Here is a 144,179-nt window from a genome sequence, read left to right on the forward strand (position 1 = left end):
ATCCCCTGTTTGGGTATCAGCCAGCACGCCAACAACTTAAATCTAGAAATAGTTTTCTAAGATCTACAGAGACTGTCAGGCCATCAAATGCTAATCAAGGTGGCCAGTTGAAACATTCACACCTAGCTCCAACAGACAAGAGTTCTTTCTCCCACCCTGGACCTTCCCTGGAAACTAGGAAAATGCAATTTTCCTAGTTTCCAACAAACCTCACAACCTCTGAGGATGCTTGCCACAGATGCAGGCGAAACATCAGGAGAGAATACTTCTAGAACATGACCATACAGCCCGAAAAATCTACAACAACCCAATAAATAAATAATTTTGCAAGGGAATCCTGTTGAGGCATTAGGCCTTTAAAATATTAACTGGACCCACAGCCATACAACCAGGGTAGCAACAGGTTCAAATTACAAGAAAGGAGACTCCACCTGAACATTAGGAAGAACTTCCTGACCGTAAGAGCTTTTCAGCAGTGGAATTCTCTACCTTAGAGCAGGGGTCCCCAAACTACGGCCCGCGGGCCACTTCCAGCCCGCCAAGGGCACTTATCCAGCCCGTGGAGGAGGAGCGCCCCCCCACACACACAGTGCCCCTCCCTTGGCAGGCTCACGCTATCCTTCAGGCCCGATGGGCAGCGTGAGCCAGCCAAGGGCAGCTGCTCTGCGTGGCCTACTCGCGCGTAAAGCACCTCGCGAGGTGCTTTACGAGCGAGTAGGCCGCACAGAGCTGCTCCTCCCTTGGCAGGCTCACGCTGCCCATTGGGCCTGATGGTCAGCGTGAGCCAGCCAAGGGAGGCTGCCCCGGCGCTCCATGCAGTCATGCCGGCCACATGACCTTGGAGGTGTCTACGGACAATGCCGGCTCTTTGACTTAGAAATGCAGATGAGCACCACCCCCCAGAGTTAGACACAACTGGACTTCATGTCAGAGGAAAACCTTTAACTAGGAAAATTGTGGAAGATCCAGGGTGGGAGAAAGAACTCTTGTCTGTTGGAGGTAGATATGAATGTTTCAATTGGCCACCTTGATTACCATTTCATAGCCTGACAGTTTTTAGGGAGAATCCTTTGTTGAGAGGTGATTAGCTGACCCTGATTGTTTCTTGTCTGGAGTTCCCCTGTGTTTGAGTGTTGTTCTTTATTTACAGTTATAATTTTAGAGTTTTTTTTAATACTGGTAGCCAGATTTTGTTCAGACTAGAAATAGGAAGATTTCCCATTCTCTACTCCTGGAATTACTGCCTAAAGAGGGCTAGAAAGAACCCCCTCTAAGGGCCCTTCCACACAGCAAAGTAAGATATGTGCAATGTGCATAGGAATTTTTGTATTGATTTAAAAAAAAAAAACCAAACTATAGTCCGGCTCTCCAGCGGTGTGAGGGACAGTGAACTGGCCCCTGGTTTAAAAGGTTTGAGGACCCCTGCCTTAGAGTGTGGTGGAAGCTCCTTCCTTGGAGGCTTTTAAACAGAAGCTGGATGGTCATCTGCCGGGGGGGGGGGGGGTGCTTTGATTGTGATTTCCTGCATGGCAGAATGGGGTTGAACTGGATGGCCCTTGTGGTCTCTTCCAATTCTCTATTCTATGATTTTATTATTTGCTTTTCCAAAGCAGACTTTGTCGCTTGGAGGTCTTGGGGAGAAAACAAAATTAGCCTAATGCACATTAAAAAAAAAAAAAGAACGGGAGAGAAGCAAAATATGCACAAGCGAGACTCTGATTATAGGCCTGTCATATTCCTGGTTTTATGCGGCGGCGGCTGGCTGTACCTGGAGCATTAGGGGACAAGTTTTAAGAGGGCTCCCCTGCTGCTTGCGAGGAAATGGCTTCTATATTTGGAGAGAGAGAGGCAATCTCAAGGCATTTGGAACACCTCTGTAAGGCAGGAGGGCTAGCACTTGCCACTTACCTCTCCAAATTCCTGTCTAAAGTCTGCTGTAAAGGTTTTGCAAAACAAATCTCTTCCAAGCCTCGCGGAATATTTCACATCCATGGTTTAGAGCAGGGGTCCTCAAACTAAGGCCCGGGGGCCGGATACAGCCCTCCAAGGGCATTTACCCAGCCCTCGCTCAGGTCAACCTATGTGTGAAATGGCTTGAAGGCTCACAACAACAACAACAACAACAACAACAACAATCCTATCTCATCAGCCAAAAGCAGGCCCACATTTCCCATTGAAATACTAGTAAGTTTATATTTATTAAAATTGTTCTTTATTTTATTTATTATTTAAAGTGATTTTTTGCATATATATATATATATATATATATATATATATATAAATGCTCATGTCATAATGAGTGGCTTAAAAACAAAAGAACCAATGAACGAAATCACACCAAATTTGGCAACAAAACATCTCACTACACAAGGAGTGACCATCACTCAAAAAATTATGATTTTGTCATTTGGGAGTTATAGTTGCTGGGATTTATAGTTCACCTATAATCAAAGAGCATTCTGAACTCCACCAACGATGGAATTGAACCAGACTTGACACACAGGACTCCCATGACCAACAGAAAATACTAGCAGTGTTTGGTGGGCATTGACCTTGAGTTTGAGAGTTATTTATTTATCGTGTCATCAGCAACCATACCATTGTATTACAGTTCTAACAGAGCAAAACAGAGTTTTGAGAATTGTAGTTCACCTACATCCAGAGAGCACTGTGGACTCAAACAATGATGGATCTGGACCAAACTTGGCATGAATATTCCGTATGACCAAATATGAACACAGATAGAATTTGGGGGAAATAGACTTTGGCATTTGGGAGTTGTAGTTACTGGGATTTATAGTTCACCTACAATCAAAGACTATTCTTAATGAACCCCACAAATGACAGAATTGGGGCAAGCTTCCCACACAGAACCCCCATGACCAACAGAAAATACTTAAGGCCATCCAATCCAACTCCCTTCACCAGGGCAAGAAAACGTAATCAAAACCCTCCTGACAGAGAGCCATCCAGCCATAGATATAGATATATATGATTCACACACAGAGAGATAAAGTATTATAGATTTGAAAGGGACTCCTAAAGATGGACAATTATATATTGCATGTTCCAGAGTAGGCAAATGAGACAATCTCTACGTCAACACTGTCAAAGAAACATCAAGAAATACTGTTTACCCACAAATATAAAGACATTACAGCACTTTCTAATTACTTTATTTTCCATATCACCAGACTGGACCACAGCAATGCATGGCAGGGGACCACTAGTTACAAATAAGATATGTGCACTGTGCATAGGGATTCATTCGTGTGTTTTTTTTCCAAATTATAATCTGGCCCTCCAACAGTTTGGGGGAGTGTGACCTGGCCCTCTGTTTACAAAGTTTGTGGACCCCTGGATTAGAGAGTCCCCAGTGGTGCAGTGGGTCAAACCGCCCAGCTGCTGAACTTGTTTACCAAAAGGTCACAGGTTTGAATTTGGGGAGCGGGGTGAGCTTCCACTGTTAGTCCCAACTTCTGCCAACATAGCAGATCAAAAATGTGTAAATGTGAGTAGATCAATAGATATCGCTCTGGTGGGAAGGTAACAGTGCTCCATGCAGTCATGCTGGCCACATGACCTTGGAGGTGTCTACAGACAACACTGGCTCTTTGGCTTAGAAATGGAGATAGGCACCAACTCCCAGAGTCGGACACAACTAGACTTAATGTCAGGGGAAAACCTTTAATTTTACCTTACTATCGTCCTATGCCATTGTATTCAATGAGATTTTATAAACCATAGATTTGGGGCAAAAAGTCTTGTATTTAAGGCGGAAGAAAACATCTCAGCCGGGAACAAGCCTTCTGGGTTTTGACATTAAGATCCAATCATTTGGCCTCAGGAGAGAAGGAATTATGGTCACAATGGGAGACGTTGAGGAGAGAGAGAGAGAAATCAGCCAGGACTGGGTTCTTTTCAAGGGCTGTAAAATTGCCATTGACAGCCAGCCTATTGTACGATTTTGCACGCTGGTTAATGCTTATAATTTTAGCAAAGCCTTTCTACGGCGCTACATGATTAGGGAAATGATGTGCGATCTGGGCTTGCATATATAATGCACAAGGGAAAGTGGGGGGAAGGAGCGGTGGAGCCGGCATCTTTCTTTTCCTGCATGTTTCGTTCCTTGCTAGAAGTAGCCAAAGACATTCTGATCATATAATTGCAACCCATTATTATTATAATTGCAACCCATATAAGGCTTAATTGAGACTTCGGTTGGATCTACATTGCCCTATATCCCAGCATGTGATTCCAGATTATCTGATTGGATTATATGAGTCTACTCTGCCATATAATGCAGTTCAAAGCAGATAATCTGGATTTTATATGGCAATGTGGAATGGGCCTTACTTGCTTTCATTAGGGTTAGGGATCAATCCAAAGGTCTTTATTTTCTCCAGGGCTGTCAATACGAATTGACTTTCTCAACCGACCCATGAGCTAAAGCATGTTATCAGGCCCAGCCTGTCAGGCCCAGTTTGCCTCACTTTTCTGCAGATCCAAATGGAAACGCAGTCTGGAAGCATGTCAACAACATGTTCACTGAAGCTATTAAAGTGTTCACTGTTAATTCACAGCAATAGCCAAGATCCTGTTGATATCCTGCATATGTGCCAGTTCTGCCGTTGGACATTTCGCCTGATGCATATTTGTGGCACTTTGCTATCAAGTCAGCTTTATAGCGGGTCCATGAATAGGAAACTGCAAGGTTGGATCTACACTGCCATATCATCCCTATAAGTTACTATAGTAACTTATAGTTACTTATAGTAACTTATAGTTTTGCTAAGGACAAGGACACCAGACTGTATAATAAGGGTTAAGCCTTGGTCAATTTGCCAAGACACTAACAACAACAAGGACCCTTCCCATGTTAGATAGTGTATACATTTAATCAAGGTTTTATGCCCTAGGTTTCATATATAGCAGAAGGTAGCACATTTATTACTAAGAAACCACCTCCCTTTACACTTATATGCTCTCTTGAACTTCTATGGGACTCTGGTGGGAGGGGTAAGTGGGTATGATTTCTATAACATTATTTCTATATTTCTCCCTGTGTATCTGACCTTTTTCTGACCTTTTTTTGCTCCATTCCCCTTTTGGAAAAAAATGTATAAAAATATAAGGAAGTCGCCTGACCCTGGAAAGGGAGAAATTAGCTGTTGAAAGAACCCTTATCAAAAGACGCTCCTTGCATGGACTATAACAAAGGATCGTGCCCCCTGGCCTCGGAGGTTTTGACCACCAAGGGAAACGGCCGCTTGGCAAACCTTGATTATATTTCAATAGGATAGGAGGGAGACTTCGGAAAGCTTCCCCTCTCCTGACCTGTCACCCATTCAATCTCTCTCACTAAGACATCCACCTAAGTTTTCCCCATTGTTCCTCTGTCTTGTCGTGAAAGGAAAACCCAGATTATGGTGGTATCACCAACATCAATGTTTATTGTAATCACTAAAAGGACAATAGTAAGGCTAAGCTTGTGGGCCTTTTAGGACTTGCCAAGCCCCTTGGACATTTCCTGAGTTTCCATAATCTACTCAAGAATGCATTGTATTCCTTTGTCCTGCCTCCCTCTCTCCTGATTCGCTGGAGCGCTGAGGCAGCAGAAGCTCTCTGATTGGTCCAGGTGCACCGCAGAAGCCCTGTGATTGGCCCAGGCACCCGAGAGGTGGCCAAGCCTCCTCCCAAGCTGTTGAAGCGCCAGCCAATCCACCTTCAAGCCGGGAGGAGGGCAGGGAGAAGGAGATTCAAACTGAACAACTCTGTTTTTCTATAAAAATGGCCCTTATTTGTACTCATGCATGCTTAGATTGGCGAAATATTGCTGCTCTGCATCCTTTTCAGCTGAATCACAATAAAATCATCTCGGTGGCACTTCAACTTTGGTGAGATTTCTTTTGGGAACTTAGGCGAAAGAGACTTCACGTTCTTCTCCAGAAGACATAGAACATGGTCGAGAATTGACATGCTTTGGACCACACACTCATTGGTTTCAAAAATCAACTCAATCAGGATCCTACCAAGGGTAGACTCGGACCACTGCCCAATGGAAACAATCTTCTCACAGAGGAAACCTTCAAGAAACTGGAGACTAGACAATAACTTATTGAAGGATGATGGCTTAGTAGAAAAAAAAACAGAACTTTTAAAAGAATTCTTCCACTTTAATGAGCAAGAAGATTCGTCGATACAAATAGTATGGGATACATGCAAAGCCGTGATGAGAGGGTACTTTCTGCAACAGAGTGCCATAAGAAGCAAAAACAGAAAAGCGAAGATGATGAAGATAATGGACGACATACATAAACTCGAAGAGAAACTTAAAAAGAATCCTTAAGATAAGAAGCTCACACTAGATCTAGAATTTTTGCATAAACGAAGGATAGCTTTGGAAACAGAACAACTCTCCAAAAGGCTAATGTATGCTAAACAAAATTATTTCCAGAACGCAAACAAGATTGAGAGATGGTTGGCTAGAAGGATAAGGATTAAGAAACAAAGGCAATATATCACTAAAATTCGGGCTGACGGCAAAGAGCTAACCAAAGAAAAAGACATCATCGATCAATTTAATACGTTTTACAGAAATCTTTATGCCAAACATCAAATCTGAAAAGAAGAAATAACACAATATATTGGAGAGCAGAAGCTAAACAAAATTACGGATAATTACAGAGAAATCCTAAACAAAGAAGTTTCAGAACAAGAAGTACACAGGGCAATAAAAAATTGGATCCATCAAAAGCGCGGGGGCCAGATGGCTTCATGGCTTTATTCTACAAGATCTACAAACCAGAATTAACACCAAGACTAAAGAGAATCATAAATGAGGCAATGGAAACTCAAATAATTTCTGATTCGTGAAACCAGCCTGCATAACATTGATACATAAAGAAAATACCAATGAATCAGATGTAAAGAATTATTGTCCAATTTCATTTCTTAATTTGGATTATAAAATATATGCCAACATCCTAGCAGAAAGACTTAAAACCTTCCTAAAAGAATGGATAAGAGAAGAGCAGTCTGGCTTCCTACCACAAAGGCATATGAAAGACAATATTAGAACCGTCATAAACATAATAGAATACTATGAGAAGAACTACGAGAAAGAATGTGCCTTACTCGCCATCAACGCGGAAAAGGCCTTCGATAATATAAATTGAGACTTCCTGATTATACTTATACACGAATTGGATATGGGACATCGTTTCACCAATGCAATAAAATCCATTATAATAAACAAGAAGCTAAAATCATTGTGAACGGCTAATAAACAACTAAAAATATCCAAATACAAAGAGGAACAAGACAAGGATGTCCCCTTTCGCCCTTGCTATTCTTCATGTCACTAGAAATCTTACTGAACAATATAAGAAATTTGTGCTGTCGCACGCTGGGCCTGTGCATAAGACTGTAGACAGGACATAAATTCTGTGTGCCCAACGGGATGCCGGGGCTGCCTCAGATTAAAGGCCCTTGGACCTCCCCAAAACAATGTTCTGTAGAGGCTTAAAGTAAGTCCAACCAAGTTCTTTATTGATGAAAACAAACAGGTACTTTAAAGCTTTCTTAACAGTCTATTGGCTCTTGCAATCTTGTTCACTGGGAACAGGCACTATCTTCATAACTGTATACTAACTAATAGGGAAATCCTTAACTTCTAATCTGGGCAGTCTGTCTTTGCCTCTGTTGGCGTGGAGCCCCTGCACCCGGTACCAACTGCGTCTGGCTTCCGCGAGCGACCCTTACCAAGCAGAGCTTTGTAGACTTCCAGGGGAAAAGAAGGAGTTCAGGTTTAGGTGATGGCTGGCTGAAGTCCCTCATCAAAGGAGCTGTAACGCTGTATGATCCTCGGCCAAGCTGAGGGCTGTATAACCCTGGCCAAGCTGTAGAGCCTTTTCTCCCCGGCCAAGCTGTAGGGCTGTGTAACCCCGGCCAAGCTGTAGAAGACGAAGCTTTCTACAGGAGCTCTTCATTTTATGTCCTGTGTGAAAGGCTTCTCTGTGAGAACTGACCCAAAAAGGCTCCTATTCCCTCCAAAAACCCAAAAGGGGGTGGGACCAGGGAACCTAACTATAATTGACAGGTGGCTTGCCCTATGATTGCAGCCAAAAGAAGCCACCTATCTGCAGAGTCCCTGAAACTTAGGACTGCAACAAACATTAAATGCAAAGCAAACAAAATTGGAGCTCCTGGTACAGTTGTACCAGCACAAAATTATAAGAATCTAATCGGTGCATGAATAGGAAAACAGTCATATAAACTCCAGGCTTCTGCACACAACATGATATGTTTTATAGGAGACTCCCTTGACAACATAAATGAATGGTTAAAGAAGATAGAAGAATTCGGGACTGTAGCAGGCTTCAGATTGAACAAGAATAAGACAAAGATCCTGACCAAAAACATTACAAAAGCAAAACAAAATATATTAGAAGATTCCACAGGAATAAAAGTGGTCACCAAATTAAAATACTTGGGCATATTATTATTATTATTATTATTATTATTATTATTACACATAACTGCAAAAAAAAACTCTACTCCTTAAAAACAATTATGAACAAAAATGGCTAGAAATAAAGAAGGAACTAGAAAGATGGCAACACCTGAATCTCTCACTTTTAGGTAGACTCTCTACAATAAAAATGAATGTCTTACCAAAACTAATATTTATATTCCAGGCCATCTCAATTGTCAGAAACATTCAAATCTTTAAAAATTGGATAAAGATATAATAAACTTCATTTGGGCGGGCAAAAAGCCAAGAATAAAATTAATAAATATGATGGATGACAGAAGAAGGGGAGGTTTGGGACTCCCAGACCTAAGATTATATCATGAAGCATGTGGTCTTCAATGGATAAGAGACTGGAGTAATCTCAATAAAGTAAAAGATCTGACACTAGAAGGCCACGACCTACGTATATGGTATGGGAAAACAGCAATAGAGAAAAATTTTGGCAACCACTTCATACGAGCGTCCCTGATAAAAATTTGGGAAAGACACAAGTCAATTTTACCAAAAAAAATGTTATGGGTATCCCCATTAGAAGCAGTACAAAGAAGGGAATTAGGATGGAGAACTTGGCCGAGATATAAGGAGATCCTAAAGATGCAAAACATTTAATAGAATTTATTTATTGTGTCAAGAGCAAACCAGACAGTTGTATTGCATTTTTAACAAACAAAACACAAAGTTTGCAAGCTTGGTAGTTAATTAAATGTCCTTTGACCAGTATCTGGCCACTTGGAGTGCCTCTGGTGTTGCTATAAGAAGGTCTTCCCTTGTGCATGTGGCAGGGCTCAGGGTGCATTGCAGCAGGTGGTCTGTAGTTTGCTCTTCTCCACACTCGCACGTCGTGGATTCCACTTTGTAGTCCCATTTCTTAAAGTTGGCTCTGCATCTTGTGGTGCCCGAGGGCAGTCTGATCACCACCTTCCAAGTCGCCCAGTTTTTTGTGTGCCCAGGAGGGAGTCTCTCATTTGGTATCAGCCATTGATTGAGGTTCTGGGTTTTAGCCTGCCAATTTTGGACTTTCACTTGCTGAGGTGTTCCAGTGGATGTCTCTATAGATCTTAGAAAAATATTTCTTGATTTAAATCGTTGACGTGCTGGCTGATACCCAAACAGGGGGTGGGCTGGAGATGTCACTGCCCCTGAAGACCCATGGAACTACTTCACTGGGGGCTGCGCATCAGGCACTCTCTTGGGAACCAGAGTTTGCAGCTTTGCTCGTTGGAACCTCCTCCTGCCTCAGCCTGGGCACGCTGGCGGCCTTTGTCAAAACTGGCAAGAAGGAAGGTTTGCGGCTGGTAGGATCCCCCATCTACTGAACCTCCTGTTTGATGTAAGAGATTCGTTGAGGGTGAGAGGAGCACGCCAACAACACGCATCTCTTATGTTATGGTACGGCTGTACCAGGAGCTCCAGCTTCTTTTTCTTTCTTTGAGTGTTTGCATGTATTCCAAAGTTCCATGCATTTTGCAATAAGGTGGCTTCCCTTGGTTTGCAATTATAGGGCCAATGACCCATCAATCATCATTAGGTTCTTTAGTTCCGCCTCTTTTTCTGGGTTTAGGAGGGAAAAAGGGGACCTCTAGTTCAGTTCTCACAGAGAAGCCTTTTGTACAGGGCGTGAGTCAGTTCCACCTGTAGAAAGCTTCGTCTTTCATAGCTTTTGCTGGGGGAATTCAGTCCCACAGTTCTACAGAGAAGCATAACTTTTGCTGGGGGGAATCCAGACCCACAGCTTTACAGCCAGCCTTCGCTGGGAATTGAAGACCTTCTTTCCTCTTGGAAATCTACAGAGGGACTCTGGTAAGGACCACTTGCGGCAGCCATAACGCAATTTGGACTGGGTGTAGTGGCCCACACTAGCAGAGGCTAAGACAGATTGAACAGATAGAGGTCAAGGTTTTCCCTGATAGAGAAGAAACAGTTCATGAAGATAGTTGCCTGTCCCTTGTGGACAAGATTAAGAAAGCTGGATTGTGGTTTAAACGATGAGACGACGTGGAATGGTTTTTTATATTGTTGATATTGTTGATGTTTTTGATGATGATGTTTTTGGTTAATGCTAGATTGATATTTTAGATTGTGTCTTGAATTTTGAGCCTTGTTCTTTCTGTGTTGTACACCGCTGTGAGTCGCCCCCGGGCTGAGAACAGCGGTATATAAGCAAAGTAAATAAATAAATAAAGCGCAGTTGATTCAAAGCCTTGAAGTATTTGTTTGATTTATTGAAGACCTAAGCACTAATAAAGAACTTTGTTAAACTTTCCAAGTTTCTAAAGACTTTGTTTAGGCAAATCTATACGGCTTCTAATCCGAGGCATCCCCGGCGTCCCGTTGGGCATACAGAGTACGTCCTATCTACAGACCTTTTCACAGGCCCAGTGCGTGACAGCACACTTACAAACAATGAATGTGCACATAAATAAACTATATTGTGGTCCTTCAAAAAAAAAAAAAGAGCCACATCTACTGTTTTAGCGTGGTGAGATGTGTTCCACACTGGGCATGCATACTCAGCAGCAGAGTAGCATAGCACAAGGGTAGATGTCTTCACTGTGTCTGGTTGTGATCCACAGGTTGTGCCAGTCAGCCTTCATATGATATTGTTTCTAGCGCCCACTTTTTGCTTGATATTCAGGCAGTGTTTCTTGTAGGTCAGAGCACGGTCCAGAGTGACTCCCAGGTATTTAGGTGCGCTGCAATGCTCCAGTGGGATTTAATAAAATGCCAAGTTTTTAAAATACATTACAACTGTACCCTTGGTTTGCTCCTGATATGAGAGATATTGACAAGCTGGAATGTGTCCAGAGGAGAGCGACTAAAATGATAAAAGGTCTGGAGAACAAGCCCTATGAGGAGCGGCTTAAGGAGCTGGGCATGTCTAGCCTGAAGAAGAGAAGGCTGAGAGGGGATATGATAGCCATGTATAAATATGTGAGAGGAAGCCACAGGGAGGAGGGAGCAAGTTTGTTTTCTGCTTCCTTGGAGACTAGGATGCGGAACAATGGCTTCAAACTACAAGAGAGGAGATTCCATCTGAACATGAGGAAGAACTTCCTGACTGTGAGAGCCGTTCAGCAGTGGAACTCTCTGCCCCGGAGTGTGGTGGAGGCTCCTTCTTTGGAAGCTTTTAAACAGAGGCTGGATGGCCATCTGTCAGGGGTGATTTGAATGCAATATTCCTGCTTCTTGGCAGGGGGTTGGATTGGATGGCCCATGAGGTCTCTTCCAACTCTTTGATTCTATGATTCTATGATAAAAAAAACCTGCTGTAGTCTCATTAAACTACTAATCCCAGGATTCCACTGAATGGAATCATGCCAGTTCAAGAGGAATAATCACACTATAATTGCATAGTGTCGATGTGCCCCAGGTTGGTGTGTGATAGCCTGCCTTTTTCCTAGCTAACCTCAAAGAACTGTTTTCAGATTAAATGGCTGCCTTTTCATTTTCGATCCCGCAGCAGGGAGAGCTAGAAAGTGGCACCTGATCCTTTAATGCTTTCCCTATAAACACATTTCTAGCTTTTCTAGACGCTAAAAGGCAAGAGGAGAAACAAGTGGAGGGCTTATTATTGGCACAATCAGTGGGACTTTAATAAAGGCTGATGTCGGGAAGCGGAGGAAAATATGCCTTAAATTGCACAAGTTTAAAGACCATTTTCCCTCTTTCGCAAAGCAGACTAATGGTGGCATTTCTCAGTTTGCTATGCAACCCTCTGTTTCCTTCTCTCCCTTAACATACACCATTTGTGGATAAGCCCAAAGCTTTTGTTCATTCAGCGTTATGGCAAAAAGAAAAGGGGGAAAAAAGAAACTGGAAATCTTGACCTCAATAAGAAAGCCCAAAGGAATGGAGTCAGCTGACGGTTGGCTGCTCATTAAATCTCTATCAAGTTCCACCTCCTGGAAAAAATATCTCCCATTTCTCCATGCATTTTGCAATTTTAAGGATGGTTTTGCAGGAGCAATGATGAGAAAAAGGATGTAATTAGGGTTAAGTCATAAGGATCTCTCGTTTCCAGATCTCTGTCTCACAAGCCTTTGATGAATCCCCTTAAGGATCAGGCTTACACAAAGGAGCCCTGCGTATTCTTGTAATTTTATGACATTTTATATTATCTCCCTTCTGGGAAGATCTTACCTTTTAATCTTTCTGAATCAAAACACCTTCCTTCCTGCAAACCAAGCAAGCATCGTAATACCATCAGCCCTCCACATTCAATCGGGTCAGGGACACAAGAGCCCCCATCAAAGAGAAAAAAATGCTATATTTTTTCCTAGATTTCAAATATTGCTATATTTTTACCTTGTTAGGAAATTCTAGGTCCTCTAGTCAACTTTGAATATGTTTTAATGGTTTTTAACTGTGAGTTTTAAAAATACTGTTTATGCCGTCGCGCCTGGGGGCCTTAACTCTTAGTGAAAGAGACATAGACGTGACATCTTTCCCCCAGGGGATTGCATAGAATCATAGAATCATAGAATCAAAGAGTTGGAAGAGACCTCATGGGCCATCCAGTCCAACCCCCTGCCAAGAAGCAGGAATATTGCATTCAAATCACCCCTGACAAATGGCCATCCAGCCTCTGCTTAAAAGCTTCCAAAGAAGGAGCCTCCACCACACTCCGGGGCAGAGAGTTCCACTGCTGAACGGCATCTTGCCTTCCTTTAGAGAACTGGAACTCCCAAGGACCAAAACACTGTAGATAACTCAAAATAGGTTTTATTGTTCGCAAAGAGTTATCCCTTTAAGGCAATAAGCTGGAAGTTTCAAAGGGGGTAAAGGAAATATACATTACAGTCTCTGGTTGTCTTGGGTCCAAGGAGATTTCGCAGCTGAGAAGCTTTTCCTGTTCCCGCTTTTCTCAATGGCTGTGAAGGTCGGAAAAAACACAACCCCCAGTCCAATGGCCTATGTTGAAGGCACAGAGTCTTCCTTTTGATGTCAAAGGACCAGTTTGAAGGCGCTTGGGTCTCCTCAACGTTGTCCAGGGCGATCTTGACATGAATATGAGTCCCAAGGGTAAAAACCTTAGAACTGGTGATGAGAGGTAACTTAATTAAGGGCTTTAGAGCTAAGTCTCTTTCTCACGTCTATCTGATAGAAAGTTTGATGGTAGAATGGAAAAGGAAAAGCTCTGCCCTCCTCCAGGAAGAGGTGGAGCCAAGCAATTAGGCTGAGGAAGCAATATAACTGGTGCAAACAACACTGATTGACAGCTATAAATAACCAATCAATCCAACTATACATTTACAAAGTAAGCAAGTATGGGCATGTTTTACAGTTTAAATATTTGTATATTTTAAATTGTATGCTAATGCTTTTGTGTTAAGCCACTTTGAGTCTCCTTCGGAAGACATCAAGTGGGGTAAAGGTAAAGGTTTCCCCTTGACATTTAGTCTAGTTGTGTCCAACTCTGGGGGGTGGTGCTCATCTCCATTTCTACGTCAAAGAGCCAGTGTTGTCCGTAGACACCTCCAGGGTCATGTGGCCAACATGACTGCATGGAGCACCATTACCTTCCTGCTGAAGCGGTACCTATTGATCTACTCGCATTTGTATGTTTTTGAACTGCTAAGTTGGCAGAAGCTGGGGCTAACACAGGAGCTCCCCCTGTCCTGCAGATTCGAACCATCAACCTTCCGGACAGCATGTTCTGCAGCTTAGCAGCTTAATCCGCTGTGCCACCTCAGCGAGGTATAAATATAAGAACAACAACAACTTCTGCTCGGAGTGGCCATAGAAGTGCACTGGGGGACTGAATGAATCCTAGAGAGAAATACGCAAATCTACAAATCTGGAAGGTTGGTTGTAACTATGGCCCTGTGTAGTTTGAAATGGCATTAAATGGTCAGTGTAGACTCGTATAATCAGTTAAATGTAGTTAAATTGCATTAATTGGCAATGTAGATGGGACTTGCCTTACATCTATAGTGCTAGAGTGCATAGGTGTGCTTTCAAGTAAACTGTCAATTTATGGACACATGAGGTTGTTGTTGTTGTTGTTGTTGTATTAGGCCAGGAAGACACAGAAGTCATTTTGTCAGTGTGATTATTTTTCATGTGTACACTTGTCTATTATTGTTGTTGTTGTTGTTGTTGTTGTTGTTGTTGTTGTTGTTGTTATTATTACACTTTTTCACTTTTAAAAGAGATTCATTAAGGGTGCATCTACACTGTAGGATGAATACCGTTTGAACGCACATTAACTGCCAGGGCTCGATACTTTGGAATCCTGGAAGTTGTAGCTTTCCAAAGTTCTTAGCCTTCTCTTTCCAAGAGTGCTGGAGCCTTACCAAACTACATCTCCTATGATACCGTAGCATTGGGCCATGGATGGTAAAAGTGTTGCCAAACTGCATTCATTCTACTGTGTAAATGCATCCTATGCTGCTGTAAACTTGAGTAAGCCCAACACCCTCTTAGCAAACTGCCGTGTCCTTGAAATGAATCTTGGTTTAGACCAAGAAAGACGCTTGTTCCCCTCTTCTCTACAAGCGGCCTGTTCTTTTTTATACCTTTGCAACCCAAAATTAAACATTCCAATGCTCTCTTTCTTTCAGGAATAAAAGATAATTAGCAACAAGGTAGGAACGTGCAATTAGAGCCCAACGGGTTATAATTTACGTCTTATCCTCCATTGGGAAACAGTTAGTATAGAATTAAGACGGCTCCCGCAATCATGGCTCCAAGGGCAGAATTAACTCCCTCCATTTGATTCCACTTGAATCCTGGGAGCTGTAGTTTTCCAAGATCTATGGAGTCCTGCAAGTTGTAGTTTCCCAAGGTCTGTGGCATCCTAGGAGTTGTGTTTTTTTAAGGTCTATAGAATGATGGAAGTTGTGGTTTTCCAAGGTTAATAGAATCCTGGAAGTTGTAGTTTTCCAAGATCAATAGAATCCTGGGAGTTTTCCAAGGTCTATAGAATTCTGTGAGTTGTAGTTTTCCAAGGTCTATAGAATGCTGGGAGTTGTAATTTTTCAAGGTCTATGGAATCCTGCAAGTTGTAGTTTCCCAAGGTCTATGGCACCTTGGGTGTTGTGGTTTTTCAAGCTCTACAGAATGCTGGTAGCTGTGGTTTTCCAACTCCCCTCCTCCCAAGGGTTAATAGAATCCCGGGAGTTGTGGTTTTCCAAGGTCTATGGAATCTTGGGAGTTGTGGTTCTCCAAGGTCTATAGAATCCTGGGAGTTGTGGTTTTCCAAGGTCTATGGAATCCTGGGAGTTGTAGTTTTTCAAGGTTTATAGAATCCTGGGAGTTGTAGTTTTCCATAGTCTGTAGCTCTTGGGAGTTGTGGTTCTCCAGGGTCTATAGAATCCTGGGAGTTGTGGTTTTCCAACTCTCCTCCCCCCAAGGGTTAAGGTCTATAGAATGATAGTTTTTTTAAGGTCTATAGAATGCTGGGAGTTGTGATTTTCCAACTCTCCTCCACCCAAGGGTTAATAGAATCCTGGGAGTTGTGGTTTTCCACAGTCTATAGCTCTTGGAAGTTGTGGTTCTCCAAGGTCTATAGAATCCTGGGAGTTGTGGTTTTCCAAGGGCCTGCATCTTTGTCCAAGAGTATTGGTGTCTCATGAAACTAAAACTCCCAGTCTTCCACACCATTGAGCCATGGCAGTGAAAAGTGGAATCAAACTGCAGTCATTGTCAACAAACACAAGGAGATGAAGATGTAATTCTTCTTCATTTAGCCATTTTCTTCCTGCTGCAAGAAAATCTGATTTCTTAGTCCCTTTATCAGGTAGTCCAAACTGAAAAGCGCAAGCACATCAAAGCTGAAAAATCAAACTTTTTGGGTAATGCAATGCAAACAGATGAATGAACTCCAAAATAGATGTCAAATTAGGCATTGGAATTAATTGGAAATGAGCTAAAAAGGAATTAGAATCAGCTAAAAAGAGCAAAGTGACACGTGAGCTTCCCAATGAAAGAGATTAATTATAACACTAAAAAAGCCATTTGAAATTTGGGAAGACAAATGCCTGGTGCCAGAAACCTATGTCTGGATGACAGCTTTACAGGCTCAAGGACAACGCTGTCAACCTTTTCACGTTTTCCTGGTGGTCAGCCATCAAATCTCAACCAGTTGGGGATGCATCTACATTGTAGAAATAATGCTGTTTGACACCACTTTAACTGTGAAGCCTCAAGGCTATAGAATCATGGGAGTTATAGTTTGGGTTAAAGACCTTGCAAAACTACATCTCCAAGGATTCAAATGCATTTGGCCATGGAGGTTAGAGTGGTATCAAACTGTATTATTATTGCAGTGTAGATGCACCCTTAGGGGGAAAGTATGAAAGACAAAACTATGGCTATTATCTTCTTACTTCTCATTCCTATTAAATAACTTTGGGTCTCTTTAAGAGAGAGATAATGGATAATAATAATAATAATAATAATAATAGTAATAATAATATGTTTGCTGTTGTATCCACCCTTAACGTGGCTCGGAATGAGAGCTGATCAAAACCTGTGGCTGTTAAAGAACAAAAGCCAAGCATTGGTGTTTGTTCTTCGAAATATTGGGCATCTATGACATAAACAAGCATGTTTTCAGTTGATTTCCCTTTGAGTCCTAAGTGGAAAGGGCCTCTGTGATTTATCCTTGTGTCAGAGGAAGCAAGCCTTGTTCGCTCGGCATTGAAGCTCCATTGCGGGGACGGAAGCAATACATTCATTTCTCCTTTGCAGAAAATCAATTCAAGGTTTGAAGGCTCCAGACTTTGATTTATGGGCATTTGTTCTATAAGAAACATACATACCCATCTGTTCTGTCAATGTATCCCTTTGGTAATAATGGGCCAAATAATATAATGGCATACTGTTCTGGAAAGAAATGTTTCCCTATTCTTTGGTAGCTCACTGCTGCCCTCTGCTGTTGGAAGGCACTGGATGCATATAAAGGCAAAAGTTAAGGTTTCCCCTGACATTAAGTCAAGTCGTGTCCAACTCTGGAGGTTGGTGCTCATCTCCATTTCTAAGCCGAAGAGCCGGCGTTGTTCGTAGACACCTCCAAGGTCCCATGGCTGGCATGACTGCATGAAGTGCCATTACCTTCTCACAGAAGCAGTACCTATTGATCTACTCACATGTCAGGTGGAGTTGTCCTTTGTCAGAGAAGGCAAACTACAGCTCTCATGATTTCATAGCATTGAGCCATGCCAGCCAAAGTATTGCACCACCTGACATCCACCGGGAAGTAGTGAAAGAACCAAGGCAGAGACATCTCCAGCTCATCCCGTTTGGGTATCAGCCAGCACGTCAATGACTTAAATCAAGAAATAGTTTTCTAAGATCTACAGAGACACTTGCTGGAACACCCCAGCAAGCGAGAGTCCAAAAGTGGCAGGCTCAAACCCAGAACCTCAATCAATGGCTGACACCAAATGAGAGAGTCCCCCCTGGGCACACAGAAAACTGGGCGACTTGGAAGGTGCTGAACAGACTGCGCTCTGGCACCACGGATGCAGAGCTAACCTTAAGAAATGGGGCCACAAAGTGGAATCCATGACATACGAGTGTGGAGAAGAGCAAACTACAGACCACCTGCTGCAATGCAGCCTGAGCCTTGCTACATGCACAATGGAGGACCTCCTTGCGGCAACACCAGAGGCACTCCAAGTGGCCAGCTACTGGTCAAAGGACATTTAAGCAACTACCAAGCTTGCAAATTCTGTGTTTTGTTTGTTTTGGTTTGTTTTTTTTGTTAAAAATGTAATACAAATGTCTGGTTGCTGATGACACAATAAATAAATACTCACATTTGCATTTTTTCGAACTGCTAGGTTGGCAGAAGCTAGGGCTAACAGCGGGAGCTCACTCCACTCCCCGGATTCAAACCACCAACCTTTTGGTCAGCTCATCAGTTTAATCCAATGCACCACCAGGGAATCCAGGGTGCATACACACAAAGGAATTAATCCTGTTTGACCCTACTTTGGCTGTCATGGCTCAATGCTATGGAATCATGAGAGCTATAGTTTGCCTTCTCTGACAAAGGACAACTCCCAGGATCCCAATTAAAGGGGAATTAACCTGCATTAATTCCATGGTTAGCTGCACCAAATTACATTCCAGGTTTATTTATTTATTTGTCGTGTCAGGGCAACCAGTCAATTATATTACATTTCTAACAGAACAAAACAAACAAACAGACAGACAAAATACAAAATTTGTGAGTTTGGTAGTTGATTAAATGTCCTTTGACCAGTATCTGGCCACTTGGAGTGCTTCTGGTGTTGCTGCAAGAAGGTCCTCCATTGAGCATGTGGCAGGGCTCAGGTTGCATTGCAGCAGGTGGTCAGTGGTTTGCTCCTCTCCACATTTGCATGTCGAGGATTCAACTTTGTAGCTCCATTTCTTGAGGTTGGCTCTACATCTCGTGGTGCCAGAGCGCAGTCTGTTCAGTGCCTTCCAAGTTGCCTAGTTTTCTGTGTGCCCAGGGGGGAGTTTCTCATTTGATATCAGCCATGGATTGAGGTTCTGGGTTTGAGCCTGCCACTTTTGGACTCTCACTTGCTGAGGTGTTCCAGTGAGTGTCTCTGTAGATCTTAGGAAACTATTTCTAGATTTAAGTCGTTGGCATGTTAGCCGATACCCAAACGGGATGAGTTGGAGATGTCACTGCCTTGGTCCTTTCACTATTGGCTGCTACTTCCTGGCGGATGTCAGGTGGTGCAATACCGGCAAAGCAGTGTAATTTCTCCAGTGGTGTAGGGCGCAGACACCCCGTGATAATGCGGCATGTCTCATTAAGAGCCACATCCACTGTTTTAGCCTGGTGAGATGTCTTCCACACTGGGTATGCATACTCAGCAGCAGAGTAGCACAGCGCATAGGCAGATGTCTTCACTGTGTCTGGCTGTGATCCCCAGGTTGTGCCAGTCAGCTTTCATATGATATTGTTTCTAGAACGCACTTTTTGCTTGATGTTCAGGCAGTGCTTCTTGTCGGTCAGAGCATGGTCCAGAGTATTTGGGTGTGCTGCAATGCTCCCGTGGGATTCCTTCCCAGGTCATCCTCAGAGCTCAGGATGCTTGTCTATTCTTAAGGTGAAAGGCACATGTCTGTGTTTTAGATGGGTTGGGGATCAGCTGGTTTCCCCTGTAATAGGCAGTAAGAGCACCTAGAGCTTTGGAAAGCTTCTGTTCAACCATCTCAAAGCTCCCTGCTTGAGCGAGGGACATGAGAGAAGCCTCCTCGCAGGATTGCAAGACATCCGGGCGTCCCCTGGGCAACGTCTTCATAGACAGCTGATTCTCTCGCCACAGAAGCGACCAGCATGCAAGCAAGCAAGCAAAACATTCCAGGTTGTAGCACTACGATTCCATTTTAACTACCATGACAAAAGCCTATGTACACCTAGGATGCATAGTTTAGCCAAGGGCATTCAGAAAGCTCTAGTCCAGTGTTTCTCAACCTGGGGGTCGAGACCTCTGGGGAGGTCACAAGAGGATGTCAGAGGGGTTGCCAAAGACCATTGGAAAACACAGTATTTTATGTTGGTCATGGGGGCTCTGTGTGGGAAGTTTGGCCCAATTCTCTTGCTGGTGGGTTCAGAATGCTATAGGTGAACTATAAATCCTAGCCACTATAACTCCCAAATGTCAAGGTCTATTTTTCCCAAACTCCACCAGAGTACCCATTGACCTGTAAAGCCCAGTTGAGGTGGTTCAGTTCATCTTGGAGAAGGTGGGGTTCGCAGATTCTTTTTGCACGGTCTGCCAAGGCTTTAATGGTGCTTCTTTTTTGACTTGGGTGATGGTTGGAGTTTTTATGTCGATATCTATCTGTGTGTGTGGGTTTTCTGTAGACAGTGTGACCCAATTGTTGATCTGGTTTACGGATGACTAGGACATCTAGAAAAGGCAGTCTTCCTTCATCGTGAAAGAATCTGCGAACCCCACCTCCTCCAAGATGAATGGAACCACCTAAACTGGGCTCTCCAGGCCAATGGAGACTCCACCTCAGACATCAGAAGAGCTGCAAGACCAAGAACAAGCCACAAGAGTCAAGATGAAGATCCACCCAGAGGAAAAGTGACACAGCATATTATTGAAGAACACAGAAATGCTGGACCACTCTCACAACCACCATGTCAGACTACACAGAGAAGTCACTGAAATCCACAAGCATGTGGACAATTTCAGCAGAAAGGAGGAGACCATGAAAATGAACAAAATCTGGCTACCAGTATTAAAAAACTCTAAAATTACAACAGCAAAACAGCAGAGAGGAAACAACCAGGCACATCTTAACACCTCTCAACAAAAGATTCCCCCAGCCTCAGTCAGGCCTTTCAATGCTAATGAAGGTGGTCAGTTGAAACATTCACACCTAGCTCCAGCAGAGAAGAGCTCTTTGCCCCACCCCAGCCATTCCACAGATATATAAACCCATTTTCCTAATTCCAACAGACCTCACTACCTCTGAGGATGCTTGCCATAGATGCAGGCGAAACGTCAGGAGAAAATGCCTCTAGAACATAGCCATATAGCCCGAAAAAAACCCACAAGAACCTAGTAATTCCAGCCACGAAAGCCTTCGACAATACATTCATGCTTTTCTCAAATTATAATACAGCCCTCCAACAGTTTGAGGGACTGTAACCTGGTCCTCTGTTTGAAAAGTTTGAGGATCCCTGGTATATAGTATCCTATGATCAGGCAATAAAAGATGCTGCTTGAATATTTTACATTTCTTCTTTGGCCTCTTCCACACAGATGCCTAAAATCCACACCGAACTGGATTATATGGCAGTGTGGACTCGGATAATCCATTTCAAAGCAGATATTGTGGATTATTTGCCTTGATATTCTGGGTTATATGGCTGTGTGGAAGGGTCCTTCTTCTCTTTTTATGCTACAGTTCTCTATAGTCCTATGGGCAAAGGACCAGAGCTCCAAACATGTGCCTGCTTCCAACTGATTACATCAATGCTTCTTCCCTCCACTTCCGCGTCTCAGTGCCATCAATTGGTGCAACGCATCCAATCAAGAGCACGGTTTCGCCTTCTTTTCCCCGCCCCTTGCAGTGATTGGCTGATCTTCCTAGTCGTCTAGTAGCGGTATACCCAAATTTATATCCTAATGATTGGTTGGCTCCTCCAGATTGGAGAGTAGTGATTGGCTATATCTCATCTCGACTCAATTGGCTGTTCCCTCGTCAGGTTTATACTGATTGGCTGCGTCTCCGAACGGCTTGTAGCGATTGGCTACTGTTTCTCCCTCCCGCCCAATAGGTGAGAGGGCTTCTATCCTTGCCGGCCACCGTAGGGGGAGGTTTGGAATCCAAGATGGCGGCAGGACGTTGCATAGGTATTCACATTGACTTGAGGGGATGGGCTTGCATGGGGTGCAGAGAGAGATTCATCTTATTCTGGAACGAGGAGAGGGGAAGTGGGTCTTAAAGTCACCCAGGTCCTCCTAGGGTTGGACAACAGCTCCCATCATCCCTGTCTCAGCCCTGCATTGGTGAATAGTTGAAGGAGACCCCAAGAGCCATGCAACCCCCTTCTACCAGGTTAGAAAAGCACAATCAAAGCCCTCCTGATAGATGGCCATCCAGCCTGTGTTTGAAAGCCTCCAGACAAGGCAACTCCATTGTGCTCTGAGGCAGTGTATTCATAGAATCGTAGAGTTGGAAGAGATCGCATGGGCCATCCAGTCCAACCCCATTCAGCCAAGAAGCAGGAAAATTGCATTCAAAGAACCCCCGACAGATGGCCATCCAGCCTCAGTTTAAAAGCCTCCAAAGAAGGAGCCTCCACCACAATCTGGGGCAGAGAGTTCCACTGCTGAACAGCTCCTAATGTTCCGAACATTATTCCTAATGTTCAGACGGTATTTCTTTTCTTGTAGTTTCTTGTAGCCCTGAACGGTTTGGGACCATCCTATCTGCATGACCGCATCTCCGTCTACAAACCCACGCGTTCACTTCCGTCATCTGGAGAGGCCCTGCTCGTGATCCCGCCTGCGTCGCAAGCGCGTTTGGTGGGGACACGAGACAGGGCCTTTTCTGTGGTGGCCCCCCGACTCTGGAACACCCTCCCCAAAGATCTTAGACAGTCCCCTACATTGGCAGTCTTTAGAAAGAACTTGAAGACCTGGCTGTTCCGATGTGCCTTCCCAGAATAGGAAATCTCCATTACCAAGTCCCATAAGCACTTTATTAGAACTAAGATTGCTGCACATCGCACACTGCAGTTGCCCTATAATCCTTATAAGCCTTATATACCACCTGTCACATCAGCACTTTTAATCCTGTACCCATTACTCTGGCTCGGCCCAGTTTTATTGAGTCTTAGTGTATTGTTTATTGCTTGTTGTTTATATTGCTTTAATTGTTTTTAATTTGTCTTAGGTTTTGTATTGCTATATTGTGTGTTGAGGCCTTGGCCTTTGTAAGCCACATCGAGTCCTTCGGGAGATGCTAGAGGGGTACAAATAAAGTTTAATAATAATAATAATAATAATAATAATAATAATAATTGTAGTTTGAAGCCATTGTTCTGCATCCTAGTCTCCAGGGAAGCAGAAAACAAGTTTGCTCCCTCCTCCCTGTGACTTCCTCTCACATATTTATACATGGCTATCATGTCTCCTCTCAGCCTTCTCTTCTTCAGGCTGAACATGCCCAGCTCTTTAAACCGCTCCTCGTAGGGCTTGTTTTCCAGACCCTTGATCATTTTAGTCGCCCTTCTCTGGACACATTCCAGCTTGTCAATATCTCTCTTCAATTGTGGTGCCCAGAATTGGACACAATGTATAGATATAGGTCTAACCAAGGCAGAATAGAGGGGTAGTGTGAATTCCCAGGATCTAGACCAGGGATCCTCAAACTAAGGCCCAAGGGCCAGATACGGCCTACCAAGGTAATTTACCCAGCTCTCTCTCAGGGTCAACCTAAGTCTGAAACGACTTGAAAGCACACAACAACAAGAAAAACAATCCTATCTCATCATCCAAAAGCAGCCCCACAGTTCCCATTGAAATACTAATAAGTTTATCTTTGTTAAAATTGTTCTTTATTTTAATTATTGTATTGTTTTTAACTGGGTTTTTTTTTGTGTACTACAAATAAGATATGTGCAGTGTGCATAGGAATTAATTCATTTTTTCCCAAGTTATAATCTGGCCCCCCAACAGTTTGAGGGACTGTGACCTGGCCCTCCGTTTAAAAAGTTTGAGGACCCCTGATCTAGACACTATACTCCTGTTGATGCAGACGAAAATCTCATTGGCTTTTTTAGCTGCAGCATCACGTTGTTGGCTCATTTTTAATTTGTTGTCCATGAGGACTCTCAAGATCTTTTCCATATGTACTGCTCTTGAGCCACGCGTCTCCCATTGTGTATCTTTGAATTTCATTTTTTCTGCCTAAGTGTAGTATCTTGCATTTGTCACTGTTGAACTTTATTGTGTTCATTTTGGCCCATCTCTCTAATTCCATTGCCAAACAGCTCTTACGTGTGTATGTACATGGGCACACATGCTATATGTATATTAAATGTTAAGTTATAAACATATATAATGCTGTGTAATTTATATAATGTATTACCTGTTGCTAAACATTCCTCTTTGAGATCAGGGTGGTTTGCTTGTTGAAGTAAATATGCTAGCAGGGCCTGTTGTCAGGAGGGTACATATGAGGTTTGTGCATCTGAGAGGTGAAATATATACTTTCTGTATATATTTCAGAATCGGTAATAATGTCAAAAAAACATAGTATGATTTTACATAGATTTGTCCTACATTAGAACAGTAAAGACAAATATCACTTAAGTAAAATAAACATTACATATTAAATAACCAGAAAAATAAAATAAGGTGTAAACACTAAACTAATCTGAGAATCTGCTATTGGACTAAGTACGTTCCAGTCTTTAGTCTGTTGCTGATAGGCTCAGTTTCAGGGCTCTTCCACAAAGCCATATAACCCAGAATATCAAGGCAGAAAATTCCACAATACCTTCTTTGAACTGGGTTATCTGAATCCACACTGCCATATATTCCAATTCAAAGCAGATACTGTGGGATTTTATTCAGCTGTGTGGAAGAGGCCTCCGTAGGAGAAAGAAGATGATGTGTTGTGTGGGGGTGTTGTGTGTGTAAGTATATTTCTTGGATGTGAATCCTTAAACCAGGGTAAAGTGGCCTTAGGACTCTGGAGTTTAGGTGTAACAGCTTGTGAATTTTTGAAATATTGACATTTTAATTTGATAATGAGAAAAGTAAGAATTATGAGCAGATTCATTTCTTTTTGGAAGCCTTTTGCTGATGGTTATATTTTCTCCTCAGACCGGTGACCCTGGCAGGGAGCCTCCAGTTCTGCCATGGCCAACAGTTCCCCTCAGGCGCCTTCAGGGCAAAGGCAGAGGGTGGCCAAGTCCCAGCGCAAGCGGCCACAGAACGTGGTTGCCTGGCAGAGCAAGGCCGAATGGGACCAAGTGATGGTGGGGCTTTACTGCGGAGACTGCCAGATGCAGCAAGCAGCGCTGGACCGAGTGTCTGTTTGGAAAAGCAGGTCAGTGGGGAAAGAGACAGAGTACATCCGAAAAGAGAGACTACTTGAGAACAAGGGATCGAGAGACAGTCCTGCAAGTCCTAATAGTATATTTGCTGGCTTATCATAGACATATCATGCCTACCTTAACCTCTAATGGTGCATCCATTCTCTGTTCTCAATTCCAAACTCTTGATTGTAGTCATGGATGTAACCCAGGCATGGGCAAACTTCAACCCTCCAGGTGTTTGGACTTGATCTCCCAGTAGCCTGTTAGGAATTGTGGGAGCTGAAGTCCAAAATACCTGGAGGGCCAAAGTTTGCCCACACCTGATGTAACAACTGTTTATTTGACCGCATTTTTTTTCTTTTGGCAATGTGAAGTTTTCCTGTAAGAATGAGAAGCTAGAGATGCTTGCATATGATGTGTGGTATGGCATGACCTAGATGCCATTCGTCCATAATACTTTAGATCAGGGGTCTTCAAACTAAGGCCCGGGGGCCAGATACGGCCCTCCAAGGTCATTTACCCAGCCCTTACTCAGGATCAACCTAAGTCTGAAACACCTTGAAAGCACACAACAACAAAAACAATTCTATCTCATCAGCCAAAAGCAGGCCCACACTTTCCACTGAAATACTAATAAGTTTATATTTGTTAAAATGGTTCTTCATTTTAATTACTGTATTGTTTTCAAGTGTTTTTTGCATTACAAATGAGATATGTGCAGTGTACATAGGAATTCATTCATGTTTCTTTCAAATTATAATCCGGGCCTCCAACAGTTTGAAGGACTGTGACCTGGCCCTCTGTTTAAAAAGTTTGAGGACCCCTACTTCAGATAGACAGTACTTCCAAATTTAACTAAACTGACTTGAGAACATTCCCTGTGCTGTTCCAGTTAGTTCATTTCTCAACATCTCATCTGTTTCCTGTCTAATGTGACATCTATCTGAAGTTTTTGTAATTTAGAGGGCTTTTCCAGCATGGTTGACCTCTTGAGTTTCAGCATTATCCTCTATTGAATAATGCATATCCATTTTGTTTGCTGAGGAACCTCCATATCTGCAAGGAACAATTGAGAATTGCAGAAGTTGGGGGAATGTCCTTGGAATCAGTACACAGTAGTTTTCTGGTTGAACTCAGCAATCCCATGGAGTTGTGTCGATGTGCTATAGAACAGTGTTCACTTAGAGTGACGGTCCATAGACTGTTGTCTGACTGCCAGACTTTGGGGATTTCCCAGAAAGAAAGAAACAGTTGGGCCCATTCAGCACAAATATGGTACCAGTCCTTGGCCCATTGAGGGTTGAGAGAAATTGTCAATGTGAATGGTATATGACAGGGGTCAGGAACCTTCGGCCCTCCAGGTGTGGTGGACTTTGGGGCAAATGCCGAGCCTCAAGGAATTGTGGGAGTTGAAGTCCACCACACCTGGAGGGCCGAAGGTTCCCCATGCCTGGTATATGATAATCTGTTTCCCCCTTGTGTGGAGCTACTCTTGACCTCACTGTGTCTTACTCTTTGGAGCTAGATATGGGCACAGGATGCCATTGGCTGTGGAATCCACTGCTGATCTGGTTCGGTGTAAACTTCTAGATGCCTCTGGCAATTTGAAGTCCCATGAACTTGTCCTCACATATGGCCTTGCTCTTGTCAGGTAAGGACTGTGGCAGGGAGAGGGAGGAAGGGGATGAGATTGGGAACAGTACTTTATTATTTTACCCTATTTGTTGTTGTTGTTGTTGTTGTTATGGAGGCCTCGGTGGTGCAGTGGGTTAAACCCTTGTGCCATCGGAACTGCTGACCGACAGATCAGCGGTTTGAAACCAGGGAGAGCGGATTGAGCTCCCTCTGTCAGCTCCACCTCCCCATGCGGGGACATGAGAGAAGCCTCCCACAAGGTTTTATTTTATTATTTCAAGCATTTTTACCCCATCCTTCTCAACTCCCGGAGCGGGACTCAGAGTGGCTAAAACATCAAACATCCGGGTGTCCCTTGGGCAACGTCCTTGCAGACAGCCAATTCTATCATACCAGAAGTGACTTGCAGTCTCTCAAGTTGCTCCTGACACAAAAAAGTATTACATTTATTATTTACTCTATTATTATTACATTTATTATTTTACTTCATTATTGTTGTTATTACATTTACATTATTTACTCTATTGTTATTATTGCATTGATTATTTTACTTTATCATTAGTATTATTATTGCATTGATTATTTTACTCTCTTTATTATTATTGGAAGGATACTTAAGCACGTTTACATTGAAGAAGGTTAGAATAATAGTTTCATCAGAATTGGATAGTCTTATCTTAAGTTGCAGTTTTATGTAAATATTCAAAGATATTTAACGTACTGATGCCTCAATTAATATAATTTTATTGGTATCTATTTTTATTTTGAAATTTACCAGTAGCTGCTACATTTCCCACCCTCGGCTTATATTTTCCCAGTTTTCTGTGGTAAAGTTAGGTGCCTTGGCTTATATTCAGGTCGGCTTATATTCTAGTATGTACTGTACATTATAAGATAAACATAAACCCAGTTGCTTTCTTGTTTGTAATCACACCGCCTAGAAGGTGCTAAAAGACATTATGATACATTCTGAAGTTCCCTGGCTTCTCTGTCAGGGAAAAATTGCGGTTGGGGGGCATTTGCAGTTTGTTTTTTTAAATGCAGTTTGTACTGGTCTGTGTCTATGGTCTTACAACAAGATAGGAAATCAGTAAGATAGTCTTGGGCTTAATCAAAAGAGGTACAGATCTGCTGGCAATCAATAAAACCGTGAAATGGACAAGAGTCAAAAAGAGGGGAGGGATGCACCTGGAAGTGATCAGACATTCCTTTTCCATTCCTTATCTACAAAGAACTATTTGAAATTGCTGTGACGGCCCTGAATTCCCAAGACACTTCTCTGTAGGATCTTTTTTTCCTTTTTATTTTAATAGGTTTCTGAATCTCATCACTGAGCGAAAGCAGAAAAAATTCACCACATCCTTAAGATGGCTGGCAAAAGAGGTAAGGAAAACTCCCAGAATCTAAACCACTTGCAAGGTTCTAACATGGTCCCCATAAGAGGAAGCATGGCCCAGAAAAAAATACAGGAAGGATTTTGAATTAATTCCAATATCTGCGGATAGAGCCTATGTTTTCTGGATTACAGAGACCAGCATCTTCCAACAGGTCCATTCATTCTGGAAATTGTAATTCCAAAACTTTGCATTTCAAATCTCTGCTCTTGGTGATGTTAATTAGTAATTATTTTTTGCTCAAAGCTGGACATCCCAGTCTGGATTGTGGACCTTCGTCACGAACTGACCCACGGCAAGCTTCCCCCTCTGGTTACTTGTCAAAAAGGTGAGTATATTCATTAATGTTTTGATGGCAGTGCTTGGTTGGTGTTTTATAGCAGCACTTTGCATGTGATAGTTCACCAAGTCTCCACCTGTTTGTAAAAGTAACGTAAAGAATTCAAGAAGGAGAGAAATAAGACAGGGAAGAATGTGGGATCATATTTATTATGCATATTTAATTATAGAAATTTATGGAAAGTCAGGGACTGTGTTAGAAACCACAGTTGGCTCTCCACATTTGTAAGGTTTAATTTCTACAGATTTGATTAATATTTATTTACTTTATTTTTAGCCAGTCCTCCTCTTGATATAGTGACTCAAGGCAGCTTTAGGAATCTTTCTGTGTGTGCTGTGCAGAAATCTCTGTGGCCAACTTATGGCAGAATATGAGCATAGAGCCACATCGGAGGACATTTTGTGCCCAGGACCTAGAGATTCTTATACAAGCATTTCCTCAGGTGGAAAAATAAAATAAAATTGCAATTTAATTGCCATTTGTTTTTAATATGCAACCTTAGTTGAGAGAGGTAAAACTCCTGTTTACGAGAGCTTCCCTGAACTACAGTTCTTTAGTAGAGAACTTCCATCTCACCACATCGCAGTGGTGTCATATAATCTAAAGCAGGGGTTCTCAACCTTCCTCATGCTGCGACCCCTTAATACAATTCCTCATGTTGTGGTGACCCCCAACCATAAAATTATTTCCCTTCCTACTTCATAACTGTCATTTTGCTACTGTTATCAATCGTAATGTAAATATATGATATGCAGGATGTATTTTCATTCACTGAACCAAATTTGGCACAAATACCTGATATGCCCAAATTTGAATACTGGTGGGGGTGGGGGGTTGATTTTGTCATTTGGGGGTTGTTGTTGCTGGAATTTATAGTTAACCTACAATCAAAGAGCATTCTGAACTCCTCTAACAATGGATTGAACCAAACTTGGCACACAGAACTCCCATGACCAACAGAAAATACTGGAAGGGTTTGGTGGGCATTGACCTTGAGTCTTGGAGTTGTAGTTCGCCTACATCCAGAGAGCACTGTGGACTCAAACAATGATGGATCTGGGCCAAACTTGGCATGAATACTCAATATGCCCAAATGTGAACACTGATGGAGTTTGGGGAAAATAGTCCTTGACATTTTGGGAGTTGTAGTTGCTGGGATTTGTAGTTCACCTACAATCAAAGAGCAGTCTGAACCCCAGCAACCACAGAATTGGGCCAAACTTCCCACATAGAACCCCCATGACTCACAGAAAATACTGCGTTTTCTGGTGGTCTTTAGTTACCCCTCTGACACTCCCTTGTGACCCCTTCAGGGGTCCCGACCCCAGGTTGAGAACCACTGATCTAAAGAGAAGTCACACTGTTACAGTGTGATTACTCTGAGTATTACTTTAACTAGTTGCATTGTTTTGAGATTCCCACAAGGTGGCATTAGGGTTTGAAGAATACTTTCTGAAGCTGAACAAGAATATGGCTCTTGATCTCTCCAAGTTCTGCTCTGAATCTCAAATTGCTACACCAGGTTAGCTCTTCCCCTGCCTTTTGTTTGTGATAAGTATTAGACTAGAGCTGCCTACTTTCTTAGTCTCTGCCTCAGTTGTAGTTGTCGAAGACTTTCATGGCCGAAATCACTGGGTTGCTGTGAGTTTTCTGAGCTGTATGGCCATGTTCCAGAAGCATTCTTCCCTGACGTTTTGCCCACATCTATAGCAGTCATTCTCAGAGGTTGTGAGGTCTGTTGGAAACTAGGCAAGTGAGGTTTATAGATCTGTGGAATGTCCAGGTTGGGAGAAAGTACTCTCATCTGTTTGAGGCAAGTGTGAATGTTGCAGTTGGCCACCTTGATTAGCATTTAATGGCCTTGCAGCTTCAAAGCCTGGCTGCTTCCTGCCTGGAGGATCCTTTGTTGAAAGGTGTTAGCTGGCCCTGATTGATTCTGGTTTGGAATTTCCCTGTTTTTTTAATGTTGCTCTTTATTTACTATCCTGATTTTAGAGTTTTTTTAAATACTGGTTTCCAGATTTTGATCATTTTCATGGTTTCTTCCTTTTTGTAGACATTGTCCACATGCTTGTGGATTTCAGTGGCTTCTCTGTGTAGTCTGACATGGTGGTTGTTAGAATGATCCAGCACTTTTGTGTTCTCAAATAATATGCTGCGCCTAGGCTGGTTCATCCAGTGCTCTGTTATGGCTGACTTCTCTGGCTGAATTAGTTTGCAGTGCCTTTCATGTTCAATGATTCATGTCTGGGCAAAGCTGCTGCATTTGATGGTCTCTATGTAGACTTGTCCACAGTTGCATGGCAAACGGAAGACTCCTGCAGAGGTGAGAGTTTCCCTCTTGTCCTTTGCCGAACATAGCATTTGTTGCATTTTCTTAGTGCTTATGTGAGTCTATGTGGTCAGTGGTTCCCTTGATGTATGGCAAGAACACTTTTCCTCTGGGTGGATCTTTGTCTTGACTCTCGTGGCTTGTTCTCGGTCTTGCAGTTTTTCTGATGTCTGAGGTGGAGTATCCATTGGCCTGTAGAGCCCAGTTTAGGTGGTTCAGTTCACCTTGGTGGAGGTGGGGTTTGTGGATTCAGTTTGTACGGTCTGCCAGGGCTTTTGTTGTTCTTCTTTTTTTACTTGGGTGATGGATGGAGTTTTTCTGTAGGTATGTATCTGTGTGTGTAGGTTTTCTCAATTGTTGATTGGGTTTGTGGATGACGAGAACATCTAGAAATTGTGGTTTTCCTTCACTTTCTTTTTCCATGGTGAATTGGATGTTTGGGTGGATGCTCTTGAGGTGGTTCAGGAATTTGTTGAGTTCTTCTTCTCCATGGCTCCAAATGGTGAAGGTGTCATCCATATATCTGAATCATATAGTGGGCTTTTTTGTTGCTGTTTCCAGGGCTTGTTTTTCAAAGCCATGAGAGTAAAGGCAGAGATCTACCCAGAGGAGAAGTGTTATTGCTTTACATTAAGGGAGCTTTACCTCAGTCAGATTGGAAGAGATCTCTGTGTCAGAATCTGATCTAGTGTTCACTGATCCAGGCTGCGATGTCGTCCTGGAGTGGCTCCGACGGACCTACTGGAGCCGACAGCTGGGCAACAACATGGCTGGTGGATGCGAGGAGGAAGAGGAGGGCGAAGAAGAGTCGTCAGCAACAGAGAGCGGGACAGACAGCAGCCGAGAGGAACCTGAGAAATCCCAGTCGCCAGGTTTATGGAAAAACCAAGAGCTCCATGGTGTGTAGTTGTTCCTAAGGGGAAATCGGTGCTAAAATCTTGGCCTTCTTCAAAGGAGGCAAAAAGAAATTAACAACTAGTTAAATTTAGACCTTGGAAGGGGAATTTCCAAGGGAGCGAGAAATGGACCGAGGGATAATCATCTGGTTCCTTAGTAGCTCTTGAAAAACACAGATCCTATAAATCTGACAAATCTAGATTAGAAGCTGTTTTATAAAGAGTCAGTAGACTTCAGGAACCAAACACTTCAATAATAAATAAGTACAATTCTTACTAGAGTTGTATCCTACCTTTTTACCAGATAGTGAGAGAGGGCCTTCTCAGTGGCGGCCTCTGCAATACCCTCCCCAGGGAAATTAGACAGGCCCTATCCCTCCCCTCCTTTCGTAAGAGCTTGAAAACCTGGTGGTTTCAACAAGAAATTGAGAATGACTATTCATTTATTTATTGACAGTATTTCTATACCGCTTATCTCACCCTGAGGGGGACTCAAAGCGGTTTACACATAAGTAATGGCAAAATTCAATGCCAGTACAAACAATTACAATTATACACTACAATTAGGCATAAATCAAGTTAAAAACAGTGCATCCACAAGCAATAAAACAATAATTAAAACAATAAAACAGTCTCGTCCGTCGAATCGCCGTTCCAGTCATTGTCTTTCTGAAATGCTGCATACATTTACTTCTATTGCCCGAAGGCCTGGTCCCAAAACCATGATTTTAATTTTTTTCTAAAAGCCAGGAGGGAGGGAGCGGATCTTACCTCATTTGGGAGTGTGTTCCATAGGCGGGGGGCCACAGCTGAGAAAGCCCTGTCTCTCATCCCCACCAGACACATCTGTGCTGTTGATGGGAGCGAGAGTAGGGCCTCCCCGGATGATCTTAGATTTCGAGGTGGGACGTAGGGGTAGATGTGTTTGGACAAGTAAGTAAGCTGGGCCAGAACCTTAGTTCTAGCTCAGCCCTAGACATAGGAGCCCCCGGTGGTGCAGTGGGTTAAACCCCTGTGCCGGCAGGACTGAAGATCGACAGGTCGCAGGTTCGAATCCGGGGAGAGGCGGATGAGCTCCCTCTATCAGCTCCAGCTCCTTATGCGGGGACATGAGAGAAGCCTCCCACAAGGATGATAAAAACATCAATTCATCCGGGCATCCCATAGGCAACGTCCTTGCAGATGGCCAATTCTCTCACACCAGAAGCGACTTGCAGTTTCTCAAGTCACTCCTGACACGACAAAAAAAAAAAAAAAGCCCTAGACATTGTTGAATATGGCCTTATTCTTCCTACCAATTACCCAGGTCACTTCCTCTAATAGGCCCTAGAAATGAACAGCCATAGACCCATACCTATTATTGTTGTTGCCTGCTATAGCACTGTACTTAATTCCTGGGGCCCCTAAAATTTTTGAGCTTGCACTAATCTTGCCCCGGCCTTTTGAATTGCCTTGAACAGGCAGTATTACTTATAATATATATGTTATGGCAAGAATTTTTATGTTTATATTGTTTTGTTAATGTTATGGTTATGTTGTTTACTCTGTATGTATTGATGACGTTACTTGGAAACCGCTCTGAGTCATCCCGGGGAGATAGAGCGGTATATAAATAAAGTTTTATTATATATTATTATACAGTGCAAAGGACAGCCATGTTGCTTCCACAAACTGCTTTTTATCATTTCAAAACATTTGCCTTTATCTCTTCCCCCAGAGAAAGTCGTAGATGTTTTGATGTCTTACAAGAACCAGCAATATAAGGTATGTCTCTGCTTTCTAACATGACAAGAGATGCCTTTTTCACATTTAAGCTAGTAAAAATGCAAGATACTTCAGGGTTTTGTGTGGTTTCTGGGCTGTATGCCCATGTTCTAGCAGCATGTTCTCCTGACATTTTCCCTGCATCTGGTTGGCATCTTCAGAGGACACTTTCATTATAACCCTTCGAGTGCATCACTGTAAAATAAACTCCTTCCTCTAGATTAGTGTTTATCAACCTTCGTATTGCCACAATCTCTTAATACAGTTCCTCATGTTGTGGTGACCACCAACCATAAATTGTTTTCGTTTACTACTTCATAACTGTAATTTTGCTACTGTTGTAAATTAAAATGTAAATATCTGATATGAAGGATGTATTTTCATTCACTGAACCAAATTTGGCACAAATACTCGATATGACCAAATTTGAATACTGGTGGGGTTGGGGGGGTTGATTTTGTCATTTGGGAGTTGTAGTTGCTGGGATTTATAGTTCACTTACAATCAAAGAGCATTTTGAACTCCACCAATGATGGAATTGAACCAAACTTGGCACACAGAACTCCCCTGACCAATAAAAAATACTGGAAGGGTTTGGTGGCGAACTACAACTCCAAAGCTTGAGTTTTGGAGTTGTAGTTCACCTATATCCAGAGAGCACTGTAGATTCAAGCAATGATGGATCGGGATTAAACTTGGCATGGATATTCAATATGCCCAAATGTGAACACTGATGGAGTATGGGGGAAACAGGCTTTGCCATTTGGGAGTTGTAGTTGCTGGGATTTATAGTTCACCTACAATCAAAGAGCATTCTGAACACCACCATTGATAGAATTGGGCCAAATTTCCCACACAGAACCCCCATGCCTTGAAGGGACTCACTGGCACGAGCCTCCCTCTAGCCTCACATGCTCTCCCTTGTATGCACACACATGTGTACCATGCGCCGAGCACGCGTGCTGTTCCCTCCTGCTTGGAGTCTCAGAAACAGCCCTCCGCTTGGTTGGGATGCTGGCCAATCACAGTGAAGGAGAGCTTTTGGTGGGAGGATTTGCTGCCTGTTTCCAAAAAGGAGAAGAAGAACAGGCAGAGGGATCCTCAGCCTTCTCTGCCAAAGGGGTTCCTAAGATCATCAGAAATATGTTTTCTGATGGTCTTTGGCGACCCCTCTGAAACCTCCTCGTGACCCCCAGGTTGAGAAATGCTGCCTAGATAAAGGTTTTTATTTCAGTACTAGCCGTCACCTGCCACGTGTTGCTGTGGCCCTCATGCGGGTTCTGTGTGGGAGGTTTGGCCCAATTCTATTGTTGGTGGCATTCAGAATGCTCTTTGATTGTAGATGAACTATAAATCCCAGCAACTACAACTCCCAAATGTCAAGGCCTATTTTCCCCAAACTCCACCAGTGTTCACATTTGGTCATATTGAGTATTCGTTTGGTCCAGATCCATCATTGGATCTCTGGATGTAGGTGAACTACAACTCCAAAACCAAAGGACACTGCTCACCAAACCCTTTCAGTATTTTCTGTTGGTCATGGGAGAAATGTGTGCCAAGATTAGTTCAATTCCATCGTTGGTGGGGTTCAGAATGCTCTTTGATTGTAAGTGAACTATAAATCCCAGCAACTACAACTCCCAAATGACAAAATCAATTTTTTTCAGTGAAGGACATACATTGGGTTGTTAGTTGTCTTGTGTCCAAATTTGGTGTCAATTCATCCAGTGGTTTTTGAGTTCTGTTAATCCCACAAATGAACATTACATTTTTATTTCTATAGAAGAGAGATCTTTTCTCAAGACACCCATGGCCTAATGGGGCACTGATTTCATGTTGTCATGGGAGTACATCTTAACCTGGTTTTGTGAACACACTGATTGGTTATATAAAGAGCCTCTGCTCTTGTCAGTATTATTGGTAGTTTTGGTGGTGTATGTCAAATTGTGTTGGCAAATATTCAGCGCCTCATTGCTGTCCCACATGAAACCTTCAATCAGTCAGCAAGATTCTTCCCATATTTTGTTAGATCCTACATGAGTTGGAGACCATTGAAGAGGCCTGTGAAGTGTGGTGTAGCTCCTCCTCAGAGGTGGAGTGGGTTGTAGCCCAAATGAACGACTTCCTGCAAGAGAATAGGTAAGGCACATGTGTCAAATTCAGGGCCTGTGAGCCTATGTTGGCTCTCCATGTCAATTTACGTAGCCCTTCAGATGCTGGACTACCATTCCTGTGTTCCTCATCACTAGACACTATGACTAAAGGTTTTGGGAGTCATGATTCAGGAACACCTGAAAGACTACCGTTTGTTCTGTTTAGTCAAGAGTGGGTTTGTATTTTAAGCAAGGCTTGTAAGTTTGTTCTGTTTAGTCAATAGTGGGTTTGTATTTAAAGCAAGGCTTGTGGGTGCAATGTCATTTAACCTTTCCCCAACCACACAGCCACAGGGGCTGTTGGGTTGCAATTCCCATTATCCCCAGTCTGCATGGCAGATCATCAAAAGTGAAGTGAGTTTTCGTTCAATGGGAACCTAAGTAGAGTAAAAGCTAAAGAGCACCGACCACAATGTAAAAGAATGATAGTTGGCCCTCTGTATCCAGGGATTCTCTGTCTATTGATTCAATGACTCTTTGAAAGCAATCAGTGGAAAATACCAGAGATGACAAATGGAATTGAAAGGAGATTCCATCTGAACATGAGGAAGAACTTCCTGACTGTGAGAGCCGTTCAGCAGTGGAACTCTCTGCCCTGGAGTGTAGTGGGCTCCTTCTTTGGAAGCTTTTAAACAGAGGGTGGATGGCCATCTGTTGGGGGTGCTTTGAATGCAATATTCCTGCTTCTTGGCAGGAGGTTGGACTGGATGGCCCATGAGGTCTTTTCCAACTCTTTGATTCTATTATTCTGTTTGAGGGAGGTGAAAGGATGATAATAGCAAAGAACCAAAATACAGCAAAGTTCCACAACTTCATACCAGAAATTAGTAATATACTGATTAGTTTGATTTCTGTCAACTGGATAACAAAACCAGAAGTCCTCAGAAGTCAAGAGGAGTAAATCCTAGGCTATGATGATGATGATAACAACAACAACAACAATAATAGAATTCAAAAGTCGACAACAGATCCCAAGTGTAAACTCTGCGAGGAAGCAGATAAAACAATCGATCACATCCTCAGCTGCTGCAAGAAGATCGCACAGACAGACTACAAGCAGAGGCACAACACCGTTGCTCAGATGATTCATTGGAACTTGTGCCATAAATACTATCTGCCTGCAACAAAGAACTGGTGGGATCACAAGCAGGAAAAAGGTTACAGAAAATGAACACGTCAAACTCCTCTGGGACTTCTGAATTCAGACAAACAGAGTTTTGGAGCATAATACTCCTGACCTCACAATCGTGTTAAAAACAGTATGGATAGTTGATGTTGCAATCCCAGGTGACAGCAGGATTGAAGAGAAACAACTGAAAAAGCTGACACAATATGAGGATATAAAGATCGAACAGCAAAGACTCTGGCACAAACCAGTAAAGGTGTTCCCAGTTGTGATCGGCACACTGGACGTAGTGCCTAAAGATCTTGGCCTGCACTTAAACTCAATCGGTGCTGACAAAATTACCATCTGCCAGCTGTAGAAGGCCACTTTACTGGGATCTGCACACATTATTCGACGATACATCACAGTCCTAGACACTTGGGAAATGTGTGATGTGTGATCCAATACAACAGCCAGCAGAGTGATCTTGTTTGCTGTGGACTCATCTTGTTGTGTTTCAAATAAAAATAATCTACTGGAGAGGCCCTGCTCTCAGTCCCACCAGCTTCGCAAATGCATCTGGTGGGGACGAGGGACAGGGCCTTCTCAATGGTGGCCCCCGCTTGTGGAATTCACTCCCCAGCAAGATCAGATCGGCGGCCTCCCTCCTTTCTTTTAGGAAAAAACTAAAATCATGGTTTTGGAGCCAGGCTTTTGGCTAGGGGGTACAGCAGCACTTTAGACACTGAACCTGGACCACAGAACTGTTATGACAATGGGAAACAGCTATGTGACTTTGTGATTATGTGATTTGTAACTATGTGATTATGTGATTTGAATAATGTTACTGTTTTAATTTGCTATGTATTATGATTTTATATTGTGTTACTGATATTGTGGCATCGAATTGCTGCCTGTGTTAGCCGCCCTGAGCTCGGGGGTGAGAAGGGCGGAGTAGAAATGGTGTCAATAATAAATAAATAAATATAATAATAATAATAATAACAACAACAACAACTTCTTTTTAATATTGCTTTATCTCCCCAAAGGGACTCGGAGATTTTAGTAACTGGGGGTCAACCTCTGCTCTTTTTAGTGAATTCCAGAATTAAAATATATCTCCAGTTCTGCTCGTAAGGAGTCACTGTAAGTGTCCCTTTGGGTGAGTCATTTTTTTAAAGAGCGCCAGATGTTTACGCAAGTGAGAGTGATAGGTTTGGTTCTTGTTTCCCCTTCTTCCCCTTTTTGTTTATTATGTGGGGAGGAATCTGGCACATGATTTGGGTGTCAGTTACTATATAATTTTGGCAATCTTCCAGAGCCCTGCGCCTGGGGAACATTTTTGGGGAAGTGAAAATATCTTGCCTCCACATTCAGAGCATCTCTTGGCTCTCGATAAGACATGGCTGGATTGTGACTCTTTCTCAGTGTAGAAAATCTCACCTGAGGCTTATCTTTCCCTGCTTTTCACACTCAGCTTTTGTTTAATCCCTTCTCATACATTGATTTAGGTCAGTGGTTCTTAACCTGTGGGTCCCCAGATGTTTTTGGCCTTCAACTCCCAGAAATTCTAACAGCTGGTTAACTGGCTGGGATTTTTGAGGGTTTGCGACCCACAGTTTGAGAGCCAATGATCTAAATGTATTTGGGTTTCTGCCTGAAACCCTCAGTTTCGTACTCGCTCCCACATACATCCTCTTTTAATGTTTCAGGTGTGCTTCGTCACATTTCTGTTTTCATAGAAACAGAGCTGGTGGCAATATCAACAAAACAACAACAGTAGCAACACTTCCATTAAGGTTAAAGTCAGAGAAGGGGGTTTCTAAGCATGTGGCCCAAACTGACGTAGTTTCAGGTGGGACCTTGTGGCCAACTGCATGCCATTTTGAGTTTCATGTCCCTTTTCCCTGGACAGGATTTTCTTACTCAAAGTTTCCTGTAGCAGCAGCTGTGGTTTGAATGGGGGAAGGTATCCAATAAGCTTAAATACTCCTGTTTTATTTAATTGCATTGTCATTCACTTGAAAAATGCCAGTTATAGATATTTATATAAATAAAATGTAATGTTCGTTTGTGGAATTAACATAACTCAAAAACCACTGGACAAATTGACACCAGATTTGGACAGCATACACCTAACAACCCAATGTATGTCCTTCAGTCAAAAATGGAAAAATAAAATATTATATCTTTATATATATAAGCTATAATTAACGATATTTTATATATTACTGTTATATAGATTACTATATAATATGTTATTATTATATATTACTATACAACACAAATTAAATACTCTTAGAATAGTGTTGGAAGGGACAGTCGAGAAGTAACGAGAGAAGGAGGGAAAGGGGGAGGGAAGGAAGGAGGGAAGGAGAAGGAAAGAAAAAAAAGAAAGGTAGAGAAGGAAGGAAGGAGACAAGGAAATAAAAAGGTTAAAGGAAAGAGAGAGGGAAGGAAGGAGAGAAGGAACAAAAGACAGAAAGAGGGAGAGAGGGAAGGAAAGAGAGAAGGAAGGATGTAACCAAAGAGCAAAGAAAGGGAGGAAAGAAACAGGTAGAGATGGAAGAAAGAAGAAGAGTAATAAGAAGGGCAAGAAAAAGAGGGAAGGAAGAAAGGAGAGAAAGAGGGAGGGAAGGTTGGCCACAGCAATGCATGGCAGGTACAGCTAGTACTGTGATATAAATACATAGTAATAGCAATGTTACATTGGTGCATTGTTGTGGCCTCTACAATTATTTCAGAAATTTCTGGTTCAGGAAATCTGGACATTTCAAAGTAGGTAAACAATAATTGCCTGAAGATTTATGCCATTCATTATGTGGTCCCTTTTCGTATAGAGCAGGGTCGGTCTTGGTTAATGTTTGGGAGGTAGACTTCCAAGTAATATCAAGTGTAAAAGGTTATATTCAAAGGAAAGCAATACCAAAGCACCTTTGTCTAAGAAACCTCTATGAAATCTATAATTCGATAACAGAAGGTGTACACATCAGAGTGAATCTGCCATTCTGTCTCTAAGCCAGGCATGGGCAAACTTTCTAATTTGGGGGCCACATGGTGGACCAGAGCAGGGTGGGCGGGCCGAGAGGAAGGGGTTCTCCCCAAGCCCCCTCCTCCCCCTTTCCTCCATGTCGTCTTCTCTTTTGAAGAAAGAAAGAGAAGGAAAGATGGGAAACGTTTGGATCCCAAAGGAGTTGGTCTTGGTCAGGATGAGATGGTGGATGGGAGAGAAAAAGTGTATCCATGAGATCCCGTATTGCCTACTCCTGATACAGAATCCTAGAGCTGGAAAAGACCCCCAAGGGCCATCCAGTCCAATCCCCTGCCATACAAGAAGGCACAGTCAAAGCACTCCTGATAGACAACCTCTGCAGAAAAGCCTCCAGAGAAGGAGACTCCACCACACTCCCAGGGAGCCTGTGTCACTCTCCAACAGCTCTTACTCTCAGGAAGTTCTTCCTAATATTTTATTTAATTATTTACGACATTTATATGGCACCCTTCTCACCCCGAAGGAGACTCAGAGCGGTTTATGAGATATATAAATATATATACATACAATATATTATATTATTAGCATAGCACAATATCAGTATTATATATTACTATATCATACTATACCATTATATTGTATATATAATTATAATATTTAAGTCGTTGACATGCTGGCTGATACCCAAACAAGGGATGACTGGAAATGTCTCTGCCTTGGTCCTTTCACTATTGGCTGTTACTTCCCGGCGGATGTCAGGTGGTGCAATACCGGCTAAACAGTGTAATTTCTCCAGTTGTGTAGGGTGCAGACACCCCGTGATAATGCGGCATGTCTCATTAAGAGCCACATCCACTTAAATCAAGAAATAGTTTTCTAAGATCTACAGGGACACTCGCTGGAACACCTCAGCAAGTGAGAGTCCAAAAGTGGCAGGCTCAAACCCAGAACCTCAATCAATGGCTGATACCAAATGAGAGACCTCCCCTCCCCCCGGGCACACAGAAAACTGGGCAACTTGGAAGGCACTGAACAGACTGCGCTCTAGCACCACGAGATGCAGAGCCAACCTTAAGAAATGGAGCTACACAGTAGAATCCACGACATACGAGTGCGGAGAGGAGCAAACTACAGACCACCTGCTGCAATGCAACCTGAGCCCTGCCACATGCACAATGGAGGACCTTCTTGCAGCAACACCAGAGGCACTCCACGTGGCCAGATACTGGTCAAAGGACATTTAATCAACTACCAAGCTTGCAAACTCTGTTTTGTCTGTTTGTTAAAAATTTAAAATGTAATACAATTGTCTGGTTGCTACTGACACGATAAATAAATAATATTGAAATATTGTATTATTATTAGTAGTATTGTATTGTGTTACATTATAATATAACAAATATTATATGTATATACAATATATTATATTATTAGTATAGCACAGGAGACAAGGTGGAACTGCGTTCCTGTCCCCCTCTCTCTTCACTCTGACCCAGAGCAGCAGTTAGTGCTGGGAGGAGGCTCTCCCAGCTTTTCAGTCAAATCTCTTTCCCTGTCATTTGAACCCATTGCTTCCTTTGTGTCCTCATCTCTGGGGTAGCAGAAAGTCAGTTTCCCCCCTTCCTCCCCCTCCTCCTCAATGGGACACCCTTTTAAATCCTGAAACAGGGTTCTCATGATCCTGCTTCAATAATAATAATAATAGTGGTAGTAATAATAATAATAATAATAATAATAATAATAATAATAATAATAATAATGGTTTATTTATAACACACCCTATCTCCTCGAGGGGACTCATGGCTACCTTTCTCTTCTCCCAGGTAAACATCCCCCAGGAGGAAAGGAGGGAGGAAAAAGAGAAGGAAAGAAGGAAGAAAGGGAGGAAGAGACTGATTGAAGGAAGGAAGGGTGGAAGGGAAGGAAGGAGAGGGAGGAAAGACAAAAGGGAAGGAAGGAAAGAAGGAAGGAAGGAGAAAAGAAAGGAAGGAAGAACAAAAGGGTAGAAGGGAAGAAAGGAGGGAGGGAGGATAGAAAGAAGGAAGGAAAAGTAGGATGGTGAGGAGGGTCCGAGAAAAGAGTCCAGGGGCCACATCTGGATCTGGGTTTGCCTATACCTGTTCTAATCAGAGTGTGATCAATACTTATATAAAATAGTGGGGCCTGTGAAGGGCTGGTTGTAGATTGGTGCATCATCTCTAATTGCAAATTAACCCCAATATTTACAGAGAGGTTGTGGCTGGAGCTTTGCTGGACGACGGCTTCCTCATCCCAACCTTAGAAGACCTGCAGATCTTGGATATCAGCTCTCAAGGTGGGTCTCTCAGATCTGCTTACTTGGGCAAATGGCTGAATGTCCTTTCTTCTGTTGGCCATTTCAAATACATAAAAAGAACTATGTGCTAAATCCCAGCAAATGTTGGATTGTGGAATCAGCTGACATAAATCTTTTATTTGTCCTTCCCTTCACGAAAGACTGTTGTGTCCCTAAGGTCCCTTTTCATACAGTCCTTTTGCCCATCTCTGCTTGGTCCCTCCTACCTCCAAAATAATACAAAGCTACATTTGAATCTTGAGTCATATTGAGATGGTTTTCAACATATTTTCTGTTCACATTTTTTTAATGCCCTCTTCTTCCTCCTCTTCCCCATCCGTCCTTCTGTTGTGGTGATGAAGCAACCAAAGAGTGGGATTTCAAAATCCCTTGGCGGTTTTTCTCCTTCTGGCTTCTCCTGCTGAAGGGCCTGCATTGCAAGGACTTCACGCAGACGCTGCTGGAAAAGATGTTTGCAGAGCTGAAGAGGCACGGACGGGACCCGGACCTTCGCTCGCGATACCTCACCCGCTGGATCTCCAAAATCCTGAAAACCAACATGCAGGCCAGTGAGTCTTAGCTTCAGTCGCTACGCCTGGTTCTCCAGGAACTATATTGGTTCCTGGGGAGTCTCAGTATGGGGTGAATAGAAATAGGGTTCATACGGGGAAATGCAAGTGGGATTTTCACTCTTAAGATGCAGCTATCCACTCCCCCTCCTTCCTCCCCAGTCTTGGCATGAGATGAGTCAGTTTTGAGAGTCTAGAGCAGGTATGGGCACACCCAAGCCCTGGGGCTGGATGTGCCCCTTGGGCTCTTTTCTCAGGCCTTCCTCTCTCACACCATCCTATCCTTCTTTCCTTCTCTCTTTCCTTCCTCCTTCCCTTCCTCTTTCTCATTTCCTTCAACTCTTTCATCCTTCCTTCCTCTCTTTCCTTCCTCCTTTCTTCCCTCCCTCTTTCTCAATCCCCCCTTCCATCCCTTCCATGCTTTCATCCTTCTTTCCTTCCCTTTCTCCCTCTTTCTCCTTCCTTCCCTTTTCTTTCCTTCCTTCTCTCTTTCCTCCCTCCCTTCCTTCCCTCCATTCCCTTCCACCCTTTCCTCCTTCCTTCCTTCTTTTTTCCTTCCTCCTTCCCTTTCACCCTTTTGTCCTTCCATCCTTCTCTCCGATTTGTCTTTCCTTCCTTCTCTCTTTCCTGCCTCCCTTCCCTCCCTCTTTCTCCTGCCATCCTTCCCTTCCACCCTTTTGTCCTTCCGTCTCTCTCTCCCTTTCTCTTTTCTTCCTTCCATTTCCTTCCTTCTCTCTTTATTTTTCCCTTTCATCCTTCTCTTCCTCCCTTCCTTCTCTTTTTCCTTCCTCCTCCTCTTCCTTCCTTTCATCCTTCCTTTCCATCTGTTCATTCTTCCCTTTTGTCTTTCTTTCCTTCCTCCTTCCCTTCCTTCCTTCCTTCCTTCCTTCCTTCCTTCCTTCCTTCCCTTTTGTCTTTCCTTCTTTCCCACTTTCCTTCTTTCCTTCCTCTTTACCTCTCTCCCTCTTTCTCCTTCCATTCTTCCCTTCCTCCCTTTTGTCCTTCCTTCCTTCTCTCTTTCCTTCCTCCTTCCTTCTCTACCTTCCTTCCATCACTGGGCAGCCAGTCCTCCTAGCAAGGAGTGCTAGCATGCCACCCCCAAGTTAGAAAATTTGCCCATGCCTAGTCTAGAGCCTGTTTTCAGAGTCTAGAACCTGGTTTCAGGATCTTCCTAATGGGTACACCATCCCCTACAAACAAAACTACTTAAGGTTTGAAAAAAAACCCAATCAAACTCTTTAAAAAAAACCATATGCGTGTCCAGCAAAGTCCCTTTTTGATGTTAGAGTGAAATTGTACCTTTTGAATATACAATTCTCCCTTTAAAAACTTGTGTGTGACAGTTTTTACGGCTCAAAGGCCCCCATGGTTACTACTTTCAGTTTAGAATTAAGCATTTGTTTTCCATCCTGCCTTGCTGCCGAATGGAAATAACAGACGCCTGAGCTTTTCTTCTTTTTTTGTCTTCCATGTTCTTGTGCTAAAGAGAAGAAACGGAACAAGCACTCTTTTGCGCTCTTTCGCCGGCCTGTTCCGTTGCAATGGCTGAAACTCCTGGAAAGCTGCCTTGAGGCGCCCTGCTGGGCCAGCCCCCACCTCCTCCACCTGTAAGTATGAAGGCCAGAATGGGTGAAGAGCTGGGATGCATTCATCTCTTAGTAGATAACCCTAGGCTTGTAATGTTCCTCTTCTGTTGTATTTGATTGTTGTGCATGTGCTTCCTCTGGCAGAGAAATCAAGAGGGCTGTTGGAGAAATGGAGGAAGAGTGTATCTTTCCTCTGACATTCCTCCTCAGTTTCCTTCATTTGCCATACATTCTATATAGATTTTCTTGGTAACTGAGGCTTGAGTGATCTGTGTCAGGGAAAAACTACCCTAAAAGGAGGATCCAAAAATAAACAGGATACAAAAGTTGAGCATCATTATAAGGATATTCCGGAACGATCAAGTAGTAGAGAGAACATTTTAAGTAACTTGAATTTATCAAACAGGGCAAGATATAGAAATAATTGCCCCTCACTGTTTTACCAAATATAAGCAGCCTGGGGAAAACTATGCTAGCCTTTTGTCGTTAATTATAAGGAACTTAGCAGGGAAAGGAACAGGGGTTTTTAAAATAGTGAATCCCACAAGCTGCCAACCAAGTTATATATAGATGCAGGGGAATTTTTAAAACAGGAAAGAGGCAACTGGGAGATCTTGAAACTCTTTCTTCAATGGTTTTCGCTGCCACCTTTTTGTTTGGTATTAAGGCTAAGTTGTATGTGAAGAATATACTTAGTAACACCCCTTTTGTGTTACAATAGTGTTTGTTTTATTTAGACGGTTTAAATCACAATGATGTTCACACTGAGGCTGTTATAGGGTGTTAACAATAAATAAAATGTTTATTTAACAGGCTTAAACTTCTTCTTCTACAAATGCGTAGTGGTTTCAGTCAGTTACTGGTACATAAGCTTCTGGTTACATTTGATGTACAATTCTTAGATTGGTTCTGGGTTCAAATCTTGATGTTAACAAAATGGGAGATTATCTCAGGAAATTAATCGCTGATAATAATTCCAAACAAAATTCCCTCTTTCTGGAACCTAGCCAATAGCCTTTGGCCTAGCCTTCCTCAGGGACAAAGAACAGACCACAAGCAAGGTCCTGTTCCACTATCTGTATTCCTAGCTAATTTCTCTAACTCTTGAATACCACAAAAGAATAACTCAGCTCTCCTATCTAACACCAACCAACTGTTATCACCAACTGACAAAACTCCCCAACAGACAAATTCCAACTGCCAAATCCAGCCTCGGTTCAAAAGGTACATTTTTTTCTTTTTGAACACTAGGCTCCGGCCCCTATTTTCTAACCAATCCTGGCCGTCTAATCTCTGCTTCTGGAATTAGGACATGCCCCCTCTAGAAAACCCTTAACTAAGATGACGTCTCCTTGTTTCCTTATCCTAAGATGGCCACCAGGGCTTTGCCAGGCCCACATTCTAGCTACTTAAACAACCAATCTGAATGAGAGCAGAAACAGAGAGGAGAGGAGAAATGAGATACATTCCAACTGTCATACAGGAGACATGGGAGAAGGGAGTTCCCTCATCCTATACTAAACTAAATATCTGTTCCTCATTGAGGACTTCTGACTGGGGCAGTGTGGAGTTGAATTCCAACAATTTGTTGGGACTCTTCCTGCAACCCTTTCAATCTGAAAGCTGCCATCTTGCTTTTGCTTCTTCCTCTCTTTTTCATTTGTCACTAGCCATCTCCTGCCACGTGTTGCTGTGGCCCAGTCTGGTGATCTGGAAAACTGATTGATTGATTGATTTATATACTGTATTTGTATACCGCTTTTCTCTGTCCTCTGGCGACTCAGGGCGATTTACAGTGGCAACGATTCGATGCCCACAAAGATCATAATGAGAAAATAATGAGAAGGTGTTGATTTCTAATATATGTAATGTCTTTATGCTTGGGGGTAAACAGTATTTCTTGCTGTCTCTTTGTCAGTGTTGACGTGGAGATTGTCTGGTTTGCCTACTCTAGAACATGCAATTGTCCTTCTCTAGGGGTCCCTTTCAAATCTATAATACTATATCTGTGTGTGTATGTGAATCATATCAATCTATTTATATCTATGGCTGGATGGCTCTTTGTCAGGAGGGCTTTGATTATGTTTTCCAGCCCTGGTGAAGGGAGTTGGACTGGATGGCCTTAAGTATTTTCTGTTGGTCATTGGGGGGGGGGGGGGGGGTCTGTGTGGGAAGTTTGCCCCAATTCTGTCGTTGGTGGGGTTCAGGATGCTCTTGGATTTTAGGTGAACTATAAATGCAAGCAACTACAATTCCCAAATGTCAAGGTCTGTTTCTCCCAAACTCCATCTCTGTTCATATATGGGTATATGGAATATTCGTGCCAAGTTTGGTCCAGATCCATCACTGTTTGAGTCCACAGTGCTCCTTGGATGTCGGTGAATTACAACTCAAAAACTCAAGGTCAATGCCCACCAAACCCTTCCAGTATTTTCTGTTGGTCATGGGAGTTCTGTGTGCCACATTTGGTTCAATTCCATCATTGGCGGAGTTCAGAATGCTCTTCGATTGTAGGTGAACTATAAATCCCAGCAACTACAACTCCCAAATGACAAAATCAATTTTTTTAGTGATGGTCGCTCCTTGAGTTAGTAGATGTTTTGTGGCCAAATTTGGTGTCAATGGTTTTTGAGTTATGCTAATCCCACAAACGAACATTACGTTTTTATTTATATAGATTTCTTCCCTTTTTGTGGCCAGGATCCTGTCCAGCATGGAGCCCCCTTTGCCTCCAGACTCCCAGGAGAAGCTCCTCTACCTGACTTCCATCTACACCCAAGAAGAGGCCGCTCGGCCCAGCCCCGGCTCCGCTGTGGACCTTCAGAAGCAGCCTATTTACACAATGGAGAGTTTGCAGTTCAAGCTGAAGCATGCTGGAAATGGCAGAAGGGCCGGGAGGCAAGTGATGGGCCTGCAGAGTGTTGAAGAAGAAGAAGGGATGGAGGAGGAGGAGGAAGCGGAGGAAGAAGGCGGGGAAAATGAGGAGGAGGAGATGGACGCCCAGGTAGCACCTCCGCAAGAGCCTTACTTCACGGAGAATGCAGCAACTTTAGCTGAGAAAAGGATGGCCTTACAGGGATCGGCCTGGCAGCTTAACACAGGTAGAAAGTGTTGGGAGAGTGGGCTTATTAACAAAAGACCCTCTTAAATGTACAACAGAGTAACTTATTAGCAGCAGCGTGACCCAGCAGTAGTAGCCAAAAGTGATAAAAAGAACAAAAACACACAGACCAATGCTGTATCTTCCATAGAAGACTTTTCTTTATAGCAAAATAATATAGTTGCATTGTTTACAAGGTTTCCATAACATGAACAAAATCTATATAAATAAAACTGTAATGTTCGTTTGTGGGATTAACAGAACTCAAAAACCACTGGACGAATTGACACCAAATTTGGACACAAGACACCTAATAACCCAATGTATGTCCTTCACTCAAAAAAATTGATTTTGTCATTTGGGAGTTGTAGTTGCTGGGATTTATAGTTCATCTAAAATCAAAGAGCATTCTGAACTCCCACCAACGATGAAATTGAACCAGACTTTGCACACAGTTCTCCCATGACCAACAGAAAATACTGGAAGGGTTTTGTGAGCAGTGTCCTTTGGTTTTGGAGTTGTAGTTCACCTACATCCAGGGACTCAAAAAATGATGGATCTGGACGAAACTCTACACGAATACTCAATATGCCCAAATGTGAACACTGGTGGAGTTTGGGGGAAATAGAATCTTGACATTTGGGAGTTGTAGTTGCTGGGATTTATAGTTCACCTACAATCAAAGAGTATTCTGAACCTCACCAATGATAGAATTGGGCCAAACTTCCCACACAGAACCCCCATGTGGGCCACAGCAACGCATGGCAGGGGACAGCTAGTTCTTTATACTTCCTTCTTTGCTTCCATTCTGGGCTTCTTTGTCATGCAGATAAACAGCCTCGCTCTCACAGAGTCTCTTCTCACACCAAAGCTTCACCAGTAGCATTTTGCACACAGCACCCTTCGCACAGGAGCTTCACAGACGAGGTCTTCAATCTGGGGCTGCTCTCACTGAAACTTCTCACACACCAGAACTACTAACACTGAGGCCTTCCTCACACTGAGGCCCTCCTTCCACGGAAACCTTTCACAGATTGAGACTACTAAGCTACATGCACACCTGCTTATATAGAAGTACAGCTATCCATTTAAACCTTTCAGTGCTTGATTTGCATTTTTGTAATTAAAAATACCGCCCCAAAAGATGGTGGGGGGAAGGAGGGAGGAATTATTGCCCTAATTTTTCTCTGGGTGTCTACCGAGACAGTGGTTGGGACTTGGAGACTGTGGATCTGGGGGCGGAGGGAGGGAAGAAACTAGAGTGGTCTCAAGATGGACACGTTCCAGCTAGGAAATGCTGAATCAATCTATCTTGAAATAGATGGGGTGAAGTGGAGGAACTTCCCTCTGGGCCGGCTGCCTGGCCAAAGTGATGACCCCGACACCCTCTTGGTGGAGAACTACACCTTGATCACAGGACCGGACCAGCTGGTGAAACAGGACAAGAACAGCTCTTCTGGCGTGACGTAAGTGGGGTGCTTTGAGGTGGGTGGCCTTATAACAGCCAAATGCAGAAAACAGTTAAGATCACATGACAGACAAAGTTAGGGGTGACCAACTTCCCAGTGTTGGTGGGCCATGTTCCTCACCCGTTTAGGTGCCACCCATTTGCTGATTCCCGTGCTGGAAGTTGGCTGACCATGATAGAGTGATGAACAATTGTAGGTGCTGTCTTTTGGCATATACCGTATATACTCAAGTATCAGCCGATCCGAATATAAGCCAAGGGACCTAATTTTACCACAGAAAACTGGGAAAACATATTAACTCAAGTATAAGCCAAGGGTGGGAAAAGCAGCAGCCACTGGTAAATTTCAAAATAAAAATAGATACCATTAAAATTACATCAGTTGAGGCATCAGCAGATTAAATGTTTTTAAATCTATATAAATAAAAATGTAATGTTCGTTTGTGGGATTAACATAACGCAAAAACCACTGGACGAATTGACACCAAATTTGGACACAACACACATCTCAGGCCAATGAGTGACAATCACTCATAAAAACACTGAAAGACACAGCTGAAGAGACTTCAAAAAACTAAAAATACAACGCATGTGCAAAACCACATATATATACGCAAACACACATATAAAAAATATATACACACACAAAGCACATATACACAGACTGGGCCACAGCAACGCGTGGCAGGAGACGGCTAGTATTTATATAAAACTGTAATTTAAGGTAAGATTGCAATTAAACCATTATTCTAAACTTCAATGTAAACGTGCTTATGTAGCCTTCCAATAATAATAAAGATAGCAAAATAAATAATAATAATAATAATAATAGAGTAAAATAATGGAAATGTAATAATAGCAATAATAATAGAGTAAAATAATAAATGTAATAATAATATACAATTAGAAATGTAATAATAATAGAGTAAAATAATGGAAATGTAATAATAGAAATAATAATAGAGTAAAATAATAAATGTAATAATAATAGTACAATTAGAAATTAATAATAATAATAATAATAATAAATAGAGTAAAGTTAGAAATGTAATAATAGGATAAAGTAATGTAAATATAATATTAATAAATAGAGTAAAATAATTATTGTAATAATAATAGAATTAAATAATGAAATGTAATAAAAGCAATATTTATTTATTTATTTGCACCATTTATATGCTGCCCTTCTCACCCCGAAGGGGACTCAGAGCGGCTTACAAGATATATATACATACAATATATTATATTATTATCATAGTACAATATCAGTATTAATAATAATAATAACAGAGTAAAATAATAAATAACTGACTCGTGTATAAGCCAAGGGGGATTTTTTTTTGCCTAAATAAGGGCTGAAAAACTCTGCTTATACTCAAGTATATACGGTATATCAGTTGCTTATATTCTTAAGTAGTATTTACATTTGATGTATGGTTTGATGCCTCAAAAATTGTGCGCTCCATATTTTTTTTAGGTATTTTGTTTCAGTTTATATTGTGAGTTGTTTTAAAGTCCCATTAGGGAAAAGAACAATATATTTAAGTTCCATTTGAGAGAAGGACCGTAAGAACCATATCCAGTAAATCTTTGGATGCCTCAAAACATATGAGGCTCTGTTTGGTTTTTTTTGTCATGTCAGGAGTGACTTGAGAAACTGTAAGTCACTTCTGGTGTGAGAGAATTGGTCGTCTGCAAGGGTGTTGCCCAGGGGACACCCAGATGATTTTGATGTTTTCATCATCCTTGTGGGAGGCTTCTCTCATGTCCCTGCATGAGGAGCTGGAGCTGATACAGGGAGCTCATCCGCCTCTCCCCGGATTTGAACCTGCGACCTGTCGGTCTTCAGTCCTGCCGGCACAGGGGTTTAACCGACTGTGCCACCGGGGGCTCCTGTTTGGTTGAAGGGTGAGGAATAATACTCTCAATAAACGAACACAGTCCCATCAAACAGATATAGTATCAAAAATTGGGGTCATGTGAATATATCAGGCATGTTCTGTCCCATTTTTCCACATGCTGCCTCCCTACCATCAGCCAGAGAATTCAGAGAAACAGCCATCATTGCAGGAACATCCAATGAATTGGCACCGCTGAGCAAGTGGGACCAGAGTGGCTGTAATTCCCATAATTGACCCAGCCGCAGTGGCAACGGGAATCTCTTCTTAATGGCAACATGATGCGAGTCCATGACACCAACTCAGGCAGATAATTAGCACCCGCTCTCCTGAAAGCATCTGGCCTGCTGGAAACATACTCCTGGCAAACCAAGGGCTTAAAATAGATACTGGTAAATATAAACTAAGAATGGATGCAAGAGGCATCAGACCTCTGGGATGGGTATTGTCACCTTCGTCATCTTGCCAGCTGAAGTCCGAGGCCCTTGAGCGAGAAACATGGAACAAAACAGCGTGCAACAGATAAGGTGTGAAAGGAAAGTGACAATTGCCTCATTGCAGATTCCACCGCTTGAGGAATTTGATCTGTTCACTCTTTAAAGAGGTGTTGTTTGGAGAGGAATAAAAGCCAGGAGGGCATCCACACAACAGAAGCAAGTGCAAATGCTAGTTGCGCTGACCCCTCATCTGGAGAAAAGTACTATGTTTTCAAAATAGCATTGAGGAACAGTCAACATTCAGGATATAGGGTTGACTTTGAGGCCTTGTTGTTTGGGTTTTTTTCCCCCCGGCAACCCCAGGAATAAAATACCGTATATACCCAAGTATAAATTGACCCAAATATAAGCCAAGGCACCTAATTTTACCACCAAAAAACTGGGAAAAGGCATTGACTCGAATTTGAGCTGAGAATTTGAGCTGTATAGGAGGTTTGGCCCAATTCTATGGTTGATGGAGTTCAGAGTGTTCTGGGATTGCAGATGAACTATAAATCCCAGCAACTACAACTCCCAAATGTCAAGGTCTATTTTCCCCAAACTCCACCAGTGTCCACATTTGGGCATATTGAATATTCGTGTAGAGTTTGGTCCAGATCCATCATTGTTTTGAGTCCACAGTGCTCTCTGGATGTAGGTGAACTACAATTCCAAAACCAAAGGACACTGCCCACCAAACCCTTCCAGTATTTTCTGTTGGTCATGGGAGAACTGTGTGCCAAGTTTGGTTCAATTCCATCGTTGGTGGGGTTCAGAATGCTCTTTGATTGTAAGTGAACTATAAATCCCAGCAACTACAACTCCCAAATGACAAAATCATTTTTTTTTTGAGTGAAGGACATACATTGGGTTGTTTGGTGTCTTGTGTCCAAATTTGGTGTCAATTCCCCCAGTGGTTTTTGAGTTCTATTAATCCCACAAGCGAAAATCACATTTTTATTTATATAGATTGGGCATGTCATGGTGATTGGGGTCTATTTTGGAAGGGAAGTGGTTCTTCTGGCTGCGAGATGGCGGCAGGCCAACCAGGTGCCCTGGTATCAGCTGTGTTTTCTTATGCCGACACTGTAGTCTTGATAGAGCAGAATGGGGCTAACCCTCGGCCTTCTCCATCTCCTTTTAGTAAGCGAAAGAGGAAGAAGCAGAGTGACGTATGGGATGCAGCTGGTGCCTGAAAGAAATCACCACTCAATACTCTGTTTTCTAACACAAAGGAGGAGCAAAGGGTTGGTTCCCTTGAGCCCTTCCTTATCTGTGCAGTGCAGTTTGTAGGAACCTGTGCCATAGAAGCAGTAGATTTCTTCAGTACCTCTCTTCTACTCCAGAACTGGTGTAGTTCCACATAAATACCCCAAAAATACAGTGGGTCCTTTGTTCTGGAATTCCACTTTCTGTTTCGAAGGAAGCTCAAGTCTCATTATATACAGCAGCACAGTCAAATGATCAGAGGAAAGAAGAACCAGGAAAATAAGATTCTGACTATAAATAGAAGGTCAGCTGCTGTCCTCACCTTTTTGCCTTGTTTTTTACTCGTGTTCTATTTTGAAATGGTCATATGACTGATCAAATAAATAATAATAATAATAATAATAATAATAATTATTATTATTATTAGTAATGCTATTATTATTATTATTATTATTATTATTATTATTATTATTTGGGGTGCTTCTACCCCGCCCTTCTCAACCCCCTAGGGGAGATTCGGGGCGGCTTATAAATGGCACAATTCGATGCCCAACAATTCACAAAATACAATACACAGATTTGCTACCCCTCTATTCCGCCTTGGTTAGACCACACCTGGAATATTGTGTCCAATTCTGGGCACCACAATTGAAGAGAGATATTGACAAGCTGGAATGTGTCCAGTAGAGGGTGACTAAAATGATCAAGCGTCCGGAGAATAAGCCCTATGAGGAGCGGCTTAAAGAGCTGGGCATGTTTAGCCTGAAGAAGAGAAGGCTGAGAGGAGACATGATGTATAAATATGTGAGATGAAGTCACAGGGAGGAGGGAGCAAGCTTGTTTTCTGCTGCCCTGGAGACTAGGACACGGAACAATGGCTTCAAAGTACCAGAAAAGAGATTCCTTCTGAACATTAGGAAGGACTTCCTAACTGTGAGAGCTGTTTAGCAGTGGAACTCTCTGCCCTGGAGTGTGGTAGAGGCTCCTTCTTTGGAAGCTTTTAAACAGAGGCTGGATGGCCATCTGTCAGGAGTGCTTAGAATGCCATTTTCCTGCTTCTTGGCAGGGGTTGGACTGGATGGCCCATGAGGTCTCTTCCAAATCTGTGATTCTATGTGAATTTCTGCATATGCTTTAAAGGGGTGAAGGAAAGGTGACCATTTATTTGGGATTTCTAGAGAAGGTCCTCATATTCTGTGGTTTTGCACAGAATTGGGGTCAAAATCAAGGCAAGTTCCATCAAACTGGAACCTCTCCAAGAACTGACAAAACTTGGCAATGGTTTCAGTCTATTTGACTTTGCTTTTTTACATGGAAATCCTGCACACCCTCCAGGAAGTTGGTTTGTTTGCAATGATGCAAGAACTTGAGCCGGCCTTGGCTCTTTGCTCAGGCTTTTAGGGAAATTCTTATCTCTTTTTAGCTTTGGGGAAATTCTGAGATGTGTTTCAACCTTTTCCTCTTCCTGCTTGCCGAAACATACTCATAATAACACGTGTTATTACGTGTGACCCGATTGGAAAGGTGAAACTGATGCAGATGTGAGACAGGCTCATTGAGGCTGAATTTCTGAACCCAATGGACAGGTCCAAACGTATCTGGGCCTCGAATATTTAAAGCAGCATTTCTCAGCCTTGGAGTCGGGACCCCTAGGGGGGTCATGAGAGGGTGTCAGAGGGGTTACCAAAATTATCAGGAAACAGTATTTGGTCATGAGGGTTCTGTGTGGGAAGTTTGGCCCAGTTTTGTCGTCGGTGTGGTTCAGAATGTTGTTTGATTGTTGGAGAACAATAATCTCTGCAACGACAACTCCCAAATGTCAAGGTCTGTTTTCCCCAAATTCCACCAGTGTTGACATTTGGGCATATTGAGTATTCATGCCAAGTTTGGTCCAGATCCATCATGGTTTCAGTCCACAGTGCTCTCTGGAAGTAAGTGAACTACAACTCCCAAACTCAAATCAATGCCCACCAAACCTTTCTAGTATTTTCTGTTGGTCAGAGGGAGGCTCTTCTTTCACCCCTACCATTATTTCAGGCCCACCTTGCGGGAACAAGGGAGAGAGCCTTTTCCTCAGTGGCTCCCCCATTATGGAATACATTGCCCAGTGAGATTAGGCGAGCCCTTACTCTAGAAAGTTTTAAGAAGAACCTCAAAACCTGGCTCTTCTGCAGCGCTTTTGGAAATTAATCATATTATCCCATATGACGGTTATTCCTAAAAATCTGTCTTTAGTGCATATCCCTTCCTCTTCTGTACGAAGGGGTTTTTTTTTTCGACTCCACTTCGGAAAGTTTCTCCCCCACCAAAAAAAAAAATTGCTCCATTGTTGTCTCACCCCGTGTTTTTAGCCTTGTTTTTATGCTTAGTATGTTAGCCTATACTGTTCTATTTTATGTTATGAATAATTTTATTGTAATTTTATTTTTGTTTACTGTGTTCCTACATCTTATGTTCTATGTAATTTATCATGTTGTTGTTTGTGTTTTGATTTTATCTATTGTATTGCCTTGTTGGGCTTGGCCTTATGTAAGTCGCCCCAAGTCCCCATTGCGGAGATGGTGGCGGGGTACAAATGAAGATTATTATTATTATTAGTAGTAGTAGTAGTAGTAGTAACAGTCATGGGAGTTCTCTGCACCAAGTTGGGTTCAATACCATCATTGGTGCACTTCAGAATGCTCTTTGATTGTAGGTTAACTATAAATCCCAGCAATTACAACTCCCAAATGATAAAATCCCCCTCAACTCCACCAGTATTCAAATTTGGGCATATTGAATATTTGTGCCAAATTTGGTCCAGTGAATGAAAATACATCCTGCATATCAGATATTTCTATTACGATTCATAGCAGTAGCAATATTCCCGTTATGAAGTAGCAACAAAAATAATGTTATGGTTGGGGGTCACCACAACATGAGGAACGGTATTAAAGGGTCATGGCATTAAGAAGGTTGAGAACCACTGCACTACAGCCTAGTGATTCAATTGCATGCAAACAAGTCGATGGGAATTAAGAGTGTGTTGCAGCTTGGGAACCAAGAAGGATTTCTGTCCAATGCTTGGAAAGATAAGGGAAAGGGAACCAGGAAGAATGGAGCCAAGGACTGATGAGAACCAATGTCATTGTCTCAAGGGAAACGACATTGGGACCATGATGTACACATGCTGTAATTAAGGAACCAATTACTAAAAAGGCTGGGGAAGTTGTAGCGGAAGGTGGTTGTGAGCCAGTGAGATTGTACACATGAAATCTGTAAATGCAAAGCTTTTATAAAATGTGTGCCTAATGGCAAACCGTTAGTCCTGACAATAATAGTGTTGAGTCTGCTGTATTGTCTTTCCTATGAAGTCATCTCATACGGAGGAGGGAGCAGGCTTGTTTTCTGCTGCCCTGGAGACTAGGATGTAGAACAATAGCTTCAAACCACAGGAAAGGCAATTCCACCTGAACATGAGGAAGAACTTTCTAACTGGGAGAGTTGTTCAGCAGTGGAACTCTCTGCTCCGGAATGTGGTGGTAGCTCCTTCTTTGGAGGCTTTTAAACATAGGCTGGATGATCATCTGTCAAGGGTGCTTTTCCTGCTTCTTGGCAGAACGGGGTTGGACTGGATGGCCCACGAGGTCTCTTCCAACTCTAGGATTCTCTGATTATCTCCCCCTTTTGAAAGACTAGTTTTGAGACAGGTTAGGCCACTGGACAAGGAAACTTCCCAAAGGTTTGCCCACTTCAGGGCCGACTTTGCAGAACAGTCTTGGGTTTGGGGCCCTCCTCCTCATGTGTTGCTTCTTCTTCTCCCCACTTTGTCCTTGCAGGTCTTCTGAATGGGGAGGAGCCTCGGCAGCGGAAGGACTCCTGTGGACTCAGAGTCAGCTCCATAAGTTGAAAAGTGGCCTCCAGCTCTATTAAGAAGGGAGGCTTTGCTTCGATATCCACAGAAGTACACCAGGTGTGTAAAGTTGCTCCCTGCTGCAAGGGAAAGAGAAAAGATACCTATGTCTCCTTAAGAATATTCCAAAAACAGTTCCTAGTTCATTCATTACACTGAAGTGTTGTTTTCCTGTAAAATGACAGCAAGATATTGCTCATAAAGAGACCATGTTAAGTGTTTCTGATCTGTAACTCTTCCCCACTTTTAAAACTGGTTCTTTATATTAATAAAATATCATTGGTTGTTAATGGCATGGTGACTTTTTACAAGTGGAGTGCCATAAGCAGGGTCTCATCCTTAGCTCAGTTCTGGTCAACATCTTTATTAATAACTAGCCGTACCCTGCCACGTGTTGCTGTGACTCTCATGGGGGTTCTGTGTGGGAGGTTTGGCCCAATTCTATCATTGGTGGGGTTCAGAATGCTCTGAGATTGAACTATAAATCCCAGCAACTACAACTTCCAAATGTCAAGATTCTATTTTCCCCAAACTCCACCAGTGTTCACATTTGGGCATACTGAGTATTCATGTAGAGTTTGGTCCAGATCCATCATTGTTTGAGTCCACAGTGATCTCTGGATGTAGGTGAATTACAACTCCCAAACTCAAGGTCAATGCCCACCAAACCCTTCCAGTATTTTCTGTTGGTCAGGGGAGAACTGTGTGCCAAGTTTGGTTCAATTCCATCGTTGGTGGGGTTCAGAATGCTCTTTGATTGTAGGTGAAATCCCAGCAACTACAACTCCCAAATGACAAAATCAATTTTTTTGAGTGAATGACATACATTGGGTTGTTAGGTGTCTTGTGTCCAAATTTGGTGTCAATTTGTCCAGTGGTTTTTGAGTTCTGTTAATCCCACAAACGAACATTACATTTTTATTTATATAGATGGGTTAGAAGGCATGATCATCAATTCTGGACACTGCAATTGAAGTAGAGATGGTGACATGCTGAAGGAGGGTGACTCAAATAATCAAGGATCTGAAGAACAAGCCCTATAAGAAACGGCTTAAAGAGCTGGGCATGTTTAGCCTGAAGAAGAGAAGACTGAGAGATGATAAATATAAATATGTGAAAGTCATAGGGAGGAGGGAGCAGGCTTGTTTTCTGTTGCCCTGAAGACTAGGACATGGAACAATGGCTTCAAACTACAGGAAAGGAGATTCCACCTGAACATTAGGAAGAACTTCCTGACTGTGAGCTGTTCAGCAGTGGAACCCTCTGCTCCAGAGTGTGGTGGAGGCTTTTAAACAGAGGCTGAATGGCCATCTGTCAGGGATGCTTTGAATGCGATTTTCCTGCTTCTTGGCAGAATGGGGTTGGACTGGATGGCCCACGAGGTCTCCTCCAACTCTAGGATTCTATGATTCTAAGATTTATATCCAGTCAAAGCAATATTATGAAGCTGCTCAAAATACTAAATTTAAATTTGGCTTTAAAAAATATTTCAAAATAGCCATTTCCACCAGATTTGGGACTATAGTTTGAAAGCTGGTTTAAATGAATGTCGCCTTTTTCGTAATGTTAAGCTGCAAAGAGACAAGATGATACAAAGTCTTGAGCAAGTGGTTCGATTTATTGAATGGATTGATACAAATGTCCAGATAGAAAACAGCCACACAAAACTTTATTGTAACATAAAGAAGTGTTCTCATCAAGCGGGCGGGTTGGGTTGCACTTAAACAGAGGCTGCATTGGCCAAAATCACTCGCCCAAAGCTGTGTTACAATACAAAGAAACCACCCAAAACAGCCTTGGGAGTCAAAGGGAGTTATACTTTGTTTCAGCATGAAATGACCACAAAATCTGCACAAAGGTGTGTGTGGACATATAAGCAGCCCTAATGAAAGGATCACAATTTTACAGTACTAAAAGATACTCAAAGCATGAGACATGCTAACCTATGCTTTCTGCTGCTGAGTGATCTTTTGCTTTGCTCTGGCCAAATAACTCCTCAGTTCCGCTTTGGCAAGGTTTCCGACAGAAAACAAACACTCAGAAACATTCAGCAGTCCAGGACATGAGCTGCTGGTAAGTGATTATCCCACAGTTTAAAAAAGCATAAGAATCCTCCTCAAGTCAGTTGTACAAATCAATAACATGCCGAAATGTTCCCATCCCCAGCAAAGTGTTAAATTTCTCTATTTGTCAGGCCAGAGAGAGGCTGAAAGATCAGCAACGCTTGCTACGGCTCCAATGGCACTCGTTTTGTGGAATTTTACTCTATTTGTTTTGTGAGTGTTAACATCCAGACTGACAACAAACTTGCGAGGATAAAGTGCTCACTGCTGCCATTTGTGGAAACATAAAGCTATCCCATGTTCACATTAAGGGGGAAATTATTCCAGTTGCTCTGGTGATTATCTCGGCTTTCTTACATTTCTATAAAAACAACTTTTTACACAAGGTGACACACACGCATGCCCATGCCGGCGAACGCCTTGAACACGCATTGCACAGAATAAATACATCGATCGGAGACACAGCATACAGGCCCCGACCCAGCTCCCATTGCTCTTCTCTTCGCCCTTTTCCAAGGGACAGGATTGCCTTTGCTCTTTCTGTCTCGCTGGATCCAGGCATTTTGCTGCAAAGTCTTTATCTTTGCTCTCTTTTTTTGTCATTGAGACTTACATTATATTTGGGTCGACCAAAGAACCCAAAGAGATTGTATAAATCTTTTTTCTACAACAATTAAACAGGAATGTTTAATTCTACAAAGAAAGCAAACTCGCTCCATCGTACAACAGGACCAAAATAACAAACCAACCTGTGTACAAGCCAAAACGATACTATTTACAATTTAGATTTGCATCCCAATGCTACCTTTTGAGGGGTCCCCCCCTTCCCCAGATAGTTGAATATTAAGCACTCTTTCAGAATAAATTACAGCAAACTTTAAATTCAAATAAATATTTGGAAAAGGACGGGGTCATGTTTGGCTCATATATATAGATAGATAAATAGATGCATATTCTGCAGCTGTTTGGTACACAGTTTAAAAAAAAATTAAATACTGTGCTCTCAAAAAAGAGCATTTTAACACAAAGCCTGATATTTACAAGAGAGGTGATGGCATGACTTTTTATAAAATATACCATCTCTTCTACATTAGAAGAAATTCTGAAAGAAGAGATAATATGTGGGTGAAATGTCAGTTTGAAAGAAGTGAACGAAGACAGAACAAATAATGCATTTGTATCAAAGTCAGTGAAGGGAAAGTATCTGCGCCCAAAAGAAATTGGCAAAGTACTTGAAGGCTGTCGTTCATAACTACAGAGAAGAGGGATTGGGACACTTTTTCGAAGGACAGAAGGCTCCCCTTTCTTAAGGAGGGAAAAAGGAAGACATTACAGTTACAGTAAAGAGATATTTCTTCCAAAGAGAGAACCTGAAATATACTTTTAAAAAACAGAATATTATATAGAAGTCTTAAAGCAACAATAAAATATTTTTCGTCCCCATCCCCTCCCCCCACCCCAACAAAAACACATGCCTTAAAATGGGGATAAAATGGAGAAGGCCAATTTTTCGACACATACATAAACCCAATGCATGCAAAACTTTTCATGCTGATATGATACTTTAAGTTAATTACCCTGGTACAAATGAAAGGGGGACGTAGAGCAGCATTTCCTATCCGTATCAATAGGAACTATCAACATTATTAACACTGATATTGTACAAAAGAGAAATCACTGAAAGAAGGCATTTGTTTAATAAATAAGACCATATATATATATAACTTATGCAGCGTAGTGGTCTTTGACACACACACTCCTGCTGTGCACATCATAGTAATAAAGTCGATTTTCCAAAGTTGCCTTTGTTTAGATTCTAGAAAGGGTAAAATGTGCCCATATTTTTAAATAAAAAGATTCATAATCCTCCATGGGCTACTCCCCTGTGACACACAGTGCCACAAACATAGTGGTGAAAATACAATATCGAAGCTAATCTACAGACGGCTTGTTTTTGTACAATATATATTATTATTATTTTATACAATCAAGAAAGATACAATTTGTATCAACAAACAAAAGGTCGTTTCTGGTTATTTGAGGCGTTGCGCTCAGCTGCTTTTGAAACCACAAAAGGAAAGGAGTGGGGTAAATGGCCAGAAAGGGGTCCTATTCTGACCGAGGGAGGGATAAGGAAATGGGTGGATCCTGACCTCATCTAAATTCTTACTTTCAGATTTTAATCCCAGTATTTTTTTAAAAAATTAAGCACCATCTAAAGCACATTTCCATGTCCACTCAGTCACCATAAAAAACTGAATGAACAACCAATGCTCAAAAGCAGGCACCATCTTGAGCCCAAGTCTCGAGTCCTTCCAAAACCAATGGAGCAATAGGTTAAAATCCAAACCCAAGTTGCCAGTAATGGCCCACAACAGTGTCAGCAGGATGTTTCTGCAGCAGGGAAACTACTGAATAATGGTGGATAAACCCAAAAGGTCCCACAAAATGGCAATGACATTGTTGACAAGGGCTGAACCTTTCGCTTGGGAAGGATAAGGATGAGTGAATGGTGGATCCAGCCACTGTGGATTCAGAGAGAACCTTCTCCTTGCTCCCAAATCAGATTTAATGCCATCTAGAAATAGTTTTGAAAGGTATGGAGTCCACCCTCCACGTCTGCTGAGATTAGAGGCGCAGGGGCCCCAGGAAAGCAGAGAAACCAGGAATTAAAAAATGATGTTTTCCTTTGCTAAGGTTCTCTAGGACCTCCAGAGTGATTCAATAGTCAATATCTGCCGGAGGCTGGTAACCACGTTGCTCCAAAGAACCTAGAAATTCCCAGAGGGAACACATATCTGGGAATTTTTAATCCTCCAGATCTACCTCTGGCCAAAGTTGACCATTAAGCCACACTGGAGGACCTAAAGATTCCTAGAGATAACATCTGAATCCAATCTGTAAAAGAATCTCCAGATCTACATCTGGCCAAAGTTGACCATAAAGCCACACTGGAGGATCTAGAGATTCGTAGAGATGCCATCTGAATCAAATCTGTAAATGTGGAGGACAGAGCATACTACCCCTCTGGCTATCATTACTGCCTGGATGAGATGAGAACTGGGCCCATATCTTCCAATAGATAGCATATATGATATGGACTGGCTGCTGCCCATGGCCCATCTAACCATCTAGTCTAAGGCCTGTTAATCCCTGTATTCAAACTTCCTTGGAAATATTCCTCTGACTCAACCAGAGATGGGCCATCAGTCATTTGGAGCATTGGTGCAACCGTTCAAGGAAAGGACCCAAGCCCTCCGTTTTGTGGTTTTTCTCCTCTCCCCCCCCCCCCACCCAAAAAGGATCCAAAAACAACCCGAAAGCAGCTGGCGAGCCCTGACCAAAACGCCAGAAACAACCCTGACTGCAGCCTCACATTCCGTGTGTTTCAAAGTAAGAAACATTAGGCAGTGTCACACCTTCTCATGAAGAGACCAAAGGCCGGGAGACCGGACCTTCTCGACTTTCATGAAAAAAAACTACAGTAGAAGTCAACAAGTCCTAGCTCGAGACGCGCCGAGTTAGTAGTAGTGGTTCAAAATGTTGAAATACACATTTGGATTTAAAAAGGGCGTCCCGTCAGTGCAGCTTGTGTTCTATTTAAAAAAGAAGAAAAACATGGCAGCTGCCACCGCCAGAGACACCTCTTGCGGGAGACATTGGACTGCAGAGTTGCCTATCCTGAGCCCAAAAGGCCCACTGCACAAACACTGCAACCCGCAGACGCACCCCTTTGCATGGAGGTCAGAGTGCAAATACAAAAACCAACCCAATCCTTCAGCATCCCTTTTGACCTGCCCTTCACTATCAAATAAATCTGGCTCTATTTATACCTGACTTTGTTGAATTCTATATTCACACCAACTCAGAAAAAAGGAGGAACCAGATCGGAGACACAACATGCTGCTGTTGACCTGAAATGAACCCATCTATAAAGCTCATAAATACTAATGCTTTTCAAGCATTCCATTTTTCACTGGCGTTCCTTTCTTCAAAGAGTATTAAGTCCATTTTCTCCCTTATTTGAGCATTTCTTTTACCTACAAAAGGACATTTACACAGCAAGTGGCTTCCCTTCACAATGAGGCCACGCAAAGTGTGCCAATCTGTGGATGCTATTAAGAAGAGCGGCCCAAGCTTCCCTTCATAAAGGATGTTTTAAGTGCAGAGAGCTTATCTGACTGGGGCAACGTGTCCATACTGAAAACTATACTCTGACACATGCAATATAATTGCTAACAGTTTTGAAGGACCTGTTTTTAGACAAATCAACACATGACCTTTGGGATTCAATAAGTGATACATCCATGCATAAGGTCTGCGCTGCCTGTTAAAATGCCTTTTTTTTTTACAAAAAAAGAACAGTTTTAAAAATCCTTAAATACTCGTGTTTGTAATATAACCTGCATCACATGTCTTAAATAATTGCGACAATATACAGAGTCATATATCACCATTAGAAACTATTTACAGTTGCAGAATTATCATAGGGATCTGCACAGGGGTCATCTATCAATCATTTATCTTTGCACATTTAAAGGGGTGATGTTTAGCGGCCCGTTCTCAATTTGGCCACAATCATGGCGGCCAACTGCTGTGCGTCAGTCATGTGAGGGTTCTTCTCCATGACAGAAAGGACAACGCCAGCTGGGAATATATTGCAAAGGTTCTTATACGTCTGATACTGATGTTCGGGGATGATGTGGGGCTCCTGCAGCTCCCCGCAGACCCCGACCCACGGGTTGCGCCAGAGCTGCTCCATCTTCTCAGGCATGCTCCTAACCATCACAGGCTCGTAGCATGGCTGCATGAGGTTGCTGCTCAGAGGGTAGGAATGGTAAGCATAAGTGTCCGTGGGACAGGGCAGTGGGTCCCAGCTGGCGTGCTGTTCCCGGCACAAGGGCGGCCGCTTCTGCCGGGTGGGATTGCTCTCGTACAGCCGTGAGTCGGAAATGCTGTCCATCCTCGTCATAACAAGGGCACGGCTCGGCTGAGTGGTGGCCGACGGGTAGACGTTTGGAGGTGTGGGGTAGTCCCCCGGACAACTGGACCGTGCCCCAACAACCGGATGTTGGACGTGGAGTGCCAAATGGGAGGCCGAGTGCTTGTGGAGAGGGCGTTTGGACCCTTCTGTGCCATAGCTCTGGACTCTCGTCAAGGCCTCGTGATATCCCTGAGAAAAGGGCGGGAGGCGGTTTTGGGGTGGGAGGCGAGCCTTGACGTTGTCCTCGGGGCTTGCATCTCCCACCCCGAGGTAAAGGTCGCCATACGAAGAGTAAGGATCACTGGTCGTATGGCTTAGGCAAGTATCAGGACACGGGCTTGAATTTCTGGAGTATAAACCTTGGTCGACCTCCGCCCCGTAATAATCCGTGTTGTGCATGCTGCTGATACTCAAATTGGAAAAGTCGCTGAGCATAGAATAATAGCCATGGTCTCCCAAAGACTCGTATTTTGGGTACTGATCCGAATAATTGATGGAAGCACCATGGCTATTGGTGACCAGAATTGGAGGATACTGCACACTGGACATATGCTCCAGGGAGGACTTTTGATGCGCAAAGTGAGATGAACCTGGTACGGGGCTACTCGCCGATCGTGTGTTCAAAGCCCCAGCTGCATGGCTTTTGGAAGCCGGGATGATTGGGACGCTTAACGCTGAAACGAGGGAAGGGACAGAGTTGGCCTCAGACTTCCGGGCCATTGACAGCCGGTCCTCGGGTTCCACGGCCACAGACCGGATGCTTGGGTCAGACTGACGTTTCGGAGCAATGCGCTTAACTTCCGAGGCAAGGTCCCCTTTGGAGAGTACTAATCCCGTGCCACATTTTGCTAGTGCTCCTTCACTCATGGTTTTTACAGCAGATAGTTTGGCACTGATGCGAAGCTCGTCTGCTACAGATCTCAGTGGCTGGTTTGCACGTTCTGGGTGGTAATATTTACACTTGTGTCCATAGGTGCATTTTTTGCCTAAGGAGGAAAAGACAACATTTCAGATAGGCATGATCTTTGTAAAAGTGGTACGTAAACTGTTGAGGTTAAGGTTCAAATCTCTGCTCAGCTGTAGGTAGATAAAGGTAAAAGTTTTCCCTGACATTTAGTCTAGTCGTGTCCAACTCTGGGGGTGGTGCTCATCTCCATATCTAAGCTGAAAAGCTGGCATTGTCCATAGACACCTCCAAGGTCATGTGGTTGGCATGACTGCATGGAGCATCGTTACCTTCCCGCCAAGGCAGTATCTACTGATCTACTCACATTTGCATGTTTTCGAACTGCTGGGTTGGCAGAAGCTGGATATAACAGCGGAAGCTCACCCCACTCCCCGGATTCGAACCGTCAACCTTTCAGTCAGCAAGTTCAGGAGCTCAGTGGTTTAACCTGCTGTGCCACCAGTTCAGCCATAGAAACCCCATATATTGAAATCCAACACCCTTAAAGGAAAACAGTGGCAAACCCTCTCAGAACAAACTCTGCTACAAAAACACAACAGGTAATAATAATAATAATAATAATAATAATAATAATAATACTTTATTTATACCCCGCCACCATTTCCCCAAGGGACTCGGAGCGGCTTACATGAGGCCAAGCCCAACAGTACATCAATAAACAAAAGCAATAAACAAAAACAATAAATACAATGCAATTAATATAAATCACATATAAACAATAAACAGTAACATGCAAGGATTTAAAAACCTATGGCTGGGCCAAATGTAATAGTTTTAAAAAATAAAAAATAAACGCTGGGCATGAACAAGGTAGGATATAACTGGTATAGGGTTTTCAAAGAGAGATGAGGGAACGCAGTCAATCCTACACCAGTAGTAAAGTGCATTCTGAGGGCATATTGCTGAGGATTTTCCTTATTCTGGGAAGGCACACTGGAACAGTCATGTTTTCAGGCTCCTCCTAAAGACTGCCAGAGTTGGGGCATGCCTGATGTCCTTGGGAAGTTAGTTCCAGAGTCAGGGGGCCACCACCGAGAAGGCCCTCTCCCTTGTCCCCACCAATCGCGCCTGCGAAGGAGGTGGGAGCGTGAGAACCTGGTACAGGGCTACTGGAAACAACTTGGAGACACATCATCAATAACATTTCTTTTCTTTTTCTTCAAATTAATGAAAAGCCACACACTCACCATAAGGACATGGTTGCTTCTTATGTTCGGGAATAACAGGCTTCTTCCTTAGGAAGTTTTCAAGGCTAGGGCCATGGCGCCCTAATGGGTCATCAGGTGGCATAAACCTGGAAAACACAAGGAAATGTTACCTTTAAATATATCTAAAAGTATAGAGAAGCAAGAATGCTTGGGGGGGGGGGGCTTTCTTTTGATTCCTGCCACATCTATGAGCTCAGAACAGCCAACCATTGTGATCAGGTTCCTTTGTGAGAAGAAAGGCTAAAGTAGGGAGGCTGCTGTAGAGATAAATGTAATGGAGGAGACTGCAGGCCTTTCTCATCTTAAGATGAAGCTGGAAGGAACAATGACATTGTAGACAAAACACTGAACACTTGAGTGCTAGAACAACATTAAAGAGTTTTTTATACACTTCTAAAGAACACGCTAAGGACCTACTTGTCGTTGACAAAAGAATACATCAGCAGCCGTTCCTCTATGAATTTCTTCCATTCTGGCTTCTCGTTCTGGAGGTCTCGGTAATTGTCATTGGACACAATGATGCCGTCAGAGTCGTAAGCCAGCTTCACTATGAAGCGGTCATCGTAGCAGACCACCCTCCGCCCCTGAACCCTCCGTGACGGAGTGAAGACCAGGATTTTTTCCTTCTCCAGCTTGTGCAGAATTTCTTGATCTGCAGAAAATATGACAACTTAAGAACCTGTGAAAAACCAGGGTGCTCAGATGGGTCAAAACATGATCACAGCACTGTAACTGGAATATTTTCAGTTGTCAAAGCTTCTCAGTGGCATTCAAGGATTGCTGGGATATTCTGCACAAAATGAGCATAATCCATGGTGTCTGTGGTTTACAATGCAGAGAACACTGTTCAGCTTGGCTTTGCTTATCCTTCCACTTCTTCATAATTTGCAAGAGTCTGAGATGACAAATGCTACCATAACTATGAATCCTGTTGTGCTAGACTTCCCCTTTAGGCAGTTTTGTACTACTGCTTCCAACACCCCACAAACCCTAACACTTTGGTATTTGGGCTCCTTGTAATACTTGTAATGCAATTTCACAGCCATTCTCCACTCTATCCCAGACTGTGGCCCAGTCTAGAAAAAAAGTTCCTCAAGTGCTGTTCGATAAATGTGAGGTGAGATTATGACATCATTTTTTATAAAGCTACTGCCCTCCCAACCGTGAGACGTGGACTGTCTACAGACGTCACATGCAACTCCTAGAATGATTCCATCAGCGCTGCCTCCGGAAAATCCTGCAAATCTCTTGGAAAGACAAGTGGACAAATGTCAGCATGCTGGAAGAAGCAAAGACCACCAGCATTGAAGCGATGGTCCTCCGCCATCAACTCCGCTGGACCGGTCACGTTGTCTGGATGCCCAACCATCATCTCCCAAAGCAGTTGCTCTACTCCGAATTCAAGAATGGAAAACGGAATGTTGGAGAGCAGGAAAAGAGATTTAAAGATGGGCTCAAAGCCAATCTTAAAAACTGTGGCATAGACACTGGGAAACCCTGGCCCTTGAGCGCTCCAGCTGGAGGTCAGCTGTGACCAGCAGTGCTGCAGAATTTGAAGAGGCACGAATAGAGGGCGAAAGAAGGAAGGCACGTCAAGCCAACCCCAACTAGGACCGCCTTCCACCTGGAAACCAATGCCCTCGCTGCAGGAGAAGATGCAGATCAAGAATAGGGCTCCACAGCCACCTACGGATCCACCGCACATTGCACACTGACCCTGGAGGACCAAGGAGGGATTGCCTAAGTAAATAAGTATGACATCACCAGAAACAACTTGCAGTTTTTCTCAAGTCACTCCTGACATGAAAAAAATGACATCATTGCATGCTTTTGTTTAAACAAAAAAAAATGGCCCACAGAAATAAAAACATGCCACTTACTGCAAGGCAAAACTGCCTCCTGGCAAAAATCCAAATATGCGCTCATGCACCTGCTATCTGAAATGGGGAAATCCACAAACAGGCCTGCCTAGCCTGGGCTTTAGCCTCTGGTTAATATGCAACAGATGCTTTTTCTACTTCAAAGCCCTTTCCTCTTACTTTTGTCATAAAGGGAGTGTCCGAAAATGGCGCTCTCGAGGCAGCCTCAGACAGTACAAGGACTATAGACCCATGAGTCTGCAGAATTGACCATTGCCATTGATAAGAGAGCCAAGAGGATGGATCATGCTTCATTCGCTATTCATTCATTCATGAATGCCAAATCAGAATTCTCAGCAATTCTTATAGTTCCATACAAAGACATAATCCAGCATATCAAACCAGCCGCCAGTGGCGCCGTGGCTTAAGCCCTTGTGCCAGCAGGACTGCTGACCAACAGGTCAGTGATTTGAATCTGGGGAGAGCGAGTTGAGCTCTCTCTGTCAGTTCAAGCTCCCCATGTGGGGACATGAAGCCTCCCACAAGGATGATAAAACACCAAAAAATGTGGGCGTCCCCTGGGCAACGTCCTTGCAGACGGCCAATTCTCTGACACCAGAAGTGACTTGCACTTTCTCAAGTCACTCCTGACACGGAAAAAAAAATCAAACTACTTCAGCATAATTTTCTATAGAGAATGCCTTCCAACATCTGTGTTCAGTATAGTACAACATCCTCCTCTTGGAAATGGCTTCTGTTTTACCAATAAAAGAAAGCCAACCTTCATCTGCATCGCTACCTGTAATGGGTGCATCCGGCCGTGACTGCTCCTTCCTCCACGTTGGCACAAACACCGTAATGTCCTTATGGCCCTTCTCCAGAAACCAGTCGACAGCAAGTTGAATCCCACGACAGGAAAAGCCTTCCTTATTCCCATGGCTGAAAAACAGAAAAAAAGCCATATGGTGTGTGCTGGTTTTTACCACTATGGCATATACCTGAAAAAACTAGTGAGCTACATGGCCTGGGCTTAGACTTGCTCAGTGAACCCCAGTCAGTCTTTGGCCCAGTTCTGTTTTCACAGTAAACCTTTTGTTCATTCCTGCTTGTAATACGAGCTGCTAAGCAAAGCAGAGACCTTTCCTTTGCCGTTTGTTAAGCAACATGTCAGAACTTGCAATCTGGGACTTGCCTCACTAAAGGTTTCGTTGTTAAAATATTTACATTCTGCCCTATAGCATATAATCACATTCATTTAAAGCAGGAGCCTCCGGTGGCGCAAGGGGTTAAACCCTTGTGCCAGCAATAGGTCAGCAGTTCGAATCTGGGGAGATTGGGTTGAGCTCCCTCTGTCAGCTCCAGCTCCCCATGTGGGGACATGAGAGAAGCCTCCAACAAGCATGGTAAAACATCGATCATCCGGATGTCCCCTGGGCAACATCTTTGCAGACGGCCAATTCTCTCACACCAGAAACGACTTGCAGTTTCTCAAGTCGCTCCCTACACACAAAAAAGCAGGCGTGGGCAAATTTTGCCACTCCAGGTGCTTTGGACTTAAACTCCCACAATTCCTAACAGACAGTTGGCTGTTAGTTGTATTTCTTAACAGTGATTAAAATATTTGTATTTCTTAACAGTGATTCAAAGAACAGTGGCATGGGCGTATATCAAGCTAAATTTAAGTAAGCACACAGGCAGCAGAATGGCTGCCTTCCCAAAAGTATTCTACTATTGCCAGGTTACCTCATTGCTACGTTGCTGCCATCAATGACGATTGGCCTCAAATTGTCAGTGCTGTCCACCACTTCGTCTTCCAAAGAGAGCTCAGGGCTGGCCGTCTCCTTTGGGCCAGGACCAGCAGGTCCAGAAGTGCTCCCGGTACTCGCTTGCCCTTCATTCTCAGTCTTGTTGCCAAGCCGCACAAGCTCAGCCAAAATGTCATTGATGAGAGCGTCCGCCCCCAGCTTGTTCAACACGGCTTGGATCTGATCCCCGGCATAGCCCAGTTTTACAGCAAAATCGATTTTGGCTTGGTATTCTTTGTTCAGGCTCGTTTTGCTCTCCTCCAGCTTCAAATCCTGGAGGAGGCTGCTTTGTGAGAAACTGGGGCGGTCCAAGCAAGGGGAGCGGCAGAGCTGCCGGTGAGGCTTATGGGAAATGTCCTTCTCCCGCCACTGTGGGTTACTGCCACTGTTCCTGGGAGGTGGCGGTTGCTGCTCTGGCTCGCTCTCGGAGCTTGTCCACTCCTCCGATTCTGGGCTGCAATCCCCGCCATCTTGGTCTGCCGCCCTCTCTTCTTGGGAATGCCGCTTCTCCATTTTCAGCTTTTCCACCATAGACCAGGCCGTCATCACGGTCACCTTCTGACCAGTGATCCCCAAGCGCCACTCACTGCCAAAGCTGCCCAGAGTTTGCCCTCCACCGCACCATTGTGTTAACTACTTGCCAATCTCCGACATGCCCATATCCAACCATATGGTCCTTGACAGCCTGGAAGACAAAATATACAACATGCTCAATTAGATTTTATGAACAAGCGTGAAGTTATTTATTTATTTGCTGTATTTATATACCCTGCCTTTTTCAACCCCATAGGAGACTCAGGACAGCTTACATATATAGGCAACAATTCGATGCCATGTAAACATATATACATAGTAAAATAAGCATATGCATTAAAACAGCTATTAAAACATATCAAAACACTTATTAAAATCACGTTATCCAAAATCATAATCCATGGCCATTTACGAAACACCTTTTATTTAATTTGATACTTCTTGCTATTACTTTGAGTCATAACTAGTTTAATTTCTTGGTCCCCACTCCCCACACTGACTGGATTTAAGACGGTGACAGCAATTATACTTATGGCACCCACACGTTAAATTCAACGTTGAAGTTAATGCGCTGTCGGATAGCTGCCTGTCACAACAGCAGTTGTGAATTGGAAACAGCTTCCCCAGTGCACAGAGGTTTCAACCACGGAAGGAACATTTGCAAGAGAACAGTGTAATCCTACCCAACCTATTCACACATAAGTAACAGCAATAGGAAGGAGACTTATAGGCCTCCTATAAGCAAAGGAGGCCCAAAATCTCACTCTCTGCAGGTGGAAGAACTGTCTCATAGCCATTACAGCTAACATTAACACAAGTGACTTTATGTTTTATGTCTGTAGGTTGCTGTTACCCAGAGTGGTGGTCCCCAGATTAGAGCATGTCCACGGAGCTATCTAAATTGCCAGGAGAGAGGGGGGGGGGGGGATCAAAAACTGAAGCTATTCCAAAATTCATGAAAATTGTGAGAAAAGGTTTTGCAATCTGGAACTGATCGTACAATGGTACAGACAGAGCATTTGCTACTTATCCAACCTTCGCTCATCCAACCTTCTGTATTATCCAATGCAGTCTACCTCATGCCCGGATCCACAACTGTTTCAATACATTGCGATGTTTTGGTGCTAAATTCGTAAATGGAGTAATTGCTACATAACATTACTGTGTATTAAACTGCTTTTTCTGTCGATTTGTCGTAAAGCATGATGTTTTGGTGCTTAATTTGTAAAATTATAACATAATTTGATGTTTAATCCATCCATATTACCTAACATTTTTGCTTATCCAACGTTCTGCCACCCGATTTATGTTGGATAAGAAAGACTACTGTAATACTAGTGCTCTTACTCAATGAAAAAGAAAGTGAAAACATGGCTTCTGAATAGGATAATCCTTCCTTTAGCAATCCATGCAAATAATGTAAATGATGAAGGGGAATTCTGATCTTAGAAAACACACTTCTGTTTGCTCAAAGTTAAAGAAGCCAAGGGCTTTGTTCCACCTCTACAGCTATGAACACACACCATGCAGACATTCACCTCCTGACAGCAAATATGATGGGAAGGAAGGAAAGAGACAGAAAGGTGAGAGGAGAGGAGATTAATTAAGTAGTATAGATAGAAGCCTCTAGGAAACCAACACAAACTTTTCAACATCTGTGGGATACAACAGAAACCTTCAGGAGAGCTTTTCGCATCTCAATGCCGTGAGGGGTTTCACAGACTAGAGCAGCCCTCTTATGACAAGAGATGGTGCTTCACATCTTGGTTTCTTCCTGTGGAAATCTGGGAACTTCTACGTACAGTATCCCAAATTCTTCACACTTGCTCTTGCAGGATTTCTCATGCAATTTTCACTACACGCAAGCACACACTCAATGCCCAACAGTTTCATGTAACTTCAGCACAGAGTCCTGGTAACAGTTTTAATATCTCTTAAAAGAGACACTATTTTCCAAAAGTTTCAGCAAGTATCATACGGTGTTCTTCACTCCAGCAACCATCTTCTGCATCCTTTTCTTTAAAAAGCTGATATAGGATAATTGCCATATTGACATATGGATATGTGAAACCAGATATTGATATGTGAAAACGCTTAGAGAGGCATCTTTTGTCAATAAATAAACCATAGACACCAATCCCAAGGATCATTCTACATTTTGCACACTAGGCTATTCATTGGAGTGTTTACTATTTCCTCCAAAAAGGATTTTGAGTGGGAAGGATTATATCTTATCTGCACCCCTCACTCTGATAAATATGGAGCTTCCTGGTGGCGCAATGGGTTACCCTTGTGCCAGCAGGACTGAAGACTGACAGGTCGGCATTTTGAATCCAGGGAGAACGTAGATGAGCTCCCTCTGTCAGCTCAAGCTCCCGATGCAGGTAAATGAGAGAAGCCTCCCACAAGGATGGTAAAACATCAAAAACATCTGGGCAGCCCCTGGGCAATATCCTTGCAGACAGCCAATTCTCTCACACCAGAAGCGATTTGCAGTTTCTTAAGTAGCTCCTGATACACATACACACAAAAACTCTGATAAATATGATCTCGGATACATTTCTAAAACTTATCCGTTTTCATCTTACACACATAACCTGTGCAAGAAGTCACTGTGCACTGTGTCAAGTACACAAAGTGTGAGCGATTAGCAACAAATTAAAAAATCAATACTCAAGCAATAGGAGACAACTCAGAAGTAAACTTAATCTTACTAAACATTAGTGCATACAAATTCTTAAAGAATTTCTAATTCAGCAGTTATTTTCCTTCTTTCTAATGTATGCTTATAGTCTCTAACAAAGCAACAAACTAATGAGAAATATGAACAATGAATTGTTTGCAACACCCATGTTTAAGTAAGCAACAATGTAATCAAAGTTTTATGTTTCTACTGGGGAACTTTACAACTATCTCACTTTTTTACAAAGTACAAGAATTTGTGTATCTATCCAAAAGTACAGATTGCTTCTTACGTTGAATGGGAAAACATTATTAAGTTTGTAGCAACCTCCAGAGGTGCATGTAACACTCTGTGGCCTGCTGAGCCACTTTCCCGATCTTCTTTCATCCATATAATGTCCTATTTATTTCTCTCTATAGGTAATACAAGCACCTTGAAGTAAAACCAACTGAAAGAGTTTGTCTTTGGCAAGATTCAAGGGTTCTTTCTCCACTGCAAGTTGGGTGCCTGTAAGGTGATTATTAGAGCCAACTTCGCACACATGTGGTCTTATTTCTTCAGTATTAAAACATGATGTTGATTTTCTATATTTACCTTTAGGTCACTTTAATACTTCTGGTCTGCTTCCATTTTACAGGCCAGCAAGCTCCATGCAACTAAGAAATTTAACTCAAACACTTCCTGGAGACTGCTGCCTTTTCAAATGCAGGATCATGAATAAGAGAAACTTCCAAATGTGTCACAAATCCCAAATTTTAAAAGCAAACTAGGGAAGGAGGGGGAAGAAGCCACCTCTGAGCCCTCTGCCATTCCGATTCATTCACACTGGCATACTCACTTCCAATTGCCATTACAGAAAGCAGCTCAGCTGTTCTCCACGCTGGTAGTAAAGGAGGCGAGCTCTCTGCCAGCCCGGAGGAGCCTGCGTACAGGGGGTTTTCTGTTCCATGGGTGCATTACGAAAGCCGTTCTCTGCAGAAACACACCCACTTCCATGACTCACTGGAGTTTCTTGCCTTTTCGGCTTCTGCATTCTTTTTTTAACGCAACTGTCGACGGGTTGAAAAAGCTATTAAGAAAATTCAGCTGTGTCACTTTTCCATTTAAAGCCGGTGGAGGGTGGGGGAGCTTCAGTCATGTGAGAATCGTGACTACCTCTAAATTAATGTTTATGTGGAATTAATTGTGGTGTGTATGATTTTAAGAAAGAAAGGGAGAGACAGAGAGGTAGGCCCTTACACTATTAAAGGTATGTACAGAAGCTGTGGGATTGCAGCATTGAGTGCTACCATTCAGGACCCCAACAATGCTATTCCATTCTTGCCCCCTCGTGCTTTTCTGGTTTTCACTTTGTATCTCTGCTAGACATGCTCTGTTCTAGAGGGCAATTTTGTGCAGAGGATGTATCCCTTAAGAATGTTTTCCACACACATCCCAAAAATTATGTTGTTGAGCTTTCTGTACATTTTGGGCTTTCCCCAAAACCTCAGTATTTCCAGCAGTTTTCTGGCTATGTAAACAACCATACAGGCCTCTGAGCATTGCAAAAGGAGCACCGATTCAATCAAGTCAATGTCTGGTCCATGCTTTAGCTGTCCCCTGCTCGAAGACTGCCCAATCTCCTGGAGTGCTATGTGCAATGTAAGAATGGTGTATGGTATAAGAATGCACTCCGTACACATTTAATGTCACAGAATCATAGAGTTGGAAGAGACCTCATGGGCCATCCAACCCCATTCTGCCAAGAAAAAGGAAAATTGCATTCAAAGCAACCCTGACAGATGGCCACCCAGCCTCTGTTTAAAAGCTTCCAAAGAAGGAGCCACCACCACACTTCGGGGCAGAAAGTTCCACTGCTGATCAGCTCTCACAGTCAGGAAGGTCTTCCTAATGTTCAGATGGAATCTCCTTTCCTGTAGTATGAAGCCATTGTTCCATGTCCTAGTCTCCAGGGTAGAAGAATACAAGCTTGCTCCCTCCTCCCTATGACTTTCCTTCACATATTGATCCATGGCCCTCATCATGTACCCCCTCAGCCTTCTCTTCTGCAGGCTAAACATGCCCAGCTCTTTAAGCCACTCCTCATAGGGCTTGTTTTCCAGACCTTTGATCATTTAAGCCGCCCTCACACATTCCAACTCATCAACATCTCCTTTCAATTGCGGTGCCCAGAATTGGACAGAGTGTGATTCCAGGTGTGGTCTGACCAAGGCAGAATAGAGGGGGAGTATGACTTCACTGGACCTAGGCACTAAGCTCCTATTTATGCAGGCCAAAATCCCATTGGCTTTTTTGGCCGTTGCATGAAATTGTTGGCTCATGTTTAACTTGTCAAGTTGGTTGACCTTCTCATGGTCTTGGAACTTCATTCAATGGCTGATTGTGTTTCCCTCAGGAGTCTACTCCAAATTTGGACACTGAAAAAATGGATGGAAGGAGTTCCATATTTAGAGAGAGCTCCAATGTTCAAGAGGGAGTTCATTATTTTGGGTTGTTCTCCAATGTCCCAGGGCATGCAACCTAGGCTGAGTGATCTTTGTGGGCACTCTTATATAGCTCTAAGGCTAATAGCATCCTGGCACTGAGTTCTAACAAGAAGGAAAATGACAAGAGAAATACACCACACTTTGAGAAGCCAAGTGACCAATCAATAGCCCAAATAGCCACATGATAGATAGATAGATAGATAGATAGATAGATAGATAGATAGCACTATTTTCCACTGCCATTACCACATCCCATGGAGTCCTGAAACCTGTAGTTTGGTGGGGCACACAAGCTCTCCAGCAGAAAATTCAAAATGCCACCACTCCAAACTGCAAATTCCAGGATTCCTTAGAATATTACTATCAAAGTTGAGTAGAATCACAACACACAAGTAGTATGAAGGCACTCCCAGAAATCCTGACTACTGCAAGATTGTCTAGTTCAGCCTCTGAATAACTGAATATTCTCAGCAATTCCTCAGTATTGCTATATGGTATAGAGCAGAGTCGAGCATGCCTTGAACAAAATATTATCTGGAACACATTTTCTGTTCTTGAAGCTTGTCAGGACCAATTTATGCCAGTGGGCTAAAAGAAAGGACAAGGAGTTCTAACCTTTTATGTTCCAGACTCTTGCCCAGCATCACCAGAGACAGAGCAAACATTTTATAAGCTGGGCTTTGCCCACGACATCACACTAAGCCAAACACATCCTTCCTTATGTATAACCGAGAAATAGGTTAGAGTTGTTTGTTCACTTGTTTTTGTCACCTGCTGTAGATAATGCAATGCAACATTTCAGAACATTAAACCTTTGTACCATAAGGTAATCTCTCTCATATAAAACATATTCTGAGTAATAATCTAACAAGGGAGAAACACTACAGCCTCCTGGTTTGGAACATGAAAATATGTTATCACTCAGATGGGAAAACTTTGCACTACAGCTTTAAGTGTTTAAGCCTCTGATGCCCATTGCTAAGCAACCAGGCATCCTTACCTAAACACGGCGTTTCAGCAGAGTCACGACTGACTGGCGGGGCTGATAATGCAATTCAGGGAGAACATGTATTTGTGAAGTACTTGAATTCTACTCACATAGTGCTGTATTTGAAGTATCAATACACCTTCTACACAGTAAAATCAAAAGAAAAAGGCTTCCCTAGTAATTACATTCTACAAGGTTATAATATGCTGAAAAATAATAATTTTTCAATTGTACGTGTTCAACTCCAGCTTTTAAAAGTATTAAGGCATAAAGGCGGCTAAATCACGATATACAACACGGCTTTATCCTCATAAAGCCAGACAATGGATTAAGAATAACTTTCAAAGAGGACGCTCGATTTAGATGGAGGCGATGCTTCTGAAAAGGTTCTTCAAGCTGCATTGAACATTCAGGATCCAGTGAAATCAATAAGAGTGCTCTGCTGTTCCAGGTTCCAAGAAGCCTATTTCTGTTCCCAAAATAACTAATGGCAACGAAAATAATATGAATAGAAATAGAAATTCTTGTGCGGCAAGGAACTTTGCTCTATGAGATGGTGATAATGAGCAGACCCATGCTATTACACATCTTCAGGGACACAGGTCAAATATCCAGCCTTGAGTTGGCAAAAGAACAGACCGACAGGGTCCTGCTATACAAGCTTTGTCCTTAAGCTGCACACCTCCTCCTTCAAGTCACTCCAAAACAGTGTGGACATCAAGAAACCTCTGTTTCATAGCACTGAGGGCCTCATCACACTAGAGAAAAAATCCACTGAGGGCCTCATCACACTAGAGAAAAAATCTGGTTTCTGTCTCCTGCAGAATTCTGGGGTTTGTAGTACAGGGAGGAGCCTTTAACAGTCTCACTAAACTACAAACCCCAGAATTCTGCAGGAGGCAGAAACCAGATTGTAAGTGGATTTTTTCTCTAGTGTGATAAAGTGGAGTTTCAGTTCACTCTCCCGTATCCTGCCTCTTGCCCAATCCAGGCAACGGTTCAAAATCTCTGTATCATTCTCCTGACTCAGAGAAGCGTGTCGTTGACATATTGATCATATTATTAATACTAAATCTGAAGATTACATCATCTAGTGACCTCATGGAAGACAACAATGAACCTTACAGGAACCTACCGCACATGTTCACTGGAGTCAGGCAAAAATCCCCCCACAGCAAGGATAGTGTATTACCAAACTCCCTGGCCCATAGAATCAATGAAAGAAGCTCAGTGGGACACCAAGAAATTCAACCTAGGCAGAGGCTGTGGTATGAACCTCCCCAGTGATTCCTATTCAGCCCTACAAGAACTGGGGTCAATAGCAACAGATTACAGCTTCTGCATAATGACATCTCAGGGAGGGGGGGTTAAAATGTACATTATGACTCCCATATCCACAAGGGATGTACTTCTGGACTTTGCATGGATACATCAAGCCATAGATAACAGCAAACTATTCTTTTCCATGGGACAAATGATGATAGTGAGAAAGGATGTAACTTGTACAAGAGGCCCTAAATTAATAAGTGAAATACAGACAAGTGAAACCACATATATTATTTCGGTGGATACAGGGGTCATACTATACTGCCTACTTCTCAGTGAAAAAATAGATCAGTTAATCCAACCAGTAGAATGATCCTCCAGCACATTTCAAATGAATTCATTATCTTCCTACCAGCTTTCTTCACAGGCCAACTTTCACAACCATACATAAAAATGGGAAATATGATGGTATGGATAATCCCAACCATATATTCAATATATATCTTTATAGAGGAACCAATCTAGTTCCTTCATAGTGGCCCTTCCAAGTCCTCGTCCCGATTTCCTATCTCTATTCTGGTCAATGACCAAGCTGAAGTATGCAAAATTTTGAATTATTTCAATGTCTTCATTGTCTACTTTGAAGTTGACATGAATCACCCGTGGTCATTATTTGTTTTCTTAATGTTTGACTGTAAGCCTTCCTAGACCATGCCTAAGGGTATTATTATTATTATTATTATCTTGATTTATATCCCACAAAATCTCCTGAAGGACTCAATGCAGCTTACAAAGGCCAAGGCCGCCGCCAACAACAACATACAAATATAACAGTAAAACTCATAAGCAAATAATAAAACATCAAGCAAAACAATAAAACACTAAAAACAATGACACCATGACGCATTTAAAACCTAAAGGCCGGGCCAAATGTAATAGACAAAATTTAAAAGTGCTGAACTTGACAGGAGGTATGTAGAGGTTTTTTGGAGATAGGTGCAATGTGCAGACAATCCTGGTCTCTAACAAAGTGCATTTGGGACATGATGTCAGGAGTTTCCTAATCTGGAAAGGCACACTGGAACAGCCAGGTCTTCAGGCTCTTCCTAAAGATTGCCAACGTCGGGGCTTGTCTGATGTCCTTGGGGAGAGAGTTCCAGAGTCGGGAGGCCACCACAGAGAAGGCCCTGTCCCTCATCCCCACCAAACGCACTTGCAACGCAGGTGGGATAGTGAGCAGGGCCTCTCCAGATGACCGAAGGGAACGCGTGGGTTCATATATGGAGATGCAGTCACAGTTGATACTGCAACTTTCTTGATTCTTTATTTTCTTGACCTATTTTATGCCGTTTATACAAAAAATACCAGAGGTAACTCAGTCCAATCCAAACACATAAGGCACTGTAGGATTTTTTTGAGGGCATATTTTAATCCCCTGTTTAATTTTTTTTAATAGCAGACTGTGTGCTTCCATGAATTATACTGTGAATTCCTGAGAATTTCAGATTAAATAGCCAACTACCACTTTTTTAAGGGCTGCTTTTAGGCACTTGTATTCCAGTCTATCTAAGACACATGTCTTCTTCAGTAGGTCTAAAGTAGTCCTTGGAATTCATTTGGTTGTTTTTGACTTTTCCATCAACTCTGCTTCTCGTTGTCCCACAACCACATCCACAACAAAACAAACTATTAAGTTAGCTCTACTTTGTTAGAACTGCAGAACAAAAGACAATAAATTGGTTATTGTTTCAAAGGTTACAAAAATGCACCATTATGTACCAAAAGTGGCAGAATTGCCACTCAGTGGAACAATTTGCTCTGAGGCAGAGCTACATGAAAAGTGGACATGAAAGAGTTCACATGTCCAACAGTCATATTTTACTATTTTGACTATTTCATAAATAAAAAGTTGCTTCAACAAGGCTAGGAATCTGATCGTGTCAATCATATTAACATCTAAACAAAACAAAAATCATTTTATGTCTATGTATAATGTTTCAGTGAGCTATTCCATGATAGCAAAATTCAAATTTGCTGTGTCTAACAGCTCTTCCTAGAAGCCATGACAACCAAACTGAGGCTGTCATACTTTGGACATACCATGAGATGATAAGATTCATTTGAAGAGGCAATACTTGATAAAATGGAAGGCAACAGAAATCAAGAAAGACTGCAATACATGTAGACAGACTTAATCCAGGATACCATGGCTGTCCTGAGTCTGCAAGACCGGATATGATAGAGGTCCCTCTTTCATTAGATTGCCATAAATCAAAGCTGACTAATTGCCATAAAAATGCCAGCCAATCACATTGTAAAACAGGATTGCCCCAACTCATATGGAAGTAAGGCCTATATTAATAATAATGTTTATTTATACCCCACTTTTACTCTCCACAAGGAGAATTGTGTTGTTTGATGGACCACTGAGAATGAGAATATGACCAGATTTTCCTAGCTATCAAGAGGCTGAACCCCAAAACATCTGGAAGACTAAAACCTACTGAAAGGGCTGGGGATTTCTTAAACAGTTATCCAAAAATGCTACTTTTAACAGACCAGTGTTTTAACTTTAAAAGATGACAATCATATTGCTACATAATTTAAGCAGAACACATTATAAACAAATTAGTAAACATGAGGCACTACAGAACAGTTATGCATATGGTTTACTAATAACTTAAGCTCTCCTCACAATTTCATCACTATCAGAAAAAGAAATGAGTAGTTCGGAAAGCGGTGAAATCTGAACACTTAACACAACAGCTCCATTCGTGAATCACGTTCATCATCTCTGTTTTCCAATGTTAGAGACCTAACGAGAAAAGAAAATCTCCAGCAGAGATGTTCCCTGAACCTTCTCAAAACCCTGCTGAAGAATTAGGAAGGCACAACCAGAAGTAACGTCTAGGTGCAATTTTGCCTGATATTTAGCCAAAAACAGTGTGCTGTAGCCCACTACAAGGACACAAAAAGGACACTTTTACAACAACTAGCCATGCCTGATTTAATATTTATAAAGAAAACATACAACATATATAGACTGCAAGAAGAGAGTCTGCTGGGCTATATCTCAAACCTATCCCCTCACTTGAAATATAAGCGACCGAACCCAATAGTCAAATGTGGGCTAGGCAATGCTACTATTAGGTGGATCTATAATTGGTTAAGCGACCAAATCCAAAGAGTGCTCACCAGTGGTTCCACTTCATCCTGGAAAAAAGTAACTAGTGGAGTGTATAGGGTTCAGTCCTGGGCCCAGTACTGTTCAATGTCTTTATTAATGACTTGGATGAAGGTTTAGAGGACATGTTTATCAAGTTTGCAGATGACACCAAATTAGGAGGGATAGCTAATACTCCAGAGGACAGGATCAGAATTCAAAATGACCTTAACAGAGTAGAGAGCTTATTGGCCAAAACGGACAAAATGAATTTCAACAAAGACAAATGAAAGATACTACACATAGGCAAAAAAGAAAGAAAGAAATGCAAAGATACAGGATGGGTGATGTCTGGCTGAGCAACAGTCCATGTGAAAAAGATCTTTATGTACAACAGTGGTTCCCAACCTGTGATCCGTGGACCATCAGTGGTCCCCAAGAATGAAAATATGGTCCGCAGCTTCATCATTACACTGTTGCCTCAAAACCACGCAGCAACTAGAGCTACTGGTCTTGCAAAACCCTCTTATAGTGTCAAGGCAACAGGGATGTTGGGAGAGGAGAGGCTGACTACCCACGAAAGATTATTACTACCATATCCGCTCTAGATTATTAAATATGGTTTTCTGTGGGTGAGCCGATGGCGAGTACTGGATGGCATATGTCCTGTACTGGAAACTAGAGTTGATGTAGTCTATCCAATGCAATTTTCTGAATCAATTGTTTAGATCAGTGGTTCCCAACCTGTGGTCCGTGAACCACCAGTAGTCCCCAAGAACTAAAATATGGTCCACAGCCCCACTGTTACAACACTGTTGCAACAAGAGTGACTGGTCTCGCTAAACCCTCTTAATAAGTACTGAAGCTTATTAAATATGGTTTTCTTTGAGCAACCAGATGTTGACTATTGGATGGCATATGTTCTGCATCAGAAACTAGAACTGATGTAGTCTATCCAATGCAATTTTCTGAATCAATTGTTTAGATCAGTGGTTCCCAACCTGTGGTCCGTGAACCACCAGTAGTCCCCAAGAACTAAAATATGGTCCACAGCCCCACTGTTACAACACTGTTGCAACAAGAGTGACTGGTCTCGCTAAACCCTCTTAATAAGTACTGAAGCTTATTAAATATGGTTTTCTTTGAGCAACCAGATGTTGACTATTGGATGGCATATGTTCTGCATCAGAAACTAGAACTGATGTGGTCTATCCAATGCAATTTTCCGAATCAGCAGCCCAGATAACCAAACCAAATATAAAGTTGACCAAAAACTGATTCGTAACGCTTTGGTACTAATGTTGGAAAGTGGTCTCTGGTCAAAGTGGTCCCTGTTCTAGTGGTCCCTGGTCAAGTAGCTTCTGGTCAAAAAAGGGTTGGGAGCTACTGATGTACAACAAGTTGAACATGGGTCAACAGTGTGATGCAGCAGCTAAAAAAGCCAGTGGGATTTTATTTATTTATTTGCCTTACTTATATACCGCTGTTCTCAGCCCGAAGGCGACTCACAGCGGTTAGGACTATAGTGTCTAGATCGAGAGAAGTCATGGTGCCTTTGTATTCTGCTTTGGTTAGACCTCACCTGGAATACTGCGTCCAGTTCTGGGCACCACAGTTCAAAAGAGATATTGACCTAAGCTGGAAAGTGTCCAGAGTAGGGGGACTAAAATGATCAAAGTTCTGGAGACCATGCCTTATGAGGAGTGTCTTAAACAGCTTGGTATGTTCAGCCTTCAGAAGATGTTGAGAGGATACATGATAGCCATGTATAAATATGTGAAAAGGATGTCATAAGGAAAAGGGAGCAGGCTTGTTTTCTGTTGCCCTGGAAACTAGGACTCAGAGCAATGGGTTTAAATTATAAGAGAGGAAATTCCACCTTAACATTAGGAAGAACTTCCTGACTGTAAGAGCTGTTCAGCAGTGGAATTCTCTGCCTCAGAAACTGGCAGAAGTACCTTCCTTGGAAACTTTTAAACAGAGGCTAAATGGCCATGCTCAGAGGTACTTTGATTGTGCTTTTCCTGCAAAGCAGGGAGTTGGACTAGATGGCCCATGTGGTCTTTTCCAACTCTGTTATTCTATTCTATGATTCTATATGCAGCAATAAATTAATAGTGCATAATTATTACTATTAGGTTAGTCTTTTATTGTGGCTGCTGACACGATGATGATGATGATGATTATTATTACAATAGTCTTACCCTGCAGTGAGAGTTTTCTCGGCTGTATGATAAATCTCTCTCTTCTCACTTGGAATGTCCATCTATTAATTTATAGTGACAATTTATTGTTATTATTGAAGTCAATAGGATGTTTTCCCAGATAAGTATATACTGGGATAATGAACACAAAATTTAGATTGTACACGAGACTCATATATCTCAACAGGCGGAATTATTATTACTACTACTACTACTACTACTACTATTACAGACTAGGCTATATCATAAACCTCTCCCCTCTTAATTTGGCAACAAAATGAAGTTCTGGGTTGTTGTAGGTTTTTCCGGGCTATATGGCCATGTTCTAGAGGCATTTTCTCATGGCCATATAGCCCGGAAAAACCTACAACAACCCAGTGATTCCGGCCATGAAAGCCTTCGACAATAAAATGAAGTTCATCTAAAAAATCCAAGCTAACTACAACAAGAGTGTATACAATTTTCATAGCTCCAATAAAGACAACTAGAAGAAAGATAACAAATGCATAAGAAGATAGGCATTAATTGGAAAAGTAATAAAACAGAAATTTCATCCAGTCCAAGGAAAAACGAATTGCAAAGGTCTATAAAATATTATTAAAATTAGACACAGAAGTACATCTAATGAAAGACCGTATTATTCAATGGTCAAAGAATGTGGGCCATAATATCTACCTAGATGGGAACAGATATGGAAAACAAACGTTAAATTAATAAGATGTTATCAACTAGGAGAATTTTTCTATAAGATGATGTATAGATGGCACACGACACCAGAAACATTAGCAAAGATGGAACCAAAATTTTAAAAAATCTTTGTTGGAAATAAAAAATGGAACTCTTTAAATTCCCCCTTTTTGCCTTGAACTGGTATACAGGAATAAGAGCAAAGAAAAAGAATAGAAAACAGTGAAATAGTAGACATGCCTCTTCTTTCAGAGAACTTTTTACCAGATGTGGTGGACATGTCCTAAAGCCAAATAAAAATGGATTAAAATTCAAAAGAACATTAAAATATATTTAAAATTAAAGTACCACTAGAGTAGGAATGGGCAAACTTTGGTCCTCCAGCTATTTTGGACTTCAATTCCCACAATTCCTAACATCCTACTGTTAGAAATTATTACATAACACTGACATTATTATTATTATTATTATTATGCAAAACAAAAGGATCAAATATGCATTTACCAATCATAGTGGTGGTCATTGTGATTATTACTAGTACTATTATTATCACTATCATGGTGATCACTCTTAGTATCCCTACTAGAAAGTACTACTATATTTATCACTAGCCGTCCTCTGCCACACGTTGCTGTGGCCCAGTCTGTGTATATGTATTTTGTGTGTGTAGGAGTATATATCTGTGTTTGTGTGTGTATATATATGTGGTTTTGCACATGCATTGTAATGTTTTGTTTTGTTTTGCTCTTTAAGTCTCTTCTGCTGTGTTTTTCATTGATTTTATGAGTGATGATCACTCGTTGGCCTGATGTGTGTATTGTGTCCAAATTTGTTGTCAATTTGTCTGGTGGTTTTTGAGTTATGTTAATCCCACAAACGAACATTACATTTTTATTTATATAGATTATTATATTACAATGATTTTTTTGGCAAAACGAAAGGATCAAATATACATTTAAAAACCTTAGTAGTGGTCACTGTGATTGTGTACTATTATTATCACTAGTACTATTATCACTATTATTATTATCACTATTAGTACTAATATAATGATCATTATTAAATTACAATATTATTATTATTATTATTATGCAAAACAAAAGGATCAAATATGCATTTACCAACCTTAGTGGTCACTGTGATTATTACTAGTACTATTATTATCGCTATTATTACCACTATTAGTACTACTGTAATTTGAGTACTAACATAATTATCATTATTACATTACAATATTATTATTATTATTATTGCAAAACAAAAGGATCAAATATGCATTTACCAACCACAATGGTGCTCATTGTGATTATTACTAGTACTAATATAATTATCATTATTACATTACATTATTATTATTATTATTATTGCAAAACAAAAGGATCAAATATACATTTACCAACCTTAGTAGTGGTCACTGTGATTATTACTACTACTATTATTATCACTATTATTATTACCACTATTAGTACTAATATAATTATCATTATTACATTATTATTATTATTATTATTATTGCAAACAAAAGGATCAAATATACATTTACCAACCTTAGTAGTGGTCACTGTGATTATTACTACTACTATTATTATCACTATTATTATTACCACTATTAGTACTAATATAATTATCATTATTACATTATTATTATTATTATTATTACAAACAAAAGGATCAAATATGCATTTACCAACCATAGTTGTGCTCATTGTGATTATTACTAGTACTATTATCACTATTACTGTGATCACTCTTAGTATCACTACTATTATTATCATCATTATTATTATTACTACTAGTGTTATTGCAGCTCTTGCATCCAACTCCCTGCTGTCTTACATATTACACAGAAAGCACTGACTGAATGTCTCCCTTGGTATATAATACCACTATCCTTGTTCTAGTCTTAGCACAGGTAGACTGCCCTTGCGCTGGGAGGCTTCACTGGGCCGCTCCAATAGGGCCAGGACCTCTTCCCCTTCTCCTTCCCCTTCTTCCCCTTCAACCCCGAGGCCTAAGGCGTCCCCTGAGGCCTTGTCCAGCTCCTTACCGGCTCTCCTCCTCCTCCTCCTCGACGGAGAGGCATGGGGGCCGGCTCTGGGGGCGGAGGGCTCGGGACGGGAGCCCCTCAGGCCGCCTCTCCCTCTCCCTCCTCCGCCTCGGCCTTCCTCTCGCAGGCTCCGTCTGAGGCGGATTCTGGACCAGGCCGCTCGGGCGCCGTCGCCTAGCAACCGCGCCCAGCCCTCCTCCCCCTCCTCCCCCTCCTCCTCCTGGCAGGCTACAGGACAGCATCGCGCATGCGCAGAAGGGAAGACAGCTCTCCCCCCCCCCTCCTTTCTATCTCCTTTCTATCTGTGTCTTCATAGGGGTTTCCTGGCAAGATTTGTCTTTGCCTGGTTTGAGGCTGAGAGAGTGTCTGACCCTCCTGAACGTCAGCCAGTTGGTTCCATAATATGATAATAATAATAATAATAATAATAATAATAATGCAAAAGACTCTGCAAAGATTAAAACAGCAAAACAGCAGAGGGAAAACAATCACCTCTTAACAAAAGATTGCTCCAGGCACTGCCAGGCTATCAAATGCTAATCAAGGTGGTCAGTTGAAACATTCAGAACCTAGCTCCAGCAGACAAGAGTCCTTTGTCCCACCCTGGTCTTTCCACAGATATATAAACCCATTTTCCTACTTCCAAGAGACCTCACTACCTCTGAGGATGCTGCCTAAAAACAGCAGAGGGAAAACAATCGCCTCTCAACAAAAGATTGCTCCAGGCACTGCCAGGCTATCAAATGCTAATCAAGGTGGTCAGTTGAAACATTCACACCTAGCTCCAGCAGACAAGAGTCCTTTGTCCCACCCTGGTCTTCCCACAGATATATAAACCTATTTTCCTACTTCCAACAGACCTCACTACCTCTGAGGATGCTTGCAATAGATGCAGGCGAAACGTCAGGAGAGAATGCCTCTAGCCCGAAAAGAACCCAGTGATTCCGGCCATGAAAGCCTTTGACAATAAACAGCAAAGATTCTGGCACATGCCAGTCAAGGTGGTCCCAGTGGTGATCGGCACACTGGGCGCAGTGCCTAAAGACCATGGCCTGCACTTAAACACAATTAGTGCTGACAAGATTACCAGCTGCCAGCTGCAAAAGGCCACCCTACTGGGATCTGCGCACATTATTTGCCAATACATCACACAGTCCTAGACACTTGGGAGGTGTCCGACGTGTGATCTAATACAACAGCCAGCAGAGTGTCTGCTGTGGACTCATCTTGTTGTGTTTCAAATAATCATAATCATAATCATCTTGGGAAGTGTCCGACGTGTGATCCAAGACATGTGTCTGCTGTGGACTCATCTTATTGTGTTTCAAATAATAATAATAATAATAACCAAAGCACACCAGACAAAGAGTCAGTACAAGAAAACTGCACTCCAAACCAGAGCTGACAACTGGCGCAACAAAGCCTTACATGGGCAATTCCTTGAGAAAATTGAAGGAAAAGTTGACAAGGAGAAGACCTGGTGATGGCTCATGAATGGAATCCTGAAGAAGGAGACAGAAGGCCTGATTCTTGCAGCCCAAGAGCAAGCCATCAGAACCAATGCCATTAAGGCCAGGATCGAAAAATCAGCGGATGACCCAAAATGCAGACTGTGCAAGGAAGCTGATAAAACCATGGATCATATCCTCAGCTGTTGCAAGAAAATCACACAGACGGACCACAAAGAGGCACAACTCTGTGTCCCAAGTAATTCACTGGAACTTATGTCACAAGTACCACCTCCCAGCAGGAAAGAATTGGTGGGATCATAAACCCGCAAAGGTCGTGGAAAATGAACATGCAAAAATACTGTCGGACTTTCAAATCCAGACTGACAAAGTTTTGGAACACAATACACCAGACATCATGATGGTGGAAAAGAAAAAAAGTCTGGATTATTGATGTCTCCATACCGGGTGATAGTTGCATTGAGGAAAAACAACAGGAAAAACTCCTATTCCCTCCAAAAAACGCAAAAGGGGGCGGGACCAGGGAACCTAACTATAATTGACAGGTGGCTTGTCCTATGATTGCAGCCAAAAGAAGCCACCTATCTGCAGAGTCCCTGAAACTTGGGACTATAACAAACATTAAATGCAAAGCAAACAAAATTGGAGCTTCTGGTACAGCTGTACCAGCATAGGTGCTGTGCCAAAAGATCTCAGCTGGCATTTGGAAATAATAAACATTGACAAAATCACGATCTGTCAACTGCATAACTTGGATCTGTGCGCATCATTCGAAAATACATCACACAGTCCTAGACGCTTGGGAAGTGTTCGACTTGTGATTTTGTGATACGAAATCCAGCATAGAGATCTTGTTTGCTGTGACATACTGTGCTTTTGTGTCAATAATAATAATAATAATAATAATAATAATTACTATTCTAACCCAAGTATTCTTTTTTAAACTCTAGGATGAGTGTGCTTATAGCTTTAAGAATCAATTGATTAAGAAACAATGTGAAGCTCTTGCAAACTACATCTCCCCAGGCTTCCATAGCACTGAACAATGCCAGTTCAAGTTTTTTTTTTCTTCTTTTCTTTTCCTTAGTGGTGTCTAACCTGTCCCCCCCCCCCCCCCCATACCCAATTCCCTGCTCACCCATTCCCCCTTCCATTCCCTTTTCTCCCCTCAACCATCTAAGTCATATTGTATTCACACGTGTTACATGTAATATGTTTAAGTGCACAAGTATGTAAGGTCGATGTGTAAGCTGGGCTGAACGGTATAACTGTGAAAACCTGTAATAAAGATTAAATTTTTAAAAAAGTATTTTCAAACAGTATTAATTCTCCAATGTAGATGCACCCTAAGATAATGCTACAAAATTCATGGAGTGGCCACAAAATCAACAGGAGACTTTTGGTCCCTTTTCCTGAAATGCTGCAAACTAGAAGGTAAATAGCAAATCTTAATGCTTGCTTTAATCCGTAATGATTTCTTTAACTATTGTCGAAGGCTTTCATGGCCGGAATCACTGGGTTGTTGTAGGTTTTCCGGGCTATATGGCCATGTTCTAGAGGCATTTTCTCCTGACATTTCACCTGCATCTATCGCAAGCATCCTCAGAGGTAGTGAGGTCTGTTGGAAGTAGGAAAATGGGTTTATATATCTGTGGAAAGACCAGGGTGGGATAAAGGACTTTTGTCTGCTGGAGCTGGGTGTGAATGTTTCAACTCAGGGAGCACACCACTCCTCTGTTGCGCCAGCTCCACTGGCTGCCAATCTGCTACCGGGCACATTTCAAGGTGCTGGCTTTAGCCTATAACGCCCTAAACGGTTCCGGCCCTACTTACCTCTCCGAACGCATCTCCACCTATGAACCGACTAGGACATTAAGATCGTCTGGGGAGGCCCTGCTCTCGGTCCCGCCCGCATCGCAGGCGCGTCTGGCGGGGACGAGGGACAGGGCCTTCTCGGTGGTGGCCCCTCAGCTGTGGAATGCCCTACCTGTGGACATCAGACAGGCCCCTTCACTGCTGGCGTTCCAGAGGAAGGTCAAGACTTGGCTTTACGAACAAGCGTTTGGCTAAATAGTGCAATGGAATACAGGAAGATGGTACAACTGAACATAGGAATTGGTATAAAGGATTATGATTACGGATTCTGATTTTCATTTGTTGCTGAGGCACTGCGATTACGATAATGATTGTTTTTGACCTTGTATGTTGTGTATAATGTGTTTTGCCTTTTTCGATATTGTTGTGATAACCTTTAAGATGTAAACCGCCTTGAGTCGCCATTTCGGCTGAAGTAAAGCAAATAAATAAATAAATAAACTGACCACCTTGATTAGCATTTAATGGCTTGGAAGTGCCTGGGGGGAATCTTTCTTTGAGAGGTGATTTGAAATGTGCCTGATTGTTTACTCTCTGTTGTTTTGCTCTCTGTTGTTTTCTTTAAGTATCCTATGCAGTGTAATAAATGCAAATACAGGGCAACAACACATAAAGCATGAGTATCATAACAATAACACCAGCAGCAACAACAACATCAACAAAGAGGGGTGAAACTTTAGAAATTGCAAGGCTTTGTTCCCTTTTCTAAGCGTTGGACCACCCCAAAACATGAAACACCCCTATTTCCTTGCAGTCTTCCATTCAATTGTTGACCAATGCAAGTAGATGGGGGGCCGGAAAAAGCGAGAGGGGAAGCTCCGCGCTTTGCATTGTGGGTCTTGTAGTCCCGCTTTCCCTCCACAGCCTGGAGGACTCAGCAGCCCCGAACTCCAACTCCCGAGAGGCTTTGCTTCTCCTTCTCCTCCTGCTGCAGTCTTTGCTCTCAGAGAAAAGGGGGCTCCCCTGTGCCTATTGTATTGGGCTTCTCTCCCTCTCCAGTTGATTATTATTGTTCTCTCCCATTGCAAGGAAGCATGGCCGAGGAGCAGGAGATCATGTGCAAGCTGGAAAGCATCAAGGAGATCCGGTAAGGAAGGGCCGGCTTTGGGGAGGGCTCTCCTTCTGCCTCCTGCCTTTGTGCATTTCTCTGCAGGAGCTGCAGCACCCAGCCTGGGTTTCTGCAAGGGATTTCTCCCAGTTCCTTCCCAGATCTGGAAGAGTCATCATGCCAGGAATTAATTAACACTGCTAGGGAATTAATAATAATAATAATAATCCCAAGGAATTAATAGTAATGCTGGGGGAGGATGGGCAGAGAGCTGGCACACAACAAGGGGTGGATCATTCTACTAACCTTTTGGGAAAGTAGAGCTGTTTTTGTGCCTGTAGAATTAATGCGGTTTAGTACCACTTTGTTCCCATGCTCAGTCCCCACTGATTGTTGATGCTATGGAGGCTCACATGCATAGGAATCTTGGTATTTAAAGGTGGGCATGGGGTGCATCTACACTGTAAAACTAATGCAGTTTAGTACCACTTTGTTCCCATACTCAGTCCCCACTGATTGATGATGCCATGGAGGCTCAAATGCATAGGAATCTTGGTATTTAAAGGTAGGCATAGGGTGTCTCTACATTGTAGAATTAATGCAGTTTGGTACCACTTTGTTCCCATACTCAGTCCCCACTGATTGATGATGCTATGAAGGCTCAAATGCATAGGAATCTTAGTATTTAAAGGTGGGCATGGGGTGCATCTACACTGTACAACTAATGCAGTTTGGTACCACTTTGTTCCCATACTCAGTCCCCACTAATTGATGGTGCTATGAAGGCTCAAATGCATAAGAATCTTGGTATTTAAAGGTAGGAATAGGGTGCATCTACACTGTAGAACTAATGCAGTTTAGTACCACTTTGTTCCCATACTCAGTCCCCACTGATTGTTGATGCCACGGAGGCTTAAATGCATAGGAATCTTGGTATTTAAAACTAGGCATGGAGTGTATCTACACTGTAGAATTAATGAGGTTTGGTACCACTTTAGTCCGATGCTTGGACTCCACTGATTGATGATGCCACGGAGGCTTAAATGCATAGGAATCTTGGTATTTAAAAGTGGGCATATGAATATTGGTATTTAAATGTAGGCATGGAGTGTATCTACACTGTAGAATTAATGCGGTTTAGTACCACTTTAGTCCAACGCTCAGTCCCCACTGATTGTTGATGCTATGGAGGCTCACATGCATAGGAATCTTGGTATTTAAAGGTGGGCATGGGGTGCATCTACACTGTAAAACTAATGCAGTTTGGTACCACTTTGTTCTCATGTTCAGTCCCCACTGATTGTTGATGCCATGGAGGCTCAAATGCATAGGAATCTTGGTATTTAAAGGTGGGCATAGGGTGCATCTGCACTGTAGAATTAATGCGGTTTGGTACCACTTTGTTCCCATGCTCAGTCCCCACTAATTGATGGTGCCATGGAGGCTCAAATGCATAGGAATCTTGGTATTTAAAGGTAGGCATGGGGTGCATCTACACTGTAGAACTAATGTGGTTTAGTACCACTTTAGTCCAACGCTCAGACCCCTCACTGATTGTTGATGCCATGGAGGCTCAAATGCATAGGAATCTTGGTATTTAAAGGTGGGCATGGGGTGCATCTACACTGTAGAACTAATGCGGTTTGGTACCACTTTGTTCCCATACTCAGTCCCCACTGATTGATGATGCCATAGAGGCTCAAATGCATAAGAATCTTAGTATTTAAAGGTGAACATAGGGTGCACCTACACTGTAGAATTAATTCGGTTTGGTACCACTTTGGTCCAGTGCTCAGTTCCCACTGATTGATGATGCCATGTAGGAATCTTGTTATTTAAAGGTGGGCATAGGAATCTTGGTATTTAAAAGTAGGCATGGAGTGTATCTACACTGTAGAATTAATGAGGTTTGGTACCACTTTGGTCCAATGCTCAGTCCCCACTGATTGATGATGCCATGTAGGCTCAAATGCATAGGAGTCTTGGTATTTAAAAGTGGGCACGGGGTGCATCTACACTGTGTAATTAATGCAGTTCAGCACCACTTTGGTCCAACACTCAGTCCCCATTGATGGATGATGCCATGGAGGCTCAAATGCATAGGGATCGTAGTATTTAAATCTGGGCATGGGGTGCATCTACTGTAGAACTAATGCGGTTTGGTACCACTTTGGTCCAACGCTCAGTCCCCACTGATAGATGATGCCGTGAAAGCTCAAACTCATAAGAATCTCAGTATTTAAAGGTGGGCATGGGGTGCATTTACACTGTAAAATTAATGCAGTTTAGCACCACTTTGGTCCAACACTCAAATGCATCTACACTGTAGAATCAATGTGGTTTAGCACCACTTTGCTCCAATGCTCAGACCCCACTGATTGTTGATGCTATGGAGACTCAAAAGCATTGGAGTCTTGGTATTTAAAGGTGGGCATCTACACTGTAGAATTAATGTGGTTTAGCACCACTTTGGCCCAATACTCAGACCCCACTGATTGATGGTGCCATGGAGGCTCAAATGCATAGAAATCATAGTATTTAAAGGTGGGCATGGGGTGCATCTACACTACAGAATAATGTGGATTAGTCTAATGCTGTTTACGTACATATAAACAGCACAGTTCTAAGTTTTTGCTCTTGGCTGGTGCTTCTTATCTAGATATAGATATGAATGTATATTGCTCCCCTTTTTCCAGAAGGGCTTTACGCAGAAAGGTATAGTTTTCTCCAAAAAGAAATACCTCTGGTGTGGATTTGGAGGTGCAGTTTCTAAAAGGAGCAAGAGGTAGATGGATGTGTCGAAAGGAAGACATTAACGGCTTGAAGTTTCTTTTTCCACGTTGTCTTCTTCCTATTAAAGGCTTCCAATGCCCAAAGGGTACCAGAGATGAATCAGCCCTCTTTGTGAAATGAAGCCTGTGACCCACTTACGCAAATGGGAAATATTCTGAATTTTCAGCCGCTTCCCACATTATCAGACATGAGGTTTTCCCATTGTTTCTGCTAGATGGGATCCTTTGGCTGGGTTTGCAGCTGAACTCTAGAATTAAATGAAATTGGACACCACTTTAATCTGCATGTCTTAATGTTATGGAATTCAGGAAATTGGCTCGAAAAGTGCAGGGCTTCAAGGTCAGCCAGAGGAGCCAGAAACTGCAGCATTAGATAAGGAGTCAGGCAAAGAGTTAAGTAAAACAGAAGGTTCCCAAGGGAAAGCATCTGGAGCTACAGATATCAACAAAAGTCTTCGTTTACAGACCAGAGCAGAAAACAGGCTCCATAGGTCAAGAGAGATTATGTGGGAAAGGGATAGAGAAAACGCATGGGAAACGGAATGATTTCATGAGTGCCTATTAATTAGCAAGTTGTTTAAAGTTAGTTCAGGCAACATAGTGTTTGAGTTAGAAGCTAGGCCTCAGTTCTGTGGTTCTTGTTTAAAGTCAAGCCTTGGTTCTGGATTTAAGTATCCTGGACATTTTCTATGTTCGTGTTTTTGTATTCCTGCTTAAGTTTTGCTCGTGGACTTATGCTATACTTGTGATTTTTGGCTATTCCTGGACTGTGTTACCTTTGGATCTGTATGAGACATTTGGATTACTGTTTGGTTATCACCTATTGCTAAATCTTTTTTGAACTATACATCTTTTTTCTTTATTCCTCCTTTTTTCATATATTTTTATTTGTTTTTACAATAAACAGTTTGCTTATTATATTCTGGACTCTTGTGTGGTGCTGTGGTCATAGGTGTTTCCAGGGCTGGGGTGCAACAATTTATTTATTATTTATTTATTTGCGACATTTATATGCCGCCCTTCTCACCCCGAAGGGGACTCAGAGCGGCTTACAAGTCATATGTACATACAACATACTACATTATTAGCTTAGTACTAATACATCATTCATAATATTAGTATTGTATAATATTATATTGTTGCTAGGGGAGGGGCTCAACATCATCTATACTATAGAAGTAAATGCAGTTTTACACAGCTTCACGTGCCATGACTCAATCATAGGTACAAATACAGATATTCCAAAATTCGAAGTCCTTCTGGTCCCAAGCATTTTGGATAAGGGAGATTCAACCTGGAAAGCATCCATATTTTGATTTATTTATCGTGTCATCAGTAACCATACCATTGTATTACATTTCTAACAGAACAAAACAAACAAACAGATTAAAAAAAACACAGATTTTGCAAACTTGGTAGTTGATTAAATGTCTTTTGACCAGTATCTGGCCACTTGGAGTGCCTCTGGTGTTGCCGCAAAAAGGTCCTCCATTGTGCATGTCGCAGGGCTCAGGGTGCATTTCAGCAGGTGGTCAGTGGTTTGCTCTTCTCCGCGCTCGCATGCTGTGGATTCCACTTTGTAGCCCCATTTCTTAAGATTGGCTCGGCATATCGTGGTGCCAGAGTGCAGTCTGTTCAGTGCCTTCCAAGTCACCCAGTCTTCTGTGTGCCCAGCAGGGAGTCTCTCATCTGGCTTCACCCATGGATTGAGGTGCTGGGTTTGGGCCTGCCACTTTTGCACTCTCGCTTGCTTTGGTGTTCCAGCGAGTGTCTCTGTAGATCTAAGAAAACTATGTCTTGATTTAAGTCATTGACGTGCTGGCTGATACCCAAACAGAGGATGAGCTGGAGATGTCACTGCCTTGGTCCTTTCACTATTGGCTGCTACTTCCCGGCGGATGTCAGGTGGTGCAATACCAGCTAATCAGTGTAATTTCTCCAGTGGTGTAGGGCGCAGACACCCTGTGATAATGTGGCATGTCTCATTAAGAGCCACATCTACTGTTTTAGTGTGGTGAGATGTGTTCCACACTGGGCATGCGTACTCAGCAGCAGAGTAGCATAGCGCAAGGGCAGATGTCTTCACTGTGTCTGGTTGTGATCCCCAGGTTGTGCCAGTCAGCTTTCGTATGATGTTGTTTCTAGCGCCCACTTTTTGTTTGATGTTCAGGCAGTGCTTCTTGTAGGTCAGAGCACGGTCCAAAGTGATTCCCAGGCATTTGGGTGTGCTGCAATGCTCCAGTGGGATTCCTTCCCAGGTAATCCTCAGAGTTTGGGATGCTTGTCTGTTCTTAAGGTGAAAGGCGCATGTCTGTGTTTTAGATGGATTAGGGATCAGTTGGTTTTCCATATAATAGGCAGTAAGAGCACCTCGAGCTTCAGAGAGCTTCTTTTCAACCACCTCAAAGCTCCCTGCTTGAGCGGTAATGGCACGATCATCAGCATAGATGAAACTCTCTGTCCCTTCTGGCAGTGGCTGGTCATTTGTGTAGATGTTGAACATGGATGGAGCGAGCACGCTCCCCTGAGGCAGGATGATGGAAAGGTACCCACCTCTGTTATACATTAAAGCAGGCTCTCCAAACTAATGCCCGGGGGCCAGATACGGCCCTCCAAGGTCATTTACCCGGCCCTCGCTCAGGGTCAACCTAAGTCTGAAACAACTTGAAAGCACACAACAACAACAATCCTATCTCATCAGCCAAAATCAGGCCCACACTTTCCATTGAAATACTAATAAGTTTAAATTTGTTAAAATTGTTCTCCATTTTAATTATTGTATTGTTTTAAAGTGTTTTTTTACACTACAAATAAGATATGTGCAGTGTGCATAGGAATTCATTCACTTTTTTTCAAATTATAATCCGGTCATCCAACAGTTTGAGGGACTGTGACCTGGCCCTCTGTTTAAAACGTTTGAGAACCCCTGCATTAAAGCCTTACTGGTTTTCACCTTTTCCTGTTCAAAATTCTTGGAAAAAGTATGAGGGAGATGAAAACATTGCTGGCTGGTAAGTGCAAAATGAATTTTTCTTTCCTGCCCTCTTGGCTTGACAAAGGAAGCAACTAGAGAGCCTTCACAGTCGTCTTCCAGTGAGTCCATAATGAGAATAGGGTTGTGTGTGTGTATTGGAGAGAGCCAGCAGCTCAGAAGCATGCCAAGGCTTCCCGCTGCTGTTAAATCGTGGAAATAATGAGGGACCCCAAAGAGAGAGGCAACCAAAGAAAGCAGCGAACAAAATGGGATGTGCTGAGAAAAGGTTGGATGCTAGTGCCCGAATCCACTTGGTTAGTTTCAGTTAAGGACTATGTTATGATGACCAAATGAATCTTTACAAATCTTGCAAACTCTGGGCATTTGACCAAGGGTTCATCTACACCAGTGGTTCTCAACCTGGGGATCGGGACCCCTGGGGGGGGTCGCGAGGGGGTGTCAGAGGGGTCGCCAAACACCATCAGAAAACACAGTGTTTTCCATTGGTCATGGGGGTTCTGTGTGGAATGTTTGGGCCAATTCTATCGTTGGTGAGGTTCAGAATGCTCTTTGATTGTAGGTGAACTATAAATCCCAGAAAATACAACTCCCAAATGTCAAGGTCTGTTTCTCCCAATCTCCACCAGTGTTCATATTTGGGCATATTGAGTATCTGTGTCAAGTTTGGTCCAGATCCATCATTGTTTGAGTACACAGTGCCCTCTGGGTTTAGGTGAACTACAACTCCAAAATTCAAGGTCAATGCCCATCCACCAAACCCTTCCAGTATTTTCTGCTGGTCATGGGGGTTCTGTGTGGGAAGTTTGGTCCAATTTGGTTATTGGTGGGGTTCAGGATGTCCTTTGATTGTAGGTGAACTATAAATCCCAGCCACTACAACTCCAAAATGCCATGGTCTATTTTCCCCAAACTTCAACAGTGTTCATATTTGGGCATATTGAGTATCCGTTTCAAGTTTGGTCCAGATCCATCATTTTGGATACACAGTGCTCTCTGGATGTAGGTGAACTACAACTACAAAATTCAAGGTCAATGCCCACGAGACCCTTCCAGTATTTTCTACTGGTCATGGGAGTTCTGTGTGCCAAGTTAGGTTCGATTCCATTGCTGGTGGAGTTCAGAATCCTCTTTGCTTGTAGGTGAACTTTAAATCCCAGGAATTGCAACTCCAAAATGACAAAATGCACCCCCACCCCGAACCCACCAGTATTCAAATTTGGATGTAGCGGGTATTTGTCCAGTGAATTTGGTCCAGTGAATGAAAATACACCCTGCATATCAGATATTTATATTACGATTCATAACAGTAGCAAAATTACAGTTATGAAGTAGCAACGAAAGTAGTGTTATGGTTGGGGGTCACCACCACGGGGGGACCTGTATTAAGGGGTCACGGCATGAGGAAGGTTGAGAAACACTGATCTACACTGAAGAATTAATGCCATTCGACACCACTTTAACTGCCAATGCTATGGCTCACTGCTATGGAGTTGTCGTTTGCCGCCATTGGCAAGGAAGGGCATTTAGTGTCAATCTTTGTTGTGCATATTTTGAAATATGCATATTAATGGTGTTGTATTAGTTTGTTTTAACCATGTTGTACTCCACCTCGAGCTACAAGGAGAGGTTTTTAACAAATATAAATAAATATTTTTAATAATATACCATAATAATAATAATAATAATAATAATATAACAATGGATCACATTCTCAGCTGCTGCAAGAAGATCACACAGATGGATTATAAGCAGAGGCATAATATTGTTGGTCAGATAATCCATTGGAACTTGTGCCACAAATACCATCTGCCTGTGACAACAAACCAGTGGGATCACAAGCCAGAAAAGTTAAGGAAAATTAACACGTCAAACTACTCTGGGACTTCCGAATTCAGACTGACAGGGTTTTGGAGCATAATATTACTGATCTCACGATCATGGGGAAAAAACAAGTATGGATCATTGATGTTGCAATCCCAGGCGACAGCAGGATTGACGAGAAGCAACTGGAAAAGCTTACACAATACAAGAATTTAAACATCGAACTGCAAAGACTCTGGCACAAGCCAGTAAAGGTGGTCCCAGTGGTGATCGGCACACTAGGTGCAGTGCCTCAAGACCTTGGCCTGCACTTAAAAACAATCATAGCTGACAAAATTACCATCCATCAGCCACAAAAGGCCACCCTACTCAGATCTGCACACATTATTCGCCGATACATGACACAGTCTTAGACACTTGGGAAATGTCCGATGTGTGATTGAATACAAAAGCCAGGATAGTGATCTTGTTTGCTGTGTACTAATCTTGTTATGTATCAAATCATTATTGTTATTATTAAGACATGGCAGTTCAAGTGGTGCCAAACTGCATTAATTCTATAGTGTAGATGAACCCCAGGGGTGTTTGCTCACATTTTGCGAGGAAAAGCACCAACTTTTCCTATTCTTTCAAGTTTTTAGTCACGGACGTCAATGAGCCTTGAATAGTAATGTTGTCCCTCCACTTTTGCAGTTTGTTTATTCATGGATTTGTTTAAACATGCTCTCTCTAGGGATCTCTAGATCATTAAATGTGATCTAAAGGTCACTAGGGAGAATCTCTAAGTCACATGGTCAGCTCCCTCTACTACTATTATTATTATTATTATTATTATTATTATTGGGTTGTAAGTTTTTCCGGGCTATATGGCCATGCTCTAGAGGCATTTTCTCCTGATGTTTTGCCTGCATCTATGGCAAGCATCCTCAGAGGTAGTGAGGTGGACCTCACTACCTCTGAGGATGCTTGCCATAGATGCAGGCGAAATGTCAGGAGAAAATGCCTCTAGAACATGACCATATAGCCCAAAAAAACCTACAACAACCCAGTGATTCCGGCCATGAAAGCCTTCGACAATACATTATTATTATTATTTATGACATTTATATGCCGCCCTTCTCACCCCAAAGGGGACTCTGAGTGTTTTACAAGATATATATACATACAATACATTATATTATTAGCATAGTACAATATCAGTATTATATATTACTATATTGTACTATAACATTATATTGTAATATTATTAGTAATATTACATGTAATATAAAATATATAATTATTATAATATTACTATTTTATTGTATTGTATATTGCAATATTGTATATATTATAAATATATGTTTATACAATATATTATATATCTAGTGATGCTGGAGAATATCTGGTGTCTCCAGATCCTCCAATGCAATTCTGTGGTCAGTGAAAGAGGTTGACCAAGGAAAGAGTAATGAAAAAATCCCAAAATCTAGTGTTTTTATCAGGAACCATTTTGGGTCTGTGCTCCATCTTGCCCTTCTCCCTTGTCTCCTGTAATTGTCTTTGTTAAATACCATTTTTCCCCAGCCTGAAATAGCTCTTCGCCTTTCTTTCCTTTGATCCTGTCTCTCTCTGTGTTTCTCCCCTTTTGCAGGAACAAAACTCTGCAGATGGAGAAGATCAAAGCCCGCTTGAAGGCGGAGTTTGAGTCGCTGGAGTCGGAGGAGAGGCACCTGAAGGAATACAAGCAGGAGATGGACCTCCTCCTGCAGGAGAAGATGGCACATGTGGAGGAACTGCGCCTCATCCATGCTGACATCAATGTGGTGAGTGAAGTGTTGGCCTGGCAGAAGGAGGTTGGACTAGATGGCCCTTGGGGTCCCTTCCAACTCTAGGAGTCTTTGGTTCTATAGCCCTATTTGTCCACAATCCTCATAATGTCTATGAGGTTGGATGGTCATCTGTCAGGATGGCTTTGATTGTGTCTTCCTGCCAGGGAAGAAGGGGGTTGGACTGGATTGCCCTTGGGACCCCTTCCAACTATCTAGCTCTATTTCCCCATAAATCTCATAATTTCTATGAGGCTGGATGGCCATCTGTTCAAAGGGCTTTGATTGTGTCTTCCTGCTTGGCAGAAGGGGGTTGGACTAGATGGCCCTTGGGGTCCCCTCTAACTCTAGGAGTCTTAGATTCTGTATCCCTAATTTTCCACAGTCCTGATAATATCTATGAGGTTGGGTGGCCATCTGTCAGGAGGGCTTTGATTGTGTCTTACTGCCTGGCAGAAGGGGGTTGGACTAGATGGTCCATGGGGCCTCTTCCAACTCTGAGAGTCTTTGATTCAGTAGTCCTATTTCTCCACAGTTGGACTAGATGACCCACAAGGCCTCTTCCAACTCCATGATTCTATATAATTGCTGTTTCAAAACCGAATGTTATGAGGGCTGCTCCATTGCAATGGGGAAAATACAGGAAATTTGATGCCTCTGTTCCAGATGGAAAACACAATCAAGCAGTCCGAAAACGACCTCAACAAGCTCCTGGAGTCGACCCGGCGCCTGCATGAGGAATACAAGCCCCTCAAGGAGCATGTGGATGCCTTGAGGATGACGCTGGGTTTGCAGCGGTTGCCAGACCTGTGCGAGGAGGAAGAGAAGCTCTCCTTAGAGTAAGTGCATGAGGCATAGCATAAAAACCCAGACTGGAAATGCAGAAAATTGTGGTACCATGCATTGCTGCTTCTCTTACTGTCAAATAGTGCAGGATTCCCAGGTCTTTATAAGCTTGTCCTCCAAAATAAGGAGGAAGAGGAGCTGGGGCTAACAGTGGGAGCTCACCCTGTCCCACGGATTCGAACTGCCGACCTTCTGGTCAGCAAGAGCACTACATTGGAAAAATTAATGCTTATCTTGCCAGTAAAAGAGGAGCAATCTCGGAGCAAACTATAGTTATGTATAAACAAGTGATGTACTAATGCTAACATTCCCAGATGTGAGTGACATCAGAGTATTTGTCGGACTCCATCCCCCAGCATTCCTTGCTGTTTTTGTTACTTTCAGTGGGGACACATAAAGGAAGTAGGATGATGGTGATTGTTGACGTGTCTTCTTGGTTTCTCTCTTTGCTCCAGTTACTTTGAAAAGCAGAAAGCCGAGTGGCAGACGGAGCCGCAGGAGCCTCAGATCCCTGAATCCTTGGCGGCGGCGGCAGCGGCTGCCCAGCAGTTGCAAGTGGCCAGAAAACAGGACACCCGACAGACAGCCACCTTCCGGCAACAGCCACCACCCATGAAGGTAAGGGGCATCTTTACTCAGTGTTATGGGATACAGGGAACTGTAGTTTTACAAGGTCTTTTGCCTTATCTGCCAAGGAGTTCTGATGCCACAGCACATTACAAGTAAAGTGTTGTTGTTGTTATAAAACTACAAGTCCCAGGATTCCATTGCATGAGTTACAACAGTTTGACACTGTATTGTTGAAGGCTTTCATGGCCGGAATCACTGGGTTGTAGGTTTTTCCGGGCTATATGGCCATGTTCTGGAGGCAATTTTTCTCCTGACGTTTCGCCTGCATCTATGGCAAGCATCCTCAGAGGTAGTGAGGATTCTTGCCATAGATGCAGGTGAAACGTCAGGAGAAAAATTGCCTCCAGAACATGGCCATATAGCCCGGAAAAACCTACAACAACCCAGTTTGACACTGTTTGAACTCCCATGGCTCAATGCTGTGGAGTCCTGGGAGTTGTAGTTTTATAACAACAACAACAACAACAACACTTTATTTGTATTCTGCCCTATCTCTCCGAGGGGACTCAGGGTGTATTCCATCATATACAGACATAGGCAAACATTCAATGCCTCTAAACAAGGAAACACAGGTAGATACACAATAAAGATAAAGGCTTCCACTTCATCTCCAGGGTAGTGCTCATCTCCATTTCTAAGCTGAAGAGCTGGTGTTGTCCATAGACACCTCCTAGGTCATGTGGCTGGCATGACTGCATGGAGTGCCGTTTATCTTCTCGCCGAGGCAGTATCTATTGATCTACTCACATTTGCATGTTTTCAAATTGATGGGTTGGCAGGAGCTGGGGCTAACAGCGGGAGCTCACCTCATCCCACGGATTCGAACCGCCAACCTTCTGGTCCGCAAGTTCAACAGCTCAGGAGTTTAACCCATTGTGCCACCACATAAGAACATTAGCTTACTCTGATTAGGAGTGCTGGTGCCTCACCAAACTACAAATCCCAGATTCCATAGTGTTGAGCCATGGCATTTCAAGTAGTGTCAAACTGGCCTCATTCCACAATGTAAACGCACCCCTAGAGGTTGCTAGAAAGATGATGACAATAATAATAATAATAATAATAATAATAAAACTTTATTTGTATCCCACCTCCATCTCCCCGAAGGTACCCGGGGTGGCTCACAGAAAGCACTCTATAGTGTAACAAAATGGAAAGACTGGGTTTTTGTAGGTTTTTGGGGCTATATGGCCGTGTTCTAGAAGCATTATCTCCTGACGTTTCGCCTGCATCTATGACAGGCATCCTCAGAGGTTGTGAGGACAACAAAAATACAGAAGATGTTCTCTATGGAGGAAATGGGCATTAGAATTGAATTGGAAGACCTAGAGGTTACTCAAAGGGATATTCTTAATCCATTCCGTGAATAATCAAGTGTAGGAACGTCAAGATAGGAAAAGTGGAGGGATGACTGTGGATGGAAGCTCAGGGTGCATCTACATTGCAGAATTAATGCAGTTGGCACTACTGATCTGGTGTAGAGTCAAAATCTAGATTTTTTGACCTTAAAGGGATTGCCAACATATTATTATTATTATTATTATTATTTTATTATTATTAGAAACACCACAAGATGAGTCCACAGCAGACACTCTGCTGGCGGTTGTATTGGATCACACATCGGACACTTCCCAAGTGTCTAGGACTGTGTGATATATCGGCGAATAATGCATGCAGATCCCAGTAAGGCGGCCTGCAGCTGGCAGATGGTAATCTTGTCAGCGAATAATTGTGTTTAAGTGCAGGCCAAGGTCTTGAGGCACTGCACCCAGTGTGCCGATCAACTCTGGGACTACTTTGACTAGCTCATGCAAGAGTCTTTACAGTTCAATCTTTAAATCCTCATGTCGTGTCAGCTTTACAAGTTGTTTCTCTTCAATCCTGTTGTCACCTGGGATTGCAACATCGCCAATCCATACTTTGTTTTTAACACAATTGTGAGACAGGAGAATTGTGCTCCGAAACTCTGTCTGAATTCGGAAGTCCCATATATAAAACTATATGAACTATAAAACCCCAGCAACTACAACTCCCAAATGACAAAATCATAATTTTTTGAGTGATGACCACTCCTTGTATTGTGAGACGTTTTGTTGCCAAATTGGGTGTGATTTCGTTCATTGGTTCGTTTGTTTTTAAGGAACTCATTACGCACAGAGCATTTATATATATATAGTTATTGCAATTATTAAAGCAGTGAACACTAAATGCAGTACAATGCATAATTTAGAACTTTAAAAAACATACAAACATGCATACATTAAAATCAGATTAAACATTGAATACTATTTAACTATTTAATACAAATTCTCTTCACATGGATCTACTTTGTGGTCTTTCCAGGCTTGCTTGTCGTGCCACCAGCAGATCCACCGGAACGCGCCCATCTGCCCGCTCTGCAAAGCCAAGAGCCGCTCTCGGAACCCCAAGAAGCCCAAAAGGAAGCAAGACGAGTGAAAGGCCGCGCAGCCAATCACAGCGTGTTGTGCGACCAGACCCCGCCCCTGGCCCCGCCCCTTTCCGGTAGAACTGTCCTTGTGGCCCGAATTGACCCCAATGCAAAAGAAGAGTGTGGTTTGAGTTGAGTAATTACCTTTTTCAAAATGTGATGTAAGCACAACTATTCCGTTGAGGCTTAATTTTCTTTATGCCTAGCCTTTTATTTTTCTTTAATAGGAAAATATTAAAAGAGTCGATGGTGCTACGTAGGTAACTGATTTTTTTCATCCCACCTTTTGGACTTTGCAAAAAAATAAAAAGTAAGGCGAAAAAGTCAGGTGGGAGGACATTTTCTATGTAGGAAATAGAAATATGTGACATGCATTTCACCTTTTTTATTAGTCGATAGACTGAAGAGCTTTTTCTACTCACCAAAAGGCCATTGTTTTCCATTCATTCCTGACTGTATTTTTCTACTTTTCCACTCCTCTCCAAAGCTTGGATATCGTTTCGTGGGATCAATCTGTATTGATGGTGTTTGCTTAATCTTCCTTGTTTTCTGAGCATTTTTAAAAATGAAATTTGTGCTTAATCCATATTTTGCATAATCTGTGTACTGTGAATATTTCTCTCTGTTGTATAAACACTGCAGCTTTGCTCCTCTAATTTTTACCCATCCTTTTGCACAATTATGTCATTCCCTCCTGTTTTGCATCGTGATATTGCCGGCTGATGAAGAATTGCAAATCTTAACTGGAAATACTGGGAATTTGGAGTTCAAAATGGGATGTGGAAACGCTTCGCTTCTCGTAAGATATGCCTGACTCGACAGCAGTACGTGTGAAAAAGATCTTGGAGTCGTCGTGGACAGCAAGTTGAACATGAGCCAACAATGTCATGCAGCGGCTAAAAAAGCCAATGGGATTCTGGCTGCATAAATAGGAGTCTAGTGCCTAGATTCAGGAAAGTCATGTTCCCCTCTATTTTGCCTTGGTCAGACCACACTGTGTCCAATTCTGGGCACCACAATTGAAGAAAGATATTGACAAGCTATAATGTGTAACTAAAATGATCAAGGGTCTGGACAACAAACCCTATGAGGAGCGGCTTAAAGAGCTGGGCATGTTTAGTCTGCAGAAAGGAAGGCTGAGAGGAGACATGATGAGGGCCAACTATCAAGATGTGAGGGGAAGTCATAAAGAAGACGGAGCAAGCTTGTTTTCTGCTTCCCTGGAGACTAGGACGCAATGGAACAATGGCTTCAAACTACAAGAAAGGAGATTCCACCTGAACATTAGGAAGAGCTTCCTCACTGAGAGAGCTGTTCAGCAGTGGAACTCTCTGCCCCAGAGTGTGGTGGAGGTTCCTTCTTTGGAGGCTTTTAAACAGGCTGGATGGCCATCTGTCGGGGGTGCTTTGAATGCGATTTTCCTGCTTCTTGGCAGCTAGTTGGACTGAATGGCCCACGAGGTCTCTTCCAACTTTATGATTCTATTATATTTCTTCTGTAACAAAACCGAATACAAAAGTAACATGAAGTGCAGTAACTTTTGCAAAATGTTATTTTCTTCAGTATTATTAGCAAGAGCTACAAGATACTTTTTAAAAGTTTGCTTTTGTAACATATCGGTAGTTTTGTATTGTGTGTTAACCATAACATCAACTTCCAAAGGATTAATAAATAACTTCAGTCCGTTTGTACTTTGATTTCTTTTGCCATTTGAGGAACAACAGTCCAATTTATTGTCGAAGGCTTTCATGGCCGGAATCACTGGGTTGTTGTAGGTTTTTCCGGGCTATATGGCCATGTTCTAGAGGCATTTTCTCCTGACGTTTCGCCCGCATCTATGGCAAGCATCACCTCCCTACCTCTGAGGATGCTTGCCATAGATGCAGGCGAAATGTCAGGAGAAAATGCCTCTAGAACATGGCCATATAGCCCGGAAAAACCTACAACAACCCAACAGTCCAATTTTGTCCTGCCTTCCTTCCTTCCTTCCTTTATTTCATTCATTCTTTTTGCCTTCTCTTTTCCTTCTTTCCCTCCCTTTTTTCCTCCTCTCTCTTTAATGTTTTGTTTCTTTCATTGGTTCTTTCTTTTGTTCATTTTTTCTTTCTTTCTCTCTTTTCTTCTACAGTTTGAGAAAGATCACAGCAGTTATGTAATTCCTTCCTTTATTATCCCTTTCTTAATTTCTTTCTTTCCTTCCTTTCAATTTGAGATCTTCCTTCCTTTCTGTATTTTCTCCTTCTTTCCTTCTTTCCTCCATTCTTTCCTTACTTTCAGTTAGAGTAGCATTTCTCAACCTGGGGGTCGGGACCCCTGGGGGGGTCATGAGGGGGTGTCAGAGGGGTCACCAAAGAAGTCACAGTATTTTCCGTTGGTCATGGGGGTTCTGTGTGGGAAGTTTGGCCCAATTCTATCATTGGTGGGGTTCAAAATGCTCTTTGAACCCCACCAGCTACAACTCCCAGCAGCTACAACTCCCAAATGTCAAGGTCTGTTTTTCCCAACGTCCAGCAGTGTTCACATTTGGGCATATTGCGTATTCATGCCTAGTTTATTTATTTACTTACAGCATTTCTACCCCGTCATTCTCAACCTCTGAAGCGGGACTCAGGAAGGCTTACACTTGGCAACAATTTGATGCCACTACATATAACAAGTGCAATAATAATATTACAATAAAAACCATAAATAGAACATCAATTAAAAACAATAAAACAGTATTGTCAGCTGTATCACCATTCCAGTCGAATTCTGCATCCAAACTTCTATTATGCCTGCTGTTCAAAAGCCTGGTCCCAGAACCATGATTTCATTTTCTTTCTAAAAGACAGGAGGGATGAAGCTGATCTTATCTCGTTGTGAAGTGAGTTCCATAAGCAGGGGGCCACAGCCAAGAAGGCCCTGTCTCTTGTCTCCGCCAGTCGCATTTGCAGCGCTGGTGCGAGCGAGAGCAGGCCCTCCCTGGATGATCTTAAACTGCAAGGCGGGAAGTAGGAGATGCGTTCAGACAAATAAGCTGGGCAAGAACCGTATAGGGCTTTATAGGTCAAGACCAGAACTTTGGTCCAGATCCATCATTGTTTGAGTCCACAGTGCTCTCTGGCTGTAGGTGAACTACAACTTCAGAATTCAAGGTCAATGCCCACCACACCCTTCCAGTACTTTCTGTTGGTCATGGGAGTTCTGTGTGCCAAGTTTGGCTCAATTCCGTTGTTGGTGGAGTTCAGAATGCTCTCGTAGGTGAATTATAAACCCCAGGAACTACAACTCCCAAATGACAAAATCAATCTCCCCCAGCCCCACCGGTATTCAAATGTGGGCTTACGGGTATTTGTGCAAAATTTGGTCCAGTGAATGAGAATACATCATTCATATCAGATATTTGCATTACGATTCGTACCAGGAGCAAAATTACAGTTATGAAGTAGCAACGAAAATAATTTTATGGTTGGGGGTCACCACGACATGAAGAACTGTATCAAGGGGTCACGGCATAAGGAAGGTTGAGAGCCAATGCTATACATCCAAATGACAAAATCAATCCCCCAGCAACTACAACTCCCAAATGTCAAGGTCTATTTTCCCCAAACTCTGCCAGTCTTAACATTTGGGCATACTGAGGATTAGTGCCAATCCATCATTGTTTGAGTCCACAGTGCTCTCTGGATGTAGGTGAACTACAACTCTGAAACTCAAGGTCAATGCCCACCAAACCCTTCCAGTATTTTCTGTTGGCCAGGGGAGTTCTGTGTGTCAGGTTTGGTTCAATTCCATCACTGGTGGGGTTCAGAATGCTCTTTGATTGTAGGTGAACTATAAATCCCAGCAACTACAACTCCAAAATGACAAAATCAATCTCCCCAAACCCAACAGTACTCAAATATGGGTGTATCGGGTATTTGTTCCAAATCTGGTCCAGTGAATGAAAATACATCCTGCATATCAGATACTTACATTACGATTCATACCAGGAGCAAAATTGCAGTTATGAAGTAGCAACGAAAATAATTTTATGGTTGGCGGTCACCACGACATGAGGAACTGTATCAAGGGGTCACGGCATTAGGAAGGTTGAGAGCTAATGCTATACACCCAAATGATAAAATCAATTCCCCCCTAACCCCAACAGTACTCAATTTTGGGTGTATTGGGTATTTGTTCCAAATCTGGTCCAATGAATGAAGTAGCAACGAAAATAATTTTATGGTTGGGGGTCACCACGACATGAGGAACTGTATCAAGGGGTCATGGCATTAGGAAGGTTGAGAGCCGATGCTATACACCCAAATGACAAAATCAATCCCCCCCCCCCCAAACCCAACAGTACTCAAATTTGGGTATATCGGGTATTTGTGCCAAATCTGGTCCAATGAATGAAGTAGCAATGAAAATAATTTTATGGTTGGGTGTCACCACGACATGAGGAACTGTATCAAGGGGTCACGGCATTAGGAAGGTTGAGAGCCAATGCTATACACCCAAATGATACAATGAATCCCCCCCAACCCCAACAATACTCAAATTTGGGTGTATCGGGTATTTGTTCCAAATCTGGTCGAATGAATGAAGTAGCAACGAAAATAATTGTATGGTTGGGGGTCACCATGACATGAGGAACTGTATCAAGGGGTCACGGCATTAGGAAGGTTGAGAGCCAATGCTATACACCCAAATGACAAAATCAATCCCCCCCCCCCCCAAACCCAACAGTACTCAAATTTGGGTGTATCGGGTATTTGTTCCAAATCTGGTCCAATGAATGAAGTAGCAATGAAAATAATTTTATGGTTGGGGGTCACCACGACATGAGGAACTGTATCAAGGGGTCACGGCATTAGGAAGGTTGAGAGCCAATGCTATACACCCAAATGATACAATCAATCCCCCCCCCAACCCCAACAATACTCAAATTTGGGTGTATCGGTTATTTGTGCCAAATCTGGTCCAATGAATGAAAATACATCCTGCATATCAGGTATTTACATAACAGTAGCAAAATTACAGTTATGAAGTTGCAACAAAAATAATGTTATAGTTGGGGGTCACCACAATACTACGAACTGTATTATGGGGCTGCGGCATTATTATTATGGGGCTGCGGAGAGGAGATTCCATCTGAACATTAGGAAGAACTTCCTGATTGTGAGAGCCGTTCAGCAGTGGAACTCTCTGCCCCAGAGTGTGGTGGAGGCTCCTTCATTGGAAGCTTTTAAGCAGAGGCTGGATGGCCATTAGTCAGGGGTGATTTGAATGCAATATTCCTGCTTCTTGGCAGGGGGTTGGACTGGATGGCCCATGAGGTCTCTTCCAACTCTTTGATTCTATGATTCTATGATTAGAAAGATTGGGAACAACTGTACGAAGGATTCACAATATCTCTCCCTAAACTATATAATACTAGAATTCTATATTGTTGTGATTCAGCAGCATGAAAGCAAACAATGATGCAATGGGAGTGTTTGAAAGTTCTGCGGTCAGTATGCAATAACAAAGGTTTGATAACTTTTTAAAAAATCAAAAGAAAAGAAAGACATATTCAAAGGCAAAGTAGCAATAGCTGAAAAGCTTGGCTCCGAATGGCCTCCTAAGACGGATCAAGTCCGATCCATTCAAAAGCCTTCCCATTTGGAGGAGAATCTCTTTACAGGCTCCTTTATCTTCAAGGGCGAGAATCAAAGCAAGTGAGGATTCAGCAAACAAGATGATTCAAAGGACTCTCCCTCCCTCCTTCCACCTTCAAGCATCTAAAGAAACCTCAATGTCTTTAGGCTCAGTAATTGAAAGAGAACAGACTTGGAAAAAGATAAACCTTTCCCTCTCCAGTTCCTTCATGCCCTTCGTCATCAGTCTTTTCTTTTATAATAGTTTCTCCCTTTTCATTTTTCACATTCTCAACCCTGGCTCCTTAGGATCAGCATCGACCCATCCTGAGAATCCCATAAAGAGGAGAAATGAGGGGGACGTGGGCTGAAAGCTGACGACTGAGGACACCTCCATCCCATCATTTAAAATGACGACTTAGTTAATGATGCTTAACCATGAATGTGTTCCTCTCTGAAGGTTATTCCTACCTGAGATTAATAACTTTCAATTTTCTTCTTGTATTTCTCAGTTCGCCTCTGTTTTTAAAGTTTTTAGGATCCTTCGAGTTTTGTGGGTATGTGATCTCAAGTCTCCTGTCGATGGAAGACAACCCCATGGATTTTGTAGGATTTTCTTAGGCTATGAAGACTCAAAGGTGAGTTTGGCAATTCCTTCCTCTGGGATTCATTGCCGGTCTCCCATCCAAGCACTCTCCAAGGCTGACCCTGCTTAGCATCAAAGATTGGATGGTATTTTATGGAATTGGGGTATTTATTTATTTATTTTCTATATTTATATCCCACTCTTCTCACTAAATACCTCATCACACTAGAGAATGAATCCACTTTAAATCCGGTTGCTGCCTCCTGCAGAATTCTGGGGTTTGTAGTTTAGGGAGAAGCCTTTTAACAACCTCACTAAACTACAAACCCCAGAATTCTGTGGGAAGCAGAAGACGTATTTAAAGTGAATTCGTTCTCTAGTGTGATGAAGTATCCAGAACGGGACTCAGAGCGGCTTACATAATTTGGCACGATTCAATGCCGCAATTCAACAATATACAAACAATACAATATATAAACAATAAGGTAAAGGTTTTCCCCTGACATTAAGTCCAATCATATCCAAATCTGGGTGGTGGTGCTCATCTCCATTTCTAATCTGAAGAGCTGGTGTTGTCTATAGACACCTCCAAGGTCATGTGGCTGTATACCGTGCCATTACTTTACTTTACTTTATTTATATATCGCTTTTCTCAGCCCTCAGGCGACTCAAAGCGGTGAACAATTACCTTCCAGCCTGAGCGGTACCTATTGATCTACTCACATTTGCATGTTTTCAAACTGCTAGGTTGGCAGAAGCTGGGGCTAGCAGCAGGAACTCACCCTACTCCCTGGATTCGAACCAACAGCCTTTTGGTTAGCAAGTTCAGCAGCTCAATGCTTTAACCCACTGCACCACCAGGGACTCCATATATAAACAACAAAACATATGCATATCATAAAACTTTAAAACATAGTACCTAGTCCTGCCATCATCCTTTATGTTGCTAAATTATGCTGGATCCATATTGCATTACCCAAATGCCTGATTTCATAACCAAGTTTTCACCCTTTTTTCTAAAGACCAGGAGAGTCTGATCTCACTGGGGAAGAAGTTCCACAGCTGAGGGGCCACCACTGAGAAGGCTCTGCCCCTCATTCCCACCAGTCACACCTGTATTGTGTATACCTAAATAGTTGTAAACCGCTCTGAGTCGCCTAAGGGCTGAGAAGAGCAGTATACAAATAAAGTAAATAAATAAATACATACGAAGGAGGTGAGACTGAGAGCAGGGCCTCCCCAGAAGATGTTAATGCTCAGTCTAGCATGTTCATCAGGAGATATACATTTGGATAGGTGTAGGGATTCATAGATTAAATCCAGCATTTTGAATTGTGCTCAGTAGCTGCTAGTGGAGCTGATGTAACAGGGGAACTGTTTCCTCCCTGTATGTCGTTCCGGTGAACAACTTGGCTGCCATCTGTTGGACTACTTGGAGCTTCTGAACAGTCTTCAAAGACAACCCCAAGTACAGCACATTGCAGTAGTCTATTTAAGATGTAACGAGACCATGGACTACCATGGCCAAGTCTGACTTCCCCAGGTACGGGTGCACAAGTTTTAATTGTGCGAAAGCACTTCTAGCCACCACCAAAACCTGAGTTTCCAGGCTCAGCGATGAATTCAGGAAGACTCCCAAGCTGTGAATCTGTGTCTTCAAGGGGAGTGTAACTCAGTCCAGCACAGGCTGTAACCCGATACCCTGTTCGGAGTGAATCTGTCATGTCCGGATTCAATTCAATTCCAATTTGTTCGCCTACATTCAGATCATCACAGGCACCAGTTCAGGACCTGAACAGCCTCCTTAGTAGTAGGTAGAAAGGAGTGATAGAGTTCGATGTCATCTGCATACAGATGGCAACAAACTCCAAAACTCTGGATTATTATTATTATTATTTCGGTTTCTTTTACCCCGCCCTTCTCACCCCGAGGGGGACTCAGGGCGGCTTACAAAAGCCAAGGCACAATTTGATGCCCGCATCACAGAACAATCAAACACAAAATTACAGCAAATTCACAGTTAACAACAATTCATGCCTTATACCAATAAAATCAATAAAACCAATACAAACCCAATTCCTCCTCCTACACGGTCAGCGTTCGCTATCTCATAGTTCTAACTTTCAATTCCACTTCGTCAATCCTGTTGGTCTTACTTGTCTGATTGTCTTATTTAATTGTCAGATTGCCCAAAGGCCTGGTCCCATAGCCACGTCTTCACCCTCCTCCTGAAGGAGAGGAGGGATGATGATGCCCTGATTTCCCCCGGGAGTGAGTTCCACAGGTGAGGGGCCACCACTGAGAACGCCCTGCTCCTCGTCCCCACCAGCCTCACTTGTGATGGTCTCCCCAGTGGCTTCGTGTAGATGTTAAACAACCTGGGGGACAGTACTGAACCCTGTGGGACCCCACAGGACAAAAGCTGCAGGGTCGAACAAGTGTTCCCCAGCAACACCTTCTGAGAGCGATCCTCCAAGAAGGACCAGAGACACTACAAAACAGTTCCCTCAACCCCATTTCCGCAATGTGTCTCAGAAGGATACAGTGGTCTATGGTATCAAATGCTGCTTCAGTATCGAAGGCTGCAGAACCATTCCATCTGCTTGTAATCTTCATCACCATCATCATCTCTGGATGTAAATTATTCACCAGTATTACTATTTATGACTCTTGGAATTGTATAATCCTGGAGTCCATGGTTTTCTTTCTGTTTAAGGAAGAATACTTAAAACACACACACACAACACGCAAAATGAGAGACTTTGTAGTTCAACTCTTTACGCACAAGGTGGTGATCAAACATTTGGGATGCTATGCATACCGGCAGTAAAGAAAATGGTTCCTTCTGTTGTTCTTACCGATTTTGTGTAAGATATTGTTTCTGCAGGCCCGTTTTCTCTTGTAACATCCTCAAATAGTCAAAGGATGGCTGGTGAACCCTGGCCAATACATATACATATATATGGCACATCATATCACATATCACATTTGCATCCACCTATATCTATAGAGGAGCCCCCGGTGGCGCAGTGGGTTAAAGCACTGAGCTGCTGAGCTTGTTGATCGAAAGGTCGCAGGTTTGATTCTGGGGAGCGGCGTGAGCTACCGCTGTCAGCCCTAGCTTCTGCCAACCTAGCAGTTCGAAAACATGCAAATGTGAGTAGATCAATAGGTACCGCTCTGGCGGGAAGGTAACGGCGCTCCATGCAGTCATGCTGGCCACATGACCTTGGAGGTGTCTACGGACAATGCTGGCTCTTCGGCTTAGAAATGGAGATGAGCACCACACCCCAGAGTCAAACATGACTGGACTTAATGTCAGGGGACTACCTTTACCTTATATCTATAGATGACTATCCAGAAATAATTCCTATACATCCTTGATGCCATGTAGGAGATAGAGCCAGCTGGTTATCTTCTGCTCCCGAGACTAGAAGGGAAACCAATGCATTCAAATGAGAAGAAAAGAGATTCCACCTCAACATTAGGAAGAATTTATTGATTCTAAGAAATGTCTGACAGTGGAATAGATTACACCAAAGAGTGAGGGCTCTCCATTATTAAAGGTCTTTAAACAGAGGTTGGATGGGCACCTTATCAGTGCAATTTGCTGGCCAACTTGCTTCTTATCATCCAATTAATTGACTTCAGACAGTTGTTTCTACTTCAGAAGCGGCTCTTATCCTTATTTACATTTCATTCATTGCAATAACACTTACTTGTTAGCACAGTCAGGTGCAAGGGAGAAGAGCAAAGAGACAGGGCAATAGGGTTTGTTATATTTCTACCCCACTGTTATCAGCAAATTAATTCAGTGTCCAGTCTCCTAGTCTATTGCAACATCTTCCTTGTCTGTTCCACGCATGCTTCATAATGCTCCCCAACTTAACTCTTTCATAGCTAGTGGCACAGACATTTTAAACTTGTACAATATATATGTTGACATTACATTGATACATCTTTCTGGAGTACTTTCCTTGCATTGTAGATCTCCCAGTCCATCACTCAAACCACTATACCATATTGCTTTTCCTAGAGCTTTCTTGGCCTGATTTATTTAGAGAAAGTTTGCCATTACCTTCCTCTAAGGCTTCCATCTACCCCAGGCATGGGCAAACTTTGGCCTTCCAGGTGTTTTGAACTTGAACTCCCACAATTCCTAACAGCCCCCCAGGCCCCTTCCTCAGATGCAGGGGGAAAGGAAAGGGCCTGAGGCTGTTAGGAATTGTGGGAGTTCAAGTCCATAACACCAGGAGAGCCAAGGTTTCCATGGCCGATCTGCACTGTAGAAGTAATGCAGTTCAACACTACTTTCAATGAAATAGTTCAGTGCTATGGAATCCAAGAGTTTGTAGTTTGGTGAGGCATCAGCACTCTTGGGTAGAGAAGGCTGAAGGCCTTATAAAACTACAACTCCCACCATTTAATTGCCTTGAGAATTTGAAGTGTAGATACTGTAGGTGTATGTGGAAAGATTGTTAAAGAAGTGGTCTGTAAACACTTAGAAACAAATGTGGTCATTGCTAATAGTCAACACGGATTTATCAAAAACAAGTCATGCCAGACTAATCTGATCTCTTTTTTCAATAGAGTTACAAGCTGGGTAGATGCGGGGAATGCCATGGATTGAGCGTACCTGGATTTCAGTAAGGCCTTCTTTGACAAGGTCCCCCATAACCTTCAGGCAAGGAAACTAGTCCAATGTGGGCGAGGCAAAACTACGGTGAGGTGGATCTGTAATTGGTTAAGCGGACGAACCCAGAGGGTGATTCTCCCCAAAGCTTCATCTTCATTGTGGAAAGAAGTGACGAGTGGAGTGCCATCAGCAGGATTCCATCCAGGGCCTGGTCCTGTTCAACATCTTTATTAATGGCTTAGAGGAAGGGTTAGAAGGCAGGATCATCAAGTTTGCAGATAACACCAAATTGGGAGCGAGAGCCAATACTCCAGAAGACAGGAGCAGAGTTCAAAACGATCTTAACCAATTAGAGAGATGGGCCAAAACTAACAAAATGAAGTTCAACAGGGACAAATGCAATATACTCCACTTAGGCAGTAAAAAATGAAATGCAAAGATACAGAATGGGGAACGTGTGGCTCGAGAGCAGTACGTATGAAAAAGATCTTGGAGTCCTTGTGAACAATAAGTTAAACATGAGCCAACAATGTGATGCAGCAGCAAAAAAAAAGCCAATGGGATATTGGCCTGCATCAATAGAGTTATAGTGTCTATAATAGGAGTATAGTGTCTAGATGCAGGGGAGTCATGCTCCCCATGCTCTATTCTGCCTTGGTTAGACCACACCTGGAATATTGTGTCCAATTCTGGGCACCACAATTCAAGAGAGATATTGACAAGCTGGAATGTGTCCAGAGGGCGACTAAAATGATCAAGGGTCTGGAGAACAAGCCCTATGAGGAGCGGAACAATGGCTTCAAACTACAAGAAAGGAAATTCCATCTGAACATGAGGAAGAACTTCCTGACTGTGAGAGCTGTTCAGCAGTGGAACTCTCTGCCCCGGAGTGTGGTGGAAGCTCCTTCTTTGGAAGCTTTTAAACAGAGGCTGAATGGCCATCTGTCGGGGGTGCTTTGAATACAATTTTCCCGCTTCTTGGCAGAATGGGGTTGGACTGGGTGGCCCATGAGGTCTCTTCCAAATCTATGATTATATGATTCTAAGTCGCTCATGTGCAGAATTTGCTGCATTCTGAAATGCCGTTCCTGGCACTAGCGAACAGTTCTGGCTTCCTGGCAAGCAGAGTCGTTTTGAGGAATTAATTCACTCAAGCCATAACTATCATTGGATTCTCTCTTAAGAGCGTTCAGGGTGAACGGGAGGTTAATGAAATGAGTGCTTACATTGCTCAACGTGCCAACAGCCTCCGCTTGCCAGTAAAGTCAATGTGAGCGTTTCCCTAGGTTCATGCCATCTAAAGGAGATGAAATTATTCATATATATATATATATATATATATATATATATATATGGAGCCCCCAGGGGCGCAGTGGGTTAAAGCACTGAGCTGCTGAGCTTGTTGACCGAAAGGTTGCAGGTTCGATTGCGGGGAGCGGCATGAGCTTCCGCTGTCAGCTCCAGCTTCTGCCAACCTAGCAGTTCGAAAACATGCAAATGTGAGTAGATCAAGGTAATGGTGCTCCATGCAGTCATGCCAGCCACATGACCTTGGAGGTGTCTATGGACAACGCTGGCTCTTCGGCTTAGAAATGGAGATGAGCACCACACCCCAGAGTCAGACATGACTGGACTTAATGTCAGGGGAAAACCTTTACCTTTACCAGTACCTGTACCTGTACCTGTACCTGTACCTGTACCTGTACCTGTACCTGTACCTGTACCTGTACCTGTACCTATACCATATGAGAGAATATATATGAATGGTATAGGAAAAAGTATAGAATTCTTTTGTCGACTTGCACTGGAACACCTCTCCTGATCCTACAATGAGGAAGTAGTATGTTTACACTGAAATAATTGCATAGCAGGGGCGCAATATTCCGTCATTGTTCAATTGCAACATTGCGTAGTGAAATATGCATGCTACACAGATGCAAAGGTTGCGGTGCACTCATGCCCATATGCAGTGCACATCCAAGTGCACCAATGCATGTCAATGTACCTCAACGCACAACATCCATCTATGTGCAACTGCACCACATAAGGAACTCTGCTTTTGCAACTGAAATACGAATCCCTGCCTTGCTCAACTATGCCAATGTTGAACTGCAATGTGTGTGCCAGCAATGGGATGTCAGCTTATTAATATACATACTAGCATATGCACCCAGCGTTGCCCAGATACGTATTTTCTGAATATAGAATTTTGTTAAGAACTGAATTGAGTGTTGTTATCTTAAGAACTTTCTCCCTGCTTTCTCTGTGAGGCACTTTCATTCTATATACTGCCCTCTTGTGGTTGCATCAGAGTACCGCATACATATATATATTTAATTATATTTAATTATTTTTTAAATTATTTTTGGGACGAATGCAGCATTTTCCCGAATGAAGCAGAGAGTGTTTGAGGACCAGGACATCCGTAGGGATACCAAGGTGCTTGTCTACAAAGCTATTGTCCTCCCAACCCTGCGAAACGTGGACTGTCTACAGACATCACATGCAACTCCTGGAACGATTCCATCAGTGCTGTCTCCGGAAAATCCTGAAAATCTCTTGGGAAGACAAGCGGACAAACGTTAGCATGCTGGAAGAAGCCAAGACCACCAGCATTGAAGCGATGGTCCCCTGCCATCAACTCCGCTGGACCGGCCACGTTGTCCAGATGCCTGACCACCGTCTCCCAAAGCAGTTGCTCTACTCTGAACTTAAGAACGGAAAACAGAATGTTGGTGGACAGGAAAAGAGATTTAAATATGGCCTCAAAGCCAACCTTAAAAAACTCTGGCATAGACACTGAGAACTGGGAAGCCCTGGCCCTTGACTGCTCCAGCTGGAGTTCAGCTGTGACCAGCAGTGCTGCAAAAGTTGAGGAGGCACGAGTAGAAGGTGAAAGAGAGAAACGTGCCAGGAGGAAGGTGCGTCAAGCCAACCCCGACCGGGACCGCCTTCCACCTGGAAACCAATGCCCTCACTGCGGGAGAAGATGCGGGTCAAGAATAGGGCTCCACAGCCACCTACAAGCCCACAAAAAAAGTCATCAAGGAAGACCATCTTACTCGTCCAACGAGGGATCGCCTAAGTAAGTAAGTAAGTAAGTAAGTAAGTAAGGGGTGGATATTGTAGTAGAAACCCCTCTGTTATTGAACACGACCACCTCCATCACTAACAAAAAGAAAAACATAGTTCTTCTACCAAGGGAATCATAATTTCACAAGGACGAAAGGCTAGGATGAACTGCAATGGCCAATGTCCTCACAGTCTCCTTCGACCATTCCAAAACCAGCAGCAGATCCTCCAAACTCATAAAACCCAGCTTCCCAGACAAGCATGCACCCTGGCTCAGAGATGATTGGCCAAAACTAACAAAATGAAGTTCAATAGGGGTAAATGAAAGATACTCAACTTAGGCAGAAAAAAAATGAAATTCAAAGATACACAATGGGGAACGATGCCTGGCTCGACAGCAGGATGTGTGAAAAAGATCTTGAAGTCCTCATGGACAGGAAGGAGAATGTGAGCCAACAATGTGATGCAGCAGCTTTAAAACCCAATGGCATTTTGGTCTGCATAAAGACAGTCTAATGTCTAGATCCGGGGAAGTCATGCTACCCTTCTATTCTCCCTTGGTCAGACCACACCTGTAATCACACTGCGTCCAATTCTGGGCACTGCACTTGAAGGGAGTTGTTGCCCCCAAAATCGAATGTGTTCAGAGGATGGGGAATAAAAGGATCAAGGGTCTGGAGAACAAGCCCTATGAGGTGCGGCTTAAAGAGGTGGGCATGTTTAGCCTGAAGAAGAGAAGGCTGAGGGGAGACATGATGAGGGCCAAGTATCAAGATGTAAAGGGAAGTCCTAGGGAGGAGGGAGCAAGCTTGTTTTCTGCTGCCCTGAAGACTATGATGAGGAACAATGGCTTCAAATTGCAAGAAAGGAGATTCCACCTGAATATGAGGAAGAACTTCCTAACTGTGATAGAGAGCTGTTCAGCAGTGGAACTCTTTGCCCCAGAGTGTGATGGAGGATTCTTCTTTGGAGGCTTTTAAACAGAGGCTTGATGGCCATCAGTTGGGGGTGTTTTGAATGCGATTTTCCTATTTTTTAGCAGAATGGGGTTGGATTGGATGGCCCACGAGGTCTCTTCCAACTCTATGATTTTTATCCCAGTGTTGGTGGCAGCAAAATTGCAACCCCACTGACAAATAATGATTTAAGATTTGCTCGCTTTCTTGGCAGGTCTTGCAAACGCTGGGAAGAAAAGAAGACAAATCCAGCTGTGGAGAGCAAAATAAATTCCAAAATGAATGAATTCCGGCTGTCACATTTTCATGGCTTTGCTCAGAAAAGAGTCCTGGTGGATCATGACCTTTTGCAGGATTAAATTGGTCAGTAAGTCCAGCGGTTTTCACGCTTTTCCTCAGCCACGATTCTTGGTTTCTTCTTTTTTTTCAGAGCAAAACACAGGAATGGTTGTTAATGCAGAGTTTGCCGAAGGAAAAAAAGAGAGAGCAAAACCTGGGTCAAAGAGTGAGAAAGGAAACGGGATTGTTGCCTGGAAATGATCAAGAGGGAAACAAACCCAGCAAAGGCATTTTGCAGATGAAAGTAGAGGAAATCAGAGCGAAGCTGGAGAGCTCCACAGGGATGACAGAAAGAGGCCAATTTCGTGTTTTGTGTCTCCCTACAATTTCTTTTCAAGTATTTTTCTTCCTATATTTTCTTTCTTTCCCTTTTTCTTCCTTCCTTCCTTCCTTCCTTCCTTCCTTCCTTCCTTCCTTCCTTCCTTCTCTTCTTCCTTTTTCTTCCTTTCCCCTTCCTTCCTTCCTTCCCTCCTTCCTTCCTTCCTCTGAACGAAGGATGCTCTTTTGTCTCCCGTCTTCAGTCTGCAGCTCTTCGGAACCGGCTGCTTTTTAAATGAGAGTCTTGGTGAGGTTCATTAAATGTTTTGCCAAAGATCATTTCACTCGGGGCGGATGTTCTGCCAATCACGTTGCCTCGCGCAAAGGAATAAAAGCTCTGCCAAGCCGTAGCGGCGCCTGGGGAAATAAAGGATGGTGCTTCAAATTAGACAGGTCTTTATGCCCCCTTCCTCTCTCTGCACGGTTATGTATCCAAGCAAGATGAATCCACCTCGGGAAGATGCCTTCCAACTTTACACAGGAAAGAGAAAAGGAACCGAGATGGGAGGCTGAAAGTTGCATTCCATTGCCTATCAACATACAATTATCACCAGGCATTTCTGTTATGCTTTTCAGATTGCTTCTCAAACTAAGTAAAATAATAATAGAGCTTGTATGATAGAACAGAGCTTCAAACCTGCCACTATTGTCTGTATCCAAAAGCCATATCAAGATGTTATCAACACTGTTATAATAATGCAATTGGATACCACTTCCACCTTGGACATTATTCCACAGATATATAAACCCCACTTGCCTAGTTTCCAACAGATCTCACAATCTCTGAGGTTGCCTGCCATAGGGTCCCGTCCCTGTGTGCCTGTCCGAACGTATCTCCTTCTACGTTCCACCTCGAAGTTTAAGATCTTCTGGGCAGGCCCTGCTCTCAGCCCTGCCTCTGTCACAAACATGCTTAGGGAGGATGAGGGACAGGGCCTTCTCAGTGGTGGCTCACCGCCTGTGGAATTCGCTCCCCGGGGAAATTAGGTCATCTTCATTCCTCCTCTCCTTCAGAAAGAAGTTGAAAACATATTATTATTATTATTATTATTATTATTATTATTATTATTATTCTGGCAAAAATTGAGAGCCAAGTTGACAAAGAAAAAACATGGCTGTGGCTCACAAATAGGACTTTGAAAAAGGAGATGGAGGACCTGATTCTGGCAGCCTAAGAACAAGCCTTTCGAACCAATGCCATCAAAGCCAGAATTTAAAAGTTGACAACAGATACCAAATGTAGACTTTGCAAGGAAGCAGATGAAACAATGGATGACATTCTCAGCTGCTGCAAGAAGATCACGCAAACAGACTACAAGCAGAGGCATAACACCATTGCTCAGATGATTCATTGGAAGTTTAATTTAAACAAGGAGTCACAATGGGTCTTAGATGGAATCAGCTGTTATTCTTATTGTGTTACTGCATGTCTTCCAGTCATATCTGACATATGGCAACTCTAAGAAGGGCCTATAATGGGATTTTAGGAGGCTGAGAGTATGTGACCAAGTTCACCAGGTTTCCATGACTGAGCAGGGAATTGAACCCTGATCTCCAGAGTGATAGTCCAAAGTTGAAACCAATACACTAGGCTGGCTCATGAATTATTCATATTACTACAACATGTGCCACAAATACCATCTGCCTGCAACAAAGAACTGGTGGGATCACAAGCCGGAAAAAGTTACAGAGAATGAACACACCAAACTCCTCTGGGACTTCCGGATTCAGGTAGACAGAGTTTTGGAGCACAATACTCCTGACCTCACAATCGTGTTAAAAAACAAAGTATGGATCGTCGATGTCGCAATCCCAGGTGACAACAGGAATGCAGAGCAACACCTGGAAAAGCTGACACAATATGAGGATTTAAAGATCAAACTGCAAAGACTCTGGCACAAACCAGTCAAGGTGGTCCCAGTGGTGATCGGCACACTGGGTGCAGTGCCTTAAGACCTTGGCCTACACTTAAACACAATCGGCGCTGACAAAATTACCATCTGCCAGCTGCAGAAGGCCACCTGACTGGGATCTGCACGCATTATTCGCCGATACATCACACAGTCCTAGACACTTGGGAAGTGCCCGACGTGTGATCCAATACAACAGCCAGCAGTGTGTCTGCTGTGGACTCATCTTGTTGTGTTTCAAATAATAATAATAATAATAAAAATAATAACTTTATTTATACCCCGCCACCATCTCCTTAAGGGGACTCAGGGCGGCTTACATGAGGCCAAGCCCAACAATAATACATCAGCAAAAGAACACAGCAGTAAAATAAAATACAATACAAAGCATGATAAATAACATATAAGCAATAAAACAGAAAATTTAAAGTACAAGAATCCAAAACTATGGGCAGGGCCAATGTAATAAATTAAAATTTTAAATTTAAAACACTGGGTGTGAACAGCAGTAGAGTATGTCTAAACAAGGGTTTTTTGAGGGTAATGTAGGGAATTACTCCAATGGCTAGATAAAGTGCTTCAGAGGACATTTTGCAGAAAATTGGTCAGATCAGGGTATTGTTTCCGATATTCAGGGAAGGCACATTGGACCACCAAGTTTTCAAACATGGATGTGGGAACAGGCCTTGGGGTAACTATGCTCACAAGATCAATGACAATTGCTATGGTAATAGACTATGGACAAGCTTGATGGAGTCTCCAATCACAGAATTCAGCTAGATAAGGCTGTTATATTTAAGCATACTTTTAATTGAATTGATGTAAAGTTTTTAATTATATGCAATTATTGGTTTTATTATGTATTTTGTTATGTACACATGGAGGCATTGAATTGTGCTGGCTGGAAGCCGCCCTGAGTCCGTCCCCCTGGGGGGGGGGGGGTTGAGAAAAGCGGGGTACAAATATTTGAAAGAAATAAATATTTGAAAGAAATAGATGTGGGTGAAACATCAGGAGAGAATGCTTCTGGAGCATGGCCATACAGCACGGAAAACTCACAGCAATCCAATCTGGGATCGGATCCTGGGATATAGGGAAGTGTAGATCCAGCCTCAGAAAGAACGAAGAATAGATGAGTAACTAGCTAGATAGACAGGCAGACAGACAGATGGAAAGATAGTTTGAGAGCAAGATTGAGTGAGAGATGGAAAGAAAGATAGACAGAGTGAAGCATAGATTATAAATAGACAGAAAAGTAGATTGAGAGAGAATGAGTGAGAGATGGAAAGATAGACAGATAGAAGAACAGGTAGCTGGATAAATAAAAGCATAGATGGTAAATGTATAAATGGATGATAGATAGATAGATAGATAGATAGATAGATAGAGAGATAGATAGATAGATGGAAGCTTGAGTCAATCTTTTCTGCCTTCCCCAGAATTGAATTGGGAAAGGTATCATGACTGACTGATTTCATTCTGTTTCCCAAAGCTGCATTTGTCAAATCCAACTTTCCTCCTGCCTTTAGAAAGGTTGACAGCTGAGGACAGATGGAGGGAGACAGATGACATCCATTGTCCCTTTCAGGATGTGCCGCAAAGCTAATAAATTAAGGGAAGGAGACTAGAGATGCAGCAGATGGGGAGCAGTTGGCTCATCCGACCGTCCTAAGAATGACCGTTGTCTCCTGAGATGGCTTTGCTGGATGGAGAGCACCTTCCCTTGTCTAAGGTACTTCTCAGACCTTGGGCAAGTTGCACCCTGGATTGTTGTAGGTTTTTCAGGCTATATGGCCATGTTTTTGAAGCACTCTCTCCTGACGTTTCGCCTGCATCAATGGCAAGCATCCTCAGAAGTTGTGAGGACAACCTCTGAGGATGCTTGCCATAGATGCAGGTAAAACGTCAGGAGAGAATGCTTCTAGAACATAGCCATATAGCCCAAAAAACCTACAACAATCCAGTGATTCCAGCCATGAAAGCCTTCAACAATATATTGAACATCTCTTCGAGGAGGAAGTGTTCCAAGACATGTGAAAATTGGAAAAACTAAGGGCCAGGAAAGTACATTACTGTGCTCCCTGACTTTCCTTCTATGCTGCAGAAACAGAGATACCATCTGTTAAGTCACGTGCTGGGCTTGAAATGAATTGCTTTTGAAAACAGGACGTGCAACTTTAGCCCAAGGGGAAGCCAGGGGGCCCGAAGAGAAATTCATAAGGATTTTCACCATAAACAGTCTCTGGAGGGCTTGTAAAACATAACAAAGTCTTTTATTGGTGAACAATCAACAGAAATTTCTTTTGTCTTCAAAGGGTTAAACAAATGCTTCCAGGCTTTGTGCAACTGGTGGCTTCTAACTGTTGCTTTTACTCTAAAGGAAAATCCCTTTCCAAAATTCTCCCAGACTAACTGTGAACCTAAACCTAGCTGATGTGGATCCACTACTGGGCTGAACTGCATCTCAAAACTGAGTGGACCTACCAGTAGGCCTGTAGTCACTTAGCTGGAGTTCTTGGATATTCAAAGCTATTTTTCCCTCCGAAATTCCTCAGAGCTTTAGGACTGTTTCCCTGGGAATCTTTGGGAATCCTTTTGCTCTTAAGACTGTTCTCCCCTGGGAAGTCTTAAGGGTTGAAGCCTTTTGTACAGGAGAAGTCTGTACACGTGCTGTACATTGACTTTCCTTGCTGAGACTGACTAAAAATGGCTCCCTTCCCTTCTCAATTGTCCTGAACAGGGGCGGAACCAAACTTAATGATGATGGACAGGGGGCCTGCCCTATAACTGCAAACTTTAACAGGAAGCCACCCTTCTGCAGAATCCCAAGCCTTGGGCTTCAAGCAAACACTTAATACAAAGGAAATAAAGTGGGAGCTTCTGGTACAGCTGTACCAGCACACCATCCCACAATTTCTCACAGCCAAAACGACTTTCAAAACACCATAGGCTCACCGGATCTATGACCGCTTAGAATGCAACTTCTTACAAGAGAGAATTCACAGCATCCACAAAGAACTTGCAAACACAGACAAGGAACTGTTGCATCTCCATATCAACATCAGCCAGAAGATGAATTCCCAGAACTGGGACAAAATAGACAACCTCACCTCACTACCTCTGAGGATGCTTGCCATAGATCAATGGTTCTCAACCTGGGGTCCCCAGATGTTTTTAGCCTACAACCAGGGGCGGCTCGTCCATTATGTGAAGTAAGCGGTCGCAGAACACTTTCTTTTTGCCGGGGCGCAGAGGCACCTCTGTAAATGCCCCTCGACTAACACTTGAGGAGCGCCCCCTCAGCTCACAACAGCCCTAGCCGGGGGGAGCCTTGGCTTTCTTGCCTCGCTGCCGGGCGATCCTCTTCCCAAAGGGGCCGGGCCCTTGAGCCTCGTCTAGCCCCTCTCGTTCCTGCTCCACCCGGCCACCGGGTGCGAGAGCAGAGCCGGCGCTCAATCGTTCTCCGCATTCGATCCCTTCATGACCTGCTTCCTTTCCCGATCCCCCGGCGCTCCACCCGCCTCCTCTCCTCTCCCCAATCTGCAGGTGGACCAAGGGGCGGAGCCGCCACGCCTGGCCCGCTTCGGGTCCGGAGGCGTGCCTGAAGCCCCCGTGTGTGCACCAAAAGTTGCCTCTTCTCCTGACTTTCTCTTCAGCCATTGGGACCAAGAGAGAGAGAGAGCGAGAGAGAGAGAGAGAGACCCTCCAGCTGGAGGTATCTCCCACCTCTGCTCCCTCCTTTGTTTTTATGCCTACCTTCCGGAAAGGTGGGCATCTCCATCTCTCTCTCTCTCTCTCGGTCCCAATGGCTGAGGAGGAAGTCAGGAGAAGAGGTGACTTTTGGTCTTCAGGCACGCCTCCGGACCCAAAGCGGGCCAGGCAAGGGAGCAAATGCGGCAAGTGTAGTTACTGGGATGTATAGTTCACCTACAATCAAAGAGCATTCTGAACTCTACCAATGATGGAATTGAACCAAATATGGCACACAGAACTCAGACGACAAACAGAAAATATATATCAATGATTGGTTGGGGGGGGGGGGCAAAATACTGTTTGCTTACTGTTGAAAATTACCTAGGGACGCCTCTGCCTACAACTCCCAGAAATCCCAGCCAGATTACCAGCTGTTAGGATTTCTGGGAGTTGAAGGCCAGAAACATCTGGGGACCCTAGGTTGAGAATCACTGCCATAGATGCAGACAAAACATCAGGAGAGAATGCTTCTAGAATATGGCCATATAGCCCGAAAAACCTACAATAACCCAGTGATTCCAGCCTTCGACAATAAGTTGCACCCTCTCAGCCCCAAAGGAGGTCAATGCCAAACCTGAACTGAATACCCAACCGCACAATAAGGCCACCCTAATTTGGAAGGAACGTGAAGGCACACCGCGATAATGACAAATGCGTGAGTGAGTCACTAACAGGATGCTGCATCTGCGTGCATGGATAATATCCCAACAGATCTCAAATAGTTTCTGATTAGAAATGAAAGCAATTCATCTTTGTTCCTTCCACGTCGTCTTCATCTGCCAGCAAGGATGCGCCTGCCTCCCCCGCCCCCCAAAACTCATTAAGATGAGACGTCGTGTCCTGCTGCTTAAGCTTTCCATTTTGGATTGACTGTCCCCTCTCCGCTGATGCTCTTCCCCACTTAAACCTCGCTGCGCTTTGCCAAGCTCTCCTTTGGGCACCCGGGAAGCGGATCAGGGCTTTGGTGCAGGCCACAGGGAGCAGCGTGGGCCTCCATTGGGAACTGTGCGCCGACACCGAAGGCTCGCTTATGCAACATGTAAATCAGCTCATTGCACACCTTCTGTTGCATCGAGGGAACATCTTTGGTGCTTGGCGAGCTCCCTCGGTGCGCAGGTTACGTTGCTATCTGTGGCGTCTGTGTAGGTGGGACGCAGATTCACAGCTCGCACCCTGTAGGAGCTTTTGAATAGTTGGCAAGGGATCAAAATAAATCTGAGAGGGATTTCTGCAGCATTAACCCCCTTCCAGTTCGGTTGTTAAAATGTGAGTGAGTTCTGGATTGCTCCCTGGATGCTCCCTGGGGAAATTCCAATGTATTGAGAGTTGATATTAGCATTAGGTTTAAGGGTTAGGGTCATGGTTAGAAATTGTTAGAATGTGGATTAGAGTTAGGGTTAGAATTAGAGTTTGGATAGGAGTTAGGGCTAGAATTAGTGAAAGAGTTGGAGTTGTGGATAGAGTTCGGGTCAGAGTTGATGTTAGAATTAGGGTTAGTGTTAGAGTTAGGATTAAGGTTAGGGTTAGACATAGAGCTGGGTTATAATTAGGATTAAAATAGGATTAGAGTTAAAGATAAGATTAGAAATAGGATTAGAGTTAGAGATAGCATTATAATTAGAGTGAAGTTAGGGTTAGAGTTAGAGCGAAAATTAAGGTTACATCCCGTATAGACTACTGCAACGCTCACTACGTGGGGTTGCCTTTGAAGACTGTTCAAAAGCTTCATATGGTCCAATGGGTGGCAGCCAGGTTGGTAACAGGAGCAGCGCTCAGGGAGCACACAATTCATCTGTTGTGCAAGCTCCACTGGCTGCCAGTCTGCTACCGAGCACAATTCAAAGTGCTGGCTTTAGCCTATAAAGCCCTAAATGGTTCTGGCCCTGCTTATCTGTCCAAACGTATCTCTCCTTATGAACCATCCAGGAATTTAAGATCTTCTAGGGAGGCCCTGTTCTCGGTCCCACCTCCCTCACAGGTTCGGTTGGTGGGGACGAGAGATACTGCCTTCTCAGTGGTGGCCCTTCGACTGTGGAACTCCCTCCCTAGGGACATTAGATCGGCCCCCACCCTCTTAATATTTCAGAAAAAAAGTCAAAACCTGGCTTTGTGAGCAGGCATTCTCAAATGCAGTGTAGTAAATAACTTCTTGACCTTGGAACGGCTGGGCAATTACAATTGGATAACAACTTTGGTATTGAGATGTGGAGGATTTATAATTTATGCTTTTATTGATTTTACTGTTTATGGAATTTTATGTATGTTATATGCTTTTAACTGTTTGTATATCATTGTGGTATTGAATTGTGATGTTTTGTAAACCACCCTGAGTCACCCTCAGGCTGAGAAGGGCGGTATAGACATATAGTAAATAAATCAATCAATAAATAATAGCAAGCATCTGAGGATTTGTCAAAGTATGAGGATGAGGATGGGTTTCAAAATGAGGAGTCTGTGTGTGATCAGAGAGAATTTCAGGCCTCAGATCAAAGAGATGAGGCCAAGGCAGAAGATGTTTTGAATTCCAACACTGGTTCCCAGCCGACAGAGAAAAGTGAAAGTCTTTGCACTGATGGGGAATTTTCCCATGAAACCAGATTAGGCTTGAGAATTGAGGGAGTAAAATATAGATACATTAGACATTCTCACAGAAATCATGGAAACACCTTAAAGCCCAGGTGTGTTCGGCATGATGTTATGGGTGTCTGGACAGGCTTAAATTAAATGAGAGGAGACAATGTTGTTAAAGGATGGATTTCCTGTCTCTACTCTCAAGTTCATGATTCAAGTTTCCTGTTCTAGCTCACATCCTGGTTCCTGTAAGGATTTGCCTTGAAAGAAGTTCATGTTTTCTGGTTGATGGATTCCTGTTTGGATATTCTGTGGATTCTGGTTTTCATGACTTTATGTACTTTGCCATTTTGGATTACTTTACTGCTATTTTGTATTTCCTATTTTCGGATTATTGTTATTGTTTGTATTTTCTATTCTGCTGACCCTTTTGGAAATGCCCCCCCCCCCTTTGTACCTGCTCCCTTAATAAACATTTCTAGATAGAATCATAGAATAGAATCAAAGAGTTGGAAGAGACCTCATGGGCCATCCAATCCAACCCCCTGCCTAGAAGCAGGAATACTGCATTCAAATCACCCCTGACAGATGGCCATCCAGCCTCTGTTTAAAAGCCTCCAAAGAAGGAGCCTCCACCACACTCCGGGGCAGAGAGTTCCACTGTTGAACGACTCTCACAGTCAGGAAGTTCTTCCTCATGTTCAGATGCAATCTCCTTTCTTGTAGTTTGAAGCCATTGTTCCATTGTGTCCTAGTCTCCAGGGAAGCAGGAAACAAGCTTGCTCCTTCCTCCCTGTGGCTTCCTTTCCAAATTTATACATGGCTGTCATATCTCCTCTCAGCCTTCTCTTCTTCAGGCTAAACATGCCCAGCTCTTTAAGCCGCTCCTCATAGGGCTTGTTCTCCAGACCTTTGATCATTTTAGTCACCTTCCTCTGGACACATTCCAGCTTGTCAATATATCTCTTGAATTGTGTTGCCCAGAATTGAACACAATATTCCAGGTGTGGTCTAACCAAAGCGGAATAGAGGGGTAGCATTACTTCCCTAGATCTAGACACTAGACTCCTATTGATGCAAAAGCTTTTGTGCCGCCCGGGAATCGAACCCAGGTCGCAAGAATGGGAATCTTGCATGATACCACTACACCAGCGGCGCAGGCAAGATAGTATCACTGGACTCTGGTGTGGTGCTGGGTGAAAAGGTGTTTTGATGCTAGAGTGCAACATAGAGTTAGTGATAGAATTAGAGCTAGGGCTAGAGTTAGCTGCTAAGATCTTGTATTTCCTGAATTTACTAGGAATTCCTGTCTCGTGTCACTCTAAATCACAAGTTTACTTTCAGAAATGCTGTAGAGGACCCCATGAAATGTTCCTAGACAAGGGTTTTGCATGTCATCAGTGTTGCTCCCTTGTTCTTTTACGAATATTTAAAAACTATATTATTTGCACTACTCTTTGCACGGAGCCAAGAAAGGCAGGAAGTTCTGCAGGAAGCCAATGCAGAACCCGAATGCTCCTGCGTGAATCATTCCTCCACTTGAGCCCCATTCAGTCGAGGCAGAGAGCACGATTTGCCTTGCTTGCTGACTGATAACAGATTTATGGAGATGAAACCCCGCCTGAGGCAGCTTCGGTTCCTGCAACTCTGCCTGCTTCAGTTGAGCTCAAACTACACCCAACTCTCCAGATAATGTGGGGGAAAGAGACTCTCGGTAGGGAGGAGATGAAATCCACTGTAGATTTTCATTTACTAAATCTTTCTACTAAAGCCTGCAAACAGATTTCTCTGAGCAATTAGAATACAGATGAGTCAGATTTTGTTCCACTTGTCTCCAAAGAGTGCCATCAAGCCATGGCTTGGGCTCTAAGCAGAGAAAGACAAATTGATGCAGAATTCTCATTTAACTCAACTGCTCTTCTAGGAGCCTTTAAGCCGTTGTTTCTCAATCTGAGGGTCGGGACCCCTGGGAGGGGGTTGCAAGGGATTGTGGGGGTTCTATGTGGGAAGTTTGGCCCAATTCCATCACTGGTGGGATTCAGAATGCAGTTTGATTGTAGGTGAACTATAAATCCAAGCAACTACAACTCCCAAATGTCAAGGTCTATTTTCTTTAAACTCACATTTGGACATATTGAGTATTTGTGCTAAGTTTGGTCCAGATCCATCATTGTTTGAGTCCACAGTGCTCTCTGGATGTAGGTAAACTACAACTCCAAAACCAAGGCCAATGCCCATCAAACCCTTCCAGTATTTTCTGCTAATCATAGAATCATAGAGTTGGAAGAGATCTCATGGGCCATCTAGTCCAACCCCATTCTGCTAATAAAAAGGAAAATTGTATTCAAAGCACCCCCGACAGATGGCCATCCAGCCTCTGTTTAAAAGCTTCCAAAAAAGGAGTCTCCACCACACTCTGGGGCAAAGAGTTCCACTGCTGAACGGCTCTCACAGCCAGGAAGTTCTTCCTCATGTTCAGATGGAATCTCCTTTCTTGTAGTTTGAAGCCATTGTTCCATTGCATCCTAGTCTCCAGGGCAGCAGTAAACAAACTTGCTCCCTCCTCTCTGTCACATATTTATGCATGGCTACCATGTCTCCTTTCAGCCTTCTCTTCTTCAGGCTAAACATGCCCAGCTCTTTAAGCCGCTCCTCATAGGGCTTGTTCTCCAGACCCTTGATCATTTTATTTATTTATTTATTTATTTATTTATTTACTATGCTTATATACCGCTGTATCTCAAGCCCGAGGGCGACTCACAGCAGTTCACAAACAGTAAAGACAATAAAAACAGCAATAGTTCCATACAACAATGACAGTTAACTTACACATTTTCCATTAATAACCAATAAGCAATCCCAATACACAACTATTACAAAAAAAAAAAACCCATACCCAATCGCCTCATCATCCATGCATGATCCAAGTTCGTCGTCCATTGTTCCATTCCTATGTTCGGTTACCAGATTGCACTAAATTACTCAAATGCCTGCACAAACATCCAGGTCTTCAACTTTCTTCGGAATGCCATGAGAGATGGTGCCAACCTAATGTCTGTAGGAAGGGCGTTCCACAGCCGAGGAGCCAACACCAAGAAGGCCCTATCTCTCGTCCCCGCCAACCGTGTTTGGGAGGCCGGCGGGATCGAGAGCAGGGCCTCCCCGGAAGATCTCAAAGTCCTAGTGGGTTCATAGGCTGAGATGCAGTCAGATAGGTATCTTGGGCCGGAACCGTTTAGGGCTTTATAGGCCAATACCAACACCTTGAATTGAGCCCGGTAGCAAATCGGCAGCCAGTGGAGCTGGCACAACAGGGGGGTTGTATGCTCCCTGCGCTCCGCTCCTGTTAGAATCATGGCTGCCGCGCGTTGGCCTAATTGCAGCTTCCGGGCCGTCTTCAGGGGCAGCCCCACGTAGAGAGCGTTGCAGTAGTCTAGGCGGGATGTGACAAGAGCGTGGACTACCGTGGCCAAGTCAGACCTCCCAAGGTACGGGCGCAGCTGGCGCACGAGTTGCCCTCCTCTGGACACATTCCAGCTTGTCAATATCTCTCTTCAATTGTGGTGCCCAGAATTGGACACAATATTCCAGGTGTGGTCTAACCAAGGAGGAATAGAGGGATAACATGACTTCCCTGGATCTAGACACTAGACTCCTGTTGATGCAGGCCAAAATCCCATTGGCTTTTTTGCCACCGCATCACACTGTTGGTTATGGGAGTTCTATGTGCCAAGTTTGGTTCAATTCTATCATTGATGGACTTCAAAATGCTCTTTGATTGTAGGAGAACTATAAATCCCAGCAACTACAACTCCCAAATGGCAACATCAACCCCCCACCCCACTCCATTAGTATTCAAATTTGGACATATTGGGGATTTGTGCCAAATTTGGTCCAGTGAATGAAGATACATCCTGCCTATCAGATATTTGCATGACAATTCATAACAGTAGCAAAAATACAGTTATGAAGTAGCAATGAAAATCATTTTATGGTTAGGGGTCACCACAACATGAGGAACTGTATCAAGGGGTCACGGCATTAGGAAGGTTGAGAGTCACTGCTATACACCAAAACACATTGAGCATCTTGGATAGCTCCTCTGAAGCTCCTTCAAAGAAGACAGATACCACCCTGACTGGTAAACAATCTTGCAACTCTAACTGCTTTTTATATATTCTAGGTTGACTTCCACACTTGTGTGATGGAGAACCCATTCTAGGTTCAAGAGCAGACCTCCAACGTGCCTAACCCTTTTATTAAACCAGGAACAGTGCCTTGGATAGCTTTGTTAAAGCTCAGGCGCTTTGTATTCCTTGGAGCAATTTCCCGCAACTTCGGTTCATTGTCATTCTCATTCTAATGACGACAGTGGCTCTAGGACAGAACAGAGAAGCCAACCTTGATAGAAAGCCAGGTAATGGGAGAGTGAGGGAGAACATGGCATCCTATGCCAAGGACAGATGTAATTGCATGAAAGAGGGCTGGAATGAAGGGAATGTGAGAGAAAGAGGGAGTGAATGGTGGAGAAAAGAAGTGCCAGAGAAGCTGTGACAATATGGTGACTGGGATCTTTTTTCACACTATTAGAGTGTTTTGAAATCCTATAGAATGAGTGTGACAATATATCCCGAAGCCAACAGGGACAATTGGCAGATTAAAAAATAGAAATGTAAGTATGCAATACCATTTAAAGGAAATAGATTAACAACAGATAATAACCATCAGATAGAGTTGTGTTTCTCAATCTGGGGATCGGGACCCCTGGGGGGGGGGGTTGTGAGAGAGTAGTCAGAGGGGTCGCCAAAGACCACCAGAAAACACAGTATTTTCTATTGGTCATGGAGGTTCTGTGGGAAATTTGCCCAATTCCATCGTTGGTGGAGTTCAAAATGCTCTTTGATTGTAGGTGAACTATAAATCCCTGCAACTACAACTCCCAAATGTCAAGGTCTATTTTCCCCCAAACTCCACCAGGGTTCACATTTGGGCATATTGAGCATTCGTGCCAAGTTTGGTCCAGATCTACCATTGTTTGGATCCACAGCACCCTCTGATGTAGGTGAACTACAACTCCAAAACTCAAGGTCAATGCCCACCAAACCCTTCCAGTATTTTCTGTTGGTCATGAGTTCTGTGCCAAGTCTGGTTCAATTTCATTGTTGGTGGAGTTCAGAATACTCTTTGATTGTAAGTGAACTATAAATACCAGCAACTTCAACTCCCAAATGACAAAATCAACCCCCCCCCCCCCCGCCCCACAAAACCCACCAGTATTCAAATTAGGGCATATAGGGTATTTGTGCCAAATTTGGTCCGGTGAATGAAGATACATCCTGGATCTGGAACAAACTCTACACGAATACTCAACATGCCCAAATGTAGACACTGGTGGAGTTTGGGGAAAATAAAATCTTGACATTTGGGAGTTGTAGTTGCTGTGATTTATAGTTCACCTACAATCACAGAGCATTCTGAACCCCACCAACGATAGAATTGGGCCAAACCTCCCACACAGAACCCCCATGTGGGCCATAGCAACGCGTGGCAGGGGACGGCTAGTCTATATAAATAAAAATGTAATGTTCGTTTGTGGGATTAACATAACTCAAAAACCACTGGATGAATTGACACCAAATTTGGACACAATACACCTCTCAGGCCAACAAGTGACCATCACTCATAAAAACACTGAAAAACACAGCAGAAGGGACTTAAAGCCAAAAAATTAAAAAAATGCATTACAATGCATGCACATAACCATACACACACACACACACACACACAAACAAACACACATATATACACAAAAACATAAATATATACACACAAAGCATATATACAGACTTGGCCACAGCAACACATGGCAGGGGATGGCTAGTGGGTGCATAAACACTTGTAGTTGCCTTCCATGCACCCCTTGGATAAAACTGCAAGGTGAAGGAGTATATATAATACCTTCCATGCAACTGCCATTGAGCTTTTAATTTTCCACAAAAGGACAACAAGCAGATATGTGGGCAGATGCACCATCCGTAGCACCTTTCCAAAGAAAGGATGGTGTAGCACAACCACTGTGCAACTCTGTGAGTGTAGACTGACACTATGCAAGCATGATGCACAACCCCAGCCATCGTTTCTGTCTTTTCTGAGCTTTCCGGGGCATTGCTTCAGATTAATGGCTGTCGGCGGGTGCTGAAGCTCATCACGGGAGAGTGCTTTAGGAAGATCTAATGCTGCTGAGACCTTGGGGAGATAAGTCGCACCTCAATGCATCTCCTTTGGGTTGTCTCCTCTCCCCTTCAAAGCCATAAGGAGCTGGATTTATTCGCCATAGAATGTGCAAGAATCCTCTCCATATTGTCTATTTAGCATGTACAGAGCAGGAATGGATGCAACATATTTCAGTGCTGCTTTGGGCAATATAACTATGCTCTTCCACTATCTGGAAAATAGCCATCGGATTCGGGCCTTCCTGGGAAGGCTAAGGCTACGACCCCTTTTGCACTACACACATATAGCTCTATGATTTCTCTCTAACTGCCATGGCTGCACCCTGTCGGAATTTGTAGTTTGATTAGGTGCTAGAACTATGGCAGAAAGGTTTAAACACTTCATTAAACTATTTGACTATAGAATGCCTAGGAATTCAGTGGTGTCTCCTTCACTGGACGCTCTGAAAAAGAGGTTGGGTGGCCATCTGTCGGGAGTGCTCGGGTTGTGTCTTTCCATGTGGCAAAATGGGGTTGGACTGGATGGCCTTTGAGATCTCTTCCAATTCTCGGATCCAATGATTCTATAACATTTGGAGAACCACAGCATTTGGGGAAAATAAGACTTGACATTTGGGAGTTGTAGTTGCTAGGATTTATAGCAAGCACCGGGACTGTGCTTGCTAGTTGCTAGTTGTAGTTGCTAGGATTTATAGCAAGCACCGGGACTGTGGCGCAGCTGGCTAGGAGTCAGCTGCATTATGATCACTACTGACCAAAAGGTCATGAATTCGAAGCCAGCCCAGGTCGGAGTGAGCTTCCAACCAATTTTATGTAGCTTGCTGTTGACTTTTGCAGTGCAAAAGACAGTTGCATCTGTCAAATAGGAAATTTAGGTACCGCTTATGCGGGGAGGCAAATGTAACTAATGTACGAGTCCATAAACATTCCAGCAAGCTTGCAAAGAATGAGGAAGTACTTCATCAGTGTCACAAATGGTCAGTGAAAGGACAGCTCCCCTGGTGGCCAGAATACCCTCAAGAAAAGCTGGAATGTTAAATTGCATCTGTGTCTGTTTATATATGTTGTGTGCCTATGACATTGTAATCTGCCCTGAGTCCCCTTTGGGGTGAGAAGGGCAGAATATAAATACTGTAAATAAATAAATAAATAAATAAATAAATTTACAATCAAAGAGCCCCTTGAACCCCACCAATGATGGAATTGGACCAAACTTCCCGCACAGAACTCACATGACCAACAGAAAATACTGTGTTTTCTGATGGTCTTTGGCGACCCCTCTGACACCCCCCTCGTGACCCCCCCCCCAAGTTGAGAAATGTTGATGTCCCCCTTTTGAAGTTCAGACCAAAACACAAACCATTTCCTACCTCATTGGCAGATACTTGGTTAAATCAGTCATCCATCAACTCCTCCTGCGGTTTATGAAAGACTGTAAGGAGTCATATTTTTTAGACATTTTTTGGGAAGGACCTCATAATAGTAAATCCACCCAGCTCAGACAAACTGGCCAGGTCTTCCTTCTGGAACTGGCATTTTGACACAGCTATGTCTCCAAACATCCCACGCTTGTCTTGTCCTTTAATTAAGACGGCGAGAGGGAGGACAGTCCAATTATCTTGGAAATGTGCCTCTAGGTTGTAACCAGAATACATTATGAATGTTCTTCAGGGATGGAAGAGCACCGAGGGCAAATGAGGTGGCATTTTACTGTCAACAGTGTGTTTTAGGGACCCTCGCTGAACTTGGGAATGTGGCGATGACAAACTATAGAGCCTTGATTAGCTTAGGTAAAGGTTTTCCTTTGACATTAAGTCCAGTCGTGTCCAACTCTGGGGGTTGGTGCTTATCTCCATTGCTAAGTCGAAGAGCCGGTGTTGTCCATAGACACCTCCAAGGTCATGTGGCCAGCATGACTGCATGGAGCACTGCTACCTTCCTGCTGGAGCGGTACCAATTGATCTACTCACATTTGCATGTTTTCGAACTGCTAGGTTGGAAGAAGCTGGGGCTAAGAACGGGGGTTCACGCTGCTCCCCAGATTCGATCCTGTGACCTTTCGGTCAGCAAATTTAGCTGCTCAGCACTTTAACCCACTGCACAACTGGGGGCTCCTTGGACCTGAGCAAATTGATTTATTTGATTGACAACCTATCTTTTTTCCAATACAGGACCTCAGAGCGGTTAACTATAAAATCTGTAAAAAGAATGATGATTTTATTTATTTATTTATTGTGTCGGAAGTGCACTGAGGATACAGTTATAATGTATTCAAAAACACAAACAAAGTTGAAAAACTTGGCATTCTCCTAAATTTCCTTTGCTCACAAGCTGGTCACTTGGAGTGGCTCTGATGTCACTGTAAGAAAGTCCTCCATTGTGCGTATGGCAAGCTTCTGACTGCATAATAGTAAGTGGTTTGTAGTTTGCTCTTCTCCACACTCGCATGCCGCGAACTCCACTTTGTAGACCAATTTCTTAAGATTGACTCTGCATCTCGTGGTGCCAGAGTTCAGCCTGTTCAGCGCCTTCCAAGTCACCCAGTCTTCTGTGTGCCCAGAAGGAAGTGTTTCATCTAGCATCAGACACTGATTGAGGTCTCGGGTTTTCGCCTGCTACTTTTGGACTCTTGCTTGCTGAGGTGTTCCTGCGAGTATTTCTGTAGATCTTAGAAAGCTATTTCTTGAGTTAAGGCGTTGGTGTACTGGCTGACATCTGAACAGGGGTGGATCGGAGATGAGAGAAGCCTCCCTGTAGGATAGTAACAAATTGGGCATCCCCTGGGCTACGTCTTTGTAGATGGGTGATTCTCTCATACCAGAAGCGACTTGCAGCATGCAACCAACCAACCGAACAGACCTTTTCAGGAGTAACCATGACAATAATCTCAATCAACTTTAAAGGCATGTCAGTTGCGAAAGAACAGCTGATTTATGAACTGTGTTGAGATAAGAAATGTGTGTGTCCAAGAATGATGATGCTGCGTGTCCAAGAATGATGATGAAAGAAGAAGAAGAAGAAGAAGAAGAAGAAGAAGAAGAAGAAGAAGAAGAAGAAGACTCCTCTGGCACAAGCCAGTCAAGGTGGTCCCAGTGGTGATCGGCACACTGGGTGCAGTGCCTAAAGACCTTGGCCTGCACTTAAACACAATCAGCACTGACAAAATTACCATCTGCCAACTGCAGAAGGCCACCTTCTGTAGTTCGCTAATACATCACACAGTCCTTGGGAAGTGACCGATGTGTGATCCAATACAACAGCCAGTCTGCTGTGGATGTTGTGTTTCAAATAATAATAATAATATGCTATGATTCTGTTGGAGAGCTTGTGCTTGCTTTAAGACAAGAATCCTTGTTTAAGGGCCCTTCCACATAGCCCTATATCCTAGAATATCAAGGCAGAAAATCCCACCATATCTGCTTTGAACTGGATTATCTGAGTCCACACTCAGATAATGTGGGATTTTCTGCCTTGATATTCTGGGGTATAGGGTTGTATGGAAGGGCCCTAAGAGTAAATGAAAGCTCTCCAACAGAATCACAGTATATTATTCCAATTTCCAATCCAATAAGCCTGTATTGGCATGTATAACAAGACAGTATAAACTATAATATAGATTACAGAATAGGAAGCTGAGTAGTGGGAGCTACAGTATATTACTAGCTGTCCCCTGCCACGCGTTGCTGTGGCCCAGTCTGGTGATCTGGAAAATAAAGTAATGAGAAAGTGTTGGTTTCTAATATATGTGATTTCTTTATGCTTGTGGGTAAACAGTATTTCTTGCTGTTTCTTTGCCAGTGTTGATGTGGAGATTGTCTGGTTTGCCTACCCTGGAACATGCAACATATAAGTGTCCTTCTTTAGGGGTCCCTTTAAATCGTTGATACTGCATCTGTCATATACATATGTGTGTGTGTGAATGGCTGGATGGCCCTTTGTCAGGAGGGCTTTGATTATGTTTTCTTGCCTTAGTGAAGGGAGTTAGACTGGATGGCCTTAAGGCAGCATTTCTCAACCTGGGAAGTCAAGACACCGGGGGGGGGGGGGGGGAGGTCACCAATTTTCTGTTGGTCATGGGGGTTCTGTGTGGGATGTTTGGCCCAATTCCATCGTTGGTGAGGTTTGGAATGCTCCTTGATTGTAGGTGAACTATAAATCCCAGTAACTACAACTCCCAAATGTCAAGATCTATTTTCCCCAAACTCCATCTGTCTTTGTATTTGGGCATATTGAGTATTCGTGCCAAGTTTGGTCCAGATCCATCATTGTTTGAGTCCATAGTGCTCTCTAGATGTAGGTGAACTATAACTCCAAAACTCAAGGTCAATGCCCACCAAACCCTTCTAGTGTTTTCTGTTGGCCATGGGAGTTCTGTGTGCCAAGTTTGGTTCAATTCCATCGTTGGTTGAGTTCAGAATTCTCTTTGATTATAGGTGAACTATAAATCCCAGCAACTATAACTCCCAAATGACAAAATCATAATTTTTTGAGTGATGGCTACTCCTTGTGTTGTGAGATGTTTTGTTGCCAAATTTGGTGTGATTTCGTTCATTGGTTTTTTTGTTTTTAAGGTACTCATTATGCATAGAATATTTAGATAGATAGATAGATAGATAGATAGATAGATAGATCATGATTATTATTCCATCATCATCACTCTCTAGATGAGTTACGTACACTTAGCTCAGCCAAGCCCTGAACTCTGGCCATCTTACCAACCACCCAGTGGACCCTCTTCCAATCTATGCCCTAAAGGCATTGCTCCAGTCATGAAGTCAAATATAACCCAGGGCTGTTTGGTCTTCATAAAAAGAAGGGAGTCTGTTCTGTCCAAGATGAAAACAGTTCCCGCCAGGTTCCTCTGTTCCAACTAGGTTTGTGCCAGGAATCCAGAAGCAGGCTGCCAGGGGCACAAGGGACACTCGCTTGGTTGCCTTTGCAAAGGAGCTGTCACTGCTGCCTTCCAAGGAAACGACACCTTTCTCAACCCTGGGAAATCATTTTGGCACCTGAACAATATGGCACGGAGGGATGTCGGACTGAGACGGAGATTGTGGCAGGCCCAAGGGGTTAACAGCAGTGGTGGCTGCTAAATTGAAAGTTGTATAATCTATCTTCTATATTTATCTTCTATACGCATAATACAAGTGAAAATATGCATGTGTGTTGTGGCTGGATGTCCACTTACACCAGTAATTCACAACCTGTTGGTCCCCAGGTGTTTTGGCCTACAATTCCCAGAAATCCCAGCTAGTTTACAAGCTGTTAGGGTATCTGGGGACCCACAGGTTGAGAACCACTGGCTTACACAGACAAGCTCCTGCCTTCACAAACAGCTATAGCTCCCACTACCCAGAAGACACCAATGGCTCTCCCTCCACAATGACACTGCAGATTATAGTGATCACCTGCTAATGTCCTCCACAAACACAATACTGCCCACCAGCCAAGTGAAGGCTTTCATATGAGGACAATTTAATCATAGATTTTATGTGTATCCTCCACCACAGACATCCCAGTGTGTTGGAGTTCAGCCTGTGGCTGTGTCTAATGATCAGGGCACTCTGGATGTTGGGAATGACAATGCTGGTTCTAATGATGTTGGGAGTGACAATGACAATGCTGTTTCTAACGATGAGGGTGCTTTAGATACAGAGAATGACAATGAGATTCCTGTGTCTTTGCTGATGAGAATGTTCCTGAAGAGTTGGGGGATGATGGGATGGTCTCTGGAAGAGGGCCTGAATTGCTACCAGAGAATTCCCAGGCTTTTGAGCCTGAGAAAGGCTTGGCACCTGGCCCAGCTGCAGAAATTAGTGAGCCAGAAGATAGAAGTCATGTTTTCAGACAGAACAGAATAGTTCAACAATCTCCCCGGCGCTCTGCCAGGTTGAGAGAGAAATTGATAACAGAGTTCTAGGCTGAAGAGAAACAAGTTTCTGGCAGGGATTTAGAGTAGATTAGGGGATAAAAGTGACAAGTACAGAATCTGTGGTCAGACGAAGCAATGTTGGAACTGGATCAAGGCATAGTGGTGAACCTTACAGTCTTGCCTTGGAAAGATTAAAGTTATACCTTGATTTTGTGATTTGGAGTTTTACCTTGGAAGTTTCTGTATGGATTTTTCATGTACTTTGATGGATCAATTTCCTGGATTGTTCCTGTTTATCTTTGTACCTACTTGGATTTACCTATTTCTTTGGAGTGTTTTTTTTTCTTACTGCTAATGCTTTTTAAAAAATTACCTACAATAAACTGCTTGTGTTTTCACTCAACTGTGTGGTGTTTTTAAGTCAGAGGGCTTCTTCCTGGGCCGGAGTGCAACACAGTGCTTCTTACTCTCGCAACTGGTGTGGAATTTGCATGACCCCACACACTGCCTCTCCGTTAGCCCTTCCCAATTCTTTTCTATGGCATACAGCAAACAGAGGAACTGATCAGCAACTGAACATACTAGAGAGATTTGGGGAGAATTTACCATGATTTATAGGAGTTGTAGGTACTGGGATTTATAGTTCACCTGCAATCTAAGGGCACTCTGAACTCCACCAATGATGGGATTGTAGAGTAACACAGGATGACCCAGAGTTTCCAAGAGAAGTGTGCTCTCAGATCAAATAAATAGTGTGTGTGCCGGGGGGGGGGGGGGAGGGTTGTGGTTTTTCCACTTTTGTGGGGGTCCAACACCATTAATCCCAATTAATATGGAAAACTGACTCTACTACACGATGAAAGCTCTGCACTATAGACTGAACACCGGAGTCACTTTTTCCCCCCCGATAAGAGGAAAGGGAAAGCAAGATTGGTTCAGAGGAAGAAGGAAACCTTCAATGAATCGAACTCCAATGAGCATTTCACAAAGGTAATGATGCTTTTAATTAAATTAGCCAGAAGTCTCTTTATAGTGTTTGCAGGAAGCACACTCCCATGCAAAACCGAATGAGAAGAATGAGGTACTGGGATGTGCATCTATTGCTTGGGGTTTCATAGTTCCCGGAGGTTGTGCAATTTCTGCTTGCAATTAAAACACAATGAGGCCTGTGTGGGCCAGCAGTCAAGGCCTAACTGTTGTCAAACACAGACCCTGCCCAAGTCAAAATATTAAATTAATAAACTTGGTAGTGCAGCGGAGAGTTCCACAGGTAACAGAAGCCTGAAGTTTCATAAATTGGCCTTACAGATGCATGGAGAAGCCCAGCAGCACCTACCAGCGCCCGGGATACTTTCTGACTACAATCTCCCCTTTTTACTAGTTATATTGTTTCTAACCCTAAATAAATGTAGTTATCCTCGATTTCTGCCTCTTGTTGCGATCCAGAGCAGGAACATCAGTTTATTGAAGAATAAATGTAGGCAAAGCAGTAAAAATAGTAAAACAGTATAGTCCCAAGATAAAGAATAGTCTGTGATTAAAGGCACAAGATAAAACACAAGATTCAAAGGTACAAAATCCATACGACAAGGCAGCATGAAAATCCAATGCACAGATCAGGAGCCTGACAAAACTTGGTGCATGAAACTAGGAACACTTGGAAACAAGACTGTCATGAAATCCCTGTGTTGATGAGACTGAAGCAACTCTTTCCCTTGTATCAATATAAAGCTTTTCCTGACCCCAGAACTGAAAGGAAAGCATTTCTCTTGCCCTCACAACCAGATAAGGGTTTCTTATTTCTCTTTTCCTGCAGGCAAATTGACCTTTGTTGAGCCTGAGAACTCTGTCTCTGTTTACACTCTCATTAAATTTTGCACCTGACAATTCATCTTCAGAAGACAATTTCTCAGAGAAAGACTGTTGAGGGCATCTCTCAGGAATGTGTCCTTGTGAATCTTCATGAGACACCTCGGGCCTCTCGTCAGACTGATGGCAAGCTATTTAACCTCACCAGACTGAAAGCCAAAATGAAAGTCACAACAACATCTGTTATCGGACTCCAATATGCTGATGATAATGTAGTCCGTGCACATTCAGAAGAAGACCTACAAGCCACTCTAAACACCTTTGCAGAAGCATATGAGAAGCTCAGTCTCCCATTGAACATTGAGAAGACCAAAGTGCTTTTCCAGGAGTCACCAGTCAATTCCTCTGCAATGCCAGAAATACAGCTTAATGTGTATTATTAGAAAATGTCGACCATTTCCACTCCCTTGGCAGTCACTTCTCTTCAAAAGTCAACATTGACAGTGAAATACAACAACACCTGAGCTCTGCAAGTGCAGTATTTTTCCAAATGAAGCACAGAGTGTTTGAGGACCGGGACATACGTAGGAATACCAAGGTGCTTGTTTATAAAGGCATTGTCCTCCCAACCTTGCAATATGCCTGTGAAATGTGGACTGTCTACAAATGTCATACCTGGAACAATTCCATCGGCACTGCCTCTGAAAAATCCTGCAAATCTCTTGGAAAGACAAGCAGACAAATGTCAGTGTGCTGGATGAAGCAAAGACCACCAGCACTGAAGCGATGCTCCTATGCCATCATCTCAGCTGGATTGACCGCATTGTCCGAATGCCTGATCACTATTTCCCAAAGCAGTTACTATACTCCTAACTCAAGAATGAGAAGCGTAATGTTGGTGAACAGGAAAAGAGATTGAAAGATGGGCTTAAACCAATGTTAAAAATGGTGGCATAGACACTGAGAACTGGGAAGCCCTGGCCCTTGAACACCCTAACTGGAGGTCAGCTGGGACCAGCAGTGCTTCAGAATTTGAAGAGGCACGAATGGAGGGGGAAAGGGAGAAATGTGCCAAGAGAAAAGTGTGTCAAGCCAACCCTGACTGGGACCACCTTCCGTCTGGAAACCGATGTCCTTGCTGCAGGAGATCATGCAGATCAAGAATAGAGCTCCACAGGCACCTAAGGACCCACCGCCAGGATACCACACTTGGAAGACAATCATCCTCGGGCTACAAAGGATCTCCTAAGTAAGTAAGTAATCTTGGAGATGAACTACTAGAAGGACACACTCATCTCCTTTGTTGGCATGAATATAAATCTTTCATTACATCAAGTGCTGTTCATCCACGCATTTTTTGGAGCTGGTCCAGCGCAATGCCCTTTGCTTCTGAAGAGGAAATAGATAAATAGATAAGAAGAAGAAGAAGAAGAAGAAGAAGAAGAAGAAGAAGAAGAAGACGAAGATCCCTTGCTGTTCTAAAATAATTTATTACTTGTGCATCCTTTTATAGCTGGAAGCAAAGAGATTGCCAGAGTTCTCAACTGCATTCCCAGGCTGAATTCATCAAATTATAAGACTGGATGTACAATTGCATAGGTTTCCCCCTCTTTTCTCTGCTTTTTCTTTTTGACCAGGTTTTGATCATTTCTGAGGTCAGGAAGGCAGTTTATTAACAGGTTTTTACCAATTCTTATTAACCCTGTGAAGAGGGAAGAGACACTTAGGGTGCATCTATACCAACGTTTCTCAACCTGGGGTTCATGAAGGGGGTTTCAGAGGGGTCACCAAAGACCATCAGAAAACATATATTTCTGATGGCCTTAAGAACCCCTTTGGCAGCGAAGGCTGAAGATCTCTCCTCCTGCCCTTCCCTTCCTTTTTGGAAACAGACAGTGAATCCTCCCTCCAAAAGTCCTCTTCCTGTTGTAATTGTAGGTGAACTACAAATCCCAGAACTACAACTCCCAAATGTCAAGGTCTGTTTTCCTTAAAATCCACCAGTGTTCACATTTGGGCATACTGAGTATTCATGCCAAGTTTGGTCCAGATCCATCATTGTTTGAGTCCACAGTGCTCTCTGGGTGTATGTGAACGACAACTCCCAAACTCACGGTCAATGCCCACCAAACTCTTCCAGTATTTTCTGTTGGTCATGGGAGTTCTGTGTGCCAAGTTTGGTTCAATTCCATTGCTGATGGAGTTGTAGTCACTGGGATTCACAGTTCACCTATGTGAAGGCACAGCTGTACCAGGAGCTCCAATTGTGTTTGCTTTGCATTTAATGTTTGTTATAGTCCCAAGTTTCAGAGACTCTGCAGATAGGTGGCTTCTTTTGGCTGCAATCATAGGGCAAGCCACCTGTCAATTATAATTAGGTTTCCTGGTCCCGCCCCCTTTTTGGGGTTTTGGAGGGAATAGGAGCCTTTTTTGGGTTCAGTCCACACAGAGAAGCTTTCCATGCAGGACATAATACCAAGAGCTCCTGTAGAAAGCTTCGTCTTCTACGGCTTGGCCAGCGAGATATACATCCTACAGCCTGACCGGGGTTGTACAGCCTTACAGCTCCTTTACTGAAGGACTTCATTCAGCCATCACGGAAACCTGAGTTGTTTCCCCCTGGAAGTCTACAAAGCTCTGCTTGGTAAGGGTCTCTTGCGGAAGCCAGAAGCAGTTGGTACCAGGTGTAGGAGCTCCACGCCAACAGAGGCAAAGACAGACTGCCCAGATTAGAAGTTAAGGATTTCCCCATTAGTTACAGTTAAGAAGATAGTGCCTGTTCCCTGTGGACAAGATTGAAAGAGCCAATAGACTGTTAAGAAAGCCTTCAAGTACCTGTTTGTTTTCATTAATAAAGAACTTTGTTGAACCTTTAAGTATTCTAGAGACTGTGTTTTAAGGAAATCCAAAGGCCTTTAATCTGAGGCAGCCCCGGCGTCCTGTTGGGCACACAGAATTTATGTCCTGTCTACAGTCTGATGCACAGGTCCAGCATGCGACAGCACAACCTACAATCAAAGAGAATTCTGAACTCCACGAACGACAAAATCGGGGCAAACTTCCCACACAGAACCCCCATGACCAACGGAAAATACTTAAGGCCATCCAGTCCAACTCCCTTCAGCAGGGCAAGAAAACATAATCAAAGCCCTTCTGACAAAGAGCCATCCAGCCATAGATATAGATAGATATGATTCACACACAGATATAGTATAGATTTGAAAGGGACCCCTGAAGAAGGACAATTACATGTTGCATGTTCCAGAGTAGGCAAACCAGACACTCTCCACATCAACACTTACAAAGAAACAGCAAGAAATCCTGTTTACCCACAAGCAGAAAGAAATTACATATATTAGAAACCAACACTTTCTCATTACTTTACTTTCCAGATGAACAGACTGGGCCACAGCAACGCGCGGCAGGGGACAGCTAGTACATTATAAATGTAACCTCAATTCACATATGACACAATAAATAAATAAGCTTGTTGTGCATAACAATGCATTTGTAAAATATGCAAATGTCAATAAAATATTTTAAAGGAATAGATGGGTACCTGGGGCACCGAGCGGAAACATGGAAGGGCATTTTGCTCCCAGAAATAACAATGAGACAACAAATCAAAGAGCCAAGGAGCATGAAACGCTGGAGAGGGGACGCAAAGCCCTG

At 43.0% G+C, this 144,179-nt stretch overlaps 3 protein-coding genes and 1 non-coding gene across 5 annotated transcripts; 2 read left to right on the plus strand and 2 right to left on the minus strand.

The window, feature by feature from the left end:
* Positions 1 to 21,790: 21,790 nt before the first annotated feature.
* On the plus strand, positions 21,791 to 56,465 carry LAS1L (LAS1 like ribosome biogenesis factor). Its single transcript, XM_060756188.2, has 14 exons — positions 21,791 to 21,855; positions 24,838 to 25,063; positions 26,578 to 26,703; positions 28,001 to 28,070; positions 28,328 to 28,409; positions 31,458 to 31,652; positions 33,367 to 33,413; positions 35,443 to 35,552; positions 41,892 to 41,977; positions 42,340 to 42,546; positions 44,033 to 44,153; positions 46,833 to 47,233; positions 48,554 to 48,698; positions 56,102 to 56,465. The coding sequence occupies exons 2-14, from the start codon at positions 24,873 to 24,875 to the stop codon at positions 56,193 to 56,195; spliced, it is 1,875 nt and encodes a 624-aa protein (XP_060612171.2). The 5' UTR covers positions 21,791 to 21,855; positions 24,838 to 24,872; the 3' UTR covers positions 56,196 to 56,465.
* A 5,057-nt stretch (positions 56,466 to 61,522) lies between these two features.
* Positions 61,523 to 85,287, minus strand: ZC3H12B (zinc finger CCCH-type containing 12B). Of its 2 annotated transcripts, none has more exons than XM_067471583.1 (6): positions 85,120 to 85,287; positions 69,000 to 69,746; positions 68,056 to 68,195; positions 65,815 to 66,049; positions 65,377 to 65,483; positions 61,523 to 64,208 (listed from the first exon to the last, which is right to left on the minus strand). In XM_067471583.1, exons 2-6 carry the CDS (start codon positions 69,605 to 69,607, stop codon positions 62,788 to 62,790), a joined length of 2,511 nt encoding a protein of 836 aa, XP_067327684.1. In that variant the 5' UTR covers positions 69,608 to 69,746; positions 85,120 to 85,287; the 3' UTR covers positions 61,523 to 62,787. The 2 variants fall into 2 exon arrangements, with proteins under 2 accessions (XP_067327684.1, XP_060612170.2); XM_060756187.2 differs by lacking the exon at positions 85,120 to 85,287 and adding an exon at positions 73,117 to 73,336.
* Positions 85,288 to 89,317: 4,030 nt separating this feature from the next.
* ZC4H2 (zinc finger C4H2-type containing) lies at positions 89,318 to 104,539 on the plus strand. The gene is made up of 5 exons (XM_060756186.2): positions 89,318 to 89,550; positions 98,753 to 98,924; positions 99,594 to 99,766; positions 100,229 to 100,391; positions 102,747 to 104,539. Exons 1-5 carry the CDS (start codon positions 89,498 to 89,500, stop codon positions 102,858 to 102,860), a joined length of 675 nt encoding a protein of 224 aa, XP_060612169.1. The 5' UTR covers positions 89,318 to 89,497; the 3' UTR covers positions 102,861 to 104,539.
* Positions 104,540 to 127,680: 23,141 nt separating this feature from the next.
* Positions 127,681 to 127,751, minus strand: TRNAG-CCC (transfer RNA glycine (anticodon CCC)). Its single transcript has one exon. It is a non-coding gene; the product is annotated as a tRNA-Gly (tRNA).
* Positions 127,752 to 144,179: the final 16,428 nt, after the last annotated feature.

This window comes from Anolis sagrei, chromosome 10 (assembly GCF_037176765.1).
Source record: "Anolis sagrei isolate rAnoSag1 chromosome 10, rAnoSag1.mat, whole genome shotgun sequence".
In the NCBI taxonomy this organism is placed as follows: Eukaryota; Metazoa; Chordata; class Lepidosauria; order Squamata; family Dactyloidae; genus Anolis; species Anolis sagrei.

Bases quoted from the DNA above. Each gene is read 5' to 3' on its own strand.
- LAS1L (XM_060756188.2), top strand. From the start codon at position 24,873: ATGGCCAACAGTTCCCCTCAGGCGCCTTCAGGGCAAAGGCAGAGGGTG. The intron at 31,653-33,366 runs GTGTGTAGTTGT...CTCTTCCCCCAG, and splicing joins GAAAAACCAAGAGCTCCATG to AGAAAGTCGTAGATGTTTTG. The intron at 41,978-42,339 runs GTGGGTCTCTCA...GTGGTGATGAAG, and splicing joins CTTGGATATCAGCTCTCAAG to CAACCAAAGAGTGGGATTTC.
- ZC3H12B (XM_067471583.1), bottom strand. From the start codon at position 69,607: ATGACGGCCTGGTCTATGGTGGAAAAGCTGAAAATGGAGAAGCGGCAT. The intron at 66,050-68,055 runs GTAGCGATGCAG...TATTTTCTGCAG, and splicing joins GCCGGATGCACCCATTACAG to ATCAAGAAATTCTGCACAAG. The intron at 64,209-65,376 runs GTGAGTGTGTGG...TTTCCTCCTTAG, and splicing joins GAAGCAACCATGTCCTTATG to GCAAAAAATGCACCTATGGA.
- ZC4H2 (XM_060756186.2), top strand. From the start codon at position 89,498: ATGGCCGAGGAGCAGGAGATCATGTGCAAGCTGGAAAGCATCAAGGAG. The intron at 99,767-100,228 runs GTAAGTGCATGA...TCTTTGCTCCAG, and splicing joins GAAGAGAAGCTCTCCTTAGA to TTACTTTGAAAAGCAGAAAG. The intron at 100,392-102,746 runs GTAAGGGGCATC...TGGTCTTTCCAG, and splicing joins AACAGCCACCACCCATGAAG to GCTTGCTTGTCGTGCCACCA.